Source organism: Astyanax mexicanus, chromosome 6, assembly GCF_023375975.1.
Source record: "Astyanax mexicanus isolate ESR-SI-001 chromosome 6, AstMex3_surface, whole genome shotgun sequence".
In the NCBI taxonomy this organism is placed as follows: Eukaryota; Metazoa; Chordata; class Actinopteri; order Characiformes; family Acestrorhamphidae; genus Astyanax; species Astyanax mexicanus.
This window is the reverse complement of record NC_064413.1, coordinates 38,404,717-38,548,895: the sequence shown is the minus strand read 5'-3', so window position 1 is coordinate 38,548,895 and position 144,179 is coordinate 38,404,717. Positions and strand designations below refer to the sequence as shown.

At 37.6% G+C, this 144,179-nt stretch overlaps 7 protein-coding genes across 12 annotated transcripts; 3 read left to right on the top strand and 4 right to left on the bottom strand.

Annotated features, from left to right (window-relative positions):
* Positions 1–55,715: 55,715 nt before the first annotated feature.
* On the bottom strand, positions 55,716–66,310 carry cep76 (centrosomal protein 76). 2 transcript variants are annotated; one of them, XM_007250445.4, is made up of 12 exons: positions 66,046–66,310; positions 64,165–64,323; positions 63,254–63,335; positions 62,905–63,129; positions 61,921–62,106; positions 61,688–61,785; positions 60,780–60,908; positions 59,865–60,053; positions 58,428–58,594; positions 57,223–57,556; positions 56,277–56,494; positions 55,716–56,106 (listed from the first exon to the last, which is right to left on the bottom strand). In XM_007250445.4, the coding sequence occupies exons 1-12, from the start codon at positions 66,106–66,108 to the stop codon at positions 55,968–55,970; spliced, it is 1,989 nt and encodes a 662-aa protein (XP_007250507.1). In that variant the 5' UTR covers positions 66,109–66,310; the 3' UTR covers positions 55,716–55,967. The 2 variants fall into 2 exon arrangements, with proteins under 2 accessions (XP_007250507.1, XP_022529202.1); XM_022673481.2 differs by lacking the exon at positions 66,046–66,310 and having other exon boundaries at positions 63,254–63,331; positions 64,165–64,253.
* A 3,693-nt stretch (positions 66,311–70,003) lies between these two features.
* On the bottom strand, positions 70,004–79,799 carry ptpn2a (protein tyrosine phosphatase non-receptor type 2a). The gene is made up of 9 exons (XM_007250446.4): positions 79,504–79,799; positions 77,187–77,277; positions 76,948–77,048; positions 75,123–75,221; positions 74,880–75,017; positions 73,971–74,180; positions 73,359–73,520; positions 72,600–72,787; positions 70,004–72,210 (listed from the first exon to the last, which is right to left on the bottom strand). The coding sequence occupies exons 1-9, from the start codon at positions 79,561–79,563 to the stop codon at positions 72,018–72,020; spliced, it is 1,242 nt and encodes a 413-aa protein (XP_007250508.2). The 5' UTR covers positions 79,564–79,799; the 3' UTR covers positions 70,004–72,017.
* Positions 79,800–83,280: 3,481 nt separating this feature from the next.
* Positions 83,281–84,841, top strand: LOC103040854 (sperm acrosome membrane-associated protein 4). Its single transcript, XM_007250444.3, has 3 exons — positions 83,281–83,471; positions 84,187–84,297; positions 84,395–84,841. Exons 1-3 carry the CDS (start codon positions 83,414–83,416, stop codon positions 84,613–84,615), a joined length of 390 nt encoding a protein of 129 aa, XP_007250506.1. The 5' UTR covers positions 83,281–83,413; the 3' UTR covers positions 84,616–84,841.
* A 3,160-nt stretch (positions 84,842–88,001) lies between these two features.
* Positions 88,002–118,670, top strand: cep192 (centrosomal protein 192). 2 transcript variants are annotated; one of them, XM_007250436.4, is made up of 48 exons: positions 88,002–88,315; positions 89,821–90,029; positions 90,365–90,472; positions 90,695–90,849; positions 91,012–91,073; positions 91,154–91,295; positions 91,621–91,736; positions 92,510–92,608; positions 93,025–93,174; positions 93,506–93,659; positions 93,849–94,063; positions 94,848–94,967; positions 95,131–95,503; positions 95,625–95,765; positions 95,870–95,934; positions 96,023–96,241; positions 96,419–96,560; positions 96,662–96,744; positions 96,871–97,942; positions 98,210–98,327; positions 98,412–98,571; positions 99,146–99,899; positions 100,060–100,208; positions 100,747–100,977; positions 101,257–101,382; positions 101,510–101,653; positions 101,820–101,883; positions 102,045–102,184; positions 102,487–102,579; positions 102,682–102,800; positions 102,890–103,075; positions 103,186–103,276; positions 103,400–103,579; positions 104,494–104,754; positions 104,935–105,056; positions 105,304–105,413; positions 105,551–105,713; positions 105,965–106,134; positions 106,398–106,521; positions 106,623–106,728; positions 106,849–107,056; positions 107,299–107,375; positions 107,493–107,588; positions 107,793–107,912; positions 115,529–115,638; positions 116,761–116,884; positions 117,233–117,291; positions 118,002–118,670. In XM_007250436.4, the coding sequence occupies exons 2-48, from the start codon at positions 89,860–89,862 to the stop codon at positions 118,132–118,134; spliced, it is 8,124 nt and encodes a 2,707-aa protein (XP_007250498.3). In that variant the 5' UTR covers positions 88,002–88,315; positions 89,821–89,859; the 3' UTR covers positions 118,135–118,670. The 2 variants fall into 2 exon arrangements, with proteins under 2 accessions (XP_007250498.3, XP_007250497.3); XM_007250435.4 differs by having other exon boundaries at positions 94,845–94,967.
* A 1,130-nt stretch (positions 118,671–119,800) lies between these two features.
* On the bottom strand, positions 119,801–122,268 carry LOC111193323 (CD59 glycoprotein). The gene is made up of 3 exons (XM_022673479.2): positions 121,793–122,268; positions 121,157–121,273; positions 119,801–120,673 (listed from the first exon to the last, which is right to left on the bottom strand). The coding sequence occupies exons 1-3, from the start codon at positions 121,839–121,841 to the stop codon at positions 120,456–120,458; spliced, it is 384 nt and encodes a 127-aa protein (XP_022529200.2). The 5' UTR covers positions 121,842–122,268; the 3' UTR covers positions 119,801–120,455.
* An 88-nt stretch (positions 122,269–122,356) lies between these two features.
* On the bottom strand, positions 122,357–133,240 carry LOC103039510 (cleft lip and palate transmembrane protein 1-like protein). 3 transcript variants are annotated; one of them, XM_049480035.1, is made up of 18 exons: positions 132,622–132,741; positions 131,902–132,060; positions 131,644–131,738; positions 130,566–130,755; positions 129,190–129,311; positions 128,999–129,086; positions 128,785–128,902; positions 128,489–128,583; positions 127,306–127,390; positions 126,922–127,025; positions 126,789–126,833; positions 126,536–126,586; positions 126,343–126,425; positions 126,221–126,255; positions 126,058–126,113; positions 125,924–125,968; positions 125,701–125,816; positions 122,357–124,003 (listed from the first exon to the last, which is right to left on the bottom strand). In XM_049480035.1, exons 2-18 carry the CDS (start codon positions 131,959–131,961, stop codon positions 123,919–123,921), a joined length of 1,473 nt encoding a protein of 490 aa, XP_049335992.1. In that variant the 5' UTR covers positions 131,962–132,060; positions 132,622–132,741; the 3' UTR covers positions 122,357–123,918. The 3 variants fall into 3 exon arrangements, with proteins under 3 accessions (XP_049335992.1, XP_022529199.1, XP_049335993.1); XM_022673478.2 differs by lacking the exon at positions 131,902–132,060 and having other exon boundaries at positions 132,622–133,240; XM_049480036.1 differs by lacking the exons at positions 131,644–131,738; positions 131,902–132,060 and having other exon boundaries at positions 132,622–132,702.
* Positions 133,241–134,275: 1,035 nt separating this feature from the next.
* Positions 134,276–140,350, top strand: mrs2 (magnesium transporter MRS2). Of its 2 annotated transcripts, XM_022673476.2 has the most exons (12): positions 134,276–134,996; positions 135,796–135,872; positions 135,972–136,037; positions 136,210–136,246; positions 136,347–136,459; positions 136,639–136,812; positions 137,044–137,174; positions 137,390–137,506; positions 137,635–137,787; positions 138,202–138,319; positions 138,689–138,802; positions 139,564–140,350. In XM_022673476.2, the coding sequence occupies exons 1-12, from the start codon at positions 134,795–134,797 to the stop codon at positions 139,633–139,635; spliced, it is 1,374 nt and encodes a 457-aa protein (XP_022529197.1). In that variant the 5' UTR covers positions 134,276–134,794; the 3' UTR covers positions 139,636–140,350. The 2 variants fall into 2 exon arrangements, with proteins under 2 accessions (XP_022529197.1, XP_022529198.1); XM_022673477.2 differs by lacking the exon at positions 135,972–136,037 and having other exon boundaries at positions 134,278–134,996.
* Positions 140,351–144,179: the final 3,829 nt, after the last annotated feature.

The following is a 144,179-nucleotide window of genomic DNA, read 5'->3' as shown; positions in this document are numbered from 1 at the left end:
TTGTACAAAAGTTAGCAAGTAAGGCCTAGACCAGTTCTGCCACTCACTTCCAGCCAGTAGTTGCGGTAGGTGGACAATCACTCTGCATATGCAAGCAGAGCAGAAGCCTGCTCAAACACAGCTGTTACAATAGGAAACTCTGAAACTTTCACTTCCTTAAAGCTGTATCGGTTAAAACTACACAAACACACACACACAGCTATTATCCAGAGCCCTAATATACATATCATACACACATACTAGTGCATCCCAAATAATTAGAATATCATTGAAAAGTTACTTTATTTTAGTAATTCGGTTCAAAATGTGAAACTCATAAATGATATACAGTGCCCTCCATAATTATTGGCACCCCTGGTTAAGATGTGTTCTTTAGCTTCTCATAAATTGAGTTTTGTTCAAAATAATATAGGACCACGATGGAAAAAAAAAGTAAAGTCCAACCTTTAACTCAAGTAAGTTTTAAGGGGGAAATAAAATCCCTGACTAAGAAATAATTATTCTTCATAAAATCACCTGTTCCACAATTATTGGCACCCCTAACAATTCTTAGGAAATAAATTTAATAAAAGTATTTCTGTCACTTCTACAGTAGTTTACGAAGTTGATCAGAGTATGTAGGAACATTTAATTAGTAATTCACAACTTCCTGTTTCCCTGGGGTATAAATATGACGTGACAGAGGCCATTTATCTTCAACATGGGAAAGACAAAGGAACATACCATTCAAGTGAGGCAGATGTGTGTTGACCTTCACAAGTCAGGCAATGGCTACAAGAAAATCGCTACTCGCCTACACCTGTCCATATCTACTGTCAGAGGAATTATTAAGAAGTTTAAAACAACTGGAACAGTGGTAAACAAGCCTGGACGAGGACGCAAGTTTATTTTGCCACCACGCACAGTGAGGAGGATGATAAGAGGAATAAAAAGTTCTCCAAAGCTCACGGTTACAGAATTGCAACAAATGGTAGCTTCTTGGGGTCAAGACAAAACAAAACAACCATCAGGTGCTATCTACATGCCAACAAGCTGTTTGGGAGGCATGCACGGAAGAAACCATTTCTCACTCACAATCATAAACGCAAACGGTTGGAGTTTGCTAAGCGGTACTATGACTTCAACTGGGACCGTGTGCTTTGGTCAGATGAAACAAAGATAGAGCTTTTTGGCAACAAATGCTCTAAGTGGGTCTGGCGTAACACAAGAGCTGAGTATGCAGAAAAGCACCTCAGGCCCACTGTGAAATACGGCGGGGGATCAGTGATGCTGTGGGCCTGTTTCTCTTCTAAAGGCCCTGGGAACCTTGTTAGGGTGCATGGCATCATGAATGCTCTAAAATACCAGGACATTTTAAAACAAAATCTGGTGGCTTCTGCCCGAAAGCTGAAGATGGGTCGTCACTGGGTCTTTCAGCAAGATAATGACCCTAAACATGTGGCCAAATCTACACAGAAATGGTTCACCGCACACAGAATCAAGCTCCTCCCATGGCCATCTCAGCCCCCAGACCTCAACCCCATTGAAAACCTGTGGGGTGAGCTGAAGAGGAGAGTGCAGAGGAGAGGACCCAGGTCGTTGGATGATTTTTTGAGAGAATGTGCAAAGAGGAATGGTCAAAGATCCCTCTTTCTGTATTCTCCCATCTTGTGAAACATTACAGGAGAAGATTAGGTGCTGTTTTGTTGGCAAAAGGGGGTTGTACAAAGTATTAACATCAGGGGTGCTAATAATTGTGGTACACATGATTTGATGTTAAATAATTATTTCTTAATGTGGGATTTTTTTTCCTACTGAATAAATTCACTTGAGTTAAAGGTTGTATTTTACTCTTTTTTCCATCGTGGTCCTATATTATTTTGAACAAAACTCAATTTATGAGAAGCTAAAGAACACATCTTAACCAGGGGTGCCAATAATTATGGAGGGCACTGTAGATGTATTACAAACAGAGTGATATATTTTAAGCATTGGAAGACATGGAACTCCAAACATGACGACACCTCAAGCAGTTTGGACTGTGTGTCTCTCCACTCTTCCTCCAGACTCTGATCCCTTAATTTCCAAATTAAATGTAAAATTTACTGGTGGTCAGTGAGGGTTTGGAGAGTCATGTCATCTGCTGGTGCTGATCCATTGTGTTATATCAAGTCTAAAATCAGTGCAGTGTTTTCACAAAAAAATAAACGTATAGCACTTCATGCTTCCCTCTGCTGATAACTTTCATGGAGATGCAGATTTTATTTTCCAGCAGTACTTGGCACACTGCCCACACTGCCAAAAGTACCATTCAGCCCTAAATAATACTAAAATTTCTTGGGTTTTTATGGGCTGTAAGCCATAATCATCAACAATAAAATAAATTAACACTTAAAATAAATCACTCTGTGTGTAACACATCTATATATAATGCGAGTTTCACATTTTGAACTGAATTACTGAAATAAAGTAATTTTCCAATAATATTCTATTTTTTTGAGATGCACTAGTACATGTTTATTATGAATGTAGTAGTATGCGCTCATTTAAATTCATTATTTTTTCTGACCAACCTCCAGATCTTCCAGGACTGTTCTACAACATGTTCTGACTTCTAAAGGTAATTATGAGTTACAAGCAACAGTGAGGGTTTCCCACAGCTTTCAGCTCACACAGAGAGAGACAGTGGTAGAAAGAAAGAGAGAGAGGGATTGAGAGAGAGAGAGCCATGTGGCTAATAAAGACATTTTACCTAACTAGGAGCTGGCAGGTTGTGTGTCTAGGTGGCGTTGGGAACCAGCACATGCCTGGCATCATTAGGAGTGGTGCCAAGTCTTTTGGCTGGCAGCCCTACCCTGCTCCGCTCTCTACTGTCTCCCTCAGTCAAACATACACACACACACACACACGAAACCAAATTAAACACCAAGTTCACACAGCGCACCGATAAGAAGTCCTACAACATCATCTAACATGCTGAAGTCTATTTAAGTCCAGCTACTCTCTCAGAGGCAGATAGTGTCCACTCTGGTCAGTGTGTTATTATAGCTTAGAGATAGAGTTCAGGACCACTGATCATTTATTTTTACCCTGTGTTGCTTTGTCCCCCATAGAACTGATGCTATGAAACCACCACTTTCTATTTTATACAAATATACTTTTTAATGCCTTTAGCTTGTTAAAACCAGCAGAGATGATCAACAGGACGTGAAATAGGATGAAAATGGGTAAATTATTATGTAACGATTTCATGTATAACACATGATTTGATTACATGTAAACAGTATGGCAAAATGACAATAAAGTAACAAAGATATTCAAAGCAGAATAATATAGACTCCACATGTTCAGCTGAGTATTTCAGCACTTTTCCCTGCTCATTCATTTTTAGTTGAGATTCTACAATAAAGAATAGAAAGCTATTAATAAATTAGAACGATTATTTGTGCACAAGACTGCTGAAGGCTGCCATTTGGCCACTTTTATAGTTTTTTTTTTCAGTTTATAAAGAAATTGTATTATGATGTAAACTAGTGGCTAGTGCTTTTTGAATAGTATATTACAGATGTTAAGTTTATACTCTACTTACCTTCAACTTACATCTAATTAAATGTCATATACATTTTTACTACTCCTAATTTTCACCATATTTTTGCTAATAATTTGAATATCTGTTAATAATCTACAGGGTCAAAACAGTGTTATCCGCATAAAGTGAGTCATCCAGTACTACACTGTCTCTCAGTCTATTTATACTATTAATACTATCAAAACTCCACTAATAAATAAGTCAATATTAAAGAGTATGCGTGCATGATTCAGTTTATTTACACTGCATACGCTCATCTATGGTACATTTTATTATTTTGTTTGGTTGTTTTTGCTGATTGGATGTTAATAACTCATCATTAAAGTCTGATCTGTGGATCATGGCTGAGGGCATATCAGTGCTTCATCAAGTTGAACACTGAAGTAAAGCTGATTAATGCAAAGAGATACCCTCTTTCCTCATTTGAATTTTTGGTTTGGGTATCCAGGTCTCTCCTTAATTACGCATCAATCAGTTATACATCATATACAGTATGTATAGTGTTCGACTTAATGAAGCACTGAGATAACCTCAGCCAGGGACACCATGCCTCAGATCACACTCTATACTGATGAGTTCTTCAACATCTAACACACACTACATGTTAAAACTACAAGTTGAACGTCTTGAGGTTTAGTTATTAGGTAGTTCTAATTTCCCAACTTTACTTTGTGTTTTAGGATGTAAAAATCTATTTGTAAAACATTCTATGTTAAATGTTGAAGGTATACAGAATTACAAGTTAAAGATCAAATCATTTATTGGGCTTAATATTGTACACTCTAAAAAACAGGTTTTGATTTAGCCCTATATAAAATCATCTACCATAGATGTTCTCACCAATCTGATGGATTCTTCTATGAAATAACTAACTTTCAATAAAGGAATATGAGTGAAGACCCGCCTCCTCCTAATTTACTATCCTTTAAATACTCATAAATACTGAAATACTCTAACTTCCATGTTCATAATGAAATTTTCACACCCAAAATTCGCCTCATCTCCTCACTTTACTTAATTAATTCTTTACTTATTAATTCATTTCTTTTAGCTCTTAATCCACCTATCAGAAAGGAATCTGGCCTTCTAATACAAAGCACAAGCCACCTGAACTACAACCTACATTTCCCCAACTTAAAGTTCTCCACCTCAAGGTTCTCCTGCCCAATGTTATCCAGCTTATAGTTCTCCAGCCTAAAGTTCTCCAGGCCAAAGTACTCTTGCCCATATTCTCTAGCCCAAAATTCTTCACCTTAAAGTTTTACAGCCTTAACTTTCTCCAGCTTAAAGTTTTCCAGCTCAAAATTCTACAGCTTGAACTTCTCCACCTCAAAGTTCTACAGCATAAACTTCTCCATCTTAAAGATTTCCAGCTCAAAGTTCTACAGTCTAAACTTCTCCAGCTCAAAGTTCTTCACCTCAAAGTTCTACACCATAAACTTCTCCATCTTAAAGATTTCCAGCTCAAAGTTCTACAGTCTAAACTTCTCCAGCTCAAAGTTCTTCACCTCAAAGTTCTACAGCATAAACTTCTCCATCTTAAAGATTTCCAGCTCAAAGTTCTACAGTCTAAACTTCTCCAGCTCAAAGTTCTCCACCTCAAAGTTCTACAGCCTAAACTTCTCCACCTTAAAGATTTCCAGCTCAAAGTTCTACAGTCTAAACTTCTCCAGCTCAAAGTTCTCCACCTCAAGGTTCTACAGCGTAAACTTCTCCAGCTTAAAGATTTCCAGCTCAAAGTTCTACAGCCTAAACTTCTCCAGCTCAAAGTTCACCACCTCAAAGTTCTACAGCCTAAACTTCTCCACCTTAAAGATTTCCAGCTCAAAGTTCTACAGCCTAAACTTCTCCACCTTAAAGATTTCCAGCTCAAAGTTCTACAGCCTAAACTTCTCCACCATAAAGATTTCCAGCTCAAAGTTCTACAGCCTAAACTTCTCCACCTTAAAGATTTCCAGCTCAAAGTTCTACAGCCTAAACTTCTCCACCTTAAAGATTTCCAGCTCAAAGTTCTACAGCCTAAACTTCTCCACCTTAAAGATTTCCAGCTCAAAGTTCTACAGCCTAAACTTCTCCAGCTCAAAGTTCTACAGCCTAAACTTCTCCAGCTCAAAGTTCTACAGCCTAAACCTCTCCAGCTCAAAGTTCTACAGCCTAAACCTCTCCAGCTCAAAGTTCTCCACCTCAAAGTTCTACAGCCTAAACTTCTCCGGCTCAAAGTTCTACAGCCTAAACTTCTCCAGCTCAAAGTTCTCCACCTTAAAGTTCTACAGCCTAAACTTCTCCAGCTCAAAGTTCTACAGCCTAAACTTCTCCAGCTTAAAGTTCTCCAGCTGAAATTACAGTCCCATCTCAAATTATATTTGCTAATCGCATGTTACAAACTCCCAAAGAACCATTAAAGTGTCCAAATAAAGCACCCTTGAAAGCTCCTTGAAGATGAGTAGAACTGAAAAAGCATTAAACTTGTGTAAGTGTCCAGCAGCACAGCATTAAGATAAGCTACCGCCACTATTCATCAGTCTCTGGCAAAGCGAAGACTTGTAAATTTGATCCAGCTACATTTTAAGAAATAAATCTCACACTGCAATTAGAGTAAAATTTGCAGGCCTCTGTTACGAAGCTGGCTGTGGATCAACGGCACACAGAACACACATTAATAATGATAAAAGCAGAGATCATTTAGAAGTAAGGGATACACACATTTAGTAAGACAATCAGTTCTCCATCTGCAAGCGCATTAATATTGAGAACATGCTGATAGCACGAGACGCGGCGCACTCGCATCACTAATGAGACGGGGCCATAACAAACATCTCTTTTATGTAGAATAGTATTACTTATTAAAATTGCGTCTTAAATATTAATCGGCAGATAAATGGCCTCCTTTGTTTTCCGGTTTCGCTCCCCACAGATTCCGACGGAAGAGCGTGAAAGGGAGGTGGGTGCGCGAAGAAATCTCAGAGCAAATCATTCTCTTCCTTTTGAGAGACGGATTAAAATCAGCCGGCGTAGTCTGATGAATTATGTAGGTAGTGGCGAGGAAATGAAATGCGGAGAGGATGGTTTTAAATTTTAATCTGAGCGCTTAGGTAAATGTTAAAGTGAAAGGAAGAACTGTTCTTGAATAAAATATCCTCCCACTCATGAGGACTGTTGTGCTGCCTACAATAAGACAGGTGTGTTATGCCAACAGAAATTAACTGCAGTCAAACAAAGTGTTTACAGTGTTCAGGTACAGGTAAGCCTTCCCCATTACCTGGATAAATCCCTCCCTGCAATGTAAACTACACTGCTGTTTAATATTCTGACTAGCTGGAGAGGAACTGGGATATGCTGTAAATTCTACACACAACACACTGTTTATTTAGCAAATGGCAGTTTTTAATCCCTTATTTGATTATGTTACTAATAATGATCTAGCCAATAGTGACTCTTTTAAATAAAAAAAGACAGAAAAAAGGAAAGGGTACTGCAGATATAGTAGTGCCGGTGAGTTAATACGTGATTTTAATATTTTTGGGAGATAATATTTATTGTGTGTACAGCATTCGGTCGTGTTTAATGCTAGCACTACTTAAGCTACTTAACTTTGCTACTGTTCTTCATTTCTCTGCAGAACGTTCAAGTTTAAAGCTTACAAAAAACATACTTTGAATGAATTGAAAAAAAGGATGAAAATAAAATTAAAAATAAATAAGTGTGGATCAAAAGTATTATTAATTAATTAATAATAGTATATACTACTAAACTATAGTATATAATAGTATATACTTCAAAAGTATAACTCAAATGGTTAATCAAAAAAAAAGGATGAAGGTGAAGTGTTGTTGATGTCAATACAGGTGATTTACAAGGCAAAATCTGTCAGAAACATAAGAAGAAGAAATGAGGAAGAATTATTTAATGTAAAAACCATATTTAGAAAACAGTTTGTTTTTTCTTTGTAGAATCCACATCTAATCTTGACATGATATACAAGATTGTTTAAATGCTGTATTTGGACAATGACATTTTTTCGTTTAAAATACTCCATTTGTGCACGATTGTGCATTTATATAAAGCAATTAGGATGCTATCTTAATGTAAATTTCCAGCTTTAATTAAAGAGATTTAACTCAAATACAGCATTAAATGTTTAGCAGATATTTTAACAGATATTTGAACATTTTAATGGTACTATATTTTACAATTAAAAAAAAAAATACAAACTAACATTATTATAAATATGAGTATTTTTCCATTTTCACATTCTTCAATTTAAACAGTCCAACTTTTCATATCAAACCTTTCTTCATCTGCTTTAATCAGCTGCATCACAGCACATCCCTCATTGAGGATGAGTTCTATGGGGAGAAAAGGAGGTTGAGGGAGATCACCTCAGTGCCGTGGCTATGTAGATAAGTAAATACCACCGAGCTAAAGGAGACCAGCTCACTCCCTCAATCGCCCGCTCACTCCATTGTTACCAGCTTCACGCTTCAGCGCACTCCAAATTTTCCCTGTCACACTCCAATAAACCTAATTGTCCAAAATAAATGAGCTAATTTCTAAAGTTCCAGTTTATGTGGGGGAGATAAGTAGCTGGCTGATTGATTGGGGGATTTTTTTTTTCCTTCTTCATTTTTTTTTTTTCCATTTCTGTGTGTGCAAACAAGAGAAAGGGAGAGTGAGTGAAATGGGGCGGGGAGGGAGGGGGTAGGATTGGGGGGTTTGGGGCGGAGGGGGGTGGGATGGAGAGACTTAGTCTCATTGCACAAACGATGCTGTTTGTGTTATTTTCAAGATGGGTTGATTTAACCCCCACTGATATCCATCCAGCTACTGAGAGGGAAGAGAGAAAGAAAGAGAGAGAGAAAGAGAGAGAGAGAGAGAGGGAGAAGGATAGAGGGGAGGAGTGCCCCTGGGGACGGAGCGTGGAGTCTTAGCCGTCATTTGCATTTTTTCATTTAAAATGTTATTTGCAGCACTACTTTTTGCTCTAACCCCTAAAGACCAGACAGATCCTCAGCAAAGACGCAGATCAAATTAATCAAGAGGCGTTCTACACAGAGCTGAAACACTCGTGAGTGGAGGAAAAGCGAAGAACAGAAAAAAAGTTTTGTGGTTCAAATATTTGTTCAAAATGGGCAGGGCCCTGCATACACACTCCACCAGTGTTCTATAAAAAAAAATCCATCATGCAGGGGAGCATGTGTCACTTTTTATTGATGTCCATCATGTGCTAATTCATAGCAGCGTCTTTCATCTGGAACTATGCGTGGTCACAGTGGAACACAGGTCCACTGAAGAACTTAACTGTCAGGACTTAAAGGGTAAGATGCCTCTCAAAACATGGGGTTTGGCCCCCTGCATCATAGACAATATATATCACGAGACAGTAATAACATTATTACAAAAATCCATATTTTGATAGTAATATTTTATAGCATAGAATTCTTTTATATTGTCTCATTATTTTATATTTATAATCTTGTATTCTCTACTTGCTGTAACTTTTGGGAGAGAGATTAACGTAGTTTCAATCCTCTGTTTGTCCTGTACATATGCTGTATTGAAAATAAAACTACTTGACGGTCAAAACATCACTTGCAGGTCAAAACATCAGTGTCAGCAGGGCCAGACCCTGCTTTTCAGAAAAAAACTAAAATTCTTACATCAAATCCTAAATGCTAGATTTGAACTCTCCCTGAAAACATAACAGAAAGAAAATCTGAAAACTGACCATCATGCCTCAAAGGGTTAAATAAGTCTGTTGTTGTGTTGTTATGCATGAAAATGTGCATTTATGATTAACAGACACTTTAATTTTTTTCATGTTACACAGAAAACAAACTCTTAACACAACGCCATTAAATAACGAGATGCAAATTGCATGACAAGTACATAATGTGTAGCTGTTGTCTTCCAGCCTGTACGGTACTGAGGCACTCATAAATCCTCAATGAGAAGCTGAAAGTTTTTTTTACAGAAACCTTTGCAGCGTATAGAGCTGTTTCCAGTGTTTACTGTCATTACATAGTGTAAAATATGCACAGCCAACTGAGCAACGTTTAAAAACAGAATAATAATAAAAAGAGTCTTCCTTTTCCGGTCTTGAATTAACTTGGTAACTACATTGGTACCCACTATTTCATACATTTTATCGCACAATGCTATTTAATAAATGTAAAAAAAACATTGAAGGGAAATCATGATATGTACAGAAGTAATGGCACATCCTGTATGATATGTTTTATTTTATACAATACGTTAATTAGTAGACAAACGTAACTACAATATAAACTACAGCTCTGGAATAAATTTAACTAGGTACAATAATTCTCTCAAATTCCCAATAAAAATAATGTAATTTAGAGCATTTATTTGCAGAAAATGAGAAATGGCTGAAATAACAAAAAAGATGCAGAGCTTTCAGACCTCAAATAATGTGAAAAAAACAAGTTTATATTCATAAAGTTTTCAAAAATAAGAGTTCAAAAATCAATATTTGGTGGAATAACCCTGTTTTTGAATCACAGTTTTTATGCATCTTGGCATGTTCTCCTCCACAAGCCTTACACACTGTTTTTGGATAATTTTATGCCACACCTGGTGCATAAATTTAAGCAGTTCCGCTTGGTTAAATGGCTTGTAATCATCCAGCTTCCTCTTGAATCAAAGAAATTCATCATTATTATTTAGTGTCTAATTTTTTCCAGAGCTGTACATATTCAAGTGTTTGTGGACTCCCTTTCCAATGAATACATTCAGCAACTTTAAATCACATCTATTGCTACGCACAGCTTGTCTAGTCCTTGTAGAGGAGTAGTGCTAATAGAATAGGGCAACCATGAACATATTGGCACCGTGCCTAATGTCAGATATGGGCTAGATGAGTATAAAGCCTGCCAGCATTGAGCATCATCCAGTACTTCTGGGATGAGCTATCCGACATATTGATTTCACTAATGCTGTTGTCGTTGAGTGCAATCAAATACTGACAGCAATGCTCTAAAATCTAGTAGAAAGCAGAAAAACTTTTTTGGAATAAACAACAAACAAACATGAATGAGGAGATGTCCTAAGACTTTTGTCTGTATTTGTGTCTCATCTGTATCAATGTTTTTATTCAGGAGATCGCCGGTTCGAATCCTGTTTATGTAGCTTGCCATCAGCTGCCAGAGCCCTGAGAAAGCACAGGTCCCGCTCTCTTTGTGAGGGTAGATGATGCTCTCTCCTCTCATCACTCCAAAGGGTGATGTGGATCAGCGCAAGGCGTCTGTGAGCTGATGTATCAAAAGTGTGTCGCTGCGTTTTTCTCAGAGCGCGCTGTGATGGTACTTGGTAATGCTGCATCAGCAGCAGTTACAAAAGAGGTGGAGTCTGACTTCACATGTATCTGAGGAGGCATGTGCTAGTCTTCACCCTCCTGGTGTGTTGGGGCATCACTAGTGATAGGGGGATTCCTAATAAGTGGGTTAGGTGTTTGTCCTTGTAAATTGGCAACAAAATGGGATAAAAATTAGAAATGAAATTATTTTAAATAATAGATAAATAAATCTTAACAGGCCAGGCTTTTGTCAATTGTCTGTCTGACATTACACCACTAAATTGTGAGGATTTTTGTTCAAGCATTACATAAATGGATTTCATGTTTGATAAGGAACCTTACTAAAAATATTATTACATATTATTACAGTTAAAAGTCAATCTGCAACTGACAAAATATAATGAATACAATCATAAAATTGTCTCTTTCCTGAACTTCATTTTAAAATCTATATTTTACTGAATACAAATCAAACAGTTCTTGTTCTCTAACCCTTTAGTTTCGTTATGTTTGTCTAGTTTTCACTTCTATTTTTAAACCTGCAGAATTTGGGATGATTCCTGTTACTGATCTGGAATTATTAATTGAAGTAGAGAGTGAAAAGGCAGCTTTTCTGTGTCCTGTAGGAGATTTAAAAGCTCATAAATTCAGTATGTAAATAAATGATTTACTCCAGAGAATAAGGGTTTTGTATCACCTACACCTGTATACGGGACCAGGCATTTTAATAGGTTAATTTCTGCTTATTCTGAATGCATGTGTGAAAAGTTACAATATTAGAACATATATTTTTTAGTTTGCGCTATTTTTATCATAGTGATAAATGTGCTAAACCTTTAGTCCAATCTGGAGACCCAGCATTTTATTGTGACTCTAAACAAAGATGAATAGATTCAGTTCATGTAAAGTATATATTAGAAAATATCTAGTGTGAAAAAGAAGATGAGTTTGATCTTGTCTTTGCTCTGTGAACTGTTTAGTCTAATTGTATTCACTCAGCAGTCTGTTACAGGCACAGGTTGCTGGTCAGAGGGAACAGGTTGCAGGGGAAACACATGGAGACACATGCAGAATGAACTTTATCATGCGTCAGGCTTCTGGGAGCAGATAATGAAAAGAAAGAGAGAACGAGAGAGAGAGAGAGAGAGAGAGAGAGAGAGTGAGAGAGAGAGAAGGAAAAGAAGAGTGGAGAAGAAAGCAAGCTGAGACTTTGACAGCTGCAGAATGGGAGACTTTGTAGAGGTCATTTTTATGTGCACCCCTGGACCCACGCCCAGGTGTTAGTGCACAGTTAGCGCGAAGGCTCCTGCTTTTTTAGCTGACTCATCACGGCCTTCCATCTGTACAGTGCACTAGAGGAGCATCCGGGATTGAGGAGGTTACAATAAAGTATTGAGTGTCTATTGTAGTGAGTGTGTGAGCCTGAAGCAGAAACTGAAGAGAGAGAGAGAGAGAGAGAGAGAGAGAGAGAGAGAAAGAGAAAAAGAGAGAAGAGAGGGAGGCTTGCCTTTTACTTTGACCTGTGCCAGATGTTGCTTGGTGGAGCATTGAGAATGGATAGTCATTTCTTCTCCAAGGTACATCTTAATTAACAAGCTGGCGCGGTGTCCGTGGAAGGATGAAAGGCAACTTCTGTGACATCAGCATCTGAGCGATCAGTCTTTAAAGAAAGGAAGAGAAAAATGTCATACAGATTACTAGACTGCCGTGCCATTTACTTTAAGAGCTTATTCTTCATTTAAAGGCCAGCTCCCTTAAAGCAGTGGCTCTCTCAGTCCTGGCCCTGTTTTACAGCTACCCTGCCTATTTTAGCATTCCCTCGCTCCAACACACCCGGCTCACCTCAAGAAGAGCTTGTTAATTAGTTAAAGTGTTCTGGGAGAACTCTTAAACATCCAGGTTAACAGTGCTTTAAAGCAACATTATGAAGCAATTTTTCCCTAAAATTATAATAGCTTTGATAATGCTCCACTAACTGCAATAGGGAAGAATAGTGTCTCTTCCACTACTACTCTGGGTGTGGCATGCTGCTGACTGCACTAAATAAGACTAAGTCTATATTTGTGTAAAATGCTGGAATATTCCTCAACTGTCTCAGGACACATGCGTCTTTCACATTAATTTCATTGACACACTGTATCTTTCAGCTTTTCAAGAAATGCATGTGTATAACGTGTCTTAAAATTGGTGGCCTAAAATGCAAAATACACTTCCTAACTTTACAGAGAGCCAAAGAGAAAGAAACATAAATAATATGTTTTGGCATAATCCTAAAAAAGAATAAAAATCTTAGTCCTACAGCTTGTAATAACTTCGGATTAAAGTCGAATATAAAGTCGGATTCCAAGATTTTGATAAGATTACAAATAGTTTCTCATCAATCTTTTGTTATTATTTCAAACTCACATCTCTAACCTCTGCATAATACTCATGGGCACCTCTTTACTGGAATATAGTACATCCCTCTCTTTATCTCTCTCCCCCCCCCCCCCCCCCCACCACCACACACACACACACACACACACACAGACACACATAGAAAAGCTTGAGAACCAGCCATCTGCTCCAAAGTTAATGAAGAGAAGAAAATGGTGGAGAAGGTGAAACTCATCACCATCTCCGGTGCTCAATATCCTCAAAATCTACATATACAAAAAGAGGGAGGAAAGTGTTTAAACGACAGATCATCTATTCATAATATGGCTAATTCAGACACTTCATTACCATGCCGTATTTGAAACATTCCAGTAGTTACATTTTAAAATGGCTGTTTTCCAGTAATATCAAATTAAACAAAAGTAATATCAAATTAAACAAAAGTTGCTATAAATTACAGTTAGCTTGTTTTTGATTTTAGGGCCTACATGTAATACATGTATTAGCTGATTAACAGAAAAAACTGGGTCAAATATGGCTACATAAATATGAATTTACAAGTCACCAAGTAAAACGAATGGAAACAACTGCTGCCATACCCATTCTCATGGTCGTGGCTGAGTGTGTATGTGAAATATCTGTCACAGCCAATAAACTGTCAGGGGGTTGACCAATATGCCAGAACATAAACTTCTCATTGTCTATAACTGGTGCATTTGCATGTCTGTCTTTTTTCCTCTCATCTCTAATTGGTAGATTCAAGCTTCAGTGTGAAACTGACCAATGGACACTCAGGCAGTCACCAGGGATTTGTGTCAGTGTATAACAATGACTTAAATGCGGTCTTCTACTTAAACCTGCTTCTTCAGCAAGACAAAAAAAATCAGGTACTGGGGCGCCACTTCAGAGCCTTGCTACTCCAGATGTGAGTCATGTAAGATCTTGTAATAAAATGGGAAATATAACACTCTACAGATTATAGAAATATTTAAACCATATTTATATGCTGTACTGTATTAAAAATATATTATTAAAAACTTTGCATTTGATGTGACATAAATCTGCAAAAATCGGCAAACACTGAAATATTCTCTCAGAAATAGCAGGTAAGAACGAACAAAAAAAAAAACATAAAATACATAAAAATGAACCTCAGATGTAATGCAACTGCTGATATAAAGCACTTTTCAGAAAAAAAAAAAATCCTAATAATTAGTGGAGACTGGTGTAATCTTAGCCCTTAGTTCAACAAATATAAATGTATTAAATCAACCATGATTTGCTTTGTGTGTAATGTCTCCTTTACTTCTATACATGGGCATCACCTTGTTTTTGTTTTTTTGTTTTTTTTTTTTTGGGGGGGGGGGGGTTCCACTGGCAGGGCATTATTCAGCCCTGAGTTTGGGGTTGGAGGGTGGATAAGGGTCTCTGCAGGTGGAACCTCCATCATTGGCAGTCGTTCTTGTGCTTTCTCAAAAATCTAAAATAAAAGTTGCTCAACGGGAGTTTGTTCCAGACTCTTCACTGCCAGTGATGCTACGATACTTAAGCTACAATGCTAATGTATCTAGCAGATAATGTAAGTTGTACAGTACAGCTAAGTCATCACACATTTTCACAAACCATGTATTAAATGAACCCACACAAACTTACCCTTGTGGTTTCTGATATTGTACTTTTAAATTATTATATTTATTTATTACTAGTGTCGTTCCAGAGCTACACTATAAAGTAACTAAACTTCAGCCACAAAACATTACCAATATTTATAAAACTAAGTCAAATGTAATGTGTTTATGGATATGGACATGACTTATTCAAGGTGCCACATCAGATACATAACATGGACCTTTTTAAGAGCTTAATGGTCTGTGATATTTTAGTTTTGTGACTTCATATTTTGTTCATATGTGACACAATTTGTGGTTACGGCTCTAAAGCACCCCCTTCACCTTCTGATGCACTCCTAACTGTCAGCATTGTGATGTCAGCCAAAATAATCTAATAACAATCCTGAGGGTTTATCATACATTATAGTCACTTCAGTCATCAAGCCAAAAGCCCACCAAGGACCCTTTAAGAACTCTTATTGCAGGAGTGTAGATACATATTTAAAGAACAAGGACGTAAATGCCCTTTCCCATGACTTTGACAGTGCTTTTATGTATTGACATCTCTATTATCCTATTCCATTCCTGAAGTTTTTGCTGTCATTCTCATCTTTATCAAAGACACCAGCTTAATACCTAAATCAATGGCACTTCGGTCTTCTAAGACCTTTTATTAGAGACGTGCTTGATCTTGGGTCATGAACTTTAATCTATATGACAGCTCAATCAATCCCTTTTGTAATGATAATGAGCCACTGTAGGGAGGGTAGCATGTTGCCAAAAGGCTCCAAACACTTGTCCCAATCAGGCCATCGCGCTGGTCTTATCTATTTCATTCAAATCTCATGCATAAAGAAATTCACAGTGCAGGCAACACACTACAGCGAGGGAGGAAAAATCTATGAATAAATCCATGAACAATGGATGGAACGCCTTTTTTTAAAAAAAAAAGCAAATAATTTTTACATACAGTGCAGACAAGATTGCTTTTGTCTTTTGTCTACATGCGGCCTCTGTTCTGGAATGAGTAAAACCAGCAGCAAAGCGTGTCATGATTCTGTACACTCTCTAGGCGTTGAAAGAAGGTCGACAGGGTCCGCGGCAACCTTCCCTATTGGTCCTCCTCTGACTTTGACAGGTGCTGAACTCCTCTAACATGCTAAATGGGTCAGACTTGTTCAAAGGCAACAGAAGTCAGGTCCGTGTTAGACATTGGTCTGACAGCCCACCTATGGCATCACGCTGAGAAACACGGTCAAATTCAGCAGGTTCACACTCCCTCAGCCCTCGCTGGGCAACCAAAGCAATCTGCTGGGCCAACCAAAGCCCTCTGCTGGGCCAACAGATGGAGAGGCATCCGGTGTTGACAACCACATGCTCTCCTGGTGGTTGCTAGGTCGGCGTGGCAGCCGACACAGGTGTGAGGCCTCATGTGTGCTGATGGCATATGCATCAGTCATTCTCACATGGTAGGAGAGCAGATCAGCTGACCTCAGGTCCAGTTCTGACCGTGACCAAAGTGTGAGCGTGATCACAAATGAGCTGAGGCAAACAAACGCACTGCTCAACCACACAGGCCTGCACATTCAGACTGTGAGACTGACCGACAGGCATGGATCCTTTAACAAGGATGTACAGTTTCAGGAAAACTTTATAATAAGGATATTTAGGTTTCTAAAAGGTTCTTTACACTTATATCTCCCATGTGCACACAGCCACTTCCACTGAAAGAGTCTCTAGGGTTCTAATACAGTCCAGGAATAAAACCACCCCTCAAACTGTAGTCTCATCCCTGCTGTAAATAATTCAGTTCACCTCAGGATGAGTTTATTCCATTAGCCTACAAGTTGCACCAGGTGTGCCGGGTATTTTGCAATACAAAGGTCATAAGTTGTATTATTATTTTCTTTTGTAATGTAACCACTGTTTATCCAGGTTAATCCTACTGAGATCACATATCTCTTTCATAAAGGGAGACAGAATTAAGAATGGCAACAACACAACAAAGGATTTACACAAGAACATATTCAAACTATTACAGTCTTGACACAACAGACTCATAACTATCCCCAAAACTGTTCAACTGTCCAATATTTTATTATTCTAAGTGCATTTAGCAGCTTGCTCCAGGTAAAATCTGCAGTTCAAACTTTGTGAACCACAAACTGCAACTTAATGAGAGAAAGTAGACTGTGATTTTCGTGCTTCTGAATGAAATTCAATAAAATTCTTAAAGAATGGATTGGATTTAGGTTACCAGTCACAAATTACAAACTCGCAAAAAAATAAGGACAAGTACATCTATTGAGATCTATAGGCGAGATGAGCTAGCAACTGCATACCTTGCAGCTTGATTTAGGGCATGCCAGTTTGTCTTTGCTGTTGAAACAACAGGAAAAGTACACCTTGTGCAGCACATAATGAGTAAAAGGCATGTAACAATTTCCTTTTCAATTAATCATGGATGTGGGTTGAAACGTGAAACATGATGCGATGCTCTGACTAACCTTTATGCTGTGAAGGTGCGCAAGCAAATAATTTATGGGAACACCTATGTTATGTTATACAGTATTCTGTTTATTGTTGATGAAAAAGTTCGGTTTGTGCACTGCTGCATGTCTTTGTGTGTGTACCGATCAAGGGTGTGCACGCATTGGGTGTGAAGGCATGTCTGCAATTTGAAGATGAAGAGGAATGGACATCTGACTGTTGTCCGGGTTTATAACAGTCAGTTGTGCACCTGTGTTTTCCATTGCCAAGATAGCAATACACTAGAAATTTACCTGAACTGATTTCACTTCCAGACCACCACTGTTCAGATACACTCGTAAGCAGAAAGCCAAAAAGTCCACCTATCATTACGTCTACGTTAGTTACTACATGACCAGCTTATTTGGGATATGACATAAAAGATAATGATCACTGTTTCTTTAAAATGAACTGAGATTTGACAAATGTATTAACCATTTATCTCCTTCTTTTTTAAATGTTTAAATATTAAGAAAACGTAGGTCTAAAAAGAATGATCTACCACTACATTAGCGAGGAATTCACAATTCACAAATGCTGGCTATCTCCATTCACTCTGGTTGGCAGGACACCAGCCATCCTTGGTTGTTGAGGCAAAACAAAAACACATCCAGGAACTTTAACTGTTCTGGGTAAATGTGTTCTTGAGTACTGGAATGCAGTTTAGGTGTTGGAACATGATATGTAGCAAGAAAACATGGGTGCAAAAACACACAAGACTGCACATGAAATATTGGCCCTTGATTAGCTCTCCAATACATTTATTATAAGAGGAATTTATACAGTAATATATATTTCACCCAAACAATAAAGAAAGACAAACACAAACACAATTACAAACACAGAGCCTGAAAGCGTAATCTTCCTCAGCAACAGTAATATTATTATTATTCTAACCCATTCCACCACCATCTCTCCATGTGAACAGGAGGAGGAGTCGTTCTTTGTAGGACATGAGCAGTAGGTGGACAGCAGGTGAGATGTCGGCCTCATGTCCTCGTTCACATGCCGTCCACCCCTGGATTTATGAGCATGTCAGGAGCAGCTGAAGCATGCTGGCCTGGCTAAAGGTCTACTCAAAGCTGGAAGAGATGGGCTGACCACCCACTGACCGGCACAGATGCATCAGAGGACACTGAAGAGAAAGAGCTAGCATCCCACAACTTCAGAGGATGGAGAAACACGAGGCACGCTGCATACTGAACAACATGGGGGAGTGAAGGAGAACAGGTTATAACAAAAAGACTTTGACATATCTGTTTTTTTCAACACCTGTCTATCTATTAGAAGCCAATCCTAGTCACGAACACAGACACAACTATTGAAGTCAAAACAGCAGCAAGGTTTTCTAAACGCAGACATTTGTCACTCTGCAGCCGAGCTGATTTAGTCAACGTTGCAGCGCATTGCTGGAGGCCATTTTAAATTAAAGCTAATCAAATTGGCTGTTCTGCCCTGTGCTTCCTAATGGCCCTTGTAAGCCAGTGTTAGAGATAGGGATTGGTGTGTAAAGGGAATTCTGAACAAAGGCAAAATTGTTGTATTTTAAGACACAAAACTGACTTTTATTCTGTGATTCTAAAAATAAGAGAGAAAAATCTGTGGGTAAACTGAACTAATTCTAATTTTGAATAGTAATGTAAGCATAGAGCCACTTAACCCTAAACCATATTTTTTTCCATTAAAAGCTAAATGTGTTTCTTTGCAGTAATAAAACAACAATCCTGCTTAAAATTATATGTTTTTCTTTATTTATTAATTTAATTTATTTTCTACATAGATTCTAGACTAATATAAATACATGAAAACAATTAAGGAACACATAAATTATGTGGTAAACCAAATAGTGTTTGTCCTCCACAATCCTCTGACCTAAACCCAACTGAGATGGTGATCTGACGTGATTTAGGATGAGCTGGAGCTTCACAACAAGTAGGGAAAAGCAGCAACTATTGTTCAGCACCTGCAGGAACACCTTCAAGACATTGAGAAAACTATTCCAGGTGACTCTAAAATCTGGAATCAAAGCTAAATGTGGTACTTAGAAGAATCTAAAACATATTCTGATTTGTTAAACACTTACATTGTTTACGAAGTAATTCCACATCTATAGCTTTAATGTCTTTAATATTAAGTTTACAATTTAAAAAAAGAAAAAAGAAAACAACATATTAAATGAGGAGAGAGATTACATATAAATATATATAGCTCTCGTTGCACCAACAAATATATAAATATACAAATATGATTAATAGAACAACAGAAAAAATATAGACTGTTAAAAGTGTATATTGTAAAGGGTGGAACAGTATACTATCACAAAAAGACTCTTTTTACAAGCAAAGGAAAAATATTCGTAATCATCAGTGGAATGTAAATATAAATGTAAATGTCATTATGGAGCATTTTCTATTGGTGCATTCATTAAAAGTTACAAAACATAAAAGAACAACTGCCAGATTTATATTTAAATACTGAAAAATGGCAAAAAAAACAAGATACTTTTTTGTATGACAGCAACAATATGCTTTCAACTTTCCTTTAAGTGATGTAAAATGTTGATTGGGTTACCTAAACTGAAATTGAGTTCAATATGGCTTTTCTGGCTCACTTTGTTAACTGTTTTACAGCATACCATATTTTTCGGACTATAAGGTGCACATAAATGTATAAAAATTTCACAAAAATCAACAGTGCACCTCCATCCAGTGCGCCGGTCAGATCGTAAGGAGCAATAAAGCCAATCCACTAAAGTAAAGTTTTATAAAGGAGTTTCAGTAACGTTTCTCCAGTACAGAGGCTGCAGCAGCATTAGCATTAACCGCTAACCACAGTGCAAGTTCTTTCGCCGTTCAAAGGTGAGTATATTGGACTGTAGTTTGCATGTTTGCCGTTTTAAAACAAGCTACATGGAACGAACAGCTAGCTGATAGTGCTGCTAACTATCAACGAACATCTGTTTTCTGGTCTATTTTCATACATAAGTCGCACCAGACTTGTGCTAGTGCTTGCTAACCACGGCTAGTGCTCACCCTTGACCAAAATACTGGAAATCTAAGGTTACTGTAAATAAACTGAAACACTTTACTCACCCAAATAAACAGTTTTAAGAGACAAATCTGTGTAGATTAACATCCAGCACTCATCTGACTTTGAAAAAATGTTTTTTTGTCCACTTAGGTACACCCCCAGTTTTCGTATTTGAAAGGAAACATTGCGACACCTCTGTTCACTTCAGGTATGCATTCTTATTAGTGTCAGTTAATGTGCCTTATAATCTGGTGAGCCTTATGTATGAAAATAGACCAGAAAATAGACTTTCATTGATCGTACGCCTGGGGCGCCTTTATAGTCTGTTGGAATACAGTTAGACCAAACTTAACATTAATAACTCTTTACATTGCTACAACTACTTTAACAGGTAAAAATGTGTTTTGCTCTTCTAGTAGATTTTGTTACAAAAGCAACACTATATTTTGTCAGCACTTCTCTCTGAGCCAGGTAGCAGGAAGTACGGCACTAATTCTGACAGTTCTTCTCCTCCTGCTGTAACACACACTCATTTGTGGAGAACACCTTAAAACTGTGAGAGTGACACGCAGATCAGAACCAGCGGCCAGGCTCCTGCAGGTCTGCAGCCGAATAATGAGTACAGGAATGCAGCATGGGAAAAAAGCAGATCCAATTGACACTCAAAGACACAAGGCACAGCTCTTCAGACAAGAGCACCTCCTGATGCTATTGTGGCTGGTATGAGCATCTGTGTGTGAGAATGCGAGCGAGCGTGCGTGTGAGTGTGTGTGTGGCTTTAAGCAGAGGGACACTGTTACACTGTTTGGCTCGCTTGCTGGGAAACGACACTTCAAACCCACAGCTGCGAGCATGAGGGGACTCCAGCTCTCTGACAAAAAGTTCAATAGTGGAGAGCTGGCAGCAAGAGATATGCTTTCACTTAGGGATCACAAGCTGAGAGAGGATGCATTCAAAACTCTCTGTCTCTCTCTCTCGCTCTCTCTCCCTCTTTCTCTCTCTAAGTCTCTCTCTCTCTGTTTCTCTATCTTTTCTTTTTTCTCTGGGAATAAACTTGAATAAACGACCCCCTTCTTTGTGACTATAGCAGCCCCTCTCACAGTTCTCTGAATGAAATGCCATCTCCAGGCATTTTTACCACCATGGTTGCGGAGAATTCCAGCCATGCTGAGCCGAGAGCACAGGCAGGACTTCCATAGTCCTTAAACAGAAACTCCTTTTAGGGTTTTCATGATTAAACACATACTAAGGGTTTCTTACTGTTAAATCATATGTAAGTAAAGCATCTTTTCATGAAAAGCTGATTAGGAAAAAGAGAAAGAAATATCTATATGACTACTATACGACATACTCAGCATACACAGACATGTATAAAGTACTGGAGACTCAGGACTTAAAAGTACCAGTGCTCGATCAAAAAAGTGACTCAAGTAAAAAGTTGCATGTAAATCCAGCATAAATACAGAGATCGTATTCAAGCTTTTACAGTGTAAAAAGTAAGAAATACACTTTCTTTCTTTGCTAATGGGCTTCCATTACAAGGAGAATGTAATTAACTGAAGTAAAGACATACAAAGCCATACAGAAAAAGTGAGTGAAGTATATGAACTGATTGCATTACTGCATTACAGTAAGATTACAGGATTATATACAAAATGATTCAAGAAAAGTCTTGTGCATGCTCCACAAAACATTGTGCAATTAGCAGCATTTCAGCCTGGAATCAATAAAAAAAGTGTGAAAATATGACATTCTCGAAGGTGGAAGGGGCCTACACCCAATCATTAATGGTTGTTTGCACAATATGTCATTTAAATCGTGCCTGTACTTGATATAGACCAATGCTATTTATTATTCTGTCCACAGCAATTTCCATTTTACTCCTTAAATTAAAAAAGGGACAAAATATACATTTTTAAAGGACTGAGGGCATACACCTACATGGTCAATGGTTTCTAAATCCGGTTCAGTTCTGTGCTGGGATTAGAGCTGGAGTCCTTAACACCACTGGCAGAGAGGAGAGCCCTCAGCAAGCTGCTGAACATCATGGACAATGTTCACCACCCTCTGCACAGCACCATCACCAGGCAGAGGAGCTCATTCAGCGGCAGACTGCTGTCCCAGTCCTGCTCCACAGACAGACTCCGAAAGTCTTTTGTCCCTCAGGCCATAAGACTTTTCAACTCATCTCAGCACAGCAAACTAAAGACTCTGTGACACTTTTTCACTCTGGTAACTCCGGCCACACCATGGACACACCCTCAGCCATGGACACACTCTCAGACTTGCTGATGCCTATAAAACTATTTTTATAGTTCTACCCTATTTTGCACTAGTAGTTCATTCACTAGTTCATTCATCTACTGTTTGCTTATCTTTTGCACTGCTGAATTTAAATCATTATATAAATGTGTATTTGCACTTTCTGTGTGGCTGACATCAGTTATCCTCACTTTATGCACATCAACTGGTGTTCACTGTCTATTGTTCAACTGCACTACCTCCATTCTACATTACACACACACTGTATTTTTACATTTTACATTGTACATTCTATTTTCTATTTGATTGTATTTATATATATCTTTATCTTTATATTTGATATATTTTATTTTGTAACTTTGTGTATTCACTTTGTAACTTTGTGTATTATACCTGCTGCTGGATGTCTAGAATTTCCCCTCTGGGATCAATAAAGTATCTATCTATCTATCTATCTATCTATCTATCTATGTAAATAGTACAGTAATATTAGTGAAAGGAAATAAGACAACTGTTTTAGTGCATTTTTTTTCATTAAAATTATTGTAAGAGGCTGAAGGTTTTGTTCTGACTGTAACATCATGTTTCTAGGCCACTATCAGAGCAGTAGTACACACACACCTACACATACACACATCTGCACACAGACATTATTCTTAAGTTGTTTTTTTTTTATTAAAAAAAATAATAATAACTCTAATGTTGTGCTCCCCATCTCTATCTCTCCCTCTCTCTCTCCCTCCCTCTCTCTCTCTCTCTTTCTCTGCCCTTCTCCAGCTTTGCCATTAGCGTCATTTGCATGTGGCTGAGAAGCCATTAGAATTTTAATGAAGCTGACCCTGGAGGCAGGACTTCAGCAGGCCCTAAACAACACACACACAGCCCTGAGGCAAGAGCACTTTCAGCACACGCTCTCTCTCTCTCTCTCTCTCTCTCTCTCTCTCTCTCTCTCTCTCTCTCTCACTCTCTCTGTCTCTGTCTCTCTCTCTCTCTCTCTCTCTCTCTCACTCTCTCTGTCTGTGTCTCTGGGTCTCTCTCTCTCTCTCTCTCTCTCTCTCTCTCTCTCTCTCTTCTATCCAGGCTATCGCACAGTAACTTTATTTTATAACTGCTGGATGTTTTCCTGTGCTTTGAACGCTACAAGGACTCAACACCTGTGCTATTATTCTTTCTAAAGACAATAAAAATATAGGGTACAAACAAACACACACACACACACACACACAGAGAGAGAGACACACACACACTAAAGTCCAGTACATGCTTTCCAGAATCAATATTGTTACTGCCTCCGACTCAGTGCCACTGTTAAATCTGAACGCCTCCTCATAACGCACATTCAGAGAATGAGAAGAAAAATGAATATCACTGTCGTCTGTTGGAGCCGCTCTAATGTGCACAATTTCCTGCCTCATTATGGCATTAATCTCAACCCTCTCTTTTATACCATAATTACTCATTTGCGAAGGCTAAAATAATCATATTTAATTGGCTTCTGGAGCACAGGGTTCGGATCTGGTGTCGTCTGAGCAGCAGGAGAGGATGACACGCTCTCACTAACTCCAAGTGGAGCGGTGTGTCGTAGAGTCTGCTGTGCTGTATGACAGCAGCTCAGTGATGGATGTTTCAGAAACAGGTTATATGGTTACGTCAGCTAAACAGAGGATGTTGGACCTCCTTAAAGTACAATGTGACAGAAGTAAGCTCACCGGCATGACCTAATGAGACGACACACACACACACACACACACACACACACACACACACACACACACACACACACACACAAACACACACACACACACAAACACACACACACAAACACACACACACACACACACACACAAACACACACATACAAACACACACACACAAACACACACACACAAACACACACATACAAACACACACATACAAACACACACATACAAACACACACACACAAACACACACACACAAACACACAAACACACACACACACACAAACATTTGTAAAAAAAAGACACCAGTGTTATCTAAGATCAGTGCTTCAGGAACAAAGAGCCACTAGATATTTAATTAGGAACTTTGGTTAAAAAACATGCTGTGCCCACTGTGTTTGCTCATCTAACCTCAGCTCAGTTCAGTATGCGGGAATGAATGATCCTTATTCTATACAATTTTCTATATATTACAACTGCTGACAAAGATGTGCACACACACACAGCACAGCTTGTGTACACACCGCTTGTCTAGTTCCTGTAGAGAAATTTTGCCAACAGATAAGAACTCTTTGTAGCCTCAATAACACTAAAATTATCCTCCTAAGTGAGGATAATTTCAAAGACGATCAAAAAGGTTATGATGAAACTGGCTCTCTTCAGTACCATCTCACAAAAGAAAGAGCAAGAGCTGCCTCTGTTGCACAGGATAAGTTCATGAAGTCAACTGCACCCCAGATGAGAGCTATCTAAATGCATCACAGAGTATTTTGGTTTGTTTAACATTTTTAAGTTACTACATGATTCATTGTGTGTTCCTACATGGATGACTTCAATATTCATTTAGAATGTAGCGGATAAAAAGAAACAAAAGAAAAAAAGTGTGTTCAAACCTTTGACTGGTACACTATATATATGTATTTTACACACACACACACACACACACACACACACGGAGAGAGAGAGAGACTAATTAGAGAGAGTCTTCTGCATCTTGATTGCATGAAAATAAAGAAATGCACTCACAGTAGCAACAAACATACACAGACTAACTGTAGTAAGAAATGAAATATGAATGATGTGACAGCGAGACACATCAGGCCATGACATGAAGATACCTCAGGCATAAAGCTGGAAGGGAAGTGAGCACAGCTAGCATTTAAATATGCGTTTATGTGTGTGTGAGTGTTTTGTGTTTTCGTAAGAGCATATGCTCATACATACATGAGTGCATTCATGAGTGCATACTCAGGCTAGGGGATTAAAGGAATAGATGTAACGGGATTATGTATTTAAAGCCCAAAAATAGCACTGTAACTAACTGATTCAATTACTGGAAAAAAGACAATAATCACCCTCTGGTTTCTCCTGAAAAACAAAGCGATTCTGTACACAGCTGAAATAAGTGGCCTATTTTAAAAGGGACTAAACAGACTAAAAGCAAACAGGAGAAATGTACAGATTACACAGAACATGACATGCATGTCTCTGGGTGAAAGAACTGTTTCACTGTTTCCTGGAGTCCAATCTTGTGCGTGATGATAGACAATCATTTTTATATATTTCTTATAGCAGACAGAAAACAAAAGGGAGGGACATGTTTTATTTGCTGTTTCAAATAGTATGAATTTAGGCCTTCTTATTAACAGAATATTTCATGTTCGTGAAAGGCCAGTTTTAAAATAAATGTATAATTTAATAAAAAAAAAAACCAGACAGAATATATTTAATAAGTGGTTGGTAAAACTGAATCTGAAAAAGTTGGCAGGATTCTAGAGTTCTAAAAGTGATTTAATACTAACAGAATATGCTTTAATTGTGTGGCCTTTTCTGGCTATGCCTAAAGATATTCCTGGAGTCCAATCTTGTGCATGATGACACAATCATTGTTTATATATTTCTCATAGTAGAGAGGAAACAAAAGGAGAGTTGTCTTATTTTTTGATTCAAATAGCCTGATTTTAGATGTTTAATATATATATATATATATATATATATATATATATATATATATATATATATATATATATATATATATAAACCTTGATTCAATTGAATCAATGTTTTTGGGGATTTGGCAGTGAGCAGTACTACAGGAGACTAACAGAATTGTGTTGCCTTTTCTGGCTACACCTAAAGATATTCCTGGAGTTCAATCTTGTGGGCAATGACAGACAACAATTGTTTACATATTTCTCATAGCAGACAGGAAACAAAAGGATGATTTCAGGTGTTTATTTGTGCAGAATATTTTACTGTGGTGATAGGTCAGTTTTAAAATATATGCATCATTTAAAAACATTAAGAAAATGGAGAGAATATATTTAATAAGTGCTTGGTGAAATTAAATCAGAATAGGTTATTATCAGGATTTGGCAATTCTAACAGACAGATTTTTTAAATAAACAAAATATGCTTTAATTGTGTGGCCTTATCTGGCTATGCCTAAAGATATTTTTGGAGTCCAATCTTGTGCACGATGACAGACAAACATTGTTTATATATTTCTCATAGTAGAGAGGAAACAAAAGAAGAAATGTCTTTTATTTTTTGTTTCAAATAGCCTGAGTTCAGGTGTTTATTTGCACAGAATATTTTTGATCATTTTTAAAATACATGCATCAATTAAAAGCATACAGAACATGGCGAGAATATATTTAATATGTGGGTAAAAGAAATTAATGAGAATAGGTTGGTAGAATAGGTGGGCAGAATTTGGAAGTAACCAGTGCTATAAGAGAGGTTAAAGTGAACAGAATAGGCTTTAATTGTGGCCTTCCCAAATATATACATGCACTGTATTTATGTGCATGTCTGTGTGTGAGTGTGTGTATGCATTTTAGTACTGTTTCAGCTCCAGGCAGGGAAATGATTGGCTCCCCCCTGAGGGCCTTTCGCTCCCTGCAGCATGTGGAAACCATGGCGCGTTGCCAGGATACAAGCCCCCAGTCTGTACTGACAAGCAGACATGAAGAGCAAAGATTAATTATTTACAAGCACACCCCTGTATGCCGTGACGACTTGGCACTTTTCCTGCATTAAATGTCACTATCTATGAAGCCACTGCCTTTACTACTTATTTCATAGGGGTCTTGATTGTGACCCTTGATCCTTTTGCACAGTATCACTGATAAAACCTGATAAATATTCTGCTCTGGCAGCATCATACTGCTCTCATGTGTGGAGGACTGACAATAGATAGACCTTTTGTGGTCATTTAAAGGGACCTATAGGCCGAAATTTGTCCAATGAGATTCATGTAAGGATTTACATTTAGTTAATGCTTAATCTTGTTAAAAAATATATTAAAATCTATTTTTAAATCAAATTTCAGCGCTGATGTTATGCTAAATAAACTGATAAATAAAAAAAACACACTGGCAAATTATGCATTTAAAAGAGATAAATGGGTTTTCAGGGTTATCTGAAACATGTTCCCCATGTATATCAAGGTGAGTCTTAAGTCATTTGATAAAACACAAACTAGTTTCATTAAAATCATTATCTTTTTAGATCATCATCTCAAATCATTTACAAAAAATATGTCTCATGTTCTTCTACAGGTGTACTAAGCGCAGGTTATTGGATCCGCTGAATTCGTGCTTCAGTGCAAGCGTTCTTCAGCGTGTTTTTTTTTTTTTTTCATATGCCCCTCAAGCTTTCACTCCCCATCTACCCTGAGACGCCACGGCAAAGTGATGGCATCTGTGCACTGGCCGCCCAATAGGGACCCGCCTTTTTCCTTCTCTTCCCCCAAAGCCCTAGCGCGCGTGGCGCAGAATTTTATTTGCATTTGCTCTCATACATATTCATAGCAGCGGGGTCAGCTCACATGGAGAGGAGTGATTTAATTGGGCTTTGGACGGAGAGGCTCCTGAGTGACAGGCGGAGGAGGTGGATCCCCACTGCTAAAGGCAGGACTGACCCTGAGCTGCCTTTCTTTTGTTCCATCCTCTCAGTGCAGAATTGGAAAAGCTCTTATCCCAGATAACACATGAAGTAATTGAATATCAATTTGCAACTTTGCAAGGCCGCCCACAGATGTGCTACCAAATAAGCACCAGCAGAGACGGAGAAAAATAATATAGAACCAAAGAGGAGGTGTAAAGCTTAAAATTACCACTGAGGATAGATAGAGACACAGACAGACAGATACATACAGACCGACACTTAGACAGACAGAAGCAGACAAATAGGTCAACACATGTACACAGACAGACACACGTATAGACAGACACATATAGACAGATAGATAAGTCAACACATGTACACAGACAGACACATATATAGAAAATTTAGAACCTTTAAATTCAGAAACAACATTTACATCCAATGCCTTAACTTTTAAATTATTTCTTTTACAAACACTTTTAATGGAACCAAAATTTAAAAAGTGCATGTATGTATGCATATAATATATCTATCTATATATTTGCATACATACATACACATCTAAATATGCATCTTTATATATAACTGAGTAATATTTAAAATTTCAGTATCATAAAATAACTATAGTATTTCATACATGTACCCTCAAAATAATTTTTTTCCCAACAAATGTAATCAGACATAAATACAGTAAATATAATTTTGTACACTACTAGTAATAGAGGTTTTTATATTGAATAATTAAAATTTAGCATTCCTTGCTTAATCGAGACAAAATAGTACAATCCTTCATATTGTGCTTTCTAATGACCCCAGGCTGCAGTGGTCACACAAGTAATAGAAAATGTTTGGCAGTAAATAGGAAGCTGTGCTTGCAGACATGCTGTTTTTGGTACAGTAGATTAGGCCTGGACTCAAGCATCCAATCCCGCTTTGGCTTGTAATTTGTTATCAGCAGAGGAGGCTCTTTGCCTCTGATTACTGGCCTCTTGTGTAGTGTGTCAGCCCACTGTTCCTGGCAGGGACGTAATTGCATTGTTCTTGGTGAAGGGCGAGGGGCGGGAGAAAAAGCATATGAAGTGAGTGCTGTGTATTAGTTCCCAGATTGTTGGCAATGATTGAAATGCATGATGTGAATCTGGCTGTTTCAATAACAAGACAAGGTTGCAATTTGCTGTTACAGTGCTCCAGTCCTGAGCACTTATTTACAGGAATTAACAGTCATGAATATTTCAGTCTGTTACAGTCTGTTGTAATGTTTATAATTATAAGCTATTGTCATGCAGGTTTAATTTAGATGGTTTCACAAAAACAAGACACCGAAAATGGGTTAAAAATGCAGGATATCTGAGTGTGTGTGATTTTTACAAGGACACAGGAAACCTCTGCGTATTCTGGAAAAACAAATAAAATCAAGAACGGAATATATTTGCATTTTGCATGCCGATCTTCTCTTTCTTTGCAGGGAAGAAAGGAATAATAATTGATACACAGCAGGCATTTTCTTTCTTCACTAGGCCAGTGTGCAATTTTGTAACACAAGCTCAAGGTAATTTCACCCACCTACTACCATTCAGACTGCCTCAATTAGCAGCCGGCGCTGATGAAAGGAAAATCTATGAGTTCAGATTATTTCCAGCGCATTTTATATTGCTTTTTAAAATCCAATTAACTTCTGAAAGCACGCGACTTTTAGACAAAATGATGTGCCGCGGCAGCATTGTTGAGAAACATTGGCCGATGTGATAATTGGCAGCTTTTCAAAGAGGCTCTGACAGCCACTCACTGTGTCTCCGTGAACAATCAAATACCCTACTCACACAGAAACCTGAGTGTGCAATTCAGCCTTTTCTTTTCCACGTCTTGAGATTTTTCAAAAGCCCTATCTTCGAAACGAGCGGCACAATCGCTTTTTAACTGCATGGATATGTGATTATTCAAATCTGGGCCTGTTTCATTTCTAATCAATACCTGCACTGTCGGCTCTCTCCCTGTGCTTTGTTCAGCTGACCCTGAAGTTACCAGCAGAACTGCTGCAGGGGAATTACAGGCACAGGTCTGTGGCAGTGTTTTCTCTCTCAGATCTATACACTGATACTGTGCCAAGACTGGCTGACTGGGTGCAATACTTGTCTAAATAGGTTTGAAGATGCTTTTAAGATGCTTTTAGATATTAGATAGATTAAATTTTTTAAGATGCATTCAGAATAGCCGGATAGAAACTAAACACAATAACAACAAAAAGTGCTGTTTTTACACACAACAGGTTCTGTATTATTTTAAATTAGATATATGTTCTGAAACACCGTACAACACTATTAGATGTCATATGTATTCTTTCAACTAGACATACACGTTATCTAAGCACTAAAATACATTTTCAAAGCCCTGGGTCTCGCCAGACTTCTCTCCCAATTCATCCAAATATCTATAAATGAATAAACATTATTTTTTGAACAGTCAGTAATTGTATTAACAAACCCATCCACAAATTTTTCCAACAAACTGCGATCTAATTTGCTTGCAAGTCAACAGAAAAGGTATGAAAGTCACATTGCAGCATTTCATTACCAAACAAATCTATGTGAAGAAAACTGTGAGACTCTCTTTTTTTTTAATTCTCAAATCATCATTAGGGCTCAAATCTATCAAAATCTAAGTTAATCTAAGGTCACTAAACTTTTATACTCTCTCACTCAGACAGAAACTTTATTGCTGTTTTTCACTTTTTGACATAATGTGAATCTGAAAGTTGTTCTCAACATTCTGCAAGAATTTTATGATGAACAGACCAATAAAATGCTTCAAAATGACGTAACTATTTTTACATCGATTATCAACTTAAAAACATTTTTTTCTCCTGTAAAATAGACATTTTGGAGATACATGTTTTTTGTCACACAATTATTATATGCTAGTGAAAAGAATTCAATTATCTGATTAGATGTGATACTATATCAGATTCTGGACAATTAGTGGGTCTAATTTTACTTTAATTTAATTTAACTGGATATTTTCCATTTAAGTGAAGAACAAATGAATTAGACAAAGAACTTTAAGGTATACATTTGTTTTGGTTCAGTGTACATGTAACTAATGTCACGATTTAAGAGCTCTTATGTTTCAAAGAACCCCCAGTGGTTCCGGACTTGTAGCAACAAAAACAAATTTGCATAAATGGTTATGAAATTAACAGATAAAGTGTTTTCAGGGAATTTCTAGTTATTTAAAAGAAGGATAGTAAAAGTTACCAAGTTTAAGAAGCTACAAATGTAGAAAAGAGAAATTTAGTCATGTGTTTGTGTTACTAGTAGTTCTCGTAAATGAAATGCACTGACCTCTACAATAGTTTTGAAAGAGAAAGTTGAAGTAAAACACGCAATTAATTTGCTTGCTGACAACAAGCTTTCTTCTCGTTAGTTTATCAAATCAATTTTTTTCAGATTGTTTAGTTGAGTGGGTGCTTTCAAAAATGCGCCTGAGGAAGAGTAGAAAGTAAAAGCATGTCAACCTAAACAAACACAACTAAGTTTTGATTAAAGCGAATTGTAGACATGAAAGCTATCAGATGTTTTATTCAATTGGGTCTCTTCTCTTTGATCGCTGCTTTCATAACAGGGCTATAAAAGAAATCTGCAGGAGGAAAACACAACATCAATGGGGGAAGTCACTGACGGGTGACAACTAATTAGGGGAGCTTGTCAAAACTGTCGGTGCGCTTGACCAAAGGGAAGATACAAAAACAACATTTAGAGACAGAAATGAACCTGAACCTGCAACAACAAAACTTGAGTGTAGGCAGATGAGCTGTGTAAAAGCTGTGTTTGAGGTGTTCTAACAGTAAGAGTGCTTGAGACAATGAAATATTAAAATAGGAATAGTCTTTAGCCAGAATAGCCTACATTTTACATGTGAATGTTCTATGTTGTTGTTGTTGTTCCAGGGCCTGGTAATTACGAAATGTCTGTTTATTACACTTACTTGTAGTAATACCACACCTGATTACACTGAACACTGTTTGTATGCATGTGTGTGTTTGTGGGTGTGTGTGTTTGTGTAGGGCGTTTTAGTGTTAATGGTAAAAACAGGCTTTTTGGCACACACCCACGGTGAAAATGGGCGCAGAGCATCAGCGTCCCGGGCCGCAGGTCTGAGGGGAGAGAAAAAGCCGGGAGGATGAGAAGCAGGAGCGGAAATAGCAGCATGCCCACGACTGCATTAGCATTCTCCCAGACAGCCTGTTAGCTGAAGAGGGTTTTAATTAGCTATTTTCCCGCTAGCAAATGAGGAAATTATCGGCTGAGCGAAACAAGCCAGAGACAACTGGGCCTGCCACCAACAAACACATGTCCATGTCAGCACAAACACACACACACACACACACACACACACATACACAAGCCCCTAAACACACACATGGCACGGGCACTCAGAAGCACGGTATTATCATAATGAATGGCTTTGGAAAATGGGCTAAAGAAAAACGTTTTGAAAAACGTGTCCCTTTCCTCTTTCTGCCTTTGCCAAAGCTGATATGAATACACAGCAGCCACCGTAATATGATTATTTTCTTGAAGTGCTTAATCACCGATTCCTTTCATCCCTCAGCCCCCCCCCCCCCAAAGAAATGTTTATTTACCAACACAGACCCCACTTCGGAGCAGGACTTTAAAGGAGTGCCTTGGATTTAATTAGATCCCAGTCAATTCCTCTTGTTTCAGTGGTGGCATTAATATTTAAATGAAAAGCCCCATGCTTGCCTTGTGGTCTGTTGATAAAGTAGCTGCTCCTGTCTCGAGTCTCGCACACCCGGAGACTGCACGTCTCTCGCTGCTGCTTCATCTCAGCTGGGCTCCGGCTGTCGAGGAGTGCTAATAAGAGGCCTGGAAGACTCCAACCCTCCTTAACAGAACTCGCACTGGCTTCTGCTTCTGCTGTAAGAGTAAGAAAAGAGGAAAAGGTGTGGTGAGACTTCTAAAGAAACTCTGAACAGTGCCATGAAAATATTAAAAAGTATATAGCCTGCTTATGGAGAGCGGACGTCGCTCATTCTGTGTCAGTACATGAGCCTAAGCACGATTTTCAAATTGCTGAAATCATAACAGACGTTTCATTTTCAAGAGAATTAAATAATGTTTAACATTCAAAAGTAAAAAAAAAAAAAAAAAAAAGGTTTTACTCTAGTTAAAGCATTTCTATTCTATAACACAGGGTAAAGAACAACTGTCAGATTCAAAAAGTCAAACCATGAAAAGTGAAAACCATGAAAATGACAAATACAAAAATGAACACAAGGTATTTATATGACACGGTATCTAAATTTCAAAGATAAGCAATCAAACTCTCAATCTGCTAGCAGCTTCTATCAGTTCAAAGGGATTACATATCATACTACTGTTTCACATTTCATAATAATAATACTACATATAATGCATCAAATTGAATTGGAATAAAATATATTACAGCACTATTTAATACAATTACGACCCCTGAAAGTTTAGAGAAAGAAGGTTTTTCTCCTGTTCCTATAAAGTGATCATTTTGGAGATTTTTGGAGGTTTTTGCATAATATGAACACTCCACCAGAAAAAAACAAACAAACATGTGAACAAAGAATATGTTATTGTCCTTTAAATGGTTAGCATCCTATTTACACCCATTACTTTCCTACAGGAACCTTAGAGAACACTTTTGTCTTTACTAAGTATCAAAAACAATGCACCTTTTTAATGCAATCATATCGATTATTCTGTATATTGTGGGATATAAGATCTCAAATTATTTAACATTTGTTCTGTTAGGATGCAAGTAAGGATGCCCCTCTGAAAACTCCTCTTATCTCCTGATCTTCAGCTCATCATTGCTTTTAAGGAGATGAAGTAAAGCTTTCTTCTACTTTCCTCTAAGAAACCTAATGCTTTAGAGATTAGTCAAGAACTTATGCCAACAATTCCTCATGCATACTTCAGACATCCCAGAAACACACAAAAGCGAAGCGTGCCACTTCCCTCCAATGAGACTTCACCATCCGTTAAATATTTCACTACCTTTCTTCTCCTCTCCACTCATCCCGAAAATATTTGTCTTGTTTCTGTGTCCTATGTCTGTCCTGTGTCTTTGGGGATATTTTTGTTTTCTTTTTTTCCTTTTTTTACTCAGGAAGGACAGGGAAAGAGAGAGAAAGGGGGAAGAGAAAGAGAGAGAACAGGGTAAAGAGAGAGAGAGAGAGGCCTTCACTGCTCCCTGCACCCCATCAGTACTGACCTAGAAACAGCCTGCTGATCACTCCCTGGGGCGAGTGCCAGCCACCACCCTCTCTCTCTCTCTTTCTGATGAGGCAGTGAGGAGAAGAGGCATGCTCTCTATCCTGGGAATCTGCTGAAAGGTGAAGGAGTTCAGTGATGAAAGCTGAGGACGAAGAGTTTTGTCTGCTTAATGGATGGCTTCAAGTGGGCTTTTTCTACATGGAGCAACCCACTGGCTTCGACCTGTCTCCGGAAACATCTGACAGAGGGGGTCTGAGGAACAGCAGGAGGAAGTTATCAGGTGTCCTTTTTAGAACAGCCCACTTTAACATAGACTGAAAGAAATACAGCGTTTATTTTCAATGTTTTGATAGAGTTATAAAGCCACAACATTTTTACAACAAGTTTGGCCTGTGATTCAGTGGCTAATCAGGCAGTAGAGGAGTGGAGGAGTTTGTGTGTGTGTGTTAGTGTGTGTGTGTCCTCCTCTGGCCTCGCTCTGTCTCAGCACAGCTTTAATGAGCTGAGGCTGGCTGGAGTGTGGAGCGAGACTGCATACACTCCATTAGAGCTGAAAGAGCACGGGAATGAGAGAAAAAGACGAAAAGAAAGAGCAAACAAGAGAAAGCGAGAGTGTACTGACTTTTAAAGGTCCTCTAACTAGCTACTAGGGGTGTGTGATACGGACTTTAAATAATATCAGAGTAGAGTTGGACGATGTACAAAAAAAATTGTATCAAAATAAATTTCTTCATTTCAGTCGATACACTATAATTCCAAAATCAATATGAACAGTATGAAAGCCAAAAAGTAGGAGATGTACATCATTATGCATTGACATTAGAGCTGGGCGATATGGTATAAAACATTATATCACGATAATGATGACAAAATCTTGACAAAATGCATCAGCAGTAGCTAATTCTTAAAACTGCTATTTAAATACTTTTGAATGCATAGTACAGTGATTTCTATTCAGTTATTGCTATTAAACAGTACTAATAACACTCTGTAATGAAATGTATAGTTGGGTCAGTGTTTTTTTTAGCATGGATAATATCCTTAATGCTCCTAAAAATACATAATGTCAATATGATAAGAAAATGTGTTATAATACGCTAAAATATTGTCATATTGTCCACCTCTATTTCAGAAATTGCCCACCTCTATCTCTCGAGAATGACAGAGAAAAGTGAGAGATAGCAAGACAGAATAAGGCTGGATGATATAGCTAAAATTTATATCATGACACATTGCTTAATTTCAGTGAATATGGTATGATTCTAGCAATCAACAACAGTATAAAAGCCATCGGCCATAATGTACATCACCATGCACTGACATTAGAGCTGAGTAAAAATATTATATAAAGATATTTACAGACATCTTCACAATACACAATATGTATCTCAATGATTTGAGTCGCATAAAAAATGTATTAGCAGTAGCAGATAAAAACCAGCCTTTTAAATACTCCTTTATTCATGATATGCATATGATAGTACGAAATAAAAAATGCATTATCTGTTTTTATTATTATTTTTTTATTATAGTTTCTAAAAAACTGCATAGTACAGTGAGTTTTATTCAGTTTTTGCTGCATATCATCCAGTTAATTACTCTCTCTGTTATAAAATGCAAAATTGTGTCAGTGTTATTTTAGCATGGCTGGTATCCTACTTGATATACTTAAAAATACATATTGGCAATACGATAAGGAAATGTATTTAACAATATTCTTTGTTATTTGACTAAACAATTATAGTAATTTCAAGAATTTACTGTTGGAACAAAAATGCATTTCATAAAATGCTTTTAGTTAGTATAAAAAACTGTACACTTTTGTCTATTTCGTAAACAACAATAACAAAGACTAATAATGTAACAAAATACAAAATGTAACATAAAAAAGGAAATGTAAAGAACAATCTAACACAATAGTAAAGAGCACTAACAATTTAGCATATAAGCTATTCAAAAACAGTATTTGTTTTACAGTAATTAGCAAAACAAATATAACAGACTGCTTTCAAGACAGAATATCTATTATTTCTCTATCACAATGTATTTTTTTTTTGTTGTTTTTGAAACAATTACGATATTATGTACGATACAAGATGGCACACCCATATGAACAACTACTAACAAACTATGACTGAAAAAAAGAGTACAGACAACAGCTCATCATTTACAACAGTTAAAACTAACACTGCAAACCTCACTTCACAAGTAAACCTGTGCGAAAAAAACAATTTGCACTAACTGAAACCCAGTCTGTCTCCAAGCTCTGTTTTCTTCTCGGGTGGGTGGGTGGCTGATTAGGAATGGAGTGTGTGTGTGTGTGTGTGCACGCAAGGCGGGCGTGTGAGCCCCATAACACCCTCCTGCATTTTAATTAGCCCAGTGAGCATTCCTCTCTGGGATACTCTACATCCCGACCCATCACCATGACAGCCACAGCGCAGCACTGCAGCTAAGCAGACAGGACAAGAAGATTTCAGCAGTGGATCCAGAGCCAGACCCAGAGCTTCAGGCCTGCATTTATATCACGCTCCAGCGTGATGCTGAAGTGCCACTGGGTCTGAGCAGCTCTGATTCTGTTAAAACGTCCCCATATGAAGGATGTCAGTTACTTGAACAAAATACACAAAAACATAATGTATGCAACAGTGTAGCAGTAATTATATTTATTAAGATCAGCTTGATTACGTCTGAAACTTTATCTACTTCATTTCACTATGGCCACACTCAAATATATGTTTCTTCGTCATTTGTGTTAACATGTCCAGGCACTTCATATTAAATACTGCTCATATTGTCGTCAAAGTAAATGTAGCAACTGCTATTGACACTGATCATAAAGCACCTAGCTATGCTATAATATTACATTCCAACAGGCAATTTAACCTTATTTACAGGTATTTAGAGTACAGATTAGGGGTGGGCGATATGGCCCTAAAATAATATCACAATATTTCATGGTATTTTTGCGATAACGATACTCTTGGTGACACAACACAAAAAACTATTTCAAAAATACACTATACACTGGAAGAAAAAAAAAACAATATTATTACATTCAATATAATACTGCACACCCCTAAGTGAGATATGAAAAAATATCAGATTTGTAACAGAAGTCAATGATCCAGAATGTCATGCTGCTAATAATAATGCACTCCATATATCTGTCTCTAGTAAATATATATTGGGAAATGGGATGGGTGATATGGCACGATATTTTAAGGTATAATATCGTTCACGATATTTAAACATTTCGATAATATTATCGTGTACAATACGATATGGCACACCCCTAGTACAGATAACTATTTTTTATACAGAAGTGCTGTGCACACACCACATAGCTAATGTACATCCTCCACCTTCTTGAAAAGAGGAGCTGCATCTGTGGTTGAAGAAGCAATAGTTAAAACACCCACACAAACGTCCACATATCTGCTCTTATCATTTTGTTAAAATAACAATATTGTTTACCGCCCCAATTTCTCGGACGCTATATATATTCCACGAAAAACAGTCCAAAAAGTATTCAACCATTCAACCAACCAAAAATGGTAAACTTGGTTTGTAGCACCCAAGGATGCTTTACAATCAACACTCAGCACAGTGATTTATTAGTGATTAATCACAGTCCATTCATCATACAGGTTTTACCTCCAAAACAACAGCTAGTATATTTTTAAGCTTTACTGCTTTTTATACGTTAAAGCAGTATGTGACAAAAAGCTATTTTGAGGAAACCAATAGGCTAGACACAAAAAAAAGGGTTAAAAACTACAAATAATCACCTAATTTGGCCAAAAGACCACTGCTCAACAGTAGCAGGCTTAGCTTGCTAGCTTTCAGCTCAAACCCTGTCTATATGGTGTTGCTGGGTATATTTAAAAACATAGGTCTTTCTCTCAGTCCACATAAGAAACAAACATGACTTTAAAATGGCAAAACAACCCTAAAACACTGACATTTGCTTGTCAGCCTAGCTAAAGCCAAACAACATTTGTTTTCTAGGTAAACATGCAATCTACAGAGATATCAGCAGCTCCCAGATTCAACTAGTTACTAGCTAACATACATGCCTCTTATAAACACAAACCACGTTCCCACACCAATGATCTTCTCACTGTGTTATTTAAAGAGCAGAAATACATAAATTTGTATCATTCACAGGATCAGAACCCAATTTATACCACAAGAAAGTTAACATATACTGTTGTAGTCTAAAGTCTAAATAAGGTAAATAACAAATACTACCATTAACTACCTAACCACAACAAATAGAGTTAGCTTGCTAACTATTAGCTAACTAATTATCTACCTGCTCAATAGCAGAACCTTCCAGGCTACAGGTAACTCCAGCGTTTGACATCCTCCCCACTGTTCAGGCTGATTTAACTTCTTTCTTCATCTGATATATTTTGGGTTGAAGGCTTTCATACTTCTTTTTTCTATCTACCTTCCTAATCTAAACTGCTCCAACAGTTTGGATCTGTGTTAGCATGCACACGTGTGAGGGCGGGGTCCTGAGTTCGGCTGGGAGACAGACAAGTATGATGTCCAATCATCTAATTCGAACCAGACTAATTGGTTTTACTGTCATGTGACCTCAATGGAAAAACAACACTTTTTATTTAAATAATCAGAGGATTTGATTCACAAATTTCTGTCAGGGCATTTCTAAAAAATATAATACAAAAAGTTTTGTTTTTAAAGAAATAACCTACTTTGGTTTTAAATGACATGTTGCATTAATTTTCCAATAATAAAACTACTGTAAATTTGTTTGCACAGCTTCTATTCACAATTTTCTATTTATTTTCTGCATTTAAGTGTATTTTTTTCTGGATTGTGTATTGTATATAAAAGTTAAAGAGTAATTATTCTTTGCATACTTCTGTTCTTGATATATACAGATCTGGAAAAAATTAAGAGAGCACTTCAGTTTCTGTATCAGTTTCTCTGATTTTGCTATTTATAGGTATATGTTTAAGTAAAATTAACATTGTTGTCTTACTCTATAAACTACAGACAACATTTTTCCCAAATTCCAAATAAAACTATTGTCATTTAGAGCATTTATTTGCAGAAAATGAGAAATGGCTAAAATAATAAAAAAGAAGCAGAGCTTTTAGGCCTCAAATAATGCAAATATACATGAAGTTTTAAAAGTTCAGAAATCAATATTTGGTGCAATAACCCTGGTTTTTAATCACAGTTTTCATGCAGGCATGTTCTCCTCCACCAGTCTTACACACTGTTTTTGGATAAGTTTATGCCACTCCTGGTGCAAAAATTCAAGCAGTTCAGCTTGGTTTGATTGCTGTGATCAGCCATCTTCCTCTTGATTATATTCCAATTTTGGTCAAATAAAAGAAACTCATAGCTTCACTTAATTTCACTTAATTTCCAGACATATATATATAACCAGGAGTGTACACCAAACTGTTGTAAGAGACTTTTAAAAAGTGGGGAACTTCAATGGTTCATTATAGAACCATGAGAATCATTTGAATGCATAGTTAAATTGCACTTAAATAGAAGGAAACCCTCATTTCATGTAGATGCTTCTTGGCACATGTTTTTTTTTTTGCTTTGCATTCGTTCAGCCAGCCTCCTCTCAGCATCCTTAAAAACACTTCTTTCTTTTCCACTGTTTCCCTTTTCTCCTTTTCTCTTTCTGTTGGTTCAGGTGTGTGAGGTGCTACAGTCTCCAGCCTGGTGTGACTCAGCCCCGTCGTCTCCATCACCATGCATCACAGGCAGCACATTAATCACAGTGCTGTCTCGCGCTATCCCCTGGCTCAATCTATTTACGTCCCCCTTCCCTCCTCGACCACCAATCACACTTAATTAGGGCCTCCTACAGGCTGCAGCGTAAAGGGAAGAGTCCTACGCCTTTTCTCTTACACACATTTTACAGCTGGGAAGCTTTGTTAATGGTGAGTAAACCTAGTTCTTGTAGTTCTTGGAACCTGTTTCAATTCATCTGCAGCCTTGAGGAAGCTGTTTGTTTCAGTAGTACTATTAGAATCATGACACATTGCAGTCATTTAAAAATCTGCTAAAATAATGCAAAAATGCTTTCATTAATATAAATCTAATAGATCAATGTATATCTAGTATCAATTAATCAAACATTAATTTCAAAAGTTTTGAGATTGCAGGGAATATATGCACAGAACTGAGACCTCCAAACTGAGTTGTAAAGGAATTTGTAGGTTTGCATAATTAAAACGAGACCGGTTTATAGCTTAAAAATCATTTCTGTTACAAAAGAGAAATATTCTTTTTTCAACAAAACTGCAATAGGAAATGCAGCACAAAGCCAGTTAGTCTTTACATTTTGTGAGAATTGTACAGTCATACAGTTGAGCAGTATAATTCAGTTTTATACCACAAGAGTAAATACAAATCATGCTGTGAGCTCCCCTCATGGAAAGCTGTACACATGCTTTTTTGGACAAGCTGAGAGAAACTAAATCAACACCCAAAGTAAATTAGTAAAAAAATGTCGATTGTCGATTGCAGAGTAATGTTACACATTTTTTACACATATATGAATTGTGCACACTCAAAAAAAGGTACATTGTGCAGTTGCAATGTTCCGAGCCCAGAGAGGCAGTGATAGAAATGCCATTATGCTTCTTACAAGTCAGAGTCCCATCACAATTATTCTGAAGCTAGTATTTTGAGGTGAAAATGCTACATAATGTTGATTTAAGGGGAGTACTGCAGAAGGCATGATTAAAAGCCATTTTTAAAATTCAACACATAAATTGCTGCACCTCTTCAACAGGATAATGATTCACAGCACTTTAAAAAAGTGGCTCCCAATCAGCTGCCTACTCACATGGCACTGCTTCAGCAGGCTCTGGCTAGGCCTTAGCAGTTAAAAAAAAAAAAAAAAAACTGATTTCAGATTTAAATTTGTACTGATCTTTATACAGACCCTGAGCGACAGATATAATCCATCAAACGCAGATCCATTAATTCTTCCCCTGCAACATCTGAACAGAATGCCTCAAACAAGGTCCACTGGTAGTGGGCTGTAATCCCCCTGCATGGATTATAAGTTAATATCAAACAGTTGCATTAAGCTAACTGCTGCCCTGTCCCCTGTGCTGGCATGGTGCCCAGGTAAACCTCGGAGACGGGTATAGAACACAGCGGGGTTCCGGAACACTTCCAGGGTTAGGGGCTATGCACATTCGGTGCCGGGTGTGTTTCTGCGTTCGGCAGAACGCTGCTGGATTAAGGCTCACCAGCAGCAGATGGCAGGGAGTCTATCATGGAGGACCCCGCTGCGAGGGTGCAGCCCGCAAGCATCTTTAGCGGGAGATTAACCAACATCAACATACACCAGGGTGGGCATTTCTTCAAACACACGGGACGCCCTGGCATTGTCTGAATCTGTTCACAATTTTTATAATCAAACTTTGGGAGATAAGGCCACAATTTATTTATGCTTGCATAACTGAAATTGAACAGCTGGCAATTAAAGTGAATGTTACGGGGCCCATATCTTGCAAAAAATTAAAATAAAAAGAATGTAGGGATTTTATCAGATTTTTTTTCTAGTCCATATAGTTCATATATGAAAGGCTTAGCTTTAGGCTTTTCTGAATAATTTAGTTAAAATGTACACATATGACAATGTTTCTAAAACAATTGTGCATTTTATTCGGTCCAGAGACCATATACATACTTTGTGCTCCTAGTACTCAAGACTACATGTCTAATCCTACCTAGTTGTGCCACTTTGTAGATGTGAAGTCAGATGCCAAAGCTTTGAATCTGTTGCTGCACAGTTTGTGTCTAGTCCTTTATCAGTGATCACAGGACACTGCCCACAGAATGCTGTTGGCTGGATATTTCTGGCTGGTGGACTGCTCTCAGTAAAGCTCTGACATTGAGGTGTTTAAAAACTACAGCAGCACTGCTGTGTCTGAACACTCCTACCAAGTATCACTACACTCACCACTCACATAATAGCCCTGTGGTGGTGCTTTGGAGTCCTGATCATTGAAGTACAGTGTAAAATGGCAAAGTATGCAGAGAAACAGAAGGACTATACAGTAGTCTGTAATTATAGAACTGCAACAAGCTCCTATATGCTCAGTCAGTGTAGGAATAAGGTAGTACTCAAAATATCGCAAGTGTGCTATAAAAAATCCAGCCTTAAACTGACCTTTTTTACTAAAATTCTGAATTGTTTAAATGACCGAAATCTATTCCCATATCTCGTTAGCATAGGCCTATTATTTAATAAACTGTTTATTAAAAATCCAACTAAGTGTAATGCAGACAAGAGGGGGGGCTCACGTTGATGATTACATTCTAATTTGTGCAACTTTATTTACGATAACAGTGTGATTTGTTACTTTGCTGTGTTGTGATTATCATGCCATAGCTTAATATAAAAAAAGTAGCATTAAAAACGTAGGCCTATATCACAGACCATTTTCTTGTGCCCAACCAAACACAAGAAAAGTGGTGGGAAATCTCAGCTTAACCAGGCCTGTGTTTGGGTTGGGCATCAGGTTGGGCTCTAAACTCTAGATGTTATAAAGAGTGTTTCAGCCCTTTAAAATGAGCCTAAACACAGTGCAACCAATCACAATGGAAATGTAAAAATGAATCGTATTGTTGATACATAACACCAAGTACAAGTCGAGTTTATTCATAGACATTTTATAAAACAAGCAAAGAACAAACACCAAGGCAGTAAATCAAACACTAAGTCTAAGGAAACAAAGGCTCTAAAACAAAAGACTAACAAGAAGACTAAAAAACTAGGAAAAATAAACAAAGTAACAAACAAACTAAAGAAAACAAACAACACTAAGGCAGGGTAACACAACAGGGTCAAACAAAGAGACCAGAGTTTACTGAGACTAAGAGTCAGCACAACAGATAGCAATGGAACACATGGGTATATATACACAGAAACAGACAAGGGACACCTGTGGAAGTAACAAGGGGGCAGGGTTACAAATGAGCCCTAGGTGGGGCTAGGACAGAGACAGGACAATAACAAAACAAGGCCATGGGCTTAAAGAGAACAATTGAGTGCATTGCACCACACTGAAATAGAGCACCTCTGTGCTCCTCAGGAGCTGTGCTGCATATTCCCCCTCTCCCCCTCTGGAGCGGCGTCTGAACACGGTAAATTATTTACACAGGGTATAGATCTACAAACACTCAATCCGCCGCAGTCACTCAGCCGGATTGCCCGTGGGAGAGGAGTGTGGCCGGGCATTTTACAAAAGAGCGAGCAAGCGTGGCGAAAATGCGCCGGGCCGATAAAGGTCAGCTGCCCCCCTCCGGGTCTGCTGTGATATTTTCATTATTGAGGGGGAAGAGGCTGCTGCACAGTAAAGGGTGTGGAGCACGGTAAACACTCTACAATCAGTGCACAGGAGGGAAAACAGAGAGAAGAGGAGAGAAAGAGATATAGAGAAAAAGATATAGAGAAAAAGATATAGAGGACAGGGAAGGAGAGAAAGAAAAGATGGAGAGAAAAAAAAGGACACAAATAAAGGATAAGAGACTGGACAGAAAGAACAGGGTGGAGGAATAGAGCTGCAGTAAGGAGAGTAAATGAGAGTGAACTGCTTGAGCTTCTTCAGCTGGGCTTGCATTAGAAAATTGACTCCCTCTGCTAAAGCCTACAATCAGATAGGCCCTGATTGTTTTTGTTAGATACAGCGGAATCTCCCCTCCATCTCCTCCATGCTCAGTAATTGAATTCTCTCCAGAGGTCCAGGCCACAGTTGTACTTAACATTATGTTTTCTCCACAACTTTAAAACAGCACAGCGAGAGTCACAAACAACAGTAAGGCTTTATTTTACTGTACCTCACTCTGTTCTACACTCACTGAGATTGAGCATGTAACCGCAGTAGAATTATAGCTAAAAAAAAAATACTTCTGGTTTTTGACATATTCTGTATTTCTGATGTAGACAGTTAATAGACATAATATAGTTAAATGGTTGCTGTTTTTGCATTGCTTGAACGTTTTATCTTAATCTGAAATATTTAAAAATGATGTACACACAATAAATGCACATTTACATTTGCTGAGGTGTAGATGACTCACATTACCCATAAAAAGATATTAGATATTAGATATATTGCAATAGCTAGATTTTAACACAATGAATTCATTACAATATATGATTTTAACTTATTTTAACTCCACCTTATACTTAAGTTGCCACATAAAGAAATGTATATAATATATGATATAACCACTTGAAATTGTTTTGTTTTGTATAAATATAGAACATACCGTATATTTCAGCCATAAAATAACAAATAAAACACAAGTAAATAAAGTATGTAACAATAGACCTGTCATAATAATTACATTATGGACTTATTACAGTACATAATCTTATATAAAATAAAAACCTCAGTAATTTGGCTGACATCAAGATCGCCTATTATGTATTTGTTTGTATTAGAGCATATTAACATACAGTTAATGAGCCAGTATGTCAACCTAATGTTTAGATGCAGTGTTTTTATTTTAGTTATGATTTGCTTATTTAGGATATTTTTTTTAATGTATTTCAGTTTGAATTATCGTATATTTACAATAAGAAAAATACAATTGTAATGCTATTATATTATCTTTAATTTAGTGTAATAAAATAATCATCGTAACATGACAATTATATTGTTTATCGCAATCATTTCAAGGACTAATCCTAAATGTAGATGGCACACACTGTGATACTTTCAAATAATATGATTTTATCAAAGATATTATTATCAAATGCATGTATATGAATGTGCTTTTTCTTAGATTTTGGCCTATTTTTAATCTGAGAGTTGATTTTTATCTTTTGTTTTTTTATTTTCTTTTGTTATCCTATTATGCATCAAAACAGCCAAAAGAAAGTGTTTATCTTTTCTTATCTGTTTCAGTAATGTTATTTTAGAGTTTGATTTTTTTTTCTAAGCTCTGGTTCCTGCCTCCAGTCAGTGCTGATCAGAGAAGCTCAGATAATGGTCTGCTCAGACTGTTTTGATCCAAAAAATGTCAACCTAACAGACACTTGCCACAGCATTGTCCTCCCACTGCCTCTCATTAAGCTTCTCTTTTTCTTTCTGTTCAGCGGATGGAAATAGCCTCCTTCCCTCTGCACAATCTCCGCCTCTGTTCCAGGACTACAGCAAGCTCTGTGCTGTCAAAAGCATGACCACCTTTCACCCGCTGGATCTGAAGTGTGTCCAAATGGACCAGCTGAGAGCCAACAGCTCTTTGTTATTCAGAGGCCTCCATTAGGAGGCTGCTTTTTGGGTCTGAAAGCTGGGAGTAATGGCATGTTGCTGTTCTACTGGGTTTTGTTGGGTGATTGATTGGTGAAGTCTAAGGCTAATATCAGCGCTAACCATAAACGTTTATGAGACTACCATTTAAGCACAGAGTCAGATGTTCTGCTGGACTGTGGCGGTCTCTGGCCTGGTACCAGGACTGGCGCTGGTGAGCTCTTAGTGTTTGGAGTGCTCTCAGGCTCCGCTGCTTTCTCTGCGCTGACCCTGCAGCGGGACAGCGGGAGAGGAGCTGGTTTTCTGGCAACGGCCACCAAACACACATTTGTTTGGGTCTCACTGTCCTGGGGGATGAGGTTGTGCCAGGCGTGGCCTCAGTGATTCACCATCAGGACAAAAAAACTGCAAAACTACAAAAAAAAGGGCTTCCTGTGAAAAAAAGCTATTTCATAGCTAATTCATATCAGCTATCCAAAGGATGTTTATAGAGATTATGTAAGTGTATAAAACTATTTTAACAGTTTTTTTTTTTTTTTTCATTTTATGGATCTGACAAAACTGACATGCCAAAAGTCATGGGATAGCAGTATGTAAACTGATCATGAAGTGCTGGTTGGTTTGGGAATCCCTAAATCAGATGTTGTTATAAAGCATTATCTTCAGATGTGAGTGAATTTAAATTCTATTATCAGAGTTTCAGTGAGAGTTTGAGTTTGATAGTGAGCACCAGATGGATAGGACATTCCATTTATTTTTGTTAGCATATTTTTTGTATAGATTTTTTACAATTAGGAATCTCTGCATTGTAATGGAATATTGCAATTGGAACAAAAACATGGGGGGTTAATTACATATAAAATGTAATACATATACATGTAAAATACATATACATGTAAAAATAAAAAAGAGAGTATGTAAATTTCTAAACAAAACATATACATCAACATTATAAAGTTTTTACATCATTAACGACATCAGTCCAAAAATGAATTACCGCCTTAGTGCTGTAGAATCTAGCTGTTAGGGATGTTCCATTTCTCAATTTGTATGGGCTTTTAACATTCCTCAATCCACAGTGTCACATGTGTACTCGGAATACATCACAGAAGGCATTACAACCCACAGTAGACAGTGCAGTAGACAAGCGAGTCATATGACAGACAGAAATCTCATCCACATTCAATACAGGAGGCTAAACAAATAGATGTATCAGGACATTTATTCTGTATGTCATTGTGGAGAATTCATTGTCAAGCTAATAAACTCATGTCCATGTAGTGTAACTATTAATGCTATTAATTCTTCAAGCTATTCTAATTGTACATTTAAAGAAAAGAAAAGAAAAACAGTGATGGGGTACCAAACATCATGTGGTTGATTACTATTTACAATTATTTTATTCATAAATTAACTGAAAAAATGAAACAGATGTTTTAGCATCTGTACATTTGCTCCAGTAACAAGTAAGATTTGAGTGAACAGGTTTTCTGTTCTGTCTAAATTATTGTATATGGGAATCTACCCCACTACACCTGTAGTAAATGATAAATTATCGAAATATTCCTTTGTAGTAAGAGTAGAAACTGAAGCCGTAATACACTGTCTGGCCAAAAAAAAAGTCTGGGGTTGCTGCAAATGATCAGGTCTTGATTCAGCAATAGTATGTGCTGAAAGAATGAGGTCAGCTGACTACCTGAATATACTGAATATAGACCAGGTTATTCCATCAATGGATTTTTTATTCCCTAAAGGCACGGCCATATTCCAAGATGACAATGCCAGGATTCATGGGGCTGGAATTGTGAAAGAGTGATTCAGGGAGCATGAGATCATCATTTTCACACATGGATTGTTCACCACCAGACCTTAACCTCATTGAGAATCTTTGGGATGTGCTGGAGAAGGACTTGTGCAGCGGTCAGACTCTTCCATAAATAATGCTGCAAGATCTTGGTGAAAAATTAATGCAACATTGGACTGAAATAAATCTTGTGACATTGCAGAAGCTTATGGAAACAATGCTGCAATCAAAGCTAAAGGCAATTCAACAAAAGACAGCGTGTAACCTTTTTGGTGGCAACTTTTCTTTTGGCCAGGCAGTGTATTTTTCTTTATTTATTTTGCTGTGTGGCCTTGAAAAGACATCAGAATACCTCTAAAAAAAGGTTCACAGCAGAAAGCCAGAAGTGCAATAGTTGACAGCGTTAAAATAAAAAAACACCTCATTAAAATGACCTCACAAATGTAATCCACAGAAAGGCCTTGGGATTTGGTTCATTGCTATTTCACTGTGATAGCACACTTTTAATGGACTTTTTCATACTTTCAAAATTATTCCTGTTTCCCCCAGCGTGATCCACATCCCAACTATTCAACATTAAACAAGATTATTACTCCACAGCTAATAAATGACTAATGTTCATTTCTTTGTATTGGGTTTGGTTCAGATGAGTTCTGACTTAAAATGTCTGATATCAGACTAAAATAAACTCTATTTCTCGGGCTGATTTTTATAGTACACTTGTGGATAAGTCTCTGTGGCCTTGGGTGTGCTGTGAATGTAAAAATTAGAGCTTGACTTTTGCCACAGGCGAACACAGCGCTGCTGCTCCTCTTGTAGAAAGCGCACAATGGAACACAATGCAGGCGGAATTGAAGTCATGCTGAGGTCATGGTGTCCCTTGTGCGTGGCATATCAATACTACTGCTGTTTAGAGAGCGAGAGAATGAAGGAGAGAGAGGGAACACCTACAATGGCCGCTTAGGGCATAACAGAGTCATTACTCTGAATGGGCTGAAGCAGGAAATATGCAGTAAATGAAGATGCAGCTTAAATAACATGTTTAACTCAGCAGAGATGCACTCAAATCAATTACATATTTTATCCGATTTTATTGACTCTGATTCTAATCATTTTGTCCTAAGTCAGTTTATATTAAATAAAAAAAAATAATAATAATAATATTAGGCTCTCAAGCATTAGTTATTTCAGAACGCCATTTAACCATTTAAATAAACCTTGAATAACTATTTTATTGATAAACCATATAGTCAACAGTTTTTGTACAATGTGATATTTTTACTCAAAGCAGCAGTCCTTAAGATTTCTTTTAAATGACAAGCAGTGGTGTTCCTAGTTAGGAGAGGGCAAAATATTATAATAAATGGCATCACTATGCTTTTGCATCCAGTCCTGCAAAGACACATACATTCATTTTTAAAACAAGGTGTTTGTTAGGATACCTGAGCAACCATGTTGCTGCTAACTCCTGCTAAAATTACCAGATTAATTTAGTCCTTTTAGTACTTTTTATCATGCTTAGCGCAATTACACATTCTCACCTAAAACTTACGGACTGTCAGTTCAAGGCATTATAATTACTAAAAGTCAGTTTGATATAACTGTATTATGTATTTTGCCTTAATTGTTTGCTGATCAAACTAAATCAATGAAGAGACATATTTAAATGTCGTATTTCAACTAATCTAAGATCCCATCTCATCAACTGAAAAAAATTAAAATAAAATTACACCAAAGAAATGTTGATAAATATGGGGCAATGTTTCTTTTGCATCCGGGTCTTAATAACAAAAGAAAAACAAGAATTGGCATGCAGTTCTTTTTTTTTTAAGGAACAATCCAGATCCTTAGACAGATATAATCAGGCCTTTGCCAGGTAATTATTTAATGCTAATGAATAAAAGTACACTGAGTTTTACATAACAGGATATTTCTTAATCATGATATTTTTCCCAGCGAGATACATAGAAATACATAATCATACATATCAAACATATATTACTGTCCACTTTGGAACCTTTTCTTGTACATGGCACGGCTACATTTTACTGCATAATTTCCAAATATATACACACATATGTCCATTCAAAAGGCAAAATTGGAATAATGCATTTCCCAAAAAAAATAATCTCCAAACCTTTTAGGAGAAGCACACTCAGGTGTCTGCCATTAGCTAATTATTGACAAAATATATTAAAACACTTATCTTGACTATTATTATTTATTATATTTATTTTGTCTTGACAATTTAAAAGGCAGCTGTCATTTGAAAATGGCATCCAAATTACTAGTTACTACTAGGTGTGTATATATATATATATATATATATACATATATATATATATATGTATTTACCCAGAACGTCTATTTATATGTAATGTACATGTGTACGCACATCTACATGCAGCGTGTTTTTGATCTTGCTGCGATTAGCAGACACTGCGATTGGTGACATTCAACACGCACTGGAACCTGACAGCCTCTGTATTCCTCTTATGATGGACGGGCCTGAGTAGATGCACCCTGTCCGTCAACATGACGGGCTTGTCAAATGTGTGCAGAGCTGTCCATCAAACAGAGAAGCCTGGAGATGGAACACAAATGAAGCAGGGCTGGGTGAAGGACAGGACTAGCTGATAGTGGAGAGTAGAGAATAGAGGGAAAGTGGCCACCAGTGTGCATCTCTTTTCTATCTACTTTTACAACTTTAGTGCGGGAGTACTCTTAACTAAAAAAAACTAAAATAAAAAAATAAAAAGTAGGGTGCAGTCTCCAGAGCGAATCCCTAAGGAAATGGCATTTTCTTCTCTTTTAAATGGAGGAAATGAAAGCAGAGCCGCTGGCGTTTTAAAGGCATCCAGCACAAAGGAGCATCTTTGCCGGAATCAAAGCGGAGCAGGTCAGAAGTGGCAGGCTCTGGCTCTGTTCTTTAGACTTAAATTACACAACAAGCTCATTAGAAGTCTGCATTAACTGACATTAAGACCTCCTCTCTCTCTCTCATCATTAGCTGGCGTGGGGAGACTCTAAGGTAGCTCAGGCCCCGTGTGTGCATACACGTGTGTGTGTGTGTACGTGTGTGTGTGCACTCCCATGGTTTGATGAGCGTGTCACTCCCTCACCCCAAACATGTCTCATTAAGAGTTCAGTGGAAGCACCTCCAGCACCCCCTTCCCCTCCCCTCCCTCTGCGCATTCCCCCTCTTTTTCAGCTGCTAATTAGGAGTCTTTTTCCCCTCCTCTTCTGCTCATCCCCAGTTACATCTGAGAGGGAGACGGATATGATTTTTCTTTAACCCAAAGGCCAACTTAATCAGCTGAATTAATGACTTTATTACCCATACTACCCCGGGCCATGCAGCCCATTCTCTCAGAGACACATAAGCAGCATGCCGCTCTCTTTCTTCCCTCGTGGCTTTTTCTTTACTTCCTTGCTGCATTATTCCTATACCATCCCACCCCACCCCACCCCACAGCCCCTTCTACCTTCATCTGTTCATCTTTCTGCTTTTAAATGGACATAGTGAGGTGTACCAAAGCATTTCCCACTCTCTAAAAAACTGAAATTCCATTCCAGGAAAGGAAATATACCTCCTCCATTCCACCCATTAAAAAACACTGATAATACACTTCAGTTCAGTCATCTCCGCAATTTGCGCCCGGCTCTGAAAAACATTAACGAGACAGTGAAAGATCCGTGTGACAGGAGGTTAATTGTTTTAAGCGAAACTGTGGAACAGGTGTTCGCGAACATTTTGATTTCGGAAAGCATTCATTATATCCAAACACCGTTTTCACGTATACATTCCATAATTGCGCTCCTTCGCTTAATGACGGAAAAAAAAGCGCCGTGTGTATTTGTCGTCTTGCCACAGACGTGTCATGTTTTTCACGCATGTGATAATTAAAGTCATTTTACCTTTATATTTCTGTATTCAGAAGCAGCTAATGTCTTAAAAACATACAAGCAATTAGATAAACACACTGAAAATACCTTTCCGGCACAAAATGTCACCATCAGAAGTATGCACAAATTAGTCCTTTAGTACTTTTATCAACTCAATTAATAAAAATAACAACAGCTCTGTGACCTGTAAGACATGCAATATAGTGCTTTTTAAAGGTTCCAAAGAATGCAATTAGTATTAGAAGTTTGATGTACAAAACAATAAGTACGTGAGTTTTACAATTTTCTTCTTTTTTTTTTACAGAGGCACCAAGAAAAGAGGAAACATTGCATTTTTGGTTGTTTTATCACATCAGAGAAAGCCTTTTACACTTGCTTTATACTTACACTTACTTTTATAACTGAGTCTTGTAAGGATGTGCTGCTCTCCAGTATCAACACCATGTTTTACCATAGTGACCGTTGCATGTGACGGTAGGGCGTATTTAGGTCAGTTTTGAGAGAATAAATATAACAAATTATCGCAGTTACGAAACAGTCCTGGGGTTTGGAAATTTGTTTGTTTTCCAGCACGTTTATGCTGGAAAGAAACAGTCTCATAGTATGTCAACTGCATGTACCCAACTTTCATTATTTAGCTTTCATTTTAAGGGCACAATTGTAGGGCACAATTAAAAGAAAAAAAATTGTTGAATCTATTTTTGTGCATTAAAGCACAGAATAGAAATAAGCAAATATTTTATAAGGCTCATCCAACTTCAGATATAACCTACCTGCATAGAGGGTGAGTTCCAATTGTGCCAATTGTGTACTTATTAAAATTATCAACTTGTTTTTGTTGACTAGGAAGTATACAATAGAGATAAGGTGTTAAAAAGTTAAGTATTTTTTGTATTCATACCTACTATACACACTCAGACCGTTCTGTATTTGTGAGCATGTGAGCATTTGTGAGGACACTAATATCCCACAATGCAATGTGAAACGAAAAGAAGCATTATTAAAAATAGCAGATAATGACAGTTGTGGCAGGAGAAGTTGCAGTAAGGTATGATGATGGCACAGCAACACTTCAGCACTTCCTGTTAGTATAAAACAGGTTAGAACATTAATAACTGTGTGCTCTAACCTGCCAAATCTGCACTAATAAAATGAGTACATAATATAATATACATCTCATCATGTAAATGTGTGTTATGCACAACTGCAATGCATCCATTCTGTTTCCCTATACAGCAGTAAAGAGAAGAAAAGGAAAATGGGGAAAAAAGTTTCTCCAAAAGCTGGAGCCTAACTTCTCAAATTATCATTCCATGTCTTCATCAACACAGTGTGAGAAGCACCGGTGTTTTTGTCAACTTCGGAGAACATTCCTGTGCCGCTGGCTTCCTTCCCCGAAGACTTATTAGCCAGTTACACCTGCAGACAAAGAGCATTAATATGAGGTGAAGACAATGCCTGCCTATCGCATCAAACACTTCCTCTCCCAGACAGGAAATGTGATGAGAAGTGAAGGTGCACTCCAGTCAAAGAGGAATTATTCATTAGCCCAAACTACCCCCCACCACCACCTCCTCCCATCCTCATCATACACATACACACACACACTCGTTCTTCTGCAGCTCTGGGCTGAATGAGGAATTGCTAATGAGCGATGGGTAAAACAGAAATAATTGGACGTCCTTGCACACGCGTCTCGGGTTGATGGTGATGTGCGATCAGAATAAATTGCGGAAAGATAACAAGATGGTTAGCGAGAGCGGAACACGGGCCTTTCAGTATTCAGTCAGACGTGTTTGTGAGCAGTTCACAGTTATTCACGCTTGAAACACTCAAACCTGTTTTACATTAGGCGTGTGCCTTGTGGAACTTGCTACTTCCATTCAAATCTTAGAGAAAGCCGGGAAACTGTGGCCACACAAAATCTAAATGATCCAGACCTCAGCAGATACCAATAAATTTCTGTCACAGTAAAAGCAGCAAAACATTCTTATATAAACACAGACCTTCATTTACACTGTTACAATAGATACAATAGAGGGACATGCCCCCTCAGCCCCAAATTATTAACTATGTATTATCATCATCTGTTCGTGATGTACAAGACTGCACTGTTACAGCAGAAAAATGTATTAATAATATTGTTTTTTTGTTTAGATTCAATTCTCAATTATAACATGTCTCAATGAGGTCTTGCCCCACAAAAATGCAAACAAGTAGAGATTCTGATTTGTGAGTTATGCCTGTAAAAAGGCATTTTAGAATAATATGTAGAATTTAAAACAAGAGGTAATAGTGTGTAATCATTGGTCATTTTGGGGACAGAAACAAGGAGCTATACTCTTTCAGCCACTAGACACGAGTCTACAGAACACTCAAACAATTCACTGTGTGCATGCTTTGTCTCCCCCATGTGTTCAGTAAAAAGAAGAGTCAAACAAAAGGCAAGATTCACATTCTTAAGATAATAAAAAGCAAAATAAAAAAGCGCAAGTTTTCAGGTGATTAACAGTTTAACAGATTAAAAGTAACATCAGAGTTTAGCTTTCCAGATGAGTCTAGAACAATTTTTTTTTCTTTTCTTTTTTTTTTGAGTGTCTGTTTTCATTTTTTCTCTTCATTACTGACCTTTATTTATTTAATGTGTGTCATAAATACATGACTGTAGTAGTGTGGATGGTGTGGTCAGTAGGTACCTCTGTTGAACAGAGGCTTGGAGATATAAGCTGATCAGCTGACAGCATTTATTGAAAAACGTATTAGCTCGGGGAAGACAAGTGGGATAAACTACCATTAAAGTCCTATCTGGACTGGATTAGTTTCTCAGGGGATACTGGGGTAAATTTAGTTTTTATGCGGGGGTCCTCTGTGATTTTATTCCCGTCCAGAACTACCATGTATTTGTTTTTCTCAGACGTCCACTGAGAACACCACAGGCAGAATGTACCTACTGCTTTTCGCTGAACTCCGTGGTCCTCCAGTAATTTTAGTCCCATCTGTATGCACATTTCTGAGTTTCGTGACTTCACGTTTAATTAAATAGCTATTTGTCCACTGCTCCGCACAAATATACACTTCAGGTGTGTGTTTCCATGAAGATACACGCAAACACAACAGTGAGTGGAAATGGAGGAGCTACTGAACACGAGGTCATGTGAATGAAAGCCAAAAAACAATTTTTTTCTCAATTGCAGTCCGGATGCAAGAGTTGTATCACTGAGTAGAAGTGTGAAATATTTTTCACAGACTACTCCCGTCCGGATAGAACTCAAGTTATATAGTATAATATCCCCCATTCATAACAGAGTCCTCAACCTCCTTAGCATCGACTAATATACTCAGTCTTACAGAGCTCATCCAGCCTCTCCTATTTCTCCCCCCCTAATGTACCATCTGTACCCCTTAAATACTCCCCACTCTGAACCAAAAATGGGTAACGTCTATAACAATCATACACACACAAACAAATGTATACATAACTGGTTATTCACTATAACATACAACATACTACGATATATAGAACAGGTACGTATAATATACAAAAAGATATAATCTCTTGCATTAACATATCTTTTTTTTTTTACACAAGTCACCTGGAACCCCTTACAGCACCAGAGATTTCCCCCCTACCCAATTAAGGGTATAAAAGCAGCCACTCCCGAAGGATACAGGTAAGTTACAGGTTAATAACAGGTTTGAAAACTGAAACATTATCATATAAATGCCATTTGAGGCGAACCTTCTGCTTATCATATTGCCTATAAGGTGCCTTAAAATGGAAATCTTTAATAATAAGAGCTTGATTGATGGAAGTCACATCATAAACCTCTTTACTGAAAAGAAATTCTGGTATAATTGATACGACCTTAAAAACAATCACTGTTAGCCTCTGATTAGTTTTAGACATTTAAACAAAGAGAGCACTGTATTCTATCAGGAGATCATTGCTGACATTACTTTAAGAGAGAGAAGGATAAAACTCAATTTAAATGTAAGTAAATTTAATGAAACCAATTTAATTCCAGCAACTTCTGTTGGTCCATCTAATCTACGTGTAAAGCGCAACACTGCCATCTAGTGGTCCCAATTAAGGTCTTGAAAAAAAAAAAAACAATCAGTGGTTTACAAAACCTGATAATGTCCCTAAAACTCATGTGTAGATGAACGAGTTGAGGCTACATACATGTTTAGGTATTTTTTTATTTATTTATTTACAAAATATATACATATAGTGCACTTTTGTAAAAAAAAAAAAAAAAAAAAGACAAGGTCAGGGACCCTCTGGAGGAAAGCAGTCCTATACTGTAATAAAATCTGCATACAGACATTTGCACAGCTCACCTTTAAAAACTAAGTGGAAATAAATAATGCTGACGCTGCTGACAGTGCATTAACCCTGAAGACATCCTGGAGTTCGTGTGAAAGCGTGAAAGCTCACAGTACTGATCTGTACTTGCAGGCGAACATGATCCAGACAGCACAAGCCGACTCAGGATACGCAAACACGCGGACCCTCACTGCCAGCCGGACGTGGTCTCCTCGACAGCACACAATCTCCTCACAGAAAGGTGACCTGTGCAGAGATGTGGGACTGATATTAGAAGACACTCAAAGCTCAATAAAACCATGAATCCTGCTTTGGTGTCTTGTGGGACTGATGTCTGTGGATGTAATAAAAGCTTGTGTGGAGAAAGCCTATGCTCTGTGCTCTGTTACAGAAGCGTTGTGATAAAAGGTGTGTACCTGAGACAGGTGGCGAAGGCTCTGCGTGCATTGCGGTGTAGGAAGTGAATAGGAAAGCCTTTAAAGGTGTGCCCGTCGGGTACGGCTCTCCTCACAGCATCCTGAAACTCCTCGTTTCCACACGACACCCCCGTACAGCGCTCCAGCTCATACGCAGCCAGAGCAGAGGACAGCAGGTAAGACAGGTGATCATCCCACACTGTAGCCAGACCAAGATCCTGAATGGCAGATAGAGAGAAAGCAAACAGAGGGATGAATGTTAAAAAAACAGAAAGAAGGAAGGAAAGAAAGAAAGTATGAAAGAAAGAAAGTTGACTTGATTTGTCAGAGAATGAGACAGTGATAGCTGTTAAAAGAGTTAAAGGTTAAAAGAAAGAGTGTGGATGACTGACAGTAGCTAGGTTTCTGGTCAAATATTACACATAATTCTAAAATTCTGTTGTCACAAAATGTTCTGTGATGTCACAAAATGTTATTTCTTTTTTTTTGACATCACAAAATGTTTTGTGATAATATAGAACATTTTGTGACATCACAGAACATGTCACAGCCATGTCACAAAATGTTCTGTGATGCCACAAAACGTTCTTTGAGGTCACAAAATGTTCTGTGATGCCACAAAATGTTTTCACATTACACATTTTTTGACATCACAAAACATGTTGAATGAGAGAGAGAAAGAGAGAGAGAGAGAAAGAGAGAGCATGTGAGAGTTGACAGAGACTGTAATATAAAACGTGAGAACACAACCTAAAAGAAAACAGAAGAAGAGAGAGAGAGAAATGAGAAAAGGAGTGAGAGTTGATTTGGAACAACTTAAAATGTGGTGAATGCAATAGTAGTTAAAAGCTAATAAGTAAAAAATATGACAACTACTGCACACTTTTGAACCTGATTTACCTGAACATTCCCCCAACTATTCCCTACATCTCCAGATCTATCCTACCTTTCTGTGCTCAGCCAGTAAGAAGCGCATCTCCAGCTCCAGCTGATTACTGGCCTCACTGGTCTGAACAGAGGAGGAGCAGAGAGGGGGCAGTGGGGGGAGGGAGGAGGTGGATCCAGGAGCACAAACTGATCGTACTGCGTCCTCACTCATAGCCTTCCAGCGTGAACCATCCGTAAATTCAAACACACACAGCTCCACAGAGTCTGACGGCTGGCAGTTCGCCAGAAACGTCTTGTGGTTAAAAACACAGCCGATGGTGCGGTAAGGGTATGTGGGTTTGGGCTGAGGAACCATTGGAGGGGCTTCAGGGTCTATCGGCTGATGTAGGTACCTGAGGAGGAAAGCAGGCGTGTTGTTTTGAAAAGAAGACATACAACCAATAGTACGTCAAAAGCTACAGAAGGCTAATAATAAAGAAACTGTTGTATTTTTACTGGGAATTTCATGGCAAGTATGAACCTGAACAATACCAGTAAAGATAATTGATGAATGTTATGAGTTTTAAGTGCGGTGTATGTTGAAACAGACAATACAGAACATTTTGTGAGAGAGAGAGAGAGAGAGAGAGAGAGAGAGAGAGCGAGAGAGAGAGGGAGAGCGAGAGAGAGAGAGAGTGTGTGAGAGTTGACAGAGATTGTAATATAAAAAGTGAGTTAACTTAAGAGAAAATAAGACGGAGAGTTTATAAGTTGTGTATGAGTGTGAGTGAGAGTGAGAGTGAGAGAGTGGGAGAGGGAGAGGGAGAGAGATGACGGAGATTGTAATATAAAAAGTGAGTTAACTTAAGAGAAAATAAGACAGAGTTTATAACTTGTGTATGAGTGTGAGTGAGAGAGTGGGAGAGGGAGAGAGATGACTGAGATTGTAATATAAAAAGTGAGTTAACTTAAGAGAAAGTAAGACAGTTTACAACTTGTGTGTGAGTGAGTGAGAGTGAGGGAGTGAAAGTGAGAGTCAGAGTGAGAGAAAGAAAGAGAGAGAGAGAGAGAGAAAAGAAATTAGAAAAGGAGTGAGTTGATTTGGAACAACACAAAATGTAGTGAATGCAATAGTACTTAAAAGTCAATTAGTAAATAGTACAACAACTACTGCACACAAGAGCGCACCTGTTTGCACTATTGCACACGTATGACCAAGGTGATTATGATACATGTTGAAACAGACTGCATGTGTACAGTGTGGTATAAGTGTAAGTCTACTACCTGTGTGCAGTCAGGCTCTCCCAGAAGGTGACGGTTCCATCTGTCCCACAGGTCATCACCCATGTGTGAGGGGTGTTTTTGGATTTGGTGCCTACACAAACATAAGCATCCAGACCAAAGCCTAGTAGCAGACTACACAGCAGTGTGGCATGGTCTTCACAATCACCCTGCCAAAAAAAACAAAACAAAAAAAACAGAACAAACTTTGTTTTTTTTTTTTTAATCACAAAAATGCCCCAAACTATTGTGATATTATTTTAGGGCTATATGGGCCATCAGGGTACAACTCTTTTGCAGTTTATAGCAAAAGAAAGATTCATACTGTTTTCATTTTCCATTAAATATCTACTAGGGACAGATTATATCTGTTAGATATCATTTATTTTACTTCAATCCCTGATATATATGGATATATGGAGTGCATTATTATCATCATGATATGTTAAATAAATGACTTTTGTTTAAATCTGGTGAAAATCTCAATTATGGGTGTGCCAAATCATGTCGTATGCAATAATAATATTACCAAGTCAACGTTTTCCCAAATCTCCAAGAATATAGTTCTAAAAAATACCCTGACACATTATGATATTATTTTAGGGCCATATCTCCCACCCTAATAAGAAGGATGCTTTGATTCTTCCTGTTATTTACTTTCTTCCTCCTACCCCAAAAAAGGGCTGACTAGTATGCGGAGAACACATTCTTATATGGATTGGGGAAAAAAAAAAAAAAAAGAAAATCACTCTTAAAAGGTAATATACATCAATGTATTCATATATATGCCCCCTTTTTCTCCTTCTTTTCTGAGATCAGGCAGACAGATGTTTCATGTGGATCATTAATCATGTTGATGGTTTTGAATTATTACTATTTTAGGTTGTGTTTTGCTTTCTTTTTTAAATACATTTATTAAGGTCTAAAATGGTCTGTTTAGTGTGGTGGCATTAAGTGGCAGGCTGAGTAATTAACAAGAAAAATTGAATAAAAAAGTCTATGCATGTAAATGTACATTTATAGATGCTCTGTAACCTCTTTTTATTTATTCTTTTGATTTTTATCTTACCCAATAAAAATGGTAATTATGCATTTCAGTGCACTTGGATTTTTAAACGTGTGAAAGCAAACAAACCAAGAGAAAAACACTGAGTTTATGGAGGAGTAAATAATCCTGAATTTCTGCACAGTGTAATATATAAGATCTTAAGCACTGCAGCAGGATGAGAGTGTTGAACAGCACACTCTTTACAATACTACTATGTGCAGGCAGTCAAGTGTTAAAGTGTTATTTTGTTTTATTTTAGTGTAGTTTTTCATTTAAAGTTTTGAAGATGTTTAATACAATTCCAAAATGAGACAAATGTACCAAGATTTAGAAAATATAATATATTCCATGAAATACATGGAAGAGAAGTGATTTTGATTTGAGTTTGTTACCTTGTTTCGACAGAGGAAGGCCATCATGGTACACCACTGCTCCTGCCGTGCTCCTCCTCCCACCACAGGCGCTCTTTCCTGGACCAGAAGACTGACAAAGCGAGCAGCCTGGCGCGGGCTTTCCAACAACCGACCAGCACGCAACACACGCACGTATGAACACACCGGCCGGTTTACACCATTTTCATCCTAAAATACAAGTAACACACACTGCTTTCACAGGGATATGTGGATGAATAAAGAGAGAGATGAGGTAGAAAAAGGGAATGAGGGGTAGAGGGACAAATAAGACCATGAAAATCCAAAAGCTTAAAGCTTACATGTACACTAATAGCACATTTTTACATTTTTCATGATCCCTTCGTCAAAAAAGTGTAAAGCAAAGTTTTTGTGCATTAGGCAACAAGTGGTCCAGTAGTCTAAAGTGCTGCCACTATGACCGAGAGATCTCTGGTTCGAATCCCAGTCATATAGCTTGCCATCAGCTACAGGAGCCTGGAGAGAGCACAATTGGCCTTGCTCTCTCTGGGTCGGTAGAAGGTGTTCTTTCCCCTCATCACTCCGTAAGAGTGATGTCAATCAGCACAAGACATCTGTGAGCTGATGTATCAGAACCGAATCTCTGCGCTTTCCAGTTCCAGCAGTTTGAAAAGAGGCAGTAGTTGACTTCATGTGACAGCCTGTGCTAGTCTTTACTCTCCTGGTGTTGTGGCATAGTTAGTGATGGGGGGATATACAGCTGAGTAGCAGCTGAATGGGTGGGACAATTGACCAAGCTAAGTTAAGAGAAAATGGGAAAAAATGTGAAAGAAAAAAAAGTTGTTTTGCATCAACAATGACAATGAATATGTAACTAAAATATTGTTTTGTTTTTTTGTTTACCATTCCAGCTATAATTTAATTTCTGCTACTCACCTGGGCAAAGATCTTGACTAGTTTGGACTGATGGGAGGGTCTTATCTCTAAGAACTCTCTCCACCACTGCTTGGCATAGACCAGAAATAAACGCTCCTTCTCTGCAGTTTTCTGACGCTCCAGTGATTGCTGTAAACAGTGAGGCAATAAGCATGCAACAATAATATCACAATATGGACTACTGTATTTTTCACACTATAATGCGCACTGGATTATAAAGTGCCTTATTTTTTAAATTAAACGAGTTCTGGATGTTAATCTACACAGAGCGCTTCCATTTATCTATAGTAAACTTAGATTTCCAGATTTTCACTAAGGCTGGCCAGACAGCCCTATATAAGGAACGCCGAGTATTTTGGTTACCCAGGGCGATATTAGCTAGCGGTTCGTCCCACGTAGTTTGTTTTAACACGGTAAACGGGACAGCTACAGTCAAATATACTCGCCTCTGAATGACGGGAGAGCTAACTAGCGCTTAGCGTGGTTAGCGGGTAATGCTAATGCTGCTTCAGCAGTGCTAGCCGGGGTAAGCAGCAGGCTACAGGCTGCTAATACTCACCTCTGAATGGCAAAAGAGCTAGTGCTTAGCGCAATTTGCAGCTAATGCTAATACTGCTCCATACTGTCTCAAGTCTCTGTGCTGGAGAACTAAACTATAAAGTTGCACTTCAGCAGAGTGGCTTTACTGCTCCTCACAACCTGACTGGTAAAATTCATACATAAGAAGCACTGGATTATGAGACGCACTGACAATTTTTAGGAAAATTAAAAGATTTTAAGTGCAACTTATAGTGCAAAAAATACGGTGCACTAAACAAATCACTATTATGTCAACAAATCACGATTAACTCAATTAAAATGATGGTTAGAGTTGTGCAATGCTGAGGAGATAATAAAGAATACTTTACCTGTGTGCTGATTACTTCAGGGCTCAGAGTCTCACTAAGGGGAGGATACATCTCCAATTTGATGTTAAGAACCCCAGCTGGAACCTTACACTCACTACCTATAGGAACCACACCCACACAAAAACAGAACGATACAATGAATGTCAATGAAAGTGTCTTAACCACACCAGCCAAAGCAAATATAAAATAAATAAATGACCAAGCTTTTTAGGTCTAGAAGTGAATTTTCTCACCTACACCAAGCAGCTCCACAGACACTGTTGTCTTTCCACTGGGTGCACTGAGGACAGACCGCCAGTCCAGGAAATAGGAAGAGACAAGTGTTGTATCTCCAGAAGTGTCCGTTTTGATCATCACCATGTGCACTGGGTCACAGATGGACAACATGGTGGTGGCATCAGCCATTTTACCGGCATCCCCTGGTCCAGAAATAGAAACACACATTTTCATAAGATCTATCAAAATTACAATATATAAAATATAATATATTTCCATCTGCATTACTGGATATTTCTTCTATATGACATATCAATCTTAGGTATTTAAAAACAATTATAATCTCTCTCTCTCATGTTATTTGTTAATATATTTATGTTTCTTTCAATTTACTGTAAGTGTATATGGCAATTGTACAAGCAAAAACACACTTATTTCTGAGATAATTAGATAATTAAATAGATATCCAAAAAGTCTATTAATTATAGGGACGTATTTTGAATAAATGTTTATATTTGCCGTTTCATAGAATGCGCATTTCTTTTTACAATACATTGTTTTAAGGTTACATTATTTATTTTGCTACATCATTATTATTTTATTTAAATCAGAGCTTTGGTAAGTTATTGTTCATAAATATTTTTTTGGTCATTGCTGATTGCATAAATATTTATTAAAAAAACATTTTTATATCTCACCAAGAATATCCTTATCACAAAAATACCCTGAAACTTTATTCTATTATTTTATTATATATCATATATGTATTATATATATATATATATATATATATATATATATATATATATATATATATATATTTATTTTTTTATTATATTATTACACTTTCCTCTACTGAATACACAACTTTAACATCCCAGTACTTTAGGAAACTACTGTTGTTATAGACACTGTAATACTGTTTCTCTACATCTACTCAGAAATTCTATCAGAAAGAATAGGAAACACAGAGGTACAGGTGTCTGAGTGCTGTGAGATACCTGGGCTATCTCTGTGCACTTCAAGAAGGAAGCCCTCCTGCAAGTCTGGCTCACAGGCACACGGCACTGGCTTGGAGCGAAAGCGCTGATTGCGGAAGTGTAGGTGGAGCGTTAAGGTAGAGCACACCTGACCAGGTAGAGGCTCTGGCTCCTGTAGATGCTCAAGAAAGGCTTTGCCCCCCAGGACCTGCAGGTACAGGTATCTTCTCAATGGACTGATATTCACTAGTGGAAAAAAACAGAAAACACAAAATCTGAAACAATAGTTTGGTTAATTAATGAACATCATGACTGTTTGTGTCATATTAGACATATAAACTGCACCTTCTAAACACTACACGGGACTCACTTGTTTTAGGTTGTGTTATGTTCTTCTCAGAGAGGCGAGGTTGAGATGTGTTGAGAGCATCTGCTTCTATTTGTGATTCTGTCTAAAGAAAACATAATCCCTAAAACTTTGTAGTAACACCAACAATCATAGAATTGAAGTAAAAAAATATAGCAGAATAGCAAACAAAACCATAAATTAGGTATCCAAAATGTGATTCAAAACTGTCAGAATGTTGTGTATATATATATATATATATATATATAAAACTCAAATTCCCAGTACAAACAAAGACAGATACAGAAATATGGCACACTATCAGTGGTCTATTGCTGCCAGGACACTAAAGATATAGATTAATCCTGGACCACAGTGAAATACTGATGGTAAATCACCACTTTAAGGGAAATTTGTTGAGGCTAAGGTATAACCTGGTCTGTCACAGTACAACTTTTGTTATATTTTGAGTTGTGGGTAATCTGGCCTCCTGTATCATTAAAAACTTTTTAAAGGGGCCTCAGCTCAAACTTTAAAAAAAATGGGAGGGGTAGCTTCGGAGAGGCACTGGGTGATGTATGGGTTTAGAGGCAGGGCAGGAGGGAGATCTGATTGGCTGAGCAGCAGCAGCAGCAGCAGTGTGCCTATGATAGCAGTGAGAAGCAGATGGTTGGACGTCACTGACTGATTGACTGATTTGCATGTTCCGATGTGTCTGCATACCCAAGTACAGCGACACATCATCCTCACCTGAAAGGGCACTGCAGAGGCGGAAATTACCACAATAAAAGCGCTTTTTAAAAATAGTTTAGGGTTCAGTAGTTCAGTAACTCTCTTCCTAAGCACTAAGGCTGTGTATTGGCAAGAACAGTCAGCAATGTTTGCTTGTGGGCTAAAAAAATAAATATTAAAAAGGTCTGTATTAAGTATCTTACCACATTAACAAAACTCAGCTCCTTCATGGCCTCCTCTACAATGCCTCTGCGCTGGAGAGCAGTGAGAAAGTCTTCCTCAGAGAGTGGTCGTTCTCCACGGTCCCCTTCAGCTTGCAGCGTCTCCGCAAGGACACCTCGAATTTTCCCATGGATATCCATCTGATCATATAATCATTAATATTACTGACTGGATCCACAGACATGTGCATCAAACCACATCCACATGAACATAAACTTCAGGATCAGTAAAAATATCAAATTGGAATGATAAACAGTAAAAACAGGAAAATACAGCATCCACAGTGTAATTTGTCCAGTGTATTATTTGCACCTCTTGATTAAGATAAGAACTAAATCTGGAGAGGGTAACCATAACTGTGACACAACGCTGTGAAATAGTCATCTACTTTAAAATAAAGTTTTTAATAAATTAGGTACATATTTATTTACTAAATATCACAATTATCACATTTAAACATCTTCTGGGCATTTAAAGGGCAATTAGATCCCACATCCAGCTGTTTCTTTTATTTTAAAATGATGAAGGATATGGCAGAAATAACTGACTAATCAACTAATCAAAAAAACACCAGATTAGTCCACTACCAAAATAATTATTAGTTGCAGCCCTTTCCACCAGTATGACCTACCTGACCTATCTGGTTAACCAGCTTTAACAGTATGATCAACTTTACTCCCAGCTTGATCAAGTTCTTCAGGCTTATAGAAGATCTAATCCATCAAACTCAAATGAACATGTACAGTTTTTGGGCTGAACAATAAGCATTAACACTGCAATAAGTGCATGCTTAACAGCCACATTGAAGGTTTTGCAATGTGTTTATTTGTATGTTAGTTCACATATAAAACAGAGAACAGTATTTAGGTCAGTCATGCTATGACCAATGCCTGTGACCTATACACACAGTGTGAACTGCAGTAGGTGAAAAAAGCATGTATTTCCGATGGAAGACTAAAACATGATAATTACAAAATAGTTGTCTTTTTTAAAAAGGGTATAATTGCTTTGTTATGATATTTTACTGTCATTATAATAATAGTGGCATTTAATAGTTTTAACATTATAATAATATGGTTTATTGCAAGCATTTCTGGGATGATGAATCATACACAAAATAATGCTATATGATTAGTCTTATTATGTTATTATATTATGAGTTTTGAATATATATGTTCCAATGTCCAAAACACCGGACCCTACTATGCTAGCGGTGGTGATAAATGATAAAGTTATGGTAAGCAACCTTACTGAAGCTTAGTGATTACCTGTTCAACATAAACATAGCCAACTCACCTGTTGCTATGGCTGCAGCACCCTGTCTGTGTGCTGTTGTCTTTACCTGGCAATCCTGAGTGTGGAAATTGGATTGTGGGAATAACAGTGGGCAGGCTTCAAGCCTAAAAACCCACACAGATTTTCCAGAGTACTGCACAGTCTTTGCTGACAAGAGCTGCCAGTGTTTAAACTCAGCATGTTTCTGTAATATCGGATGATACATCCTGGTCAAAATACCGTTTAACTGTTAGTCCTTAATGGTCCTTTAAGTAGTAACAACTTAAGCTGTAGCTGCAGTAGTAGCAGCAGTATGAAGCTCTAGATCATTTTAAACAGTATCAGTGGTGGCTAGATGTATTATTAAGGGAAAGTGTCAATAGTGAATGATGATATCTAGCTAAGTTAGGTTAGTAACCTACATGTAGAGTGTAATTATTGTAGTTCAATTCGTTAGCCACTCAGCAACCGGTGCTCCTGCTGCTCCACAGCTCTCTGAGCCCAAACCTGATTCAAACACACACTTAGTTGCAGTCAGGCCAGACAATCAGTTAGCAAACAGAGAGAACCTGGGCGACATACGTTACCTTCATTAAATGATCCTGGATGATCTGCTTCAGTTCTGACGCTTTCTCCGGTGGAAGAGACATGTTTAAACCAGTTTAAAGTGTATCTAAAACAATAAAACGACTAAATTAAACTTAGTGTTTTCAAGTCAGTATCCAAAACTCTTAAGACAAACTCGTATTTAGTGGTTTATTACAGCTACATTGTTCAGTGTCGCTGTTTATTTCAGTTATGTGTCAGATGTCACAATCAGCAGCTCCGCCTCCTCCCCTTCGCCAGTTTAAATCCTGGCGGAAAGGCCAGCGGGAGACTGGCTTCTTCGAAAGCCGCACTATTTTACCACGTTTTAAAACATTTTAGACAAATCGTTAAATACTAATGTAATTCATAACTTGATCTAAGATTATAATTTAAAATTGGACCACACGTATTGCTTAAGCGTCGGTTTAAGCTATCTACAATTCAGTCAGGCGATACTTGGACAGCTATAAAATGCTGTCATGTTCCAAAGACCCTTTTGTAGTTTTTTTTCTGCAGAGTGTAGTTAAAAAACGATTCTGGTCTCCTTCATTCTTGTTTAAAGCTCTGTCAGAGATTTATTGTTGGTGCTCTTTTATTTATTCTTTTTTGGGGGTTTGTAGCTAAATACATCCCTTTTAAAAGGAAGTACGTAATGTATAATACGAACGTTTGACCAACCAATATGGCTAAATATGGTATTCTCTTTGAAATTACCTTTAAAATATAAAAAATGTCCTATTCATTGGTCTTATTTATTCACTAACAAATAGAAAATATAAGGTTTATTTAAATATAAACTGGTCGATATGAATGTCAAACTCATGCTTACAGTGAATTTCACTAACAGCAAAGAACATTGATTAAACATTTATTTTTGGTTGCATTTTTTTTGTTGATAATGAAAAACATCCGTTTTTCAACATTACCGGATTAGGCATCATTATATACAGCTCTGGAAAAAAATAAGAGACCACTTAAAAATAATGTGTTTCTTTGATTTTACCAAATGTAAAAAATCTGGAATATAATTAAGAGGAAGATGGATGATAAAGCCATCAAACCAACTCTGAATTGCTCTCTTTATTTTTTCCAGAGCTGTATATAAAGTAGCTTCAAATATTACCTCACTATATTAGCCTCACAACACCAGGGTAAGTATAAGCCTAAATTGTGCCTAAAGTATTAGTGTTAATGCATGTTCACTACGTTAGCCTCATAACTCAGGGTAAGTTTCCACTAATTGTTTGCTAATTAGCTACATTAGCCTCATATTTTCATGGTGTGATGGCGCTAATGTAAATACATTTTAGTAAGCTACATTAAGCTCATGAAAAAGTTTAAATACAAGCTTCCACTACTTGTTAGCTAACAACATTAGCCTCTTCGGTCTAGTGCTAATTTGTGGGGTATGAGTTTTCACTAGGTGTTATTTAGCTAGCTTTTCAGTTTCAGAGTTATTAAACACTTAAGAAAGCTTATTTTGTTTTATTTTAAGTAAGTTTGCCTTTTCATTTATATGTGAAAAGTACTAGGAAATAAAAACAATTCAGGGTAAATATTATTTACTGCAAATTACTCTCATTTTATGGCTTTTACAGATTTGTCATGGCAGTGAAAAATGTTACTGTAAATGTTACTAGTTTACAGTAAAAGTTTTGTTAACATTTGTTAAAGTAATTTACTGGCAGTTTTTTTACAGTAAATTCTACAGCAGTGTTTTACAGTGTACATGGCATGTACATGTCATGACCAATACTGACACGTGGATCTTATATAGCTAAACATATAAATTTAAAGAAATTACTTTTAAACATGAGTTGTAAAATATAATGAGCAAAAAAAAAAATTCTCTGTTGTGACAAAAAGTTAGGACACCCCCACATTTATTACTATTTATTATTACTAATTAGAATAAGGATAGGCAAATTAACCTGAATCAGCTAATCATAATAGACCCTTCACATAGTGCACCTAGTAGACCAAAACCTTCTTCTGTTTGCAGGACTGTTGATCATGATGTGTGAGAGAAACTGGAGATCAAGCTCAGCTTCTGGCCTCAAAGCACTCATCCCTGTACCTGAACTGAAACAAACCATGTCCGCTGTGGAGACACAAGCAGAGACCCCAAACATGAGTAAGAGAGAGAGAGAGTACAGAGCTGTGACAGAATGAGAGGAAGACAGATGGACAGGAAAGGTAAATGTCAATACAAATACTTGCTAAAAGTTTGCAAATAAGAAGAAGTTCACAATTGAGGGAGACATGAGAAATTTTTGACTGACCCTCTCTTGTGTTAACAATACAAATGCACTGATATTAACAAACAAATACTACCTGATATAGTTAAATAATAACGATAGTAGACTCATTGCTAAGCCTGGGGCATTTACCCAAAGCCTTTCAACTAGCAGTAATTAAACCATTGATAAATAAACCATATGGAGTTCCCAGCAGGACTTTACCAGGACATTTCCAGTTCATATTAACCACCAAGCAGCACCCAAAAAACGACCTGCTTACCTTTCCACCACTGCTAGTAATATTTTTCTTACTGTAGTTACTTAAGGCAGGATAACAGAGGGAAGAAAAAGTTGTAGGAGACAAACCTTTATGTAGTGGACTTTATTATTACTTTATGTAAAAATAAATGCATTTTTAATAGAGAAAATGACCAAAATAAAAACAGAAATAGTATTTGTCCTGCTGTCCAATGTCACATTGGCCAAAAATTGAGTAATCTAGGTCGGTAAACAGGAAAGCAAATACAAAAAACATGCACTTTTGATAGTACATTTCTCTTAAGTTCTATAAGATACACACATATAAGTATATGTATACTGTAATTACTGTAGAGAGCACCATAAAACACAAGTGCAATATAAGATCATTGTTTCTAGGTGACCAGAGTGTAAAATTATACAATTTGTGTTCAGAGATTTGCAAAACTGTGTTTTATAATGACAGTTGACTGAGAACACATAGACTTGTACCTAACATTTTGCAATTTAGAGCTATGTTTGTGATACACCAGTTTTCAGAATTTTGTGTATGCAATGGAGAAAACTGTTTCTCCTATTTAAAATGCTTTGGATTCAGAACGTTATTCCCGTATGAATGGTTTACGATGCACAACCATAGAACCAGTGAACTGTCCTTTTCTGTGTCCTTCCAAAGTCCATCTGTTCTGACTCACATTGGCACTGCGGCCCTGTCTCTCTTATGGCATGGGGCAGGAAAATTCCTCCCCATTTGGACAACTTGTTGTTTGCTTGTTTTGCTTCTTCTCAGGAACACATTTTAGGGGATATATAGATAGCACCATGTTGATGCCCTGAGGCTTTTAATAAACATGGAAAAAAGGTTTAATCCTCGTCAGTCAACTAGCAAAACTAACTTCTGAGGGTTTATCTGGCATTTTGAACCTGTACCCTTCCCGCTCCACACATGGCAACATGTTCACTTCAGCCTCATTCATCATCTTCTGGGCATTGTTTTAGTGGCAGTACGCATTGTGCTGCTTAGTCTGCTGAAGCTTCACCCTTTTCAGCTAGTGAGTGAAAAGACTGGGTCTCAGCTCGACCCAATTGTGATCGTCACTTTAGATTACCCTAGTTTTGAATTTTTAGATCTTTAAGACCAAAAGATAAAAGTCAGGTGAAGCAAGATTTCAGGGAACAGGGAAACAGTAACTTATTTATTATTTATTATGTGCTGATGTCATTATTAAATGGCATTTGCATTTAGAATAAATGAGAAGTAAAATAAGAGGATGTGATCTATGAACAAACATAATAAATATGATTTAACAGAAGTAGAAGGAATAAAGAGCCTAATTAAGACAATATAAGGTAGAGTTTATTTAAGATTTTTTTTACACACATGCGGTGTATATTGTTTACTTTATAACAAATCAGTTGTACGTATCTTAGGTACCCCCCAGAATGGGTAATGTAGGTTTTTTTTTTTTTTTTTTTTTTTTTTTTTTTTACTTTTTCTGAAAGATTAAATATAAATTATTGCTAAAAAAAAAAAATCAAGTGAGATCAGTGAAGTTAAAACCTGTGTTAGGCAGTATAGTCTGTGTAAGTCACACACACCATCAGGACTCTTTTAAATGTTCAGTATTTTACACAGTATATCTTTGTGTCTACAGTAAGCGTGTAGTATATTTTAATTTATATTTTAATTTATTTTTCTCTCACAATCTTGTTTACAATAATAATAAAATGACCAGTAACAAATCTGGATCCAGTAAAAATTATTATTAGTTATATAATCAAATTGGGCCCATCTTCCCATATGTGGTTCACTGTTCTTGACCAGTGGAAATGAATCAGTCTTTCCCGTTTGGAAACTTAATTAGATTTTACCATGCCAGCAGTAGCCACTTCTGCAACACACTGGATCAATTCCAGGAACTGAAGCTGTATACGGCCTCCCATTTGGTCCACATTGATTTCACTAATTCCACAAATCATTTTTAAGTTCAGGCAACAGTCCTTGAAGGAAAAATAAAATCTATATTTCTAAACAGCTTCCAGAAACCATGGCTCTAGTTGCATTGATCATGACAGGAATTAAATATATAACCCTACTATTTCCAGGGTAGCCAATGTAATTTAGAAACGTGTACATTCTATTAAAACTCTACTCAGAATAGAGGTGCTCTTTTTGTTTAATTCAGAAACTAATAATTTTCTTGATTTTAGGTCACAGACAGGTGAGTTTAAGGCCCAATCCCATTTCTAATTTGGATAACCTTTCAAGGTTCTCTAGATGACCCTGCTGGGGTAATGTGATAGCTGTGGAGCAGGAGACGCAGCAATTAATCATTATTATTTTCAATCCCTTAACTGTTCTTTGAAGGGGAGCTGAAATTAACTTTTCACTTTTTTTCTGTTGCACCATTTTAGATTAATTTAACTACACATTAAACTATTATATATAATAAAGGGTTATTGTACTTTTTAACAAGGAAAACAGTTGGATTTCTTTGGGTTTCTTTGATTGCTTGTGCAGCCATTTTTCCAGTAATTTCTCATAGCCTGCTGTTTTGAGAGTGTCTTTAAAAAAATCTATGTTTAAAGGGCCATGTAGCCCTAACACTTATTCTACAAGCCTAACAAGAATCAGGACCCCTAGGAGTGAACACATAAAATACAAGGGCCATTGTGTAAAAATGTGCAAATTAAATAAAACGTCTCCATCTTTGCTGCTTCTGGTTAATGAAGAAAAAGTCGAATCCAAATCCTTAGTATGTATTTTGGATCTTCTGATAAACTTGGTGTTATCTATATTGGATATAAATCTCTAGACCGGCAAAAAGTACTCTGAAGGACACCTAGTATAGCCTTACCAACAAATTCCACTATTGAGACAAACAGACAAAGAACAACTTTCTTTGTTTAGCAGACATTTGTGGTGTTTTACTATATACATTATTTCAAAATTGAGCATGACCCACCTGTTATGTTCAGTGACAGTCTTTCATCAGTTCATTACTAAAACTCCTGAGATGTGAACATAAAGATCATGAATGACAATTTCTGTCTTTTAACAAAATAAAAGGGACATCTGCACCTGGTGAGTACCTAAACACATCACTTATCTAAAGATCAGGGAGTGATTAACAAAAATGTTCCTATAAAACAGTACCTGACTGGCATAAGTATTCTAAATTGGTTCTAATGGGTCAAGTTTCCTAACACATTACAGGTGTTAAGGCCCGAAGCTGATTGCTTGAACAGAAATGGAATTACTAAAGTAATTAATGTAAATATAACATTCAGGAAATCAGGCAGAATGTCCTGGGATGAATGTTTCCAGCATAAACAGCACAAAAACTGACAGAAATTGATGAACAACATCCATTGCTTGCAAAAATCCAAGCATCTCATCATTAGAGAGTACTTTGACCTGGGTCCCACTATGAAATAAAAAAAATGAGTGGAAAGTGTCTGTTGATGGGGTGTCATTGTGAGAGGAAAGCCCAGCACATGAACAGTCCCATGGCTAGAGCTGCTCCAGCACCGACATTTAAGAGAATGGGTCTCCAGTACATCCAGTTCTCCTTCTTCTTCTCTGATTCACTCAGCTTGTGCTTCATCTGCTGAAGCTTCTGTGCTGTGCTGGCTATCCGCTCCTCACGATGCCTCTTACGCAGGCTACATGGAAGGAGAAAAAAAAAGTTTAATTTAATGCAAAGTGAACCAAAAGAACAGTTTTTACAGTATAATGTGGAATAGCTGATTATTGTAAGGATGTAATTGTGCGATGAACTGACTTTTGTACAAATTATATTTTAAAGACAACAGTATTTTGTGTGACAATGATATACATAATTGCTGCTCCTTAATTTAGAATTTAAATTGTCTCATCTTGTTTCAAAAAGATGCTTTTTAGCCATATTACCTAAAATATACAATGTCATCTGATAAATGCTGATTTTAAACAGAATGATGGTGGATTGACCACACATTGTAAATGTGATATTATAAGATAATAAGATATTATTCCAAAAACAGCATTCCATTAGCATTTAACAGAACTATACCTCTCTGTTTTTAGCTCTATTTGTTGCCCTTCTTTTGGCAGCTCTATCACAGCTTCTTTTCCTCCTGGCTCTTCCATCTGTCCATTGACTTTATCTAGTTTGTCTGCAGGCCCTGTGTTGTCCATGGAAGGCGACTGCAAATAGGCCTCTGGCTCTTTGTCCTCTTTAGACAGTTTCTGCCACTGCTCCTGTAGCACAAACAAAAACATTAAGAAACACTGCATCTAGTCTGTACAGCTCAGCAACTCACCATAAACCTTTTTTGGGATCTGCTATAAAAATAAACATAAATGTACTTGTCTGAGAGGCATCATAACAGACAGACACTGACTCAATGCGTGATGCCATGTATACCATGAAACTAATTTTTTTTTTTTTAAATCTTTCAATTTTAGCATAACAGAAAATTAAACTTCCAAAGAATAGAGGAACAGGAACAGTAAGGGTTCTACAATGGACACATTACTATCGTCCATCACCAAAAAGTTACAAATCACACACCAATCATGGATTTTAATCTGCAGCGATCAAAAGATTCTGAATTAGTTCTGCGCGTACAGATTGATCTACATCTGAACTTAGCAGCACCTTCAGGTATCAGGTATAGATATTTAAAATTGTAATTTCATATACATAAAGTACACTAAAGGGACTCAAGTTCATAAATGCTAACAAACCAAACCTAGATAAACAGACAGAACAATATATATTAGCAGTGCTGTTGGAACACAATGGAAAGCTGCCAATGTGCTAAAATACCTGTAGAGTGGAGTCTCCTAAGACGAATTTGGCTCCTTCGTTTATAGCCATGTACGAGAAGCGAAGCTGGTCTGGTGTTTGAATGAGGCCCATACGATACTCCCTCATGTCCAACAGTATCTTCTGTATATCCACAGACGATGGGTCCTTCTTCTTTTCCATCTGCAGATGAGCACAACAGAATTAGTGTTGTACAGCAAAGTTGGACTGAGACTAGGTTGGACTTGCATAAATCTGTTGCTAATTTGTTTGCAAAAGTAGAAATTAAGATTAAAAGTAGGATTGAAGATTAGTTTAAGTATGTAAGAATGTAAGAAGATAATTAAGTAAAAAATATCCTCTTATAATCCACTTTATTTACACGGAGTGCACCAAAAAAATGATCTAACCTGACAAAAAAAAACCTTATGGGAAATACGTTTTTTATCAATTAATTTTGCCACTTTTTCACAATTACATTTATTTTAAAAAAAAGAAGAAAACTAAAAGAAAACAATTACAAAACAACAATGTGAAAATATTCCTTGAACACTTTTTAACAATTTAACAACTCAGCGGTTGTGGTTTGATTGTGCCATTATAAACAATTTATATTTGACAAAAAACACTTACCAAGACAAGGCAGGTATCAACCAATGAGAATGTCCCAGATCGACCAATCCCTGCACTGCAGTGGACCACAGCAGGACCATTCTCAGGCTCCAATGAACCTGACTCTCTGACCTTGAATAAAAAGTTGAGAAAAGACGCTGGGGACTCTGGCACGCCAAAATCAGGCCATGTGGTGTAATGAAAGTGGTAGATATCTCTGATCTCTCCTGTCTGAACAGAGAACAACAACATGAATATTATAAGCCAGGAATGATATTTAAGAGCTGCAGAAAAGCAGGGCCTCCTTCTAAATATTACTGTACAAGCCTGTTAGCCAAGTTATCTGCTGAGCCTGTTAACCATCTCCTGTTACAAAGAACGTGATTTAGATAGAGGGAGGGTACAAGGCATCAGTTGCCCCTTCTACTAAAATGATTGAATTTTACTGCAGAGCATAGTGTTTTACAATTTAATACATATATTACATAGATTTTACAATTACTGTTTTTTTGGTTTCTATTTAAAGCAATATTTGTTAGCCTATAAGTACAAAGTGTGTTTCATAGTCCTACACAGTTGGGCTACTCTCTTAAAATTAAAAATGCTAAAAAAGGAACCAAAGAAAATATATGGCACTGTACTTTAGTTTTTCTTGCTTTTTTATGCAAGTGCACCTGATACTGCACAGAATCTGATTATGCAGCATTTTTACCTTAAAACCATACTCTGGTAATTTACTCTTTACACCATTTCTTTTGTTTATACTGAATGTAAAAAAAAACTAATATATATATATATATATATAGTTATATTTATCCAAAATAAAAAGTTAAACATTAATTTTGCTTCAGTAGTATATTCTTGAAATTAACAAAAAAAAAGCTTCTGTAAATGAACAATAAAAGCCTAGTGGTCAGTGTAGGATCTTACTTTGCTATTTTGAAGCTTGAGCACTCTTATCGTGTAATAAGATTTGTCATCTTCTGACACTAGAGTCACCACAAACCCTGTGTCACTGAAATCCATTTGTCTCTCCTCGTTTGATGGCCAGTACTGTGCACACTTCTCCTGTGAGAGACATTAAAAAACAAAAGATCTGGTGTGTGCTCACCTTGCACATGTAGGGTAGTCAATGAATAAGTGGGGAAAATAATGCAAAAGATATTCACTTACAGCTCCTTTTTCTACCACTCTGTTGAGCATGATGACAGCTTTGGATCGCTGCTCCCAGATCATTAACCAGAAGTGACCACAAGTATTTCTCAAGGGTCCCTGTGTGTCAGAAACAAAGAAAAGTAATTGAATATATACTATATCAATTTAACAGATGGAAAACTGCACTCGGCTCTGAGCAGTAATGAAGAGTATGCAATAAAATATGCATGTGTGGACTGTATGTATTAGTACCGTATGGAAGAGTAGGTTTTTTGTAAATATTTTTTTTTGTATTTACAATTTAAAATTAATTAAAACTAACTTTCTCCAAAACAAAGAACCAATTTTAATATCATATTTGAAGATTTCGTACCAAATGGCTGTACTGTTTCTGTAATGACAAAAGCAATGGAGCAACAGTGATACAGTTATATAGTACTCACAAACAGTGTTATTTCCATCTTAGGGTAAAATCTCAAAGCATGCATATAATCATATACCTAGACTATTTTATTGCTCTCTGTTTGAAAACAGAGCAGAGACAGTTCTACAGAATTTACACAAAACCGTATTTGTAAATCATTAGCAAACTAAAGTCACTTGTATTTCTTATTGGTGTGCAATTGTTGTAGAAATCCACAGCCCAGTATAACTAAACTAATGAACTGTCCATAAACCCTTTAGAACCAGTAGTCAGTAGCTCTTATTGTTATTGGGGTGCATACAAGCAGCTCCATGATCTTCATGTTTACATCTGGTTTGCAATATTGCCACATGCCAGAACACTAAACTGACTTGATATCTGTGTGGTGCCTTCAGCATTCAATGTGGATGTCCTTTATACCAGAGTCATTTTATTGTTTATTGTTTTCCGGACAATTCTTCAGGACACCACCGGTCACACTCAATACCACCCACTGCGCTGTCCACTGTGGGTGGTAATGCTATGTATGACATACTCCTGGGACACAGTAAACTACATGTCCCACCCATCTGGCACCCTCCCATGCCTCGCTCAATTCCCAATAATTCATGTTGCCTCACCATGAGCACACTAACCTTTGTTCAACTGCCCTTACAAGAGAACACCACACATTTTATACAGGTGTGGGCTTACCCAAACCTCTTCCAAACTTTAACACTTCATGCTATACCATGACTTTTGGCATGTCAATGTTACTTCAGCTGTGATAACAGATATCTTATATTCCATCTGCTTTACCTTAATACGTTTGGAGTTACAAAAACATTATCACAGTAAATTAACAAACGTGGTGATCATCTGTGCTTTAGTTTGTTATGCCATTTTTTGGAGAACCAAGACCAAATCTATGCACATCACTATAGACATGTTTTTGTACTTACACATACAAATAACAGAACCAGCAAATATGCTTCAATTAAGATAAGCACTACAGTTAATATTTTGACATTACAGCCCACAGTATAATGTATTACTCTAAGCATTTTATTAGTCACTACTTGGGGACAACGTAAGAGTTTAGCAGCATGTTACCATTAGTGTATCTGCCTTTTACATTTTAATGAATATTATGTGGCCATGGAAAGCTGATTAGCAATTCAGCAGTACGGGGAAACACACACAAGATTCATAATAAATACATAATGTGCTCAGGCTTGTTCAGAGAACATTATTTCAAGGGAAGAATTCATGTTTAAAGTGGATATCAAATCAGTCCTCAGGGCCTCCCTAGTCAGCTCACATTTTTGCTTAGTCTATTTCCATCTAGGTATTGTGAGTAAGCAAAAATGTAGAACATCTAGGAAGAGCTTGAGAACTACTGGTCTGGACATTTCAAAAAGAGCATGTTCACACTTATACCTGTGTAAGTATGTAGCTTCTTTGGGCATCATCCACATTTATTAGGCTTGCATTTATGTAGTCATTTTCAGAATTTTCCAATCGCACCCGGCTGTGATCATCTAAAAAAGATAAAAGGACTCACTGAAAAACTTTACAATCTAATTTTCTATCTGATATACTTTAAAAGACCATGAACCTACATGATCAAGGCCTACTTAAACTGTTAGCATTTCATTTTATAGTATATAGTCACTTACAAGGGCTGACATCTCTGTATCTGTTCCTGTTTCGGTTTTCTGGGAACTTTGCCACTTTAAAGGAACACTCCTGAGACTGGTTACGGATTTCCTAAAAAAGACAGACACAGAAATCTTTCTGTTAACCAAAAATTAATCTACACTCTACACAGAGGACAACAGGTCATAGTATTTTTTTGGTGGTGGCCTAAAATAAACAGTATGGGTAGTGATATATTTCTTAGACTACATTGTCCTCTCTGAAGAATCTCATTTTAGAAAGTTGTGTGGACTAGAACAGGGTTTCATTCCTGTCTGGAAACCGACAGGGAGGTATTTTTAACCCCAAAGAACCCCTTGAAACCCCTTCAAACAAGAACCCTTTAAAAGTCCATAAATGAAATATACTGAATATTCTGTGTATGTGTGAATGTGTGATCTTGTAACCTTATCTACAGAATGTAAGCGTGCAGGTTCAGTGCTTTCAGATAAAACTAGCTCTCTTTAAAAAGTAACTTTTTTTGCTTCCACACCTCTGTTCCAAATATTTAAGTTCTTTAATAGAATGTTTCACATTTCTTTTAACCAGAGGTCTCAAGTAACTAAATACAACCACATCTTTACATTATTTAAGTATTCAATTTTCACATAATTATCTTAACTGTCTACTCCTTACATTTGAAAAATAGTCTCCTTACTCACATTTCATATTTTATCGTAAAATGTACAGTCATATACCCTCTATTTACCACTACTATTAAATTATGGTGCATGGTGCTGATAATAAGATAGAGAAATAGTTCAAAACAATACTGTTGAATGTTTATTATTGTAAACCTGTACAGAGAAATCTTCTTATGTTAATAAAAGATCTAAACAACACCATCAATAATTATTAGAGGTTTGCCATATCATATTGTACGCAATAATATTGCCAACATTTTCGAATATTGTGAACAATATTATACCCTGAAATATCGTGCCATACAAACCACCCTTAACTATCACAGGGTACTACTTTTTCTTTTTAGCAAAAACAAATTCACACTGTTCTCGTTTTCCATTATATATCTACTAGAGACCGATTATATCTGTCCAGTATCATTTATTTTACTGCAGTCCGGGATATATGGAGATATTGGGAGTGCATTATTAGTATCATGAGATTCTGGATAATTGACTTCTGTTACAAATCTAATAAAATTCTTGTATGTTTTTCTTTTTTTCATTTTGTTACAGTAGTGTATTCTTAAAATATATATTTTTTTATTTACAGACTTAAAAAAAAGAAAAAAAATGTAAAAAGTGTGGAGTGTGATTGGAAACAGATGCTAAAGATAAAACAGTAAGTTAATATGACAAAAAATGTTTAACCTTTACAATAATCAGTACGTAGATCTTAAGATTAGATTACAGTACTTTAGGGTTCTGTATCAATATTCTGAACTGGACTTTTATGGGTTAAGACCTGAAAATAAACTGAAATACTGAAGCAAATCTTTTTAACCATCAATCATGAACACACATGAAGTGCAACATGATATACAGATTATAATAATTCTAGCTGAAAGGACCGTCCTTTTGGCAGTTCTGTGAGCTCTGTTCTGAGGTGAGGTTAATTCTAGAAACACACACACAGGCGCGCGCGCACACACAATTCTGAAGAAATCTCCCCTCAGTTCTTAGAAAACATATCAATGTACGTTTCACAGGAAGTGTGAGTGCAGCTCAGCCCTGTTTGGTAGCTAGTGCACCAACGTGTTCTTGAAATTAAACCCTGCTTGCTCTTCACGCCGCTGCAATTTCTCAAAGTAAACATGTAACGTTAGTAGACAACATGTGCCAACATCTCTCTCTCTCACTGTGTCTGTGTGTCACACACTCACACATTTACAGCTTTTACTGTGAAGCGGTGAAAAGGGAATGTTTCTAATTCGGTTTATAATAGCACTGGTGGTGAGAAACGGACACAAGGTGATCTCTGTGGATAACAAGCTCACACACCGCCTCTCCAGTCATGATTTGTGACAGTACCGCGCTGTGAAAAGGAATAAATCCACATTTAGTAACATATCTCTAGCTAAGCTTGTGGAGGCAGCCAGCTATAGCAGCAGCTCATCACCGTTTCTAGGTATCCCGCGCATGCGCACTCCTAATATCTGGAACTAACAGTCAAGCTAGTTAGCTAGCTCACAGCTAACCTAGCAACTCCCTAACTTACTAGCTCAGTTTAGTTTAGGGCTAAATAATCACCCCGATCCTTTCCGTATCTCAAACAAATTAAGCTAAGCACAGCCAAAAACCCCACCACTTAAATACCAACTCTCGATTAACTCACGTTATAGAGGTTCTGCCACTGTCCAGGTGAATCTATGTCCTCGAACTCCTCCTGATCCATTTTACTCAGATTAATCAGTTATTCACAAAGACTAGCCGAGATCAGATTCCGCTCAACGCGCAGGACCCGGGAGTAATCATGTCTTTAGAGCTGTCCGCGGTGTTAAAGCAGCAGGACAGACCGCGCATTGCTGCGTTTAGCTAACTCGTCCTGGTCAAAGAGGATAAAACGCGACTGAGCTGAGCTCTCGTCCACCGGAGCTGCTTCCGTAGCTTCAGCTCGAAGCGCCGCCCCTTTCAGCAGGGACCCTTCAGTGCACTAAACGTCCTGCACGGTTTACCAAGTTCGCCAGCAGGCAGAGTTGCCAGGTTCGCGGTTTCCCCCCCAAATTGGGCTTGTTTGAAAATCCAGCGTGTTTTTTGGGCTACTTTTAAAAATGATCACAAAAAACAAAAACAATCTTCATTGATTACAGTAATAAGGGAGGAGAGAGAGAGAGAGAGAGAGAGAGAGAGAGAGAGAAATAAATCACAATGTAACCAGAAATCATAAGGTGATGAAAAAAATGTTAACAGAGGAGAGAAGAGTTCAGGATGGGCAAGAACAGAAATGACTAATTAAAGCAAGTTATGTTACTATTAAATGTTCTTGACTGGGGTAAAAAAAAGAACAAAAAAAATAATGTTACAACATCAAAGTCAAAGTGGTTTTTATTGTAATTTCAGCTATATACAGAGTACGCAGTGAAACGAAACAACGTTCCTCCAGGGACCATGGTGCACATAAACACAGTGTAGACAGAACAATAAGTGCAACAGTACAAAAGTGCACACAGACAATACAACACAATACAGACAAAGAATAATAAATAACAAAACAGTGTGCAAATTATGCAGTGTGCAAAAAAGACCAGTGAGGTAGTAATTACCTCTATTTCACAGTGTGCAATAGAGTCCAGTGAGGTAGTAGGGTTTTTAGTGCTTTCCATTTTCTGGGGTAAGTGGGGTAAGAGTGTGTGTGCATGTACAGAAAAACCATCAGTTCAGTCTCTGCAGTTTAGGAGTCTGATGGCTTGGGGGTAGAAGCTGTTGCAGAATCTGGACGTGCTGGACCGGATGCTGCGGTACCTTCTTCCCGAAGGCAGGAGGGAGAACAGTTCGTGTGAGGGATGGGTGGGGTCATTCACAATGCTGGTTGCTTTGCGGATGCTGCGGGTGGTGTAAATGTCCGTGATGGAGGGGAGAGAGACGTCGATGATCCTCTCAGCTGTCCTCACAATACGCTGGAGGGTCTTGTGGTCAGAGACGGTGCAGGTTCCAAACCAGGCAGTGATGCAGCTGCTCAGGATGCTCTCAATGGTCCCTCTATAGAAGAGTGTGAGGATGGGTGGAGGGAGATGGGCCTTTCTCAGCTTCCGGAGGAAGTAGAGACGCTGCTGGGCTTTCTTGGCTATAGAGCTGGTGTTCAGGGTCCAGGTGAGGTTATCTGCTAAGTGGACACCAAGGAACTTGGTGCTCTTAACAATCTCCACAGAGGACCCGTCAATGTTGAGTGGAGAGTGGGTGTGTTGTGCTCTCCTGAAGTCAACAACCATTTCCTTTGTCTTGTCCACATTCAGGTGAAGGTTGTTGACTGTACACCAGTCTGTCAGCCGCTGCACCTCCTCTCTGTATGCTGACTCGTCGCCTTTGGTGATGAGACCCAGCACGGTTGTATCATCGGCGAACTTGATAAAGCTGTTAGAACTGTGTTTTGCAGCACAGTCATGAGTCAGCAGGGTGAACAGCAGAGGACTCAGGACACTGCCCTGGGGGGGCCCAGTGTTCAGTGTGATGGAGCTGGAGGTGCTTTATTAATGACTTAAGATAAATATCAATAAATAGCAAATATCAATACAATAAATCTCTTATAAACAATATACTACGTCACACACTCAGTTGTTTTGCCATTTGCTTCAAACGTGTAACAGACAGATATTTTGGGCTAGTTTAAGCTTCTATGGGCGGGTTTTAGACTGACTTTGGGCTGGATATTTTTGGTGGACCTGGCAACCCTGCCAGCAGCAGTCCAACAGAGAGGAGTCTCAGGGTTCAAACATGCCACTGATTACATTTCCCATACCAATACAATACAGTATTAACCCATTTATTTGATTAATTTCATCCATTTTAGTTCCATCATTTACCTTTTTTTATTATTTGTTATTTTAGTTTAGTTTATTTTGTAAATGCTCGACTGCATTGAAAATGAGGGTCACCCTCAATGTAATTCCAAGTGGAAATAAAAGTTGATTAATTAATAGATTGAATGATTGATTGATTTATATGAGCCCAGACCCATTTCTGAATATTGATACCAATTTAAACATGTAATCACATAAATTTGTCTCTTATTGCTGGCACATGACTGTTGATATTTTTCTTACTATTATTAACATTTTGTGCTATAAATCAGGTCTATGGAACATAAAACATTTAAATAAAGATTTAATAAAGTAATTAAATGTTTGGAAGAGACTTGTAGAAACATATAATACACTAAAATAAGTCAGATGAACAAACATAGATTAAATTAAAGTGCAGAGTGCTGTAAACTGGCTTAAGGTTAGTATTCTGATACCAATCATGTATTGCTTTTACTTACATTGACAAAAAGTAAATATGAAAACTGTTATGTGACTGAGCAATGAAAAACTGACAACAACAAAACATGAGCAATAGAAAAATATCTTAAATCTACTAAACCCTTCATTTTTTTAGTTTAAGCCCACATTAAATCCCAACCAACATACACATACAGACAAACTGGGAAGGCACAATATATTAATATATTGCAGCAAAAGCTTTTGCAATGCCAGTGTTATTAGTTTGTATATTAAAATATACAAAAAAAACTCATACAATACAATTGTATCATATATTAACATATATGATACAAATAATAATAATATTTGACTAATTACCTACAAAGACTAAATAATTAGAATTTTTCACCAAAAAATGGAGTAAAAGAAAACATGGTGCACAAACACTCTCTCAATTTAATAATTTATGGTTTTATACACATTTCTTTACATTCTGTTATCTCTTTTTATCATTGTGATGCCATTAGTCTCTAATATCTCAAAGAACTAAGTAGCTAAAAAATATGCACATACATACATACTTACTTACATATATATTTTTTAAATATAATGAGGAATGTTTCACAGAACAAGGGAGTGAAAAAACTGTGCGCAAATCTGCATGTTCACTTAAATATTTCTTTGTTTCATGCAGTTTGATTGCATATTTACAATTCTGTTATTTCTGTCATAAAGATGCTATCAATCTATAGGATACTGAGAAACTAATTAAGGTACTGAACATTTAATGCAACGCAATGCAATGGATGAATGAATGAATGAATGAATAATAATTGAAATTTTACCTAAAAACTTTTTTGTTTTTAAAGGAAAGGGGACTAAAAATCCGTACGGCATGGAGATGAATTAGTGCCAAATTGGAAAGCAAACAGTAGTGCACAAAATATCCTGCATGTGCAAAAAACACTCGGCATGTTCAGTTAAAATGATTTATGGTTAAAAATGACCAAATAAAGAGAGCAATATTACACCATATTTAAAAAAGAGACAGCCACCTCCTATCTTTCTTCTTGGATAAAATTTATATTCTGAAGCCCACATGCTAGTCTGAGACGTCACTGTCTCACAGCTGCTTGTGATGAAAGCCTAATAAGATAATACGTTTATCTGTTTGGCCTACTATGCAATTATGCATGACAATCCCACGAGTCGCACAGCACGCATGATTGGGTGCAGCGTGTGTAGGAAATCCACATAAGGTAAAGCGGCAGTGAGCGTAGAGCAGCACTGCATCTCCCGCCTGTTTACAACCAGACCGCGGTAAACATGAGCGGGTTCAGCTCGGTTCTGGTTGTGGTGCTGCTGGTTGCCCTGTCTTGCTCAGGTAAGATGTTCGCTGTTTAAAGCTAGCACAGGCCTGTCTGTTAACACTGGAGCTAACGTTACTGTTTTGAGGATGGGCCTGAGCTGGTTGATCTTTTTAAGATAAGTTTAAATGAAGTGGTCAGATTTTGTGTACGTTAGTTGGATAGAAAAATGGAGGAAGGCACGTTTCTGCTTTGCACAATTGATTCCCCTAATCCTTTGAACACGTGCACCTGTGTGGAGGGGCTTCTCTGGGTTTGTAAACACACCTGAAACCAATACAATTAATTTGTAACTGGGTAAGTGTGGTAGTCAATGGTTTGGTTTAGTTGTGGTATTTGTGTTCATTAGTGATCTGCCTTTAATTGAAGTTGAAAGTGTGTACTTATTTTTGAAATGTATATTTTACATAACTGCATTTTAGCCATATTTTCCATATTTTGTGAAGTAAACTCCATTTAGTATGAAGACAAGATGTGCTTCATGGATTAAAAGATGAGTTGTGCAGTGACCATTTTATTAGAGTGATAAATTATATGCATCTAAGGGTGTCAATCGATTTTATCATTGCTTAACAAAACAGACCAACTGTGTTTTATATTACAGAAAGTGTTTAATTAGATGCTGCATATTTTAGTCACTTTAAATGACTGTTTAATAAATTGTTGTTTTTCCAAGTTAATGGTCTTAACTTAAGTGGCCCTAACTGATTAATCTCAAACTCTGCTTTCTAGGACAAACTCTTGAGTGCTTTCGGTGTGATCTTGGGTTCTGGGATGTGTGCTACACTACCAAAACCAACTGCAGTTATGAGGAGCAATGTTTTGTTGGAATTGGTAAGGCAGGTGAGTAATGTTTGCTCTCTTACTAAACGACTATACAGACCAGACCGTTGTGCTATGTTGTATAGCTATTTGTACTGAATGGTGTATTTCCTTTTAGCCTCTGTCCTAGATATAAAGGTGATGGGCTGCCTTCCAGTAAAAGACTGCAACAAGACTACCACTATAGAGTTCAGTTCAAATAAAACCCTGTACACCATGACCAAGAACTGCTGTGAAGAAGACTACTGTAATGGAAGCCCTGGTGCGCTTATGGCATCTGTTACACTGACTATATTAACTGTTGCCCATACAATTATTTCTCAAACAGGTGTATATTAAGGGTTTAAAGGGATTGTACTGATGTAGTTAAAGTCTTCAAAATGTTTGTGTCCTATGCACTTGGGTTATCTTTGTGTTTTTGCCAAGTTTAGATTTTACAGTGAAGGGCAACATTTAATTTTGAAAAATGGGTCAACATTGAATTTGACTATAGAAAGTGTTTTAAATGTTGGTGAAACAATTGTAACAGTTTAAAATTCTTAAGTGTGTTGAATAAATGTCTTTTTTGAATAAAAGGTTTTATCCTTTGTTTTGTATTAAGCCTAAATAATTGGAATTTTTATTCTTCCTCCAAATTTACCCCGTAACATTTAGTGTTTACAACTGAAGGACAACTGTCTTTAGATTTTATTTCTTTCTGGTTAGTCAAAGTGCTACATACTAAATTTCCAGCAACTCTGAATCTTACCTGAAACACATCATTTAGATGCCAAAGCAGCAGTATTTGTTTAGTTGTAATGGTTTTTGTATATACTAATTACAATTATGGCCCAAAAGCCACATGCAATGGTTGGACATTTTAACCAGCTATAATAGTTAAATAGTTTGAGTAGTATCAGTCAAACCATATTTATTTTAAAGGCAATTCAAGAGCGTCTTTTGTATATGAATCCACTCATTATCCAGTCCTTTTTAAATGAGAAGTACTTTGCATATTGCACAGGAAGGTACACTTTCTCTTGTAGATTTGCTCTTTTTTTGAGCTTCTTAATCTAGGGTTTACATAGGGTGTCTGTTCTAAACTCTAGTGGCTGGGATTTTACATAAAACAAATATCTATGCACTCACAATTCTTTGTACAAACCTTGTAGTTTTAAACCTCTCTCCATTTAAGAAATTCTACATTTTCTGTGGCTGATTTGTACCTGCATCTACATGCAACCAGTGGTAGCGCTGCTAATCACCACAGCTTTAAATAACTCAACACAAATGTAAACACTTATAAATCTGGCAGAATCAACAGGACCCAGATATCTGAACCTTAAATGATCCAGAAGTCCCGGCTACCTGTTTTCTTTTCTTTAAACGGGTACATAAAATTTATGTATGCACAAGTGAAAAATCTTACAAGACAAATTAGTATATTGGAGAGGATTGGCTCATATTTGGTGATGGGTGCATGTATAGGTTTTGGTGAATGTTAATTTTCATTAACATTATTGCATGGTTTAAAGGTATTTAACCCACACCCTGTTTCCCACAACTCTACGACTGTTAGCCCCTTAGCCACAACATCATAACTACAGTGGACGCCCAATGTTCTCCACTTTCACAAAGGTCTTATAAGGGTATTAGGAATAGTTATAGCACAAGTTTGAGGAAGATTGTCAACTTCTTCTTGTCTGAAAATTTGTGACTGTACTGCACTCTTGTGGCCATGTGGCTAGCATCTGGCTCCCTAATGCTTAATATTATATTTGGTCTGATAAGGAGGAGAAATGCCACTTGCTTATTACTGTTTTTAGGATAATTGATAGTCATATAAACACATGAACATAGATGGGCTGCTCAAGATTTTAGTTTGTATTTTATGAATGGCTTATATAAACAACTGTATTTTCAAACAACTGCATAATCAAAACAATTCTTATATTCCTAAATGTTTTTAAACTGCAGAACTTTCTACAGTTTTCTGTGTCATCAGTTGGGTTAAGATCTAAATGTTTAGAAAAAGTTATGCATTTTGCGGTTATACATTTTGGCATCCACTAGTTAGGCGTAAAAAACACATGCTGGTCACATTACAAAGGCATTGTTGTGGAAGAAATGAGTACGGGTACTGGACTGGCCTGTCTCCAATAGAGAACAAATATATTTTTTAATAAATACGGGACAACGATAACCCTGAACTGTTGCACACCTTCAGACATCTTCCCAGGACAAATGGGATTAATTAACACCTAAAACACTTGATATCTTATGTACCAAAATGTATCTTAAGTGATGTGGGAAGAAATCACAACATTGCACAATGTAGGTCACAATGTTGAAATGTTCTAAAGTATATAATGAGATAATGGTGAAACATGATTGTAATTTTGGAAAGTTGTCAAATGGTAATCTTTCGACCAAGTGGCAATATTACCTGACAAAGTTGTGACAACAGTGTTGCTGGGTTACAGTCTAATTTTTAGGCATGGAATGCAGGAATGGATGTATATTAATTAATGAAAATGAACATAGAAAACATGACATCTGGTGTTTATACAATCTACAAAAAAAGTAAATGTTAGAAACATCTGAAAACATGTAAAATCTCTGTCTTTGCTGGGATATGCAGTCCTCTAACAGCTGTTATGACTATATACCGTATGGATTGGAGGGCCCTGTCATGAAGAGTCTCAGCTGTGTGCAGCAGCTGGAGGTTTGTGGCCTGTGAACATTTGTCTCATTCCACCCTCAGACTTTCTGCCTTAACAACAGCACCAAAACACCATAACTACAAAACCTTTATCACTGTGTGCATTTAGGCAAACATGATTATCAGTATTTAAGGAAATACCATTTTTCAAAAGGTAATTTGAAAGTAAGCAAATTTCAGGTTTAATTTTATTACTTATTACTTATTAGGATTCCAATTGAATTAAATTGCACTATTTGACTATATTCAGTATTTGAATTAAATTTCTTTGATTTTACCAAATTGAAAACCTCTGGAACCTCAGAGGAAGATGAATGATCACAACCACCAAACCAAGCTGAACTTTTCGAACTTTTGCACTAGTAGTGGCATAAAGTTAAAGTTATCAAAAAGCAGTGTGTAAAACTGGTGCAGGAGAACATGCCAAGATGCATGAAAACTGTGATTAAAAACCAGGGTTGTTCCACCAAACATTGATTTTTTTGTGCTCTTAAAACTTTATGAATATTAACTTGTTTTCTTTGCATTATTTGAGGCCTGAAAGCTCTGCATCGTTTTTGTTATTTCAGCCATTTCTCATTTTCTGCAAATAAATGATAATATTTTTATTTGGAATTTGGGAGAATTGTTGTGTGTAGTTTATAGAATAAAACAATAGTGTTCATTTTAATCAAACATATACCTATAAATAGCAAAATCAGAGAAACTGATTCAGAAACTACCATAGTACCATATTTTTCTCCAGGGCTGTATATTTTAGACTGTAGTCTACAGCAAGGATCAGTTTGTGTTCTTTACATTACTGCATTTATATTCAGAGTGGTAGATTAGAGAGTTATGTTTCTTTAGATCAGATTGAATGTCTAATTACTGTCAGATTTTGGATTTTTGCCCTTAGTATGTTTCAAAATAGCGGACTGTACTCGGGATTGGTTGGTTTGGTGTTTGAAATGAATGAGACGCGGCGCTCCAATCAGAGTGATCGTTTCCGTAAGCCCCGCCCACTAACAGAAATGTAGAGGCGGGCTTGTTCGGTTATGGATGAAGTTTGTTAAGGGGGGGTTATCCTGCTGTTTGTGGAGTTAGTGAATGTTTGGTGGTTGAAACACATTGAAACACAGAATTACTACCGTTTCAACAAAGTCAGCGACAAGGAGCGAATGAATGCAGCTTGTTTGTGTATCAGCTGTGGTTTCTGAGCGTTGCTGTGGTGAAGTGGCGAAGGGATAATTTACAGACATTTTCCGTAACGTTAGAGGTGGTAGCGGCGGCTACGGCTTCGTGGTGTTCCCTCTGTACAGGAGGAATGTGGGATTAATGAGGGCAGTAGTGAATATGGTAAGTTTTAATGGATACATGGAGCTGGTGGGGAAGTTTTCTGCCCTGTGTGTGTGTGGCTGTGCGTAGTTACCGTTGGTCAACAATAAGAGCGCAGTCCGTAACTCCGTTTGTTTTGGGCGAGTTTCCAGTTAGCTAACGCCATGTAGTTAGTTAGCTAGCTGCTAGCTAACAGTCACCGCTAACGCTGCTAACTACGTGAATTATTAAACATACAGCTTCAAAAAATATCCTGTTTACTATTTAACTAAGATTAGATGGAAGACGTATGTTTTATTGTCTATTCAAATAGCTTGCTAGCTAGATAGCCAGCCTTTCAGCTAGTTCAGCAGTTGTCTTAACTTGTTTGATAGCCAGCTAGCTAGCTTGTCAACAAACTGCACTCCTAACCTGGCACTACTAAAAGGTTGAGTAATGATTTTTAGCCAAAGGAAACGAGTTATTAAATTGAGAACGCCTAAGTTACTTATACTGTTATGTTTAGTTGGCCAGGTTAGCGCATTAGTTAGTTAAGTCAATGAGTTAAAAGAAGCACTCACTTAGTTGGCTGTTAAACTCAGGGAAGGAGACATCAAATTTGCACTGTATTCTGAAATTGAGAATACAAGTAACGTTAATTAAATCAAGTAAGTGCGTCACTAAATTGGCAACACTTTTTTTATACCATAGAAAAGAGTTGTCTTCTGTACTTAAACCAAGGGAATCAGTCAATAGGTTAACAGCTGCTTTCTTATACCAAGGAAAACAGTTATCTAACTGAGGGAACTAGTCATTAATTTGAGAGAACATGTTCTTAAAGAAAGGGAGCATGTTAATAAACTCAGGGAATGAGTCACATCAAGAGAATTTCCAATAAGTTATTTAATTTAAAGCATACATTCTTCATTTGAGTGGTCAAATCATTAAAGCGAGAGCACATTATCATATGGAGGAAAATAGTTTTGAAACTGAAACAAACAGTCATTACATTTAGAGAATACATTCTTTATTGAGGGAGCACAGTATTAAACTGGGGAACAAGTAGGTAAATTGATAATGCTTTTTATAATGAGGGAACTATTCATTATTTTAATAGAATGTGTTCCTAAAGTGAAGGAGCAAGTTATTAAACTCAGGGAACACGTCTTTAAAGAAAAGTCATTGAGCTAAGAGAATGAGTCACTTAATTGATAAAACATTCTTATACAGAGGACAATAGTTAGCTATGGAACTGAAGAAAAGATGCATTACATTGAGAGAATGCATTTTAAAATGAAGAGAACAAGTTAAACTAAGAATACATGTCTAACAGAAGAAAATTAAAGGAATTGCATTAAGATTGTATATTTTTACCTTTGACACAGGACAAGTGGCTGTATGGAAACTAGCTTTTAAACTGCTTTAAACATTAATCGGGTCTTGTTTATACAATCTACATTGCTTTCCAAAGATCCCTGTTGTTGCCGGACCAATATCTGGCTCATTTTTTGCGCTTCTCACATGTACGGATTATTTATTTTTTGCAGCTCATGTGGTGAGCCCTTGTGTCAGTGAGTCACGCAGACATGGATAGCTTCCAAAACCTTGAAGATGAGACGTTTCCCAGCTTCCTCTACAACACTTCTCTGGGCGGTAGTGGCTGTGCTACTCTGGGAAATGTAACCCTGGGTTCTACTCTTGGGGTGCCCATGGCTGCTTCCACTGTAGCTAAAATTAGAGCTACTGCGGACAACAGGTGGGAGACTCCCATTTGTGGGTTAACTTCATTATAGTCCTTCATAACTTGCATCTTCACACAGCTACTTGTTCCTAGTATTTCACTTTTTCATGTTTTGTCAATTATGCTTTAAATAATTATTACATATATTTACATTACTTTTAAACATGTATTTACCTTTTTTGAGCAATAAAATAAATAAATTAAAGTAGATTAAAAGTGATTTTGTGTAAATTTATTTCAGCCTTTATTTTAGTCTATGGTTTTAAGCAGAATAAGTTTAAGATGGTTATGACCTTTACTGGTGTTCCTCACTTGTTTATCTTTACGCATCTTTACTTTTCTCCTTTTAGGTTAACTGATGTTCAAGCATCTTACTTAGATGATGTTCGTCATTCGCTGGGCTCTCAAGGCTCAAACAGCGAGAGGGGAAAGTTTGCACTCAGCTTTAAAGATGATCTGTGAGTGCTCTAAATTTAGTTTCTGTCTTGCAATTTTTCATAATGTTGGGAGGATTTATTGTCTTAGGGATTATTTTGGTCAGAAATATTTATTGTTTTCAAACAGTGGACACTGTAGACTTTATAGATTTTTCTCAAGACCCTTAACTAATAAAAAAAGTAATCATTTAAATTTAAGTCAATTAAATGCATTAATATTTTATGAAATGTGTTTAATTTTAGGGAAGATGCTGGTGAATTTATTGCTGCTAATCGCTTCTCAGATCTGTTGGTCAATGTTAATTTGGATGAATCGGAATGCGTGTCCAGGTCTAAAACTTCTACAGTAAAATTGGAAGCCCCAGCTCTTCCTGCACGACCTTCTGACTACCCTGATGGTACGCAAAGTTTATTATTATTATTATTATTATTATTATTATTATTTTAATTTCTCAACTGATCCGTAAGATTAACGTGATGTAGGAATTGATATTTGCAAGATAGAGCTTGCAGTGTATTAGCTGACCCTGAACTCAAAGCTTCTCAAATCTTTTTTTCAGATATTTCAACTGGACTGTTGACATTTTCTCACATTGGAAGCAAAGAAACTGCAGCTGCTCAGGTATGCCTTCACAACCTTTTTGTCACTTTCTTCCAGTGTGTTGGCCCAGATGTTTATTCTTGTTTGTTTTCTTTGTTTAGGCTACATTACTTCCTGCAACTATAGAGGAAGAGAGTCCAGGTAGTGAGGCTCCAGACAGTGATGGCTTGAGTGGTAGTGTTGCCAGCTTCCTGGAAAATGAGAAGCTCATGTCACTTGAAGGCTTAAACAGTGACACCACAGGTAACTCAATAAAGTATAATTTAACAGAGGATTAAACAGAATTTCACAGAATTTAAGATCTAGTTATGTTGCCATTCACTGATGTTTCAATGGAGATTAAATGCCAAATTTAATATCACGGTTATAATGGACAAAATAATTAAGTTCATCTGTGTGATTGCAAAATGCAGTACATATAAAACTTGGAATCCTTTCAACTCTAGACTTAAAAGACTGCTGATTTATCTCAAAGTGTACTACAAATGATGCATCGGGCAAAACGTTAAATAGCCAATTACTCATGTCCAGCACAGTACTGTACTCTGTGTATGTTTCCAAATTTCAGATGATGACATTGACATAAACCACCTGCCTGATGAGGAATTGAAGCTGTACTTTAGCAAATTGGTTCCACCATCAATGCAGAGAGGCCGGGTTGAGGGCCAAGAAATTCCTGCTGCTGTAAGTTTTTTTTGTTTGTTTGTTTTTTGTTTAACTTTAACATTAAGTAACGATAATGTAGGCCACCACATTGAATAAGTACTAAGTATATAAAATATGGGGAAGTGACCAAAGTATATGCCCACTACGTCATTATTATTATTGAACTGCATAGGGAGGGACAATTTAGTTTACTAATTCGAATTCGGACACTTATTCATCATCAAAATACATAAGTACTGGTTGCATAAAAAAGAACACGTCAGTGGCTGAGCCATGTTATAGCACTCAGTAAAGCATTGTAATGTTGGTGAGATAATAATAGACTGTATGGGAAAACCATGTACTAATATAATTTTATTTAAAAATTCCCCCCCCATTTTCTCCCCAATTTTACTCAGCCAATTACCCAACCCACTCATTAGGACTCCCCTTATCACTAGCAATGCCCCAACACAAACAAGCATTCTTTTTTGAGCTGCTGCTGATGTAGCATTGCCGTTCTGGTACATCAGCTCAAAGACACCCTGTGCTGCGGAAATCACCCTTTGGAGTGATGTGGGGAGAGAGCTCCATCTACCCACCCGGAGGGAGCAAGGCCTATTTTGCTTATAGTGGCAGCGCTTTAGACCGCTCGACCACTCGGTGCCGGAAAACCATGTTCTAATACCACTGTACAACTCAGGCATACTCAATAGTGTCCTAAGACATAAAAAGGGAGTTATTTCAGTCACATGCTGGAGCTCTGTGTGTTTATTTAGATGCATATGTAAAAATATAATTACTTTTTTTAGGAGCAACCTGGCAGTCAGACTGGTTCATCACAACTCTGTTTCACTGAACCAAATACAACTTCCAAAAACCGAAACAACTTCCTTGACAACTATGAACAGGTAAGGGTCTGGGCTTCAACCCTCAACACTGCAAGACCTGTAACCTCTTAATTTAGAAAAGAGGAATAATTCTGTTTATTTCCTTGTTATACTTCTGTATCTTTTTGTAGATAAATGTAACAGTATTTCTGTTTTTTTGTTTTTGTTTTTTTACTGAACACTTTTCTAATTAACAAAAAGATTCTGATTTTACTGTTCTACTTTTTTCTACTTTTACGTTTTGTTTAGTTAAAATTTTGTGTAACTGACACCAATAAATACATATTTCTTGGTAACATAGAGATTCGTCTTGCACTATTTTGTAGATTGCAAACTCGCAGTGTCATGATATTGTTATTGTGAATAACAACTTTATCGCTTGTGTCTTCTGTAAAATGCTTCTGTGTATTTATTTTTGTGTGTTTTCTTCTTCTCAGGGAGGATTTTGCATGCCTGATGTGAGATTGGCTGCAACTGGTATGGACTCATGTCCTGCCAGTGATGAGGAAGACACAGAAGATGAACTGGAAGCCTCACAGACTCGCTGCAGAGCCAGATTTCTGTTGCCCAGTACTTCCAGACAACTGGTGAGTACATAACGCAACCATTATCTATGTTAAACTAGCTTATTTTGTTCATTTAACTGCAAAAATGTATTTTTCAAAGTTAAATTAATGTAATTACTAAAATATATTCAAAGCATCATTTTTACTTGTGTATTGGGGAAACATATAACATTTTAATATGCTGCATTAAAATATTGTGGGAAATGTTAATTTAATGTGCAGTAATTTTAATATGCATTACAGTAAAAAGTGTAATATACAGATTTAGAAATTTGTGCAGTCTTGTTAACGTAGATTGATTTTATATGTAGTGCCTCATCATTTGTGCTATCGCGTTCGTGTGCATGTATAGGTTGGGGAAAGCCATCGGCCTCATTTTAGACCAGGTCTTGAAGGTGGAAGCTCTGATGATGAAACTCAGCCTGATGCACAATTTCCAGACTCTAGAACCAGCATTGAACATCGGCGCTCCGCAGAGGGACAAGTAATTGACATACCGATTACAGGTGACTAATATGCAAAGTCTGTACAATATACTTACTTATTCACTATATTCCTAATGAAGAAGTGATCTTCAGGGACATATGAGTAATAGTGCAACACTAGTTATAGAGTTACTTATTGTCAGTAGTGATCTCTGTTGTACTTTAGATTATGGAGTTACTTACTTGCTCTCTGTGTACTTGTGATTTTAGGGGATGGTGGAGGGGGTGATGGGAGTAGTGGTAGTGAGGAGGATGGAAATGATGGTGGTGTGTCTACAATCCCATTAACCACTGGTGTCCAGACTACCTATGATGTCCTTCGGGGTTTGGGTATTGTTGGAGGAAGTGGATCGGGCGAGGATGTGCATCAGCTGCTCTCTCAAATACCTGGATTTGGACGACCTGGCATTACTGGGCATAGCCAGGTAGACCACATTGCATACTAGGAATGTGTCCACGGTCCGATCATGTATTTTTCAAAAGATCACAATCAGGTGGAAAACATCCAGATCAGAAATGTAATGTTAGGTTGCCCATATGTCCATGCGATAAACACTACACGTTTGCGGGAAGAAATAAACGATAGACTAGTGCTAGTAAAAATCTCTAATGCACATGCTCTGAGTAGCTCAGAGGCTTCTATGAGTGGCACACTGATCAGGCAGCGCGAGTGGAGTGACTAGCCAAGTTTGAGATTGAACATCTCTATTATTTTCCACTGAGCGGCTCTGCACAGTACAATTGACCGATAAATTTAACAAATTCACATTGAATATGCATCACCTCACATTATTATACATAGTTTAACTTATTGTTTAAACTTCTTTTAATGTATAATATTTTTCAACTACATTTTGTAAAATGCAGGTTTTAAGAGCTAAACTGCGTTGCCTCAGTGATTAGAAATTTGGGTTTTTGATTTTATAGTCATTTTTTTAGTTTGTTTAGGAAAAATGCATACTTAAATGAAAATCATTTATATAACTTGACAAAATGTAGTTTATGTACTGAACGTTAAGAGACTAATACTAAGTTTAAGACACTATTCAGAGAACACTATGAATTTGAGTTTTAGGTAAGTTTCAATAGTGTAATGACCTTTTATAATTAACTTTCTGTAAAAGAGTAAGCCAAGATTGACAGGAGTAATCCTGTATACATTTTATTGATTAGTGTTTAATTGCTTGCTTTGATTTGCTCCTCTAGCAGATGGGAGACCGTGTGGGCCCGGTTGGTACAGGTGAAGTTGAACCCTCTGCTCAGAGTTCTGGACCTGCGATTCTTTCTCCAGTTAACTGGAGTATGAATCAGGGCAGGCAAGAAGCTTTGGTGAGTTCTGAACTTTTTCTTAAAATTTAAATACATTTTGTTTTACTCATTTGTAGTGTCTGGGGAAACTGCCCCAAATGTTTCATTCACGTAGGTTTGTTTTTGAGACAGATTTTGTGCTCTTCTAACTCTGGTTATAATACTACCACCATTCTTTTGACAGGATGCCATGGATAGTTCACACTCTGGTTCATCTCCAGATGAACATTTCAACTCCGTATACCTTAGGGCTGGTGCTGGCCACCATTCCCAGGATGCTGCCTCAGTTGCTGCTATTCTTCAAGGCACTCAGAGCAGTTTTCAATTTTCATTTGTTAAAGACCCTCCTGGAGAATGTGAGGAAACATTTGAACCAGGGCAGACTTCCGGGCTTCGTGGAAGTCTTTGTGGGAACCGGGTCAGTTCTTCCAGCAGCATGGAGCAACCAGGAGAATTTTTGGAGGCGAAGTACCTCTCTCAAAACAGCCACCAGAAACAGGATGAGCATAGTGACATTTGGAATCGCTGTCCAAGTGACATGGGACTGGAGTTTCAAAGTGGGTAAAGATTATCAGTGCAACCCTGATAATTAAATTGCATCTAACAATAGTTGTTAAATTCTGTAAAACGTTTAGTGGTGGTCTCTCATATGTATTTTCACGTCTGTATTTAATGCAGATGCCGGTCATAGTGTTGTCTACCAAAACGAGGAGGGGAAGTGGGTGACTGATCTTGCCTACTACTCTTCTTTTGAGAAAGAAGTGGGGACAGATGTGCAAGAAAATATCTCTGTCCAGTCGGAGGACTTTGTTGGCGGCAGTAAGTACAGTAAATGTTTTTGTGTCATGTCAAAAAAAATTAAATAATAAAATGAATGTCTAAATATATAATCTACTAATGCTTTTAAAACCTCCATAATTCAGATCAGGCCATGGAAAAAATTATTGAAGATCAGAATGAGTTTGAAAAAGAGCATCAGTTTATGCAGGTTAGAAATATCACCTTCTGTCTTTATTTTGCTATTAAAAACTTGCATGAAAGTGGGAAGTTACAGTCTTTCTGTTTTTTTGTTATAGGAGGAGAAGATTGAAGCAGCTAATGCCAGTATGGTCCTTAAAGACACCTCATGGAAAGTTCCTTCTAGTAGTCACATTCTAATGCGTGCTTCCCAAGCATCAACTGAGTTTGAGAAAGGGAACCAAAGTTATTTGCGCATTTCTTTAGGGGAGTTTTTTCAGCAGCGGTCTGAGGCTTTGGGCTGTTTAGGGAGCAGTGAAGAGGATTTTGTTAAAAGGGTGAGTTTTAAAAGAGTAAGGGTCTTAATTAACTGGTTAAACATCTAAATTAAAGCTGCATGATATTATTGATAATATTAACGATAATAACAATTTTAGTTGACTACAATATACTAATTAGAAATGGCTGCTTTTATTTTTTTTCCTGGAGATCTGACCTACTTTGTTTTCTTTTAGCCCTCTTTTGGCTATGTCATAAACTCTCCAGAGAAAAGGGAGCCATTTGCTCTTCTTCGGCCGTCTGATTTCTGTTCCAGGGGAAACTCAGTTCATAGTGAGACAGTCCAACTCAGTGACGCAGACGAGACCATGAATCCAGGTATGAGTTTCTGATATTGACTCTTTTTAAAGCAGGACATAATAGAAAATTGATTTTGACCTGTGTTTTGTTCTGTGTTTTGTTCTGTTTTAAAACTGTAGAAGATTTGGAGAAGACGCTTGAACCTGTAACAGTTGAGCCAGACAGTCAAGCACACCCAGAGACAAGTGGAAAAGATGTCAAAGTAAGGATTTTTATATGACTCTGCAATGGTATTGTAAGATCTATGGCTACTTAGTGCAGTTTATCATATTTGCCTTGCAAAATGTTTGTTTGTTTATAAATATTTTGTTTTCTTATTTCCTATTAGAATGAATTGCCTCTGAATTCAGCCCACAGTTCCATGTCATCATCAAACTCTGGTAGCAGCCTGTCTCTGAGTATTAGCACAATTGCCTCAGCCATTGCAGATGCCTCAATCAGCTCAGACCCAGCCCAACTTGCAGCCATGATCATGGAGTTGTCCAAAAAGAGTCGTTCTAGAAGCAGCCAACAAACTGGACTATCCACTCAGTTATCTGGTGCTAAAATGCTTCCTGGGCAGAGTAACATTCAGGATGCTCTGCAGAAAACCTCATCCCTGGTGGACCTTAGTCTTGATATGGAGAAATACCTGAAGAAAGCCGAATTGTCTAGCAGCGATAGTGATGCCTCCAGCTCACAGTCCTGTCTCGACATTCTTAGCTTGGCTGACAGTTTGACCCGCTCTCAGAGGCTGGAACAGAGACATTCTCCCCCTTTGCAAAATGAAACCAGTGCTCATACTGAGCAACATTTAATTTCCAAACAGTCACGAGATCAGGTTCCATCAGAAATGTCAGCCAAACAATCTAATGGCACCAACAAAGCACCAGAAGTTAAAAAGTCAGATGTAAAAAAAAGTGCCATTCCACGGCCGAGGGCAAGCAACATACCCACTGCGACAGCTCACCCAGCCAGAAGGTCAACAGGTACTGGGCAGTCTTTGACATCTTCGTCATCTTTAAAACCCAAGCCTTTGCAGAGCGGTTCTGGTACTGGTAGAAGCAAAAGTGAATGCCACACAGCAGCTACAGCAGTGTGCAGAAGTTCTTCAGAGTCCAAGGTCAAAGTGGGCACAGCTCAAGTACAAGTTTCTGGTACACGTCACTCCCTGAAAAGTAATGACTCTTTATCACGCCCGCCTGCTGCTACAAAAACCTCTCCCAGCTTTCGAAGTGGTGGTCGTTCAGGGTTGTCTTCATTAAAGAGCTCCCCTCACACTCCCCAAACCAAAAGCTGTCTCAGGCAAACAAACACAGAGGAAGTGCGAGCACAGAAGAGTCCACAAGCACCTCAGTCTGTTGGAAAAGACAAACAAGCACTTGTTCGTCAGAATTCTGAAAAAACTCAAGATAAATTTGGCAAGTTCCTCTTTTCTTTCTTTGTGTTGATCCTAATATTTGTGTTGACCCCTGATTTGTTAGTGTGTCTAAGCTTTACTTAAAGCTTAAGCTTAAGCTTACTTAAGCTTTACTTTACTTATTTTTTCTTTTTAATATTTTTTAATAATAAACTCATGCATGCTGATGAATTGAAATGCAATAGATGTATTGTTTAATAAAAGTTATTTGTAATGACATTTAGTTGTTTTTGTTTGTTGTTGCTTATATCTTTATTTGTTTTTAAAGCCTCACCTGAGCGCACCGGATGTCGTGTTGTGGACCCAAGTCATTGCTCCTTCAGACCTTCCACTTCTCCGCTCACCCATTCAAGCCCGAGCCAGACTTCACTGCCCAGTGCATATGAGTAATTGCCCTACTAAGTTATACTTTTCTAAAAGGCTGTATTTTAAACAAATACCTGTTGGTTATTGTGTGTTTCTTTCCTCAGGGAAATGTCTTCTCCATCCTCAAGTGGTGGTGTTGGGGAGAGAAGTCCTGGGGCTGATCCCCTCTCTCCTCAGTCACAGTGTTTCAGTCCATCCCTCAGCAGACTTACATACCTCTCTATTAATGAAAACACTGTGCTACCAACCCCTGATCACCACAATGTAAGTATAAAATCAGGCAGGTCATAATTTTAAAGGTTGAAGAGTGTAGTTTAGCTGTGTGTGCAAAATGCATTTTTTTTGTCTGTTTGAGATGTCAATTGAAGAGTTTGCACAGGTTTCTGTTCGTGTTCTATGTAGAACATTTGCCACAAACTGTCCTACAGTAGGACATTTAACACAAACTGTCACTCCTGTACACAGACCTAAAGCTGCAAATTTCTTCTTAGCTGTGAAAATGAAAGATCTTCTATTCACATCTTTTATTTTCAAAGCTGTGAAAAGAAGATTTGAAGCTTCAGGTCTGTGTACAGGAACTATGCAAATTTGGTTCTAGTATTGTCTGCTTTACTATATAAAATGAGTGTATTTGAAGCAGCATGTGCTCTCCAGGATATTAATGAATAAAATCTTTTACTCTGCTATTTGTTCTTTATTGCAAATAATACATAGTCAAAAAAAAACAAAACATAGGGTTGTTTTCAATATGAAGAAATCTCTAATCCCAATGTAGACTTTAGATCAGTGTTACATATGTGCTATATTTATTTCTTAAATGTTGTTCATTATTTTTCAGAGAAATAATGAGTCGATGAGTCTGAGCACCACCATCATCCGAGCGAGTCCCACCCCACCATTGGACCAGTTTGATGCAAGTGAATCTGTCCACCAGAACCGTAGTGGAGATATTGGTGGTTCCTCAAAGAGTCCATCACGCCAGCATTGCCATGCTGGAAACCAAAAGAGCTCAGATTGTTGTCAAAGTGACTGTGAGTCAGGGACAAGACTGTACAAACAGGGTGACTCGGGCTATTCCAGCAATGTAAACATCCAGCATCAACCTGGGGCTGGAATGGAACAGAACAGCCAGCAGGGCCCGAGTATCTCTGGAACAGGGAGCGAAGCCTTTCTTGGTTCACGATATACTGTCCCCTCCTCCTCCCTTTACAAATCGGAAGACTTGAGATATGGCTTGGGCCCTAGCTACAACTCACAGGGGGGTACTTTGCCAGACCTAACCACTGGCATGCCAACACTTCTTACTGGGCGGTCACTGTTCAGCACCCAGATGGCTCAACAGTATCTAAACTCGGAGGGGCCTTTGCAGCCTTCATCGTATCATTTAGGATCTATGACTGGCCCGTACGGTGTGCCATCGTTGATGACTGGTGCTAATCCACAAATGGGGTCCCATTATGTGCCTGGACAAACAAACTTGTCATCGGCCTATATGAATGCTGGTCAACATCCTCATCAGTACCCCCTTGGTAAGCCTTATGGACAGTCGACCTTAGGCCCATGGGCTTCCAGGGACTTAACTGATCTCACAAGTAAGTGCTGCCTTCATTTTTTGAGTCATTGTATGTCTTACTAGTGACTTTGTGTGTTTTGTGTATTTACAATATTGCATTTAGTGAGTTGTAAAAAAAAATAAAAAGGAAAAAAAGGGAGGGGGCAAATGTTAAATTTTATATTTTTTTTATAATTCAGCTCAAGTGGTTGTGCCAGATGAGCTGAAGTTTCCCAATTCCTGCTGTGTGGGTATTGCTTGCCAGACATCCCTCAGCATATTTAACCCATCAGAGCGTTGGCAGCAGGTGGCCATCTCCATAGTAAATCTATCCATTGATGGACATAAGGTTGGTTAGAACGCTTTTTGCTCAAATTGTTACTTTCATGCCAGGTTTTGTTATTGTGGATTTACTTGTTCCAACTATTCTATGCATGCATCTCAATCATAATTGTATTTCAAATATATCAGACAGATGTTTGATGTATTTATTTGGCTCTGGAAGACTTTAATGCACAACACTGGGCTATCACTGAAAAGTCTGAATTTTATCAGTTCTACTACATTAATAGAAACACACTGATCCATAAACAGTTTATTTCAGGATTAAGGTTTGCCTCTTCATTTCAGACAATTGCTTGACATTTTGCAGTAATTTTAGTCTTTGAGAATAAGAGCAATATTAAACATATTTACAGTATTTACCAGACATATTGATCAGCTGCTGTTCTGAAAACACATTAAAGAGTTTCTCTTAAGTTGCTTAACCACTTTAGCATGGTTCCTAAATGACCGCTGTTTTCTATTTGCGTTCACTTTGCGTACACTTGCAAGCTGAAGTAAAAGTAATCCCAATGTAATTTGTCACTAATTTAAATGCTGTTCAGGTGGACTCCCTTCCATACCAGTGGTTGATTGTAAAGAACAAAACTATTATTGGACCTAAAAGCACAGAGGAGCAGAAGGTATTACTGATTGCTCCCAAAGCTGGCCTGTACCAGTGCACCCTCAGTGTTTCATCCTGGCCTGCCTCTGCTGAGAGCGAAACTGTGGCACAGGCTGAAGTGTTTGCTAAGAAAGTGGTGCTCGTCGCAGTGGCTGAAAACCCTGCAATAGAGGTAAGGGTGCCTTTAGGTTGGGGATATTTTTAATGTTCAGAAGATTTTAAGAGTACATTGCAAATGTACAGGGTAAATTTTTTTCGAACAGACAACAAAAACTGAATCACTTTGTAATGTGCACAGAATCTAAAACCATAGTCAAGTAATAGTTAGAAAATAGTTAATGTTATTGCCATTGGAAATATGGGGAAAAAATGAGCATTTGGCAAACTAGTCTACGTAAAGACCTACTTTTATTGATGATTACTTGTTTTATTGATGATATTTTGTTAAAAGGTGGATGTTGGGAAGACTGGCTGTCTGGACTTTGGAAATTTAGCAGGAGGCAGTGTCAAAGCCCTGCCGCTCAAACTAGTGAACAGGACTCGTGCTACTGTTCCCATTCGCCTCGTTATCAGTGCGGTAATTAAGCTCTTTTTACATTTTTTTTTCACAAATTGTAGTGTTAAATGTTGGTTTAATTGTATTTGTGGTTTTATTTGGTAATTTTTGTTCATGTCTGGAATTTTCCATCCTTTTTTCCCCCCAGAATGCCTCAGCCTGGCATTGCTTTAGCTTCTCCAAGAGTCCTGTAGCTATGACTCCAGATGGTACACAACTATCAGGTGCAAACCTGATGCCTGTTTCTGCCCCATCAGTCATAAACCATGTGATGCATTCCAGTTATGGAGATGTAAGTCAGATGTATATAGGAGATATATTTGCTGATTTGAGTGTACAAAAACTGCACCAATTGTTTAACAAATGAGTTTAGCATAAACTCCCTTTTTTTAGTTAATGGATAATTAATGGATAGTGCTTTACTGAGCCACATTAAAACTTTTGCTTTTCTATTACAGAATCCAGACAGCTTCATGGTGTGGGTTCATTTTAATGCACCTCAGAGGTTCAGCACAAACTCTGGTACTGCTATATTTGTTTGATAAAAAACTGCTGTAAATTAGAAAAAAAAAAGATTTCACTGCATAGCATCAACCTGGCAGTGATTTTATCACTAAACTCAAATTACAGTTGTGATTCCTTTATGTTGACTCTGCTTTAAACTGCTTTATCTTGTGAAACAGGTGAATTGGGTCAACCAGATGAATACAGTGCTCGTGTTGATATAGAGGTAGACAGCCCTGGACCCAGCCATGTCATCCAAAGTGTTGCCCTCAAGGCAAGGTCAGGCACGGCCAGAGTGCATGCCCCCAAAGACTTGCAGGTAAGACATTTTAGCTTAAATGGTGTGAAGTTACTTAGACATTTGTAGTCTGGTGTACTTCTCCAAGATCTGAGTAAATGGAAGGCTCAGTTTAAGCTAACTTTAAATATTTAGATATATTAGAACATTCATGGTGAATCTTACAGTTGACAGTGGAATGTATAGAGGTCTGTTCTTACCCTGCATGTAAATTAGAGCATTCTTTAGGACAAAATTTTTTTAGATTTTGTATTTTTTTTTTTCTTTCGCTGCTTTTATCACTATATTAGCATCTTATTGATTTTTTAACTGTTTGTTTGCAGACAGTTTGTCTTCAGTCTTCAGTGGGTCAGACAGCAAGACAGAATCTGCCCCTGAAGAACGCCGGCAACATTGATGTTCAACTCAGACTGAAGGTACTGTTTCTTTACAAGTATTTAAACACAGTGCTTGTTAATTTTAGTTCACAGTGACGGATGAAAATTTAATGAGCAGTAATTGAATTTTCTGTTTTGCAGTGTAATGATGGAGATGACTGCTTCATAGTAAAACCAGAGGAGTTCTTCTTACGAACTGGGGAGGAGAAGAGTGTTGTTGTTGCATACACTGCCCAAGGCAGTCGGAAATTCTCAGAAAGGTGCATCAGTGCTTTATAATTTCTTTTAAGTGATATTTTGGCTGTATAACTGTTCTGCAATGTTGATCTCTTTTTCCCCCATTTTTCAGTGTTTTAACAATCCTTGTGCTGCCCAGTGGGCCACAGTACGAGGTTGTCCTGAAGGGAGAGGTGATCCAGGGAAATTCTGCCAAGGTGTCCTCTACTTTGGGCTCAGTGCCTCACTCTGAGGTGCCACCCATCCTCTCCAACAAGCAGTTCATGGCCTGGGGAGGAGTTACCTTGGGCAGGGCTGTGTATGTATTCCCGATAAACATCAGCATACATGCACACCCCAAAGAAAGAAACACAATTCTAAGCACTGATGGATCTGTGTAGAAATGTGATTGAAATGTTTGTGTTGCAGACAACAAAAGTTGGTGTTGAGGAACAATTCACCCACTGCGTCACAGCAACTGCGCCTTCTGATCAGAGGACAGGACCAGGATTGCTTCCAGGTTTGTTCCATTCAAAATGTACGGTATATTAAAAAGATATGTGATTTTAAAATGAGTAAAGTATTCAATAAAGTATGTTGTATACAGTCCTAATTTTTTTGCTTTAACTACCTCCACCCTCAGCTGCAGAGTTCTTTTGGCCCTGATGAGCGGTTGACTCGCAACAGGGAGCTACTCATCAAACCCAAAGAGGATATGACTGTTCATCTCCTTTTTGCTCCCACACGTGTTGCCTCCATGCTGGCCAAGCTTGAGATCAAGCAATCTGCCTTGCGACCCTCTCAACCTGGTGTCAAATTCACTGTAGGTACACCTTGGAATTGTTTTTTTTAACATTGGAATTTAGAAAATTAGACAGGACGATTGAAAGCTTAAAATGTTTAGATCCCAATATGAGAGAAAATACATTTCTAATGTTTTAAGTATAAATGGCCATTGGAGAATTATACTTTTAGCTCATCTTCAAAGAATTTGTCATCTGTACAGTAAGAAAACAAGCTTTCTTGTACAATGAAATTTTTTCTTTGCTTCTCGTCAAGTATGCCACATGAAGAGAGAATACAGTAAAGCAAGAAATAATCACCTAAAAATACTAAATTGGTGTTAAATTTATATCAGGATTGCAATATGTACATGACTATAGTAATATATGATGGTTATTATTTACAAGCAAGAATATGAATATCATATGATTATCATGATTACAAAAATACACCGATCAGCCATAAAATCTAGACAGATGAAGTGAAAAACACAGATTATCTTTTTCTACATTGGCATATGTGCATTGGTTAATTATTGAAGGGGATGTCTCTAAAGAAAAATGACCAAGGGTAAGAATCTGTTAATCTTTTGACAAGGGCCAAATTATGATCGGCAACAACAGCCTGTGAACCAGCAACAGAGTCATGGACACACAAGGCTTAATTATGATCCCCATGATGGCCCAACTTGCAGAGTTTATATATCCGCTGCTCCTGTGGAGCTTATACCATAAATTGTCAGATCTCTTGTGGTCACACAAGGTGGGACCTGCTCAGTATTAGATTAGGTGGTACTATTGTTATGGCTTATTAGTGAATTTTCTGTACTGAACAGGGGTTCATTGTCTCATTAAAGATTTAACATTTCAATGATTCATTCCACATATTGACCAGTGACCAGTCTGTGAGCCATCAAACGCACATCCTTACACAAACATGTCCTCTTCTCTTAAGATTCCTCTGTCTGGTTACGGGGGGACGAGTAATGTCATTCTGGAAGAATTGAGGAAGCGGTCTGATGGCTATGTGGCCACACTGAGTGGTATTCAGGCTGGTCATGTCAGCAAGCTGTGCGTGTGTGTACGCAACACGGGCTCTCGAGCAGCATTTGTCCGGGCAGTTCCCTACAGTGACCTGGAGAAGCGTACAGTCATGGAGTCTACGGTTATCAGCCTGTCACCATCACAGTTTGTACTGAAGGAAAGAACACAAGAGGTGAGATTGCTTCAAATGGCTCATGTTTAAAAAAAAGTTTTAACCTCCTTAGGAATGCAGTGTTTGAATTCTGAAAAAAATAATAATTTGCATATATCTACTCAACCACTGTGTTAAAAACTGTGCTGTCTTGACAAATATTCATGCAGATGCAGACTTATTGTTCTGCTTTTATTGCAGGTGATTACAGTGGTGATGAAGGCCTCACGTAGAGAGCAGGCTCTCTGCCAGTCTAACACTGCGCTTCTTGCCACTGTCTGTCTCTTCTGTGGAGATGAGGTCTCCCGCCAGCAGTTTAGAAAGTCAGTAACGGTTCTGTTGTTTTTTTGAGGGTGAGAATCAGATGATGACAAATGGCCTCAAGGACCAGTTTCTGCAGTTGCATGTCCCTCAACTTAAAAATGGGATAGTTGTTTCAGGAGAAACTGTCCCTGCGGTTGTAATCATGTGATTCCCTCCTGATGATTGCTTCCTTTCTTTTTGTAAAAGTCTTCCGTGATCGTGATCTAGGATAATATTCATTCTTTTCTTCTTCTTTTTTTTCTGTAGACTATTAAGCATCAAACCTGACGCAGGGAAAAAGGTGTTGTCTGAAAACAGCTTACTCAGGAACATCTCCTTTGATGAGCCTTTCCTTGGAGAGGAGCTAGTTCAGGAATGTAAGACTTCCTCTTTATCCTCTATATCTTTACTATCTATTAATAAAGTAAAAAGCTGTGTTGTAAACATCCTAATTCACACAGAATATCTAGTTCAGTATATGTCTATTTAAATGTTAAATGTTCTTTGTTTTTAGCCTATGACCTTCCCCAGAGGCCAAATGAAGGTCAGATTTTCTATGGTAACATGAGTAAGGTCATGCTTTCACTGTTTGGGACGGTGGAAATGTCTGATTCGGGAGAAAGCGACCTTGTCGATTTTGTCAGACCCTCCCAGCACCATGCTCTGAACTCGGACAGGTACGAGCTCCTTTTCTCCTTTTCAGATAGATTGATCTTTTTTTTTTTTTTTAAGATTTTAACTTTTGTTTGTTTTACAAGTTGCTCAACAATGAGTAGCACCACTCCCACTAGCTTCCACTAAATTAATATTCTTCTAATTGTTATTCTTCTTAGTGATAGTAGTAGTTGTAGTAGTAGTAGTAGTAGTAGTAGTAGTAGTAGTAAACTTTGAGTATTTTTGAATAATATTTGTTTTGATAATCTTACAGTGGTTTGGGAACATCAGAGCGTCAGTTTAGTAACGTCTCCCTGGACGTGCTACCAGTAAAAGGACCACCCCTCTGCATCTCGGAACCTGTGCTAAAACGGACTGAGCCACCTGTGGACAACACCTGGGGTATCCAGCCTGAACAGCTGGTCTTGGCTGCACCCACTATCAGTGAGTGTTCCATGCTGACTGTATATTTCAGAGATATTGGGTACTGTCACAAGTAGACAACTGATCTATTGAAGAGAACAGGTTTAAACATATTACTGTGTAATTTGCTTTATTTTCAGTTTGAATAGGTAAAAGTATATGCATATTCAGTATTACTTAATTATTTTATGTGAATTGACATTACATTACATTACATTTGGCACGTTCATTTTGTGATGTTGCATTACTGAGTTTGCAGTAATTCCTTTCTCTTATTTGTGCAGATGGTGCAGCTGATACCAGACATGTACAGATCATAAACCGCTCCAGTCGGGAGCTGAGCTTTGAGCTGTCTTGGCCTGCCCATTGCCTGACTATTACACCTCAACATGGAGTCATTGAGCCTCAGTACGTTGTGTGCTCTCACATTTTCTTTAAATCTTAAATATGCTTGGAATTGATTGATAATGTATCAGATATATAAACTCTCATTTCATCCCTGTCTACAGGAGTCACTTGCAAATTCTCATCAGCCCAAATCCCTCTCTGGCTACCAGAACCTCCATGCTGCCTTGGAATGGCCAGATCTATGTCCAGTGTGACAATCAGCAAAAGGTTTTTTGCACATTTACAGTTGCAGTTGAATCTGTAGCATAAAGAGAAGTGTATACAACGTGTAGATTTTAATAAAAACACTGGGTTAACTGAATTCTACTACTTTCTTTACTCTTGCAGTTTATCAGAGTGCAGATACGTCAGGATCTGGCTTTGGATGTGTCTGCCGCTGGCCCACCCTCAGAACAGTCACTGTGCCCACTGCCACCCCAGGCTGAGACACCCACAGGCCCTGGACTTAAAGCCCAGATCAGCAGCCCTCAGCACCAAGTGTTAATAAAGGACCGCACTCTTGTCTTTCCCTCCACCCTTTCTGGAGAATCCTCAGGTAAAAGGATCTGCATTACCAGCACCTACTCTAACATTCAGCTACACCTCAGGTCATTTAATATTGCTATTTTATTGTATATAGCCATTTTTAAAATAATTTTTTTAAAATCAACTGTAAAAATCGACAAGGTATGGTCATTTAGTGATGACTGTGATGTCCTAAACAATTACTCAACTTTTACTAGTTTTAAATCATGCAGTCCTTTTAACAAATCAGTTGCCTTATCCTTTTTCTCTCAGAATGTTCCCTGGAGATGGAGAACAGTGGAGAGGAAGTAAGGTGGTACCTTTCATCCTTTGCTCCTCCATATGTCAAGGTAAAAAAAAAAACAAAAAAAAAAAACACCCCAGCCCCTCTTTCAACATAAATATATTTGTCTCCCTTACCTTGTTTTTATTTGTTTAAATTGTGCTCTCTTATTTTCCTGCTTTAGGGTGTAGATGGCAGTGGAGATGTTTATCGTGCTACATATTCAGCTTTCAGATGTGAGCGAGTGTCTGGGATGCTGGGTGTCAAAGAAAAGATGCAGGTAATGATGGGAAAATAACCATAGACATTTTTTGCAGTTGTGAGTCATACTGTTGAGCAGAAATGTATGCTTATGTATTATTTTACCTGATCTAACACTATTGTAAAGTGTAACGCCATTGGAAAGTGCATTTAGTAAAAATAGAATATGTTTAGTTACTGTATCTTTTTTTTTTTAAATGTGTTATTTGCTTTTGTTTTGCAGGTGCCGTTCACATTCCTCCCGCGGGACGGGGGAGACTATGCTCAATTCTGGGACCTGGAGTGTCACCCAGTGTCCAAACCACAGCACAAGAGCTGCATCAGGTTCCAGTTGTGTGGAACAGTGAGTATTTTAAAATGTTATTTATGAGTTTAACATAAAAAAAATTAACGCTTTGTGTTCTCCATTGTGCTAACTTATCTGTTGCCCATTTGTGCTGGAGTTAATGGTAACTTGCACATAAAGTGGCTTAAAACAGTCGTTACCCTTGGGGCTTCCGGTTGGCGCTGCGTCGGGTATGGCCGCACAGTAAGTTAGCTCCTGCATCAGCCTCTCTAAATTCCCCGAACTCGAATGCTACTTCGTACATATTTGACCTATCTAGGCATGCGATGAAAGGGGACAAATCCAAAAAGGGAAGGATAAAACCACAAGCCAAATCTGAGCAAGAAATGGAGAAGAAAAACCCAAACACTGCTTTCGGAGCAAAAGATGGCGCCGCCGCTGATGAAGAACCAGCAACACTAAGCTCAATTCGCCAAGTGGTGAGTGAAATTACGGCTGCAGCAACACTAGAGCTGAAGAAAGAACTCGCTGAATTCCGCGAAAGTTTCACCGCGGACATTAAAAAACAATTAAACGACCTTTCAGCCGAAATTCACCAAAAGATTCAGGACACTTCTAACCGAATTGATGACACGGAGAGGCGCCTGGGCGAGGTGGAAGAAAGCATGGCGGATACAAAAACCTGGGACATTGGCGTTAAGGAGGCGCTCACACAGTTACTAGTTAATCAGCGGGATCTGCAAGCTAGAATCACTGACCTGGAGGGACGATCCAGGAGAAACAACATCAGGCTGTATGGAGTCCCGGAGAAAGCTGAGGGCTCCTCCATGGTCGCGTTTGTGGAAGGTTTGATCAAAACGGAGCTGGGCGACTGCGCGGGGCTGAACACGGAGAGAGACGCGGGCATTGAGAGAGCTCACCGCTCCTCAGCCGCCGAACGGAGCTCCGCCGCGCTCAATTGTGGTTCGCTTCTTGCGGTTCTCAGTAAAAGAAAGAATTCTCCAGGCTGCGTGGAAAAAGGCAATTTACGTAAAAGGCAAACGTGTGTTCTTCGACTATGACTACGCAGAAGAAGTGCAGAAAAAGAGAAAGGAATATGCGCCGATTAAAAGAATGCTGAAGGATGAAGGGATACGCTTCCAGTCTCCACTGTCTAAGCTGCGGGTCCATTTTGACACGGGTCCCGTCACTTTTCAAAGCGCTTCACATGCTGCGGAGGAACTACGGAGGCGGGGGTTTCATCTGGATTCTATGGTAACAAGCAAAGCCAGCGGTATTACTGAGGAAACCCTCACCAAACTCCTACCCTGGAATATTACCGGGGGAGTTGTCACACACCGAAGCAGGAGTAAAGTGGACCCCCAGACGAACGCGCGGGAGAAGTTGCGGGGATTTCGGAGGTCAGAGCCGGCGTCCACCGAAATGGATGAGTAATCTCCATAAAGACACTGTAAAACTGGGTATTTGTGAACAGCTGGACTCGATTTTCACACACCTTCCTTAAGTTTACTGAGTGACATTATAAGGGCTGTGATGCAGGTTTATAGACACCGCGTCACCACTTCTTTTCTCCCCTTTCCCTAAGGATGTCCTTATGGGGGACCCCAGTAGATGGCCCGTTCCCCCTCACATTTAGAGCCTTTATGGCATCTTTTGTTTTGGAAGCCCAGAGTGAGGATAATCTGTATTATAGTTCAGTTGTTTTTCGTTTATTGAGGTCTTGTTTTGGAGTGCTGCAGCATATGATGTCAACATTTACAATATATGCACCAGTATTATAAAGTATTGTCTGTGAATGTAAACAGGCTCAATAACCCGATTAAAAGAAGTAAAATGATAGCTAAGGTTAAAAGGGAAAAGGTGAACATAGCTTTCTGGCAGGAGACCCATCTGTCCAATGATGAACATGGAAAATTTAAAAAGTTGGGATTCAGAAATACTTTTTTTTCATCACATAAAAAGGGTAAAAAAAAGAGGGGTAGCAATATTAATCTCAAACTCCATCAGTTTTGAACTTATATCTGAGATAAGGGATAAAGAAGGCAGATTTGTTTTGGTTAAAGGTAAACTCGACCATAATGATGTTACATTACTTAACGTATATGCTCCCCCGGGGAGTGACATGGCATTTTTCAGGAAAATATTTAATTTGATAGCATCTGAAACATATGGTACTTTGATCTGTGCAGGGGATTTTAATATGCTTTTAAATCCTAAACTAGATACAACAAATCAGAAACGCAAAAAGAGTCCTACTGAAAAAAGATTGAATAAAATATTGCAAGATCTGGGTTTAATTGATATTTGGAGGGAATTACATAAATCTGATTTGGAATTTACTTTTTATTCTGCTCGACATGCGGTTCACTCAAGAATAGATTATATCTTCATGTACAGCCGAGATATGCACCGTCTAAAGGACTGTACAATAGGTCCAATGGACCTTTCAGACCATTCTTGTTTATACCTAACACTTCATCTAGATGGCACTCCCAAGAAAACATTGTGGAGATTAAATACTGGAATGTTGAATGATGCCTTATTTAAAACAGAAATTGTGGCAGATTTAAAAACATATTTAAAGGATAATGCCAATGGAGAGGTAAGCCCATCTATTCTGTGGGATGCATCTAAAGCAGTCTTAAGGGGAAAAATTATAGCCAAAACCGCATTGATGAAGCGGTTAAAAAATATCACGTTGTTCACTTTACAAAAAGATTTGAGGGATCTGGAACAGTCATATAGTACCAACAAACTTTCCTCTATCTTAGAGAAAATTAAACTAACCAGACAAGAAATAGATAAAATCTTTAGTGAAGAAGTGGAGAAGAATATACGATTCATGAAACAAAAATATTATGAGGCAGGTCCAAAATCTTTAAAAACTCTAGCATGGAGACTACGGAAAAAAGAAGCAGAACATACAATATATACAGGTGCTGGTCAACGAATTAGAATAATTTGAAATAGTGCAATCATGAAATTCTTTGAATGCATTTTTTGTGCAGAAAGCAAATCAGGTGTTCACCGCACCTGTCCTACTTGTTAGACTAATCACAGAACTCGTTACCTGGAAAAAAAATTGCTCAGCTGAGCTTTCCAAAAGGCCCATTTAGGCCATTTAACTGTGACACTGTTGTTTTATTGAATTAGAATAATGGAGAAACCGTTTCATTGAATTAGAATAATTTTTATTATAATTACAATCATCACTTTCTCAGTATTTTGTGGCTGCCCCCTTGGCTTGTATGACTGCCTGAAGTCTCCGCGGCATCGATTTGACCAGCTTGTCGCAAGTTTCCGCACTCACAGCTTCCCAGGCAGTGGCGATGTTCTGCTTCAGTTGGTCCAGCGTAGTAGGCTTTCTGTCGCGAATTTTCCGCTTGACGATGGCCCAAAGGTTTTCAATGACATTGAGGTCAGGCGAGTTGGCCGGCCATGCCAAAACTTCAAGCTGTTTTTTAGTGAACCAATCTTTGGTCGACTTTGCCGCATGAGCCGGTGCAAGATCCTGTTGAAATATGAAGTCTTCTTCGCCGAACTGTTCCTCAACAGTCGGAATCAGGAACGTTTCCAGAACATCTTGATATACGGCAGCATTGACAGTCTTCTTGAGGAAGCAGAGTTTCCCTACACCTCGAGCGGACATGCATCCCCAGACCATAACGCTCTGGGGAAACTTGACGGATCTTTTCACGCTTTCGTGGTTGTAGGTTTCGCCACCACGACGCCAGACACGAGGACCTTGGTCACCGAAGGAGATGCAGAAGCGTGATTCGTCACTGAAGACCACACTTTCTGCCAGTCTTCAGCAGTCCACTCGCCGTGTTCTTTGGCCCACTTCAGCCGTTTCTCCATTTGTTTCTTGTTCAGCATCGGTTTTACTGCTGGAACGCGAGATTTGAAGCCGAGTTCGCGCAGACGACGGTAAGTGGTTGATCTGGAGACGTCAGCGCCAGTCTGCTTGTTCCACAAGTCGGTGAGCTCGGAAGTGGACTTGAACCGGTTGCTGACTGCGATCTTTCTCAGCTGCTTGTTGTCGCGAGCAGAAGTTTTTCGGACGCCGGAACAGTTGGTGCGCTTGCTGCAGTTTTTCTTGAGAGCTTTGCAGACGGAAGACTGGCTGATGCCGAGCTGCTCAGCAATTTTAGTTTGGGTCAAGCCTTGTTGGCGAAGGTCTTGAATTTGAGCCACTATTCCGGTTGAGAGGTCGCGCTGCTTACCCATGATTGATTTTACAACTTAGAAATTCTACTCAACCCTGACTTTATACTGCACAGTGAACACTCTTCACAGAAAACAAAAATTCGAGCATTTATTCTAATTCAATGAAACGGTTTCTCCATTATTCTAATTCAATAAAACAACAGTGTCACAGTTAAATGGCCTAAATGGGCCTTTTGGAAAGCTCAGCTGAGCAATTTTTTTTCCAGGTAACGAGTTCTGTGATTAGTCTAACGAGTAGGACAGGTGCGGTGAACACCTGATTTGCTTTCTGCACAAAAAATGCATTCAAAGAATTTAATGATTGCACTTCAAATTATTCTAATTCGTTGACCAGCACCTGTAAAATTAGAGACCCTATTTCAAATAAGATAGTAAGTGACCTAACTGGAATTCAGAAAGCATTTGAGAAATATTACAAATCTCTTTACACTCAGCCTGATAAAACTGATGGGCCCACTATAGAGCAGTTTCTAAACTCTCTAGACCTTCCCTGTATAGGTACCCAACATAATGATAAATTGACTTCGCCAATAACAAGTGAGGAAATTGACAAGGCAATTTCCAATCTTAATTCTAGTAAATCGCCTGGCACAGATGGGTTTCCGCCAGAGTGGTATAAGACCTTTAGAGAACAGCTCCTCCCTTTACTTGAGCCCTGTTTTAATTATGTTCTGAAGGAGGGGGCATTGCCTCCATCCTGGAGAGAAGCTTTTATATCTGTTATCCCGAAAGACAGCAAAAGTAAGATGGAATGTAAAGGATATAGACCAATTAGTGTGCTTAATACAGATTACAAACTGTATGTGTCTATATTAACCACAAGGATGGAGGAGGTGATTCCTCTTTTGATTGATGAAGATCAGACAGGTTTCATAAAGAACAGACAAACCCAAGACAACATAAGGAGGGCTCTTCATATAGTAAATCATATCAACGAAAACAAAATAAGTTCTGTTATACTCAGCTTAGATGCTGAAAAAGCTTTTGATTCTGTGGGGTGGGAATTTCTTTTTCAAGTTATGAACAAGTTTGGTTTTTGTGAAGACTTCATAAATTGTATACGCACGCTTTATTCTTCTCCTTTGGCAAGGATTAAAGTGAATGGGAGTTTATCGGATTACATTGATTTACAACGTGGATGCAGACAAGGCTGCCCTGCAAGTCCTACCTTATTCAATCTGTTCATTGAACCCCTGGCTCAAGCTATTAGGCAGGATTCAAGCCTAGAAGGTATATCTATCATGGGCAGAGAGTACAGAGTGTGTTTATATGCAGATGATGTATTGATTTCCCTTTCAAATCCAGAACTAGGTATACCTCGGTTGATGAACATTTTGTCCATGTATGGGAGTCATTCTGGGTATGTTCTTAACATTAACAAAACCCAGACATTGGCATTTCACTACACTCCTTCACCAGAAGTCATTCAAACCTACAACCTCAAGTGGTCCTCCCCATACATCAAGTACCTGGGAATATATATAACAAAAGATTTATCCTTACTATACAAGATTAACTATAACTGTATAACTAAGAACCTTAATGAGGATATTAAAAGGTGGAGTCAGTTGCCTTTGGATTTTAGTAATAGAGTGCAGACAATTAAAATGAATATTCTACCTAGAGTGTTATATTTGTTCTTATCACTTCCAGTGGAGGTCCCACACGGGCAGTTTAGGGAATGGGACAAGCAACTGTCTAGATTTCTTTGGAATAACAAAAGGCCACGTGTGAAATATTCAACCCTACAACTTCCAAGAGAGAAAGGTGGCGTGAGCTTACCCTGTCTTAGGAATTACTACCTATCAGCTCAATTAAGACTTATTGTGTACTGGTGCAATCCAGCGTATGAAGCAAGGTGGAAGGACATTGAGCTGTCCTTACAGGACACCCCCTTACAATCTATACTGGGCTGCAATTGTAAAGATAGTGAAATAGCAAGGTTAAAAAGCCCATGGATTAAACTCTCACTCACTGTTTGGATGGAGATAATTAGGGGCTTCCAACTCCAGAGAGAAGCAAAATTACTTAGCTGGCCAGCTTATGACCCAGACTTTGTCCCAGGATCTCTGGACCATAGATATAGACACTGGGCTCATTCTGGTATAACTGCTCTGTGTAAAATCGTAAAAAATTGGGAACTGGATACTTTTCAGTCTCTTTGTCAGGTCTTTGGACTAGAAAAAAAGGACTTTTATAGGTATTTACAGCTGCGGCACAACTTTGACAAAGTAGTAAAACTTTCAAATTTAGAAGAACCTTCACTGTTTATTCAAATATTCATAACAGCATATGACTCTGGAAGTAATAAAAGCCTTATAGGAAGATTATATTCAGCCATAAGATCTCTAAATAATAACTCAACTGAATATATAAAACAACGATGGGAGAAAGAACTAGGTGTACCCTTAACAGAGGAGACATGGATAAATGCTTGGAAGACCCAGTCCAGCTCTACTAATTCCCTTGTCTGGAGGGACTTCTGCTGGAAGAATCAGATACGTTTTTTTTATCACACCTAAACAAAAGTCCAAACAGATGAGATCTGTTTGTGAATGCTGGAGAGGGTGTGGGTTGGGGCCAGCAGACCACGCCCATATATTTTGGCTGTGCCCTTACATTCAGCCTTTTTGGGAAGGGGTAAGAAAGATAATCTCAGAAATTTTAGATTTGGCACTTGACTCCTCCTTCATTGTGTTGTACCTTGGTATTAAACCGAAAACTGTAAATAAATGTGATGCTTATTTGCTAAAGGTACTCTTGGCAGCTGGGAAAAAGGCAATTACAAAGTGCTGGCTGAAAAGAAGCCCCCCCAACATGGACCTCTTTATAGAGACTGTTAATTACCTATACCGAATGGAAATGATGACATTTTCTTTAAGATTACAGAAAGAAAAAGGAATGAGGTACTGGTATAAGTGGACTAAATATGCATCCCATCTATCCACAAATGAAGAATGAACAGCCTGTGTGCAATATTTAATTATTGATGTATTTTACTTTATTTCCTCTTTTCTCTCCCCCCAATGCACTTCCCTGCCCGGTGTGTAACTAATGGTGTATCTAGAGACGTATGGTATTCTGTGCCCCTGCTGCTGTATCCCCATGGCCTCAGTTTGTTTTGTTGTTCTACTCATAAACAAAAATAAAAATAAAGTTTAAAAAAAAAAAAAAAAAACAGTCGTTACCCTTTAGTTTTGTAAAACATTTTACTATGTAAACTGAATGCACAGGAAACCAAATGAATGAACCCATTTTTTTTTCTCCCAGTAAGTGAGAGTATGTGTTCTTACAGGTCATCAACAAATATTTTTTTGTTATAATTTACATGCTGTGCAGTGCAAATTTCCATCGTTGTACATTTATTAATGATTTAATCATTTGATATTGAGTAAGCTGCAGTTACTACTGTATTGCTCTGAAAATAAATGTTTTTGGTATTGCAGGGCATAAAAGGAGGTGCAGAGCTCAGCCATAAAGACGAATGTACGTTAGTGCGCACAGAAACCAATGTGAAGAGCAAGAAGAGAGTGGAGAATGCTGGATCCAAGACTGGGTAGGCAATGGGCAATACAGTTTTTCTAATTTAGACAAATAATGTTATTGCTGATGGGTAGGTTTAATGCTATACCCTCAGAAGCAGTATTAAAAAAAGAATTTGATCATCACCTTTTTGTTTCTACACACCCATGCCCATTTTTATTGCTCCACTGACCTTATAGTATTAGTAGTAGTACTTTTGTAGTTTTATAATTACAGACATTAGTCCATCTTTGCGTACTTCATTGTTCTCCTTTCACCCAGTTCTTGAATGGTCAAGGCTAGGGGCGGGTGACTTGTGGGTATTTTTGTGGTAACAAAAAAAAGAAAGATGAAAAATATGCTACAAAATAATTGTTGGGTTTATTTAATGTAAATAACATTTTTTCCAAATTTTTGTAGAAACAAATTCTGTAAACCTTTTTGTCTTTTTTTTTTTTTAAACAATAATCTTAACAATACAGACAAAAGATCTGCCACATAACTAAAGCACAGAATATATAGTTCTTTTATGTAAACTGCAGACATATATTATAGAAAATCATCAAAATTGACAAAAAATGCCCTTAAAGCTTCACAGAAAATAGCAAAACAGGTGCAGAATAGACTATTGTAAAGACAAAGTACCACATATTGTTATAATTAATAAAAAATGTGTGATACTATATGGTACACCTCTAGTCATGACCCTAGAGGACCACTGTAGAGCAGGTATTATTTGGCTGCTGGGTCATTTTCAGCACTGCAGTGACACTAATATGGTATGGTTCCACTGGATGCCTAGATATGTTTGACTAGATATTTCTGGTGAGTAGACTAAACTCAGTCCAGCAGTGACCCTGATGTGTTTAAAAACTTTTTTATTGCATTCTGCTTCACTCTAACCAGCACAACACACTAAAACCAAAAGAGAAACATTATGACTAGTCTGAAATATCTATAATAACTATCTATAAATAATAATTATATAATAAATATCTTTATCTATAGTAACAAAGTTCCTATAGGGTCAGTGAAACAGTGAAAAAGAACTTAGGTTAATGTAGGAGATGTTTTTAGTGCAGTGGTCATTGAATAAGTATATCCAAAGCAAGGTTTGAAACCACATCTGTTTATTCTCTTACCTTCTCTACCCCAGTGCGGAGCCCTCCAGGAGAGGAGTGTATGTTCCTCAGAGCCTCTACACATTCCCTGCTACACGTGTGGGTGAGGTCAGCACGCTGAAGGTTAACTTCCGTAACAACTCGTCCAGTACGCATGAGGTGAGTGTGGAACAGGTTTTGGCATTTTGTGGTGTTTGTTTTTTGTTTTTTTAACAGCAGTCAATCGCACAAAGAAATCCAGCAGATTGATTAATTTTGGAACGGAGTAATCCTGCATCTTGAGATTTTGTTTTTTTCTAACTTTGTCTGTGCATTTTATTTTTACTAGGGAGTTATTTAACAATATTTAGATTGTTTGTTTTTAAAAGACCCACATTAACTTAATGCTGAAACTGATTCCAGGGCTGTTCACTATTGCATGATCTTTGTAATCTTGTGTGGAAAATTGTATCTGCTCCTGGAAGAACTGCATGTCACTGACATCAAGCTTCTCTAATTGACTTTCAGCTGAGATTCTTAAGCCCCACAGAGCCTTTCTACATCAAGCATTCCAAATATTCCCTAAGGTGAGTTAGTTTAGTCTGTCTTGTTCTTTGTTTACTTTTACATTTTGTTTGATTTGAGCTCTTCTTGAATATCATTGTTGTCCCGCACAACCTTTTCTGTCTTTATGACAATTTTCTTACTTTTTGATATAGTCTGTTATACTTTGTCTCAGTTGTATTATTAACAGAAATGTCTAAAATAATTTAAAACAACTAAACAAGCTTAGTTCCTACAGTCTTTGTTTATCTGTTGAAGTTGACATATTATAGCAGTACAGTGTTTATTTGAGCAGATGTGATTTGATATGTCATGTCACTTCCTGCTGCCGATATCTGGTGTGAGGGCTCGTAACACTTAATGGACCATCAGGTCAGCTGCAGGTATTTGCTGCAGGTTGTGTTTTTGTGCATTGTTGCTTTTAATTGCATGGGACTCTTCATGCATGCATGCATACATTTGGAATGTATGATTCATTCTTTTCTTGGTGTTTCTTTTTAGCCTAGCTTTTAGCTTTGTATTGTTAAATGAATTAAACATTATAAAGTCAAGTTATCATATACTTTACTTTCTGTAATATGTATATTAGAAACCTCAATATGGTCCCACTTATTTCATACTTCCTCTGTGTGTTATCTCAGAAGCTTAATCACCTGTATAAAAATGCTCCTAGTATTGCATGTTTGTTTGACTGTCATAACAATGCCCCTGAATGCCTGCTCATCTCTTCCAGGACACAGCATTACATCAACCTGCCAGTGCAGTTCAAGCCAGCAGCTGTAGGCCAGTTCTCCGGTATGCTTCACGTCCAGACGGATACAGACGTTAAACTCTCTGTAGAGCTCGCAGGAGAAGCTTTACCTTGAACCATCTTGATTTGAGGCTGACTTTTAGTGCTCCGTCCAGTTCGTTATCATTGCAGGTTAGTGTGAGGTGTAGTGTGGTATGAAGGCAATATGATAAACGAATGTATATTATTGCTGTACTTGCTTTGTTTTGTTTTTTTAACGTTCACAAAGTTCAGGATAAACAGAGTAAATCATAAGCTTTCATATTGTATCACCTACTGTGCCTGAGTGAAAAGCCACTATCCTAACAATAGCATTAGTTATGCCCCTGGATTTGTCAGTGTTCTGATGGAAACCCACAAAAAGACCTTGTAAAGAAACACAGACGAGTACAGTTATGCTATATGTGGGACTATCAAATAGAGCATTTAAATTCTTTGGCAGTTCAGTCTATGAATTTTGAGAACCTTCATTACTGATGCAGAGTATTTTGTCGTACTTTGTCTTAACTTCAACTGTTGAAGATTGCGCATTTTGTACAACACTGTAGATGTATTTTTGTGTTATTTATTTTAAAATCACTTCTTAATAAAGTAAAGAATAATTAATTCGAATCTTTATGGTTTCATTATTTTACTGCAGGGGTCTGCAATAGGTGGTCCGTGGGCCAGATGTGGTCTGCAAGCATGAAGCATCTGGCCCGTGAGGTTTTTCGAAAACATATATATATATATATATATATATATATATATATATATATATATATATATATATATATATATATATATATATATATATATATATATATATATATATATAAAAAAGCTTCTCTGGCAAACTTTCGTTTACATTACTCCCCTGTCTCTCTGTCGCGCTCGGCCGACTTTAATTTCCACCTGTTCTCATTTTTCTTGTGCTCCTGTTTTTTTCTCTCCCCTAGCCATGTCCCAGTTCACTAGCCGGGACAGTGGTAGTGTATTGAACCGCAACCGTGGCGACCTGGTTTCGATCCAGTGTGAGGAGCGGTGTGTTTTTTATTTCTTTTTTCTTTTTTTCTTGGGTTTACCTGCCTTGAGATCAACTGTTCTGCAATTGGGTTCAACAACCCTCTGGGCTGGAGACCTACTAGTCATTACACTTAATTTTCTAAAACAGATTTTTTTTTTTTGTGGCCTACAACGTGATCGCTTGGAAAATATCTGGCCCGCAGCTAAACTTAATTGCAGACCCCTGTTTTACTGCTTCGTGTCCAAACCAGAACACAACTTGGGCCAAAACCTTAAAATTTGGTCAGAGCAAATGTGATCTTCATCTTGATCTAACAATGGTTTAATTAATTTGCATTGTGTAAACTTTTTTTTTTTTTTTTGTCAAAATCTGACTTCCCATCATGTGCAAGTATGGGAGAAACAGATAACGCTGGAGAACTGCATCTACTCTAACTGAAATATTGAGATTAACCACCATTTATGAACAGAAATCAAATAAATCTTCACAAGGAGATGCGGCCCACTTAAAAAATAATGACTGGATGTAGCCCAAATATTTTAGTGAACTTACTGAACTAAACTGTGGTGAGAAATCAAAACAAACTGTACCAAATGTACACAATGTAGCAAACACATGAACCTTTGTTCAGATTAAACTAAACCCCTATATGCAGGTTTTTTTTTTTTTTAGAAAATATTTCAAAAGAATTTCCCGTTCAAAAAAAGAATACACTCGAGTCATGTATATATTTAAGAAGGATTTAATTTAAAATAAGTGTATAACAATTGAGACATTTTTATGCAAGAAATAAGAAAAAATAGTTGCTAGCTGTCTGTTACAGAACACATTAGAACCAAGTTTTTTTCCTTGGCAGAGTAACATTTCATAAATGTTATGTAATATGGAGCACTGTTTATAGGACACATTTAGTTAAGTGTATCTATTATTTAGCCTGTAAGAGAACCCTCAACAGTCAATTTCAAATTGTTAACTTTATAACAGTCTCCCCTTCACTTACATAGTTAATCACATTGTCATAAGTTTAAAGCACCTTTTTTCTGTACTGGAGACAGGCTTGCTTATGTTCATGCTGTAGTCCATCTCTCTTAAGCTTTTTAATGCAGGGTTCTCCAGCAGCAGTCCTCTGTCAATTTATTAGTTTCTTCTCAAGTTGAATGAGGTGTGCTGAACAGAAAATATTACACAGTGCACTGCTGTGCCACTCTCTTTAATGATCCTTAAGATCCTTAATGACTTTTAAAAAATGGAGCAGCTACAGGCTTTTCCCTGTGTCCAGACAAGTGTTGGACTAGGACTTAACTGGAATTGTTGTATCCCCAGCCCATTAAGGGTAATTTTTTGGCCCTTAATCTCTAGTATAATTTCACTTGTCTGAGTGTAGCTTCTAACTAAGCAGTTTGTTTCATGAGAATGGCCAGCACACACACTGGTAGAGTCAGTATCCATGTACACAGCTGAACGTGAGTTGCAGCGCTGTAGTTGCAGAGGCGACTGCTACAGCATGTGACTGCAGTGCCGTCTCCGTTCTCGTCCAATGAGACACTGCTTGCAGCTGCACTACACAGTTTAAAATTGGAGCAGTGCTTCACAATGGCTTTCAAATCACCTAAAGAGAGACAAACAAATGTTTAATTGTATTTGTAGTCTGCATTTCTCTTTTCACAGCATTTAATATATTCAAAAGCTTTATCTCAAGCATGTAATGCACCTATGGAAGGTTTTTTTTATCATACTATTTCTCAAATCTATTTCCTGAGGAAATTTGAATTAGATTTACTTATCTTTGTGAGCCATGAAAACAAACAGAATGCAACCATTTATCATGTACAGAAAAATGATTAATGTAATTCTTTATGTACAAACAGGTGAAAGTACATATAAAGACACGAACAAGTGATTTAAAACATTCCTAGTTCTTATGTTACTGAAGATAAGAATGCCATTTCCTCAATCCAATTTAATTACACAGAGATAAAATCATCCAGGTGCTCATTTGTAAACAAGAGTGAGAAGCAGTGAAAGATTGTTTCTAGCTGTTAAAGTATACACATTTTATAAAAAATATATTTTTTTGGACTGTAACTTTTACCTGAAATGCTAAGAGTTGTCATGCAGGTGTCAAGTGGAGCCTGGCATTCCTCAGAGTTGCTGTTACAGTACTCATTAGAGTCAGTGGAGCTGCATACATAACACTTGAGCGAATTTACTGCAATACATAGAAATAGAGTGGATGTTAGTGTCAATTAATATTTGATCAATATTTGATAAATGTCTTGTTCTGTTTAATGTTGTTGATGCTGATGTACTAAACCTAATAGCTATTTTAATGCCTTTTCTCTAAATGTTTCAGTCTTATGTTTATTATTACTTAAAATACTAGTTTCTGTTAGTTTAATGTTGTTGATGCTAATTATAGTAAACTTATTTGCTATCTAGTTTGATCTTAATCCAAATTAGTGCAATACACACAAGTAGACTGGGTGTTGGTGTATATATGTTTTTTATTAATATTTGATCATAAGTAACTTCTTACTTACTCCAGAGAAATAGTTTCTTTAGCTTTAAAGAATATATTAATACATCAGAATGGTCCTGAAACAATCTACCCCTGTATTTTCAATGTCTCCATATTAGTTTTAATTGCTAAACATCAAACACTAAACAAAAAAACTGGGTGAAGAATAAGAGCGAAGAATAAGAGTTGTAGTGAATAAAAAAACAGTACCTGAGTGCAGAGTCAGGAGAAAAAACAGCAGTCCGGACAGGGTCCCCATGTCTTCCTACTAAGCTGTGTGCATGTGTGTGAGGTTGTGGGACAGAAACAGACTTTCTCTCGTTGGACAGCTACCCAGCTGACGTTCCTTCACGTTCCCTGAATGGTATAACCCAGCCCAGCTGCCATTCCCTCATTCTTTTGGCCTGTTATCAGAACAAGACAATCGCATTCTTTCAGGGCATCTGTCGCTGGCCATTGTGGCACACACGCAGCGCATTGTGTGTACAGACATCAGTGCAGACTCGTGGGCTTCCTCTTCTATGACTAAGCTATTCAGTCAGAACAATCACCCGGGCTGATTTAACTTGTGCGTATGCTCACAGTCTGCATTTTTGCATTTTAATTGACATCAAATCCAGCGCAAACTGGTGTGACCATGGTACAGAAGAGATCAATTCAACAAGTCACTGTAGAGAAAGTGATTCTGCCTGAGATGTTCTGCTGTATTTCTTCACTGAGCTGCTGCCTACTGTAAGATAAGAGTTAAAACATGACAGGAGATCAAGGGCCTAATCAAGTTTTGCTGTTTTATTTTAGAATAATATCTGATTACAGAGAAAGTGAAACATTCAACTCAAGTCAATTCATTAAGTTTCCATTTAAATTAATTTCTGATAATGAAAGGAAACTGCAGTTTGATCCACAGTCCAAAATAAATAAATAAATAAACAATAAATAAATAAATATTTTAACTGAAATGCCAAATATCTTACAATGTAAACTAATAATGAAATGTTTCCTCATGGGCCAGCTTGGGAATGTCCACACCTGTATAAGTTGAGGTGTTATCTTGTGAGGCTAAACACTGACCAGCCTTCTAATGGCAAAGAGACGCGTTTTAAATTCCACCATCATTTAACATTCCCCCAGTGTCCAATGTGTACCGAGAATACATCTTAACCCCGATCCGGACGGGATTAGTTTCTCAGGGAGTCCTGGGGTCCTGGGTCCTCTGTGATTTTATTCACGGCCGGAACGATCACAAATGTGTTCTCAGACACCCTCTTAGAAAATTATAGGCAGGTCTCACAGGTCAGAGCAATGTTCCTTAGCTTCAGTGGGACATGGCAAAAGTCATGAAACACAAGAGAATTTTCTAATACTTGACATAAACTGGCTTCTCTTTACATTGTGTGAACTTGACATTAAAAATAAGCACACCTTTAGTGTTGACCTGGAGAGTTCCCATTTTGGACATTTAAGCTTATTTAAAATATTATTCAAGTATGGTACTGAAGCATGTCTTGCCGTATAGAAAAAGACACAGTACAGTTCATTCTTTTTTCTCTCTCTCTTTTTTTTTTTTTTTTTTTTTTTTTAAACCCAAGTACTGTACAGAACAAACATTGTCATGAACCTCAGTGACGAAGCTGTCTCTGGCTGGGCACTGGGTGGAAGCTGCAGACAAAGGCAGCATCTGTTTATAGAGCTGTAAACTATAAACCTATTGCAATTCAGTTTCTATTCTGCTGTATAAACCAGAACAAATAGCATTAGGATTCTGCTGTAGACAGTAAATAAACAGAAATATTGAGCTGAAGTTGGCCTTGGAGCTGAATGTAGTCAGGTTACTAATCTTGTACCGTGATTTTAATTCAGTAGGTCTCGTCATCAGTGTAGTGAATATCATATATCAGTCTTTGCATACGGTAGCAGGCAAGTTAAATGAATCATAGTAAAATGAAACCTATTTAAATGTAGATATTAACAAATTAGGTTGAATTCCTGTTGATGTGTAGAATGTCCTGCAGGCTGAAAAAGGTTAAAGTAAGACTGAACTCCAGTTTTGTAAAGTAGAGAAGAATACTTTCATGCAGTAGAGCTGCAGTAAGGTTTGAGCAGCTGTGGTCATCCAAGCTGTAGAATGCAGTAAATACTCTTAACGGACTGTAGACAGACTCAGGCTCAGCAGTCTTTTGTAGAGGGAGAGAGAGAGAGGAGCAGTTGTGGCAGATGTTTAATCATCTTCCCTGTTCACACTCCGGTTGTGGGTGTGTGTATATGTGATCGGCTCCTTGCTATAGCATGCATGCAGCTCCAGCTCGTCTTATTCGTCATGTGATGCGTGCCCTTGGTCAGTCCTCGTGTGCTTTTCCTTTACATCTCTTCCTGTGAGACGCTCCGTACTCTCGACATCGGGATTTGTTTAAAGGGTAAATCCTGAAAAGAATGTAATAGAATAATGAGTAGTGATTCACTATTTAGGCTACATTAAAAACAGCAGGGGCCTCATGTACTAAAGGTGCGTACGGCATATTTCACGCTCACGGTCAGATGTACTAAATGTGACTTGAAAGTGAGAGAGTTTCCCCACGGCACTTTTTTTCAGGCGTACGTATGATTTTTTTTTTTTTTTACGTATGTATTGTGTTTTTGTCATTTAGTGACCCTTAGAGGTGATGCATTGAAATTACAGCTATTAAGATATCCTTTAAACACACATTGTAGTAAGCCATTATTGGGTAAAATAAAGTAAATTAATCAGACAATTAAATAGTAAATTAATCAGACAATTTCATTGTCTTACAGAAATAATCATTCAACGTGTTCCCACTTACCCTAGATTATATAAACATGTATAAAATGTTGCACTGGAGTTGTTGGGAGATGGCAGCGTTGGCATTATTGGAAAATAATGCTAATGGCCAAATTCATCGAAAGCGCATTTTCCGTGACCATTATGTTTTTTTTTTTTTTTTTTTGCCCGTGGTGATGACTGGCTTATAGGCCATTTCAGATTTCCAAGAGCCTGGTTGGGATGAGATTATGAGCTGAGTGTGTGACGGGTGGCTTCTTGTTAAGCAACTCATTTAAAGCATTTAAATGAAAGCATTTATTATCCAGCTTGGAACAATTCATTTAAAACATGGGTTATTATTAAATTATTTAGGAGACAGCGGCTACGCTACGGGCTTTGAAACTTTCTTGACGCGCATATTATTCTCTAGCATATTATTATTATATTTTTATACATTATACTATTCGTCATTGAGGGAGGAGACATGGCAGGTGTGATGTGTTTGTGTACTTGTGCTTAATTTTAAGTTGATTGCGATGTACTAAGAGAAAGTACGTGGGATTCTGCCTACGCACGGTTTGATAAATCCGGATTTTTTTGTGCGTACAGAACTCTTCAGCTCTGAGCGTACGGAACAAATTAGTAGGAAGTCCACGCAAGTCTTAGTACATGAGGCCCCTGTTATAATGTCCCGAATCTGATTTTAGGGTGTTTACATTATCTTTTTAATGTGACCTTTGTCTGGCATTTTTATGAACAGTTGACGCTCTTAAACTGACGTGCATGCACAAAGGAGCAGTTGTTTACTTAAAATTGTGTTTATATTTTCAACAGCATCACAAGAACCATCAGAGAGTTCTAGCTGGGCTTGTCACTGAGAATAAATTGGCAATAGCTGTAAAAGGGCATGTCATTTAGCCACAGCCACACCTTTGGTTTGCATACTTGGTATCATATGTTTTTAAGCTTTTTTTAATATTTAGTAATGTAGTTTAAACAGAGGCATCACTCTTAATATTTGAGGTCGGTTACTTCACTACCCTGCTCCTGAAAACCATCCTCACTGCTGTTGTCCAATTTCTCTTTTTCGTTTAACAAGAGTTTATAATGAGAATCAAGTTGAATTGACATTAATGGTGTATGAATTTTACAGTTCTGCAGTTCAGACTCATATTGCCACATAGTGCCACATTCTTATTAACTGAACTTCAAACATAATTAATATGGTAACCATGTACATCAGTGTGTTTTAAGAAATATGAAATTTCGCTGTAGATTCTTTATAATAATAGTTGTTTCAATTTCAAATCTGTTCTGTTGTAGTAAATCAAATACAAACCTGCGCTGGTAGAGGTAAATAAGGAAGACCACATCATCTCGGAAACAAGCCAGCTGATGGGGGCCGGGAGTAGATATAATTCCACTGAATACATCGCTTATAAACGTGTTTAACCCCTAAGGATATGTACAAGACAAACATATTTTTATTAAACGTTCAATAACCTGCATGAAACTTCATAATAAAAAAAAAGAATATATCAAAATGAATAAGTTATACTCACTTTGTAGAGTAATACTGACATCGGGAAGTGGGCGGCTGATTTTAGCTGCAAAGAATCGCAAAGAAGTTACTGAAATACAGAATCTCTAAACATTAGCTCTGTGTAATACATGCTGACAGGTTCTGTGAACAAACCTTATAGTTAACATATAACTGAGGAACCATAGACAGGAATCCAAACGCATAAACTCCTAAATGAAACAAAAAGAAGTAAGAACATTTTATCATTAATTTGACACTGTAAAATTAACTGTAAGGAAAATGGTGAAAAACAATATTTACCACTGACTTTACTTACCACTGACAAGACCATTGATGATCCAAAAGTACCAACTAGTCAAAACACAAAACACTGTTAATACCCCAAAATACTCAGAAAATAAGAAATTCCATTAAAACAGAATAATAGAATCAGATTACCTTTTATTTTTGAGATAAAGGAAGGAGTATATGGCCCCACTGATACACAGTGGATACAGCAAATAAGACAAAAACTTCATTGCCTGAGAAAGAAAAAAAAATACAGTAATGTTACTTTGTAATAATGTATTTTTTTTTTTTTTCGTTTTTTTTTCCATTGTCTTTATTGTCCACAGTAACAGAGATTCAGTACCTTGGAATCGTGCTCTTCTGTTGCGTGCTCGAGGTCATCTACCCTCTCCTCCTAAAAACAATACACCAGAGTAAGGCAGCAAAAAATCACAAATACATCTTATAGTCCATGCAGGCTACTCCACTTACATATGTAACAAAAACTCAAAATTTAACAAGAGCATTAAAGACCAGCTTGTTTTACATATTGGTAACTATTAAAAAGACCCCCCTCTGTAGAAAAACTTAACAAGCATACTGAAAATAGTATTTACTTTAAATCTGGGCTGGATTGCGAAGACTCTGCTGACTTTCCAAAGCTATAAAAACAATAGAGAGAGTCCAGTTTAGTATAAATGCTTGTTAATGAAGGTGTTTTGCATTTAAAAGACAAATCTGTTTTGGTACCTCGATTAAAGCAGCGATGCCCATGGGGATGAGGGTGAGCCAGCTGGTTTGTTCTTCCAGCAGATGGAGGAATATCACAACAGTGCTGAAGCATCTCCAGATCACTGCAGAAACAAACTTGTCAGTTAATGGAGCAGTTCTGCTGTTTTATGTATTTGTAAGCCATCAAAACTAGCTGGTGGCTTTTAAAAATTAAAAACAAACTTTATGGTCAGTCTATTTTACTTTCATTTTCAATGAAATTAAAAATAACAGTGCTCTATTAAACACAATGTAATTTTGCTTTACCAAAATGAGCAGTACAGGCTTTAGGACTATGTATAGTTTCTGCTTAAACTCAACTTAAACTCCTCACTCACTAACACTAATGCACATTTTTCTCACCTGATCGCCTGGAAATACCAGCTAAACTCTTCTTCCCTCGCCAGAAGCTCACATCGTTTTTAAAAGCAAACACTTCAAAGGAGAGCTGAAAAATATAGCAATGCGTGGTTAATACACTCAACACTGTTAATGAAAATCCAAATTAAAAATAATAAAACATTTATTGTTTCTTCTAAAATTAAGGATATTTATATAGTTAATAGTTTTTTCGTAAATGTATAACTGTCTTTACTGTCTATAGAATGCTTTGTACTAGAATTTGCTGTGAGGATTTGATTGCGTTCAGTGACATGAGCATTTGTCAGGCCACGATGTTGAATTTAAAATATTGGGTGTATCAGCATTATTCTAGAGTAGTGGTTCTTAACAGTGGTACAGGTATTACTGAGGGTACTAAAAGCAGCCCGAGATTGTACACTAGATGACCTCCGTAAAAAATCTGCTTGCATTAAAATATTAAGGACTGATATCTATAACGTTTCCAGCCTACATTTTAGGCCTTTAATCTCAGAACTACAGTTTATCATTTTTAACATCAGTTTCGTCTTCCCTACAGTACTACCCTTTATAACACCACAAGATATGCTATATTAACCAGTCACCAACAGTTTCTGCATTACAGTTGGGTAAGGTAGTAAACACTGTATAGTTCACTGCTTGGCACTCGTTGTTGTTTTCCTGTGTCTAAATCCTTCTGAGAATTGTCTAAGTATAAATACTGTATTAAGCAGAAACAGTAATCAATCAAACAACTTACAGACTGCAGAGCCAGAAAGCCCCACATGACAGCTGAAGAATTGTTTATAATCATGTTTTGTGAGATGTTTCTGTGAAATGGCTTGTAGGTAGAAATTTTTGTTTGGTCACTGGTGTTGTGTGGTCTAGAGAACCACTGCTTAATTTCTCAGGAGGCTTTATACCCTACTATATACTATATACTATATACTATATATTTAGCTCATGCCTCACAATAAGACCAGGGCCTGTTGGTTTCTGTTTATCTGCTCCAGAGAGAGTGCTATTTTGTATCAATGGGTGCAACTTAAAGCTGAATGCATTGATCAGAAGGGGTGTCCACAAACATTTGGTGTATGTATAACATATAGTGTAAGTATACTTTTATGATCACATTTATATCCTTAACAAATTTACATATCCACTGAGATAACAGTAATACACTCACATGGAACGCAGGCACCAGGATGTACAAAGCCAAGATATGAAGGCCTGTCTCAACAAACATGGCTTTAATTTCATCAAGGTTTTGCTCAGAAAATCCTAAAAAAAAAAGAAAGAAAATTAGTAACATGAAGAAAAGTAAAATAGTCGACATACACGTTTTCATTTATTGTTTCAATAGACAAAACCAATGTATCTCCATGTTCTGAAAAGTTAACTAAATTATAGATTTATCATATCAGATTAAATTTATTTACAGTTAAATAAATGTATACCGCATACAATTTTTAATGGACATACCAAAATGTTTGAGTGAATATATCACAGCTTGAACGTGGATCCATATTCTAAATTTCCGCAGAGTGATTGTGTCGTACGATATGGTGAATGGAACTGCTTTTGTAGTGCTATTTATCTCCTTACAAGAACCAAACAAATACAAGATATTACACAAAAGCACCAAAAAGCATCCAAAGTGACCATTTTCAGTAAAAGAAACTGGAAGCTGACATACAATTAAGTCCTTTATCCTGCTTCTCATTTCATCAACCAGTAAAAGTGGCAGATAAATTTTCTTTTTCTCCTTCTTTCCGTCTTCAACTCTGAGGAGAAACAATGAAATGTTAGAACATGGTGTGATATGATAAATGTGAAAAACTGATTCACCTAAACCCCTGTGTACTATTTAACAACTATGGGACTCACATTTTGATGTATCTGCGCAGGTCACTGGGCACTGCTGCGTTATTAAAAGTGAAGTCCTCTGTCATCATGTTTAGAGAAATTCGAGATTTCCAGTACGTCACAAGTCTTTGGTCTTCTGTTCTCTACAGGTCGAAGAAAGAACAGAGAAAGGCTTTAGTGCATGTCCAGTAATATTTGTGATCTGGCAACTGCAGTACATACAGGTAACAATACACAAAGTTCACAGACAAACTGCAGCTCACAGTGATATCCATAAACATGCTGGTATCATTTATTTCATAGATTTGGTGAAAGAAATAAACTGGAATTTGGACACATTTCACGCATATTTGACAGTCTATTTATTGAACTCCAGAATAAAAAAACTGGGTTTAGGTGAGGCATGGTGTACTGCATTAAAATAATTTGCCTTTTTTTTAAACCTATAATTATTTAACCCTATAGAAATAAATATTAGATTTCTCAAAATTGATAGTAAAAAATTGAAAGTAGCTAAACATTGCCACATAAGTACATGTAAAATACTGCAATTATATTATATGATTAGATTTTAGAAATTATGAAGAAATGCCAACATTAATTTCTGTTGGTCAAGGTCTAAATTGCTAAAACAAGATGGGAGGGCTTTTAAATTTTAAAGCTATTCTTATATAATATACTCCTATATAAAAAGGAGTATAAACAGATATATTATAATACAATTGTATACTATTTAAGTAGCATTCAATCTAACTGAATTTCCGTTACAGCCTGAATTGTCTCATAATCCCCTTAACCCTTTAACATCCTCTCCATGAGGAAAAGTCAAACATTTTTAAAACATGCACAAAATTAGTCTTTTTTTTCTCTTTTGTACAAACTACATAACTCTATTCATCTAAGCCTCTGAAACTATAATATGCTAAAAGTGAAAGAACAAATCAACATTCAGGAGTGATTTGTGGACAAGAAATGTAAAGGCATATTACCTTGTAGTGGATTTATTATCCTAAATTACATCTTCTCGCGAGCGTTGGTCGGGGCCGCCTCGGAAAACTTACAGTCTGGTTTGAGCTCAGAGGAGCTCAATGTAGCGCTGCAGTGAGTTTCAAGCTGTAATTTTACTTCTTTAAAAAGATCAAAAATCAAGGAAATCCTACCTAGTGCTGCTTTAAGTTTATTCATCAATAACACGCAGTAACTCAACTGTGCAGGGTTATAAAAGATAATTAATATTGATTTGCATATTGTAACACACCTACAGCACACACCAACAAAGACAGCGAGCTCTAATTCTGTATGAAGAAACTGGGCCTCTTGTTTTAGATCTAGGCTAATGAGTAATGGAAGATTTAGATATCATCAGAAATTCACTGTGGAGTAGCTCACAGTATTACCTTCTGAGAGTCTCTGGTGGAGGCAGGGGTGGCTGCAGATGAGGGAGGAAGCATTTCAGCGGTGAGACGAGCAACGAGACGCACGTGTCTGCTGTCCTTCCACGGTGATACTCCACTCTTGTGTACAAACACCACAGCATGGAGGCTGCCATTCTTATGGGTCAGTTCAGGCAATGAAACGCTTACTGTCCTGTTTTAAACGGAGTGTATACAGTACTGTAAAACACAGCATGTAATACAGAGAGGAGGACTATTTACTCTATAAACTAATCGATTCCATGCAATAATCTCTCAACATCACTTTTCCATCAAATAATCTGTCAGCATCACTATCTAATAATCTCTTAACATCACTTAAATGTGCCCTAAATGGCAAATGTATGTTTCTTTGCTTCACTGAAAAATGTTTGGTATGTAAAAGTGCTATACACTGTTGGTTCCAGCATAACCAAAGAAGAGGTGTTCTTTGGTTATGCACCAATTATAAACCTTTAAAAATATTTTATAACAATCTTATTTTTTTTACCCCAACCAAACAAACAATATATGCATTAAAGCAAAATAAAAAATGCTTTATTTTGCACTTGTAAAAACAGGCATTATATTTTAGAAAATGCTCAACACCTTTAACACCTTGTATGAGTTTTTTTCTTGTGAGTGAAGCTGAACACTGGTCAATGCTGCTCATGGCAAGGTGACGTAAATTATAGAAGTTCAAGTGAGGCCAGATAGTGGGTACCAGATTAATAGGAAATTCCATTTCTAATATTCAGTGGGCAATTAATGTTGTGCATGTTCTGTGAAAATGTCATAAAGGGCAGTGCAGCCCACAGTGGACAGCGTGGTAGATGGTAAAGATGGTGACTAATGATGTTTGGCTAGAATTATCCGTGTGATTGGATAAGCATCTCTGGCATAGGACAAGATACAAGTCCCATGTCTGATGACATTTGGGATGTCAGAGAAATTATAATGATCAATACCATAGCAACAGTAATAGTAGCAAAAAAACATGCAGAATCCCCATAAACCTAAACACCTTTAGTGTTCATGCATTTACTTACAAGGAGTAACTTGCCTTTCAAGCTTGGAATGAATTTCAAATTTGTCCACTCTGAGCAGCAGTTTATGTCCAGCCTCGTCACTGGGGTCCAGACTCGAGTACATGCTGAGCTTTAATGTACAGAACAAGACACTTATTTATATTTACATAATAAAGTATGGCATTTTTGATTGCCTGGCCAAATTGCAGCGTGCATTCACTGTGGCATTGTTTCAGTAAGCTTCTGCAATGTCACAAGATTTATTTCAGTCCAGTGTTGCATTTATTTTTTACCGAGATCTTGCATTGATGATGGTAGAGTCTGACCGCTGTGCAAAGCCTTCTCCAGCACATCCTAAAGATTCTCAGTGAGGTTAAGGTCTGGACTCTGTGGTGAACAATCCATGTGTGTAAATGATGATCTCAAGCTCCCTCTCTTTCTCTCATTGTCATCTTGGAATATGACCGTGTCATTAGGGAAGAAAAAAATCCATTGATGGAACGACCTGGTCTATATTCAGTATAGTCAGGTAGTCAACTGACCTCATTCTTTCAGCACATACTGTTGCTGAACCTAGACCTGACCAACTGCAACAACCCCAGATCACTTGCTTAGTTAAATCAAGGTGCCGACTTCTGGACGGAAATAAAATCACAGAGGACCCCCGATAAAAGAGAAAATTACTCCAGAACCCCCTGAGAAACTAATCCTGTCCAGATAGGGCTTATGAAGGCTACTGCTGTTAAACAGGTGGGCCAATGTAGTGTCTATAGACAAGTCTTGCCCAAGGACTCTTATTAGTGTAGCCCAGCAATAGTCACCCAGATCAGGAATTGAAGCCCTGTCTCCTGCATGGTGTGATAGCTCACTAAATGACTGACTGGCTGCCTATTGTGCCACACCATTACCACCATCATCACATGTCTAACTTAAATTACAACACATGCAATCTCTTAACCAACACATGAACTGATGATATATGGAAGGGTGTTAAATATGATCTATGGTATTACCTGGAGTCTGGGTTTAGCGCTGAGATAAGATGTAACGCAGTCATCTCCTTTTTTAGGGTCGCACGGTTTGGTGTGCACAAAGCCATAGATGGCCCAGCACGTATGGAGCACATAGACGACCAACACCCCAAATATCACTTTGGTGTAGGACATCTTAAACTGGGAGCCGTTCTTCGGCTTAGAATAGCACGACGGAAACATCTCGACTAAGAATAAATGAAACAAGCGCTGATCTCTAACTGCGAAGCATCAGAGGACCCCTATCATCTTCAGCTCATCTTCTGAGCGGAGGAGAACATCTTCCATTTGGAGCTGAGAATCAGTGATCCGAGCAGCAGCGCTGAACTGCAGTTACACACGCTGACAGCAGGGCGTCCCCTCCACCACCACCACCAGCAACAGAACAGCGCTGGAAAATCCCTTAATCGAGCTCATTCTGTGTTTCTTTAACCGTATGATAGACTGAGACCCCTCTATCTCTGATAATCAGCGGCTATGTTCAGCTGTTTCTAGCTGGTGAGGGCGGAAAGCGCCATTTTGCGGTCCGCTCTGCTGTATCTACTGCAGCTGACGGCCTGTCCAGCTCCCTGCTGCTCCTACAGCGCGTTAACCACGTGTTAACCCATTCATCACCAGCAGCTTCAGCCTTCAGCGGGGTAATGAAAGGCCTGCTCATAACATGCTCTGATTGGTTTATGGGTCTTTATTAGAATGCTGTGCCTAATAGCGTCTCATTACTTTAAAAACTGACTTTTACTTATTTTCTTATATATGTATTCTAAACCTAAAATAACCCATTTAAAAGTATTTTAAGTGTATTTTAAATATCTACTGGATACTACTTACTACTTTTAACTATTACAAAAGAACTGATCACAGCAGCACTGATTTAAACACTAAAAAAGCCATCTATCTATCATGTACAATGAAATACAATGAATTTCGGAAGGTTGAACGTTGGAGCCAACCTTCAACCTTCCAAAATAAAGAGAAAAAAGTAACAAAAATTCCTTTATAACACATATAAATAAAATGAAAATTCCTATTTACATTTGTGCAATATCTGAAAAATACTAAAGAGACATTGTGAATGTGCAAAAAAACATTTTTTTTACAATGTATGGAATATCTGAAATTGTTTTTTTAGTGGTACGAGCATACAGTGTGAAAATGAGTGAATTTAACTTTTAAAAAATGATTTACTATTTGCAAATTGGGAGTAGTGTATTTAGTATACAGCTCTGGAAAGAATTTAGAGACCACTTAAAAATGATGAGTTTTTTTTTATTTTACCAATTTAAAAAACTCATGCATGAAAGCTGTGATTAAAAACCAGGGTTATTCCACCAAATATTTATTTCTGAACTTTTAAAACTTTATGAATATGAACGTGTTTTCTTTGCATCATTTGAGGTCTAAAAGCTCTGCATCTTTTTTTTTTTTAGCCATTTCTCGTTTTCTGCAAATAAATGCTCTAAATGACAATATAATAGCAAAATCAGAGAAACTGGTTCAGAAACTGAGGTGGTCAGAATTTTTTCCAGGGCTGTATATCTGCACAAAAGCTCTATAGAGGCCCATTCATTCATACAGTCTCGCTCTGGAGCGCCCTCTGGCGGCTAACAGAGGCGGAAGTCGTTATCATGTGGCGGTTCTGTAGCTGTGTGTGTGTTTGGTTTTGGACAGTGAGGGGTTAAGAAGACCGGCTCCATGAGCCCCGGTGCATTCTGGTCTTCAACAGCAGCGAAAACACTTACCAACTTTTTATTCTTTCTGGAGAGAGAAGAAACCTGTGCAGAGGAGCGGGGAACTGTTTTATTTACCGAGTTATTTGTTTAAACACCTCGATATACCCTAATGTAGAGAGAGAGAGCAGCGACAGCAGCGCTGTTATTAGTTACACAGCTACAGCTAACTACACTTAGCTAACTGACAGCATGGAGAACCGCTGTTAACAGATAAACAGTTAAGCTAAGCTAAGCTAGTGTTTTAAACCGCCTGTTACAAACAGCGGAGAGACTCCTGGGACTGCGGGGCTGAAACTCCTGGAGCCGCGTGTTTTAGATATTTAATAGATGTTGTCTGGCTGTACCCGGACTTCTTCTCAGTTAACTGTAGTTATCATGTAGTTATCAGGAGTGAGGTGGACAGGTAGCCGTGTATTTCTCCTGTAATGGAGGCGTGTATGCGGCTGTTCTGTCGTGAGAGCCCGTTTACTGTCTCTACGAGATGCTGGAGACAAAGACCTTTATCGGTAAAGAGGTCAATACCTCTGCTCACCCGCCGCCTGTCTGCTCGCCCTTCAGCAGCGGCGGCGCTGTGCGGAGGAAAACACAGCCATATCCGCCCGCAGGACTCGCTCACGCACCACAGCGGTAAGTTCTGCTCTTTAACCGTCAACTGTTCCTCATCAGGTTATTAAATACTGTGGAAACACTGTGGAAAGTGCACAGACACTTTAAACGCCAATTATTTTCATAGTAAAGTCAGTACTTTACAGGTGAACTGTTTAGACACGTGGTAAACTTTTCAGACCTGAATTAAATTCCAGTGATGTAAAAACAAAAATGCCGTTTTCTTTCTGTAAGGCACAAACATCGTCTCTGTCCAATAAAAAAATCTGGGTTAGTCCACTGACTATTGATTCTGAAATCTTCCTTATAGATAAAACTTTAGTAATTGTTGTTTATAAATGAATATGAACTTATTTTCTTTGCATTGAGGTCTGAAAGCTCTGCATCTTTTTTGTTATTTCATCCATTTTCTGCAAATAAATGCTCTAAATAACAATATTGTTATTTGGAATTTGGGAGAAATATTGTCCGTAGTTTATAGAATAGAACAAGTGTTAATTTTACTGAAACATATAAATAGTTAAATCTGAGAAGCTTTAAAATACGTAATATCTATGGTAATGGACACAGGATCTGAAAGGGTTAAAATTGATGTCAATCAACAACAAAAAAATATCAGATTAATGACATGAATTCTGTCATCATGAAAAAAACAAACCCAGACTGACTGACCAAAATACAAATAATTTTATAAGTTTAAAATCTTCATAGGAGTACTATATATAAAGTTATTTTTGTCTTGCAAAATTAAATTTAACTTTAAAGTAAATGTATATATATATATATATATATTTTTACTTAAAATCTTTTCCCCCTTTAGCCTTCTTCTATCGTGGAAGAATTACAGATGCTTCCCAAGCAGCAGCCCTGTCCAGTGTGGCCCCTGATTTTCTTGTGGTAAGCTCAGAAAGTAGATAGTGGTGGTGGTTGTGATGGTGGTTGGTGTGGTACCTTAGCGGTCAAATCGAACTAAAATGATATTGTTCTGTCCTTCAGCATACCCACACAAGGCTAGTAGAAGTTACAAACAAAACATGTCTTTGTTGGTGTATCAACATTGGTGTATGTATGCTTATATGACATTCTGCTACAGTACAGTGACTAGGGCTTCTTACAGTGAAGTTCTGTGTTAATAATCATGTTGTATAGTTGTAACTATGAAAGATTTTGTGCTTATGGCACCTGAAAAATTATTTAGCCATTGGTGTTAAAAAGACTCTTTACTGTTTAACAGATGAAATTTGAGCCAGACGGAAATGTCACTACGTTTGGTAAGTTATTTTACTATTTACTTAAATCACTTAAATTTAATTGAAGTGGTTTTGTTGGACATAAGGCATGTTGCATGACTTATTTGTGCTTTCTCCTCAGAAAAAAAGAAAAACGAGTTCTACCAGGAACTTGGTTTGCAAGCAAGAGATCTGAGATTCCAGCACCTCACCAGCATCACATCACGAAATAATACAATCATAATTCGCATGGAGGTATATTCTGATTTTTCATTCAGAATGAGTTGTTTGCAGAAAACAATAGCATGCATTATTAGCAAAGATAAAGTTCAGCACTTAGCAAAACAGGGATTTACAATGGTGATTCTTTATGTCAGATGACTGAATGAAAATCATCTTCTGGTTCTGTGTTTTTTTTTTTTGTCTGTTCTCAGTCACTAAAAGCAGTAGTTACTCCCGAGTGTTTGTTGGTGCTGGATTTTCGTGGGCTGGGTCTGGAGAAGTGGCTGGTTTTGGAGCTGGGGCCGCAGTTAGCAGGGGATGGAGCTTTGGTCACCTATTCACTGCCATTTGAGTTCCGAGCTTTGGAGGCCATTCTGCAGCACAGGGTAAAAACAAGATATCTGTTGTTTGAATCTGTGGTGAGATCAGTGATTAGTAGGGCTTGTCGACTAAATTGATTAGAAGTAGTTCTCTTTAAAAGTTAACCCGAGTCAGAAATATATTATCTTATAATGGACATACAGTATAGTTCCAAATCCTGTAGTAATTTGCTGGAACTGTTTGCCAGTTTTGTTTAGAAAACAGTGATCAGTGTTTGTATGTGTGGTATGATACAGATAAACACACTTCAGGCAAAGTTAAATGAGGTCCAGCCTCAGATTATGGACTGTCTGGAGTCATTGGTGGACCCCAAGCTTCTGTCTGCAGACCGCAGTAAACTACACATGCTTCTTCTCAGCAGTAAGAGGTTGGTGAAGACATACAAAGCCTTGTAGTCTGTAATGTGTTTTTGTTTTGTTTGCTTATTTATTTGTGTATCTGGCTTGATAAAATCTAAATTAGTAAATTAGTATCTTTTAGCAGATGTTTTAGTTGGTTGCTTTTTTCGGATGAAGTCTGATATCAGCTTGCTGCCAAAATGTAATCTAAAAACACTTTATCACCAGCTGAATTCTTCTTTAGCCTTTCAGAACTGGAGACTGACATTAAAGTATTTAAGGACAGCCTGCTGAAGATTCTGGATGAAGATGAGCTGATTGAAGAGCTGTGTCTCACCAAATGGACAGACCCCCGTGTGTTGTAGGTGAAATGTTTGTCATGTTTAATTGCTGCTAGTTTAATCTCTAATAATTTGAAGCCAGTGTTGAATGTCATAATTGATATTGTTTGTGTGTTTTGTGTTTGTATTTGCTTGTATGTGGAGGCAGTGAGCAGAGCAGTTTGGGCATAGATCATGCTCATGAGATGGAGTTGCTGCTGGAGAATTATTTTATGCAGGCAGAGGAGCTGGGAAATAAAACACGAGAGCTAAAGGGCCTCATAGATGATTCAGAAAGTGTCATCTTCATCAACCTGGACAGGTAGGTACCTGGTAAAAGGTCTCTCACCGTAACCTGCACATAAACACAATGTGTAGTAAAACACCTCATTTCATTAAAGACATGTACAGACATCTGGTTCTGTGGTGTCTGCCTCCAAGACATCTGGCACGCAACTAACAAGTCCTGATAGTTGCAAGGTGGGACCTCCTTTGATGGAACTATTTCCAGGACATTTACAGACGCTATGCTTGATCAGACTGATGCCTTCTTCCCATAGTGTATTCTTCGTACACACACACACACACACACATTTTTTCCAGTGAAACTCTTGCTAGCACTGTAACAGTGTTTTGAGGAGAAAGCAACAATGTTCTTACACTTGACTCTGATGTTAATGACGCAATAAAAAAACAGTACTTTTTTATTGTCTTTCTGCCTCTGCATTTGCACTAGTCATCGAAATGTGATGATGCGCCTGAACCTCCAGCTCACCATGGGAACCTTCTCTCTATCATTATTTGGCCTGATGGGTGTGGCCTTTGGCATGAATTTGGAATCCTCCTTTGAAGAAGTAAGTCGTTTTTAAAGGAATAACAAGTTATTAATTAACCTGTTACATTTAAGATCTTTTTTGGCAATTATAAATGTTTATCCATAAATCTAAAGGTTCGTAAATAGTTTATGATCTGTTTGTAACATAAGTGATCTAATGAAGTCAGTAGATTAGAGGACTGTGTTCACTGTTGTCTGGTGTGGTGTGTAGTTAAGCTTTTAAGTTTAAGTTTTATATGCTCTTTTTACTCTGTATTGATCATGTATGCTTGCTTACTTATACAGTGGACATAGCAATTGTTTACTTTTTGCTGGTGGACATGAACTTATTTAAACTAAGTGTATATGTGTTTGTGTGTGTGTGTGCATGTGTGTGGTGTGTTTGCAGGATCCACGTGTATTTTGGCTGGTGACTGGATTAATGTTCCTTGGCAGTGGTCTAATCTGGAGACGCCTGCTGTCCTTCTTGGGACGACACTTGGAGCCATCTTCACCTCCTCCAGTAATTACAGCATACACCTAGCTAATATCTCACAGCTGATCCTATAACAGATGCTGTAGCATACCCAGTTAAATAGCACAGAAGAATTTTTTCTTGATTTTTGTCCTGGCCTTGACCTCAACACTATTAATATCTGCTATAAGCATACTATAAAAATGCATCTTATGCTCCAGTAAACTTTTAATTATCTTGAAATTTTGGGGTTTGTTCTAACAGCAATAACTTACTGGAGATGAGAGTTTGATTTGTTGGTACTGCTTATATTAAGATACTTCACAAAGTATAAAGATTTACTTGTTCTTTCATTCTGCTTGTGAAATTATTCACTTTGTTGATATAAAACTTTAGAATGTTACATTTATATTTAAGTGAGCTGTTTGTTGTAGTAGTATGATGATACTGCCTTCTTGGTGGCATCTTTAAAACTGATAGGCAAGCCAGTAAAAAATTGTATTCTGTCGATCATTCGTGACTGTTTAAAAATATATTTTTACTCACCCTTGTGAAGTATATTAAAAGTTCTAAATCACACTGTATGTATTTTGTTTGGAAAACTGAATCTCGTTAATTTCACCCAATATTTGTTTCCTAATTTGATACAAATCATATATGGAATCAGTTCAAGGGTCAATATGGACAAATCTGAACTGAAAAACTGAAATGATTAAAGGGGTTTGTAATGTATATTGAAATGTTGTAATTGTATGATGCCTTCTGCTTTTCATACTCACTGTAACTGAGACTTTATCTTTCTCTTACAGATCCCACCAGTTTGGAGGAAAAACCAGATCAGCACTTTAAAAGGGACAGAGATAAAACCTGGAGTGAGATGATAGAGTGACTGCAGCATTTCTCTATTTGTCTGTCTGTGTCTGTCTGTCTCTCTCTTTCTCTCACTGATTCCCCTTTAACAGTAAATGTACTGTTTATTGCAGTAGATGTATTGGTACAATGTGCAAAAGTGTGGTTTTATGTTGTTCAAATAATATGCAGGAGAAGAAAGTAAGAAAGAAAATATTTAAGACCAGAATAAATGTTTGGGACACTTGAATATTAAAGCAGTAAATCCCTCTTCTGTGGAAAGACATTGGTCAGGTTGTAAGTGCTCATATTTAATTAGTTTATATTTTTATATAAACCTTGAACCTTGAAAAGTACAACTTGGTCCAAACTGCACATTTTGTAAGTAAGCAGTTTTCTTGCATCCTGTTGTGAGTTGCTGAGTATGTGTATGAGAGATTTTACACATTTTGTGGACAGACGTTATCTCACCTTGACACTTTTTACTGACTGTGTATGTTATTAAGCAGGTATTGGTTTTTGGACATTTCTCACATGGAGTTGGTTTGACAGGTGTGTGAAATGCTATTGACTGTATAGTGTTCGTCATGATTATGACTGTAAAAGACACCCAGTGTATACCTCTTTCTGACATGAAGATGTTATGTCACCTGACTGTCAGTGTGTTCTGCTGCTTCTGTGTTACTATAAATAATGGAACTCCTATGCCAGTGGTTGCATAGCTTTAAATAAAAGGTCTAAATAAAATGTGTGTGTTTTGGCCAATAATGTCTTTGATGTATATTTATAAAGCATTAGTGCTGATTCAGGATCTGCCATGATGATAAGAGACATGACCATTAGAAAGAATTCTTATCCAAGATCCGCACTCGTACTGCTAATGTGGAATGTGTCGTGTAATTTTGAGAAAATGTAATGCACAGTTTGTCCAGCAGAGAGAGACAAACCCCACAAGTAAGTGTTGTTTCTGTTACAGTTTGTATTCTGTAATTTACTCTGAAATTTTTCAGTGACTGACCAGAAAGCTGGTTTATTGCCTGTTATAAAAGCAGCTTAAACATACCGCTCTTTCGTTTGTGGCTTCTCTAAGTTCCTAGGTGTAAACTGTATTGTATCCTTTACCCAAGTTAGAACGAGGTTCTATACTGTTCTATACTATAGTATCTGTAATGTAAATTTGAGAAATGTTGTGGACATTAGTGACTGTTGGATATTGTTGCCATGTTGTCTTTTTTTACGTCAATATACAGCTCTGGGGAAAAAATAAGAGACCACTTGAAAATCTCTTTTTTGAGTTTCTTTGATTTTACCTAATTGAAACCCTCTGGAATGTAATCAAGATGAAGGTGGATGATCACAAGCCATCAAACCAAGCTGAACTGTTTGTTTTTTTTTCACAAGGAGTGGCATAAAGTTATCCAAAAGCAGTGTGTAGGACTGGTGGAGGAAAACATGCCAAGATGCATGAAAACTGTGATTAAAAACCAGGGTTATTCCACCAAATATTGATTTTTGAATTCTTAAAACTTAATGAACATGAACTTGCTTTTATTTTTATTTTTTTTTTGCATTATTTGGGGTTTGAAAGCTCTGCATCTTTTTGTTATTTCAGCCATTTCTCATTTTCTGCAAATAAATGTTTTAAATGACAATACATTTTTTATAGAAAAAATGTTGTCTGTAGTATATATAGAATAAAACAACAATGGTGATTCTACTTAAACATATACCTATAAATCAGAGAAACTAATTCAGAAACTGAATTGGTCTCTTAATTATTTCCAGAGCTGTATATTTTGAAATCTTTGTTATGAAACTATTATACAGTTAGTAAAAGGATTATTATTGAATGGGTTTTACCCTCATAATCAATATTGGGGGAGCTTATTGGAGGGCATAATAATGTTTGGTAGATTAGGGCTGTTTGGAATATGTGTTCAGTCTTTGGAGCATAAACAGTTGTGAGACAATATGTCTAGATGTTTGTGGCAGCCCCGCTAATGAACAGATTTAGCTACTATAAGTTGCAGTTATTGCTGACACTGATGAGCAAATGTGCATCCACAGCTAGTTATAGATAATCATGAAACTATTGGTTACATCATCCACACAGCAATGCTCCAAATCCTAGTAGAAAGTCTTTCCTAAGCAGTAGAGGCAGTTACTCCAACAAAAGCAGGGTAATTCAGGAAAAGCAATGAACTAGCAGGTGTCCCAATACTTTTGTCTGTATAATGTGTCTAGTAGTGCACAGTTCCTGGGGGTGGGGGGTGTTTGTAGTTTTGCGGAAGTTCTTTCCCCATGAATCATCAGGAGGGGGTTCCCTGTCTGACTGAAGTAATTTTCTCAGTCTGATATGTAAATCATTGGTGTGGTGTGGTGTAGTGGATAACAACACAGCCTCTCTGAGTCATACTTGGGTTTAATTGCTTGGCTGAGCAAGCCCATCACGCTACACCAATAAGACTGCTAACACTTAGTTTCTCTACCTGTGTAACATAATTCAAATTTAAGTGCATGAACCAAACGCTATACAAGTAAATGAGCTTTGTTCTGATTGGTTGCTTCATTTAAAAAGCAGCTCAGGTTGAAATCTTCTTTATAGGTTCAGTCTAAGTGGGAAAAGTAAAGGCTAAAATGCTTTAGGTTTAATAGGTGGCTGTAACCAAATACAGTTTTTTTTAATAACCTTATAAAAATTATTAAAAATAATTGTGGGTTTTGAAGTTTAGTTTTCATGCATATGGACTGATCAGCGAATAGTATGTTTTAAAATTTTAGCAATGCTACATGATAGTTACTGGCACAGAGCGTTTGTGGGATGAGCAGTAGGGCTGAATATGTGTGCCTATAAAAAAATGACCAAATCCTCTTTATTGCCAAACAGTTTATTCTGCTGTTGACTTGTTTGGTGTTTAACGATCTTAGTAGGGTGTCAGCTTCTTGACATGCCCACTTCACGGCCTGTCTCTGATATCCCCCCCTATATGGACACAATATCCCCCACAATTTGGACATGGTACTATAGGGCTCACTCCAAATAATGCCACAACTTTGTTTTTTAGAACATAAAAAAGTTGCTCTATTGCACAGGCCCACAGATCAGTCAAACGTGGCTTGCTGATTCTTAGAGCAAACACCGACTGACCACTGTAGCAGAGCCCATGATTACAGGTGCTGCCAATCAGGTGCCAATCAGGGTACCACTACCAGAAGCTCAAATAAAGTGTCAATAGCAACAGCAAAATAAGCTGTTTGGCTAATTTTCATGAGTGCAGCCCACATACACTGTAAACCCAAAAGTTGTTTGAACACAAATGTATTAAATCTTTGTTTTACATACAATTGAATATTTCTAAACAGTACTGTTTTAAATGAGGTGAAAATGTATGGGCACATATTTACATTCAAACAGAGATCTTTGAGTTAAACCAACTTATGATAACCGAGTCTGTTGCCAGTGGCAGCTTCTTTTCCATTGGCTTCTGGCACAACCTATTTGCGTACAGGGAGGGCCCCCCATTTTCTGACATTTACCATCAGTGTGTAGGGATTTCCCCCCCAGGCTACCTTAGTTTAATTTGTAGATCATATATTATGATTAACTGCTTGGCCTCTGTGTTGTTGGCTGTATGAATTAAAATATGAATAACTCCTTGCAGTATTATAAATTACAAAAAAAGAGTTTGAAAACTTAATTCATATGAGGCAATAAATTACTTTAAATTATTTGAGTAGATTTAAATAACCATAACTTAAATGGGTTTACACAAATACATGATCCTCATAAATGTGGCACCACTTTAAAGGAAAATTTACATTTTTAAGATTTGTTGCCAATAAGATTTGTTACAACAAATAAATAATCTTGGGATTAGTTTTTTAGAAAGTTACTTACTGTTTTTCGCTGAACTTCGTGGACGTCCGGTAATTTTATTTCCATCCGGACAAACATCTCTGAGTTTCGTCATCTTGCGTTTAATGTAATAGCTATTTGTATGGAAGCCCATTTCCGCCACCTGAAGAAAAAAAAACGTCCTCAACTAAGTCATAATTATGAGATAAAAAAGTCATAATTATGGGATAGTAAGTCATAATTATGAGATAGTAAGTCATAATTATGACTTACTATCCCATAATTATGACTTACTATCTCATATGAGATAGTAAGTCATAATTATGGGATAGTAAGTCATAATTATGGGATAGTAAGTCATAATTATGAGATACTAAGTCATAATTATGAGATAGTAAGTCATAATTATGAGATAAAAAAAGTCAGAATTATGAGATAAAAAAGTCATAATTATGAGATAGTAAGTCATATTTATGAGATAGAAAGTCATAATTATGAGATAGTAAGTCATAATTATGAGATAGAAAGTCATAATTATGAGATAGAAAGTCATAATTATGAGATGACTTAGTTGAGGACGTTTTTTTTTCTTCAGGTGGTGGAAATGGGCTTCCATATATTTGTCTACTGCCGTTTCCTCGGAGATCCACTTAAACACAACTGTGGGTGGAAATGGAGGAGTTACTAAATACAATGTCACGCGACCGAGAAGCCAAAAAA

Coding starts and splice junctions, on each gene's coding strand:
- cep76 (XM_007250445.4), bottom strand. CDS start 66,108: ATGTCTCTTCCACCGGAGAAAGCGTCAGAACTGAAGCAGATCATCCAG. Junction 64,324..66,045: donor TCCAGGATCATTTAATGAAG/GTAACGTATGTC, acceptor TTATATGATCAG/ATGGATATCCATGGGAAAAT. Junction 56,107..56,276: donor GCCTTCGCCACCTGTCTCAG/GTACACACCTTT, acceptor ATCTCTGCACAG/GTCACCTTTCTGTGAGGAGA.
- ptpn2a (XM_007250446.4), bottom strand. CDS start 79,563: ATGGATCAGGAGGAGTTCGAGGACATAGATTCACCTGGACAGTGGCAG. Junction 73,521..73,970: donor TTGATACCTGCCTTGTCTTG/GTAAGTGTTTTT, acceptor GCTCATCTGCAG/ATGGAAAAGAAGAAGGACCC. Junction 72,788..73,358: donor TAGGAGACTCCACTCTACAG/GTATTTTAGCAC, acceptor TTTGTGCTACAG/GAGCAGTGGCAGAAACTGTC.
- LOC103040854 (XM_007250444.3), top strand. CDS start 83,414: ATGAGCGGGTTCAGCTCGGTTCTGGTTGTGGTGCTGCTGGTTGCCCTG. Junction 83,472..84,186: donor GGTTGCCCTGTCTTGCTCAG/GTAAGATGTTCG, acceptor TCTGCTTTCTAG/GACAAACTCTTGAGTGCTTT. Junction 84,298..84,394: donor TGTTGGAATTGGTAAGGCAG/GTGAGTAATGTT, acceptor ATTTCCTTTTAG/CCTCTGTCCTAGATATAAAG.
- cep192 (XM_007250435.4), top strand. CDS start 89,860: ATGGATAGCTTCCAAAACCTTGAAGATGAGACGTTTCCCAGCTTCCTC. Junction 93,175..93,505: donor CCAGTACTTCCAGACAACTG/GTGAGTACATAA, acceptor GTGCATGTATAG/GTTGGGGAAAGCCATCGGCC. Junction 115,639..116,760: donor AATGCTGGATCCAAGACTGG/GTAGGCAATGGG, acceptor TCTCTACCCCAG/TGCGGAGCCCTCCAGGAGAG.
- LOC111193323 (XM_022673479.2), bottom strand. CDS start 121,841: ATGGGGACCCTGTCCGGACTGCTGTTTTTTCTCCTGACTCTGCACTCA. Junction 121,274..121,792: donor TCTCCTGACTCTGCACTCAG/GTACTGTTTTTT, acceptor TATGTATTGCAG/TAAATTCGCTCAAGTGTTAT. Junction 120,674..121,156: donor GACAACTCTTAGCATTTCAG/GTAAAAGTTACA, acceptor GTCTCTCTTTAG/GTGATTTGAAAGCCATTGTG.
- LOC103039510 (XM_022673478.2), bottom strand. CDS start 132,822: ATGTTTCCGTCGTGCTATTCTAAGCCGAAGAACGGCTCCCAGTTTAAG. Junction 131,739..132,621: donor GCGCTAAACCCAGACTCCAG/GTAATACCATAG, acceptor TGTACATTAAAG/CTCAGCATGTACTCGAGTCT. Junction 127,026..127,305: donor TGGTATTTCCAGGCGATCAG/GTGAGAAAAATG, acceptor TTGTTTCTGCAG/TGATCTGGAGATGCTTCAGC.
- mrs2 (XM_022673476.2), top strand. CDS start 134,795: ATGGAGGCGTGTATGCGGCTGTTCTGTCGTGAGAGCCCGTTTACTGTC. Junction 136,813..137,043: donor AGGCCATTCTGCAGCACAGG/GTAAAAACAAGA, acceptor GGTATGATACAG/ATAAACACACTTCAGGCAAA. Junction 138,320..138,688: donor TGGAATCCTCCTTTGAAGAA/GTAAGTCGTTTT, acceptor GTGTGTTTGCAG/GATCCACGTGTATTTTGGCT.